Source organism: Gavia stellata, chromosome 8 (assembly GCF_030936135.1).
Source record: "Gavia stellata isolate bGavSte3 chromosome 8, bGavSte3.hap2, whole genome shotgun sequence".
Classification (NCBI taxonomy): domain Eukaryota; kingdom Metazoa; phylum Chordata; class Aves; order Gaviiformes; family Gaviidae; genus Gavia; species Gavia stellata.
In genome coordinates, this window is record NC_082601.1 from 10,478,856 (window position 1) to 10,597,093 (window position 118,238).

Genomic DNA, 118,238 nt, shown 5'->3' on the forward strand with positions numbered 1-118,238 from the left:
CGGCCGTGCGGAGCCTCTCCTCGGCTGAGCGCTTGCGGAGCCGTCGCTGACTTTGGGTTTTTTCTCCTCTCTCTCCGAATCGCGTCCCCGCGCCGTGCAGTGCCTCCGCCAGGCGAGGCGGCATCGCAGGGCCTCGTGGAGGCGGAGGTGGAGGAGGAGGAGGCGGCGGCGGCCCCTGAGGTAGAAGCGGCGGCGGCCGGAGCCGCCTCGGAGGGCGCGGAGGCCGCCGGCCCCCGCGGCGGGGAGAAGAAGAGGAAGAAGAAGAAGAGGAAAGCGGCGGCTAATGTGGAAGACGGTACGTGGTCTTAACAAATACAGCTTGTTTCCCAGGGCAGAGTTGTTATTGGAGACCCCAAAAAGCGCCTACTTTCGTTTTCTGCCCTGTCGGCGAGGGTTTGTCGGCCGGACTGTGAGAGGTGCCGTGCGTTGGTCCGGTGTGCGCTTTAAAGCCTGGAGGTCTTCGGGATTACCTCTTTTCTTATTCTGGCTGTAACGCTCGAGCTCTAATACGTACTAAAGCGGTAGCAACCAATCTGATTGCTGCATAGGATTCTGCTTTGTTACATTAAGTTTGGATGTTCTGCTTGTTTGTTATGCAAATATATATAGTGTCTTTTGAAGTAGAGCTTCGACAGATGGATGCTTTCTGTGTGTGAACGTCCAGCCAGTACGGTTTTTTGAGCAACGCATCCAGCCTTTGGCAGCATCTGTATATTATGAAATGAAAGTATACTGGCAAGCTACCCCCAAAATTGCACCCTGCAAATATTGCTACAATTTTTTATATTTTTATGCATACATATACAGTCATACATATATTTCTATATATATTTGAAACTTCTATCTCTTATGTGTTTGATCTTTGTGATATTTCTCATAGTTATGCAAATGAACAGGTGTTTTCATGCAGTTCTCTGAGGATTCAGGTACTTAGAACAGACATTACATTTCACATGACCTGAGCACAAACCATGTTGGAAACTTGATGTCTGCATTACAGATAGAAAAGAATTTTGTAACTTGTTCCTTATTTCCAACAGAAAGTTTCATATAGTATACATTAAGTTTTACTGTGCAAAGTGGACTGTGTGCAAGGAACCTTGGAATTTTTTGCTCGCCGCCTCAGAAAGTTCCGTAGAAACCTTGCCTCCCCTTCTCCTGTCCCCCTCTCACCCCATGAAAAAAGCATGGCATTTGTAAGTGGTTTACAGAGTAAAGAAATTCACTCTGTGGAACAGCTTTTAATCATGAACATGTCCTTTGTATCTCTAACTGGCTTCTCTTCTGTAAAATAACGCTCTAGATACAGAAACTAAAAAAGCGAAGACTGAAGAAGATGAATCTGTGGAAGTAGAAGATGAAGGTCAGCAGGATTCTGGAGAGAAAGAAGTGGAAGAGGAGGAGGGTGAGGAGGGTGAAGTGCCCAGTTTACCACTAGGTGTAACAGGTATCTTGTGTTCTCTTTCTCATACGTCTGCGGAAATCCGAGGTCTAACCCTTTCTTCCAGAGCAAGTTGCTGTTTTCAAATTAGCTGTATAAGTCAGGTGTTTGAATGTAGGTTTGACATGACGTTGGCAGCTGTATAGCTGTTACTCAGTTGCTGGTCTTTGACATTTGCATTATATATACACTCCTATTAGTCTTAAAATTACTAGTGAAAATCTGCTTTAAAACACATATATGCACATATGTTTAACTGTAGAGGAAAAAGTCCATGAAGAGCAAGATGGATGTGTATAACTAGTAAATTTGGCCAGAGAAGCAGTGCGTTCATGTTCATTTTTAACAGTTCTGTGTAGTATTCGTAGGAACAGATTAATACAGAGTATTTTGTGAATGTCTTTGGATTTTGTGGTAGAAAGGAATAAGAAAAAGTCCTTTGCTTTGATTTCTGCTCCCCCCCATCTAGGTCAATTTTAACTGGGTAATCTCCAAGGACAGATGGAATTGAAGAAATAAATTCAAATATTTTCTTATTTTCCCCCCTCACTTCAGGTGCTTTTGAAGACAATTCTTTTACTTCCCTGGCTGGTGTTGTCAGTGAGAATACATTAAAAGGCATAAATGACATGGGTTTTACACACATGACTGAAATTCAGCATAAAAGTATTAAGCCGCTTCTGGAAGGCAGGTAAGAAATACGTCTTTTTAATCACTATCTTGACCCCAAATGTTGTGTAAATTTTGCTAGCAAGCTAAATACATGAAATGTGACTTTCTGCAGCTAAACTTTTTTAAAACATGCTCTCATATGTTTTATATATTTTGTCTGTAGATGTTAATATAAGTTAACAAAGTATATCTGTGTTGCATGTGAAGAAATGCTTAGGGTAAGCTCATGGAAACTGCTTTGCATTTGGCTTTGAAAGCGGGGACGTCTGTTTTCACTAGTCTTGTTGTCATTGTGTCTCAAAACCACTGTCTCACACTGTCGCTAGCGTCATAGTGACCAATTGCTGTGGACCGCATCTGCCACCGAGCTCTTAACACCAACTCTACTGTTTTCCTTTAAGCCATTTTATGTTCTCACATTGTCAACACTGTTCAAAATTGGATTGTTCTTTTCTCTGTACGATCAACTAAATACTTCTTTTTCAAACTTTGCTGCATACAGGGATATTTTAGCAGCTGCAAAAACAGGCAGTGGCAAAACACTTGCGTTTCTTATTCCTGCAGTGGAGCTCATCTACAAGCTAAAATTCATGCCTAGAAATGGTAAGGCTCTTCATTTCAAAGTTGAATTTTACTGTGGCGCAGCCATTTAGGCATGTGGCTAGGAGGGGGATTGGACGAGTTGCAACTTAATCTTGTTTGATGTATTTTTTAGGAACGGGTGTTATTATTCTTTCTCCTACTCGAGAGCTTGCTATGCAAACCTATGGAGTTCTTAAAGAGCTTATGAATCATCATGTTCACACCTATGGTCTGATAATGGGGGGCAGTAACAGATCAGCAGAAGCACAGAAACTTGGAAATGGAATCAACATCATTGTAGCAACACCAGGAAGACTGCTGGATCATATGCAGGTAGATAAAATATTGATGTCTAATCTGCATTACTAAAACAATAGAACTCCTGTCCCTGTCTGACTCTGAATTTGTTAATCTTCTAGAACACGCCAGGTTTCATGTATAAGAACTTGCAGTGTTTGGTAATTGATGAGGCAGATCGTATCTTGGAGGTTGGATTTGAAGAAGAAATGAAACAGATCATAAAACTTCTACCAAGTAAGAAAAAAACCCCTGCCTTTCCTGGAAATCAATTGACTAACATTATGTCTTCTTTATGACTCAATTATTATAAGAGAAGTCATTAATTTTTATAGTTCTGTAAATGCACTTGCGAGTGATTTTTCTCACTCTGTACTTTTTTCCTTATAGCTAGTATATATTACTTTATTTAACATCATTTATCTGAAGGAAGAGTTTTCGTATGCACTTTAGGGATATAATTCTGTTCATATAAGATCCTTTTAGTTTAACATCTACATTCTCTCATTCATCTTCCTCTGCCCGTTTATTTCCTACAATTCATTATTTCTTAATAAGGCTTAAATATAAGGAAAAAGGTTTTCTGACTTGCAGTTTGAATTTTCTTCATAGTTCTAAGAACAGTTATCTTAAAGAATTTTAAGTATTTACCTTAGAATTTTTTTTCCTAATTTTTCATTTAGTTATTCCTATAACTCATGTATTAAACACATTCTGAGAGTCAACCAGGCTCTCCCTTGAACTTTCAAAATGTAGGAAAAAAAAAACCCATAGAAATAGTATATAAAAAAATCAGTGATAAATATATTGAGGTTTCACATCATAAACATTAAAATTCAGATCTGTATGTTTAAAATGCAGATACATAAATCTAATAAATAACATCCTGTGAAGAATGTTAATGAACAGTGTTAAAAACGGAAAGGGAAGGAAGAGTGGGAAAAAGACGTTTTCTTCGTGAAGTGGAAAATGATAGATAAATTTTTACTTTGCATGAGTTTTTAATTTGGTTTTATCCCATTAGGAAGGAAATTATATTTTAAAACAGACACTTCAAAATAGAAAAAAATAAATTAAAAAATGGTGGCACCGGTTGTTCAGCAAGAACAATTGCTACTGTGCTTGCAGTTGTGACATGGAACAGGCTAAGTCTGCATTTTCCACGTACATATGTAACAATAGAATGTTACAGGATCAGGATGTATATTTGAGCTGAGAGATGACAGGCAGGCAGGAGATTTCCTACACCTGCTCTAAGACCATTGAAGTCAGTGAGGCTCAGTATAGATGTACTGCCACGTGACTAAATAGCATGCACAAATGTGTATGTTCTAGACTGATTTTGCAAGACAAACAGTAACAATGCACTTCAGTTTTGCTAAGTTTTTTCTTTTACAACCTCTAGCATGATTTTTTTTAAACAAAACCATTTTAATATTTATGGAAATGAAATCAATTTATAGTTAGAATTACAAGGTTGGTCTCTATTTAAATCATTGTTTTGTGTCTAAACTGGAGTGCAAATGATTATTAATATTTTCCCAGAGAGAAAGAATATTGTGTTTTGATAGCTGTTAGGATTTTGGGGGTGGGGGCAACCTAAGTAAACATCCTGTACAATCCCTAATACAACTACACCTGTCTTTGTCAGTAGCAGTATGTTTGAATTAGAATTTAACTGAAAAAAGTAGACTTGCTCAGGGAAGTTTGCAGCTACAGATTTTATGGACTTGCTATTTGAATTCTCCTTTAAAAATGAGGCTGTCTTTCAAAATAAGTATTTTTTCAGAGCGCAGACAGACGATGCTTTTTTCTGCTACGCAAACCAGAAAGGTTGAAGATCTGGCAAAGATCTCTCTGAAGAAAGAGCCACTATACGTTGGGGTTGATGATAACAAGGAGACAGCAACAGTAGATGGTCTTGAACAGGTAAAACACAAATGTTATTAAAAGGGCTATGATCTGCGAACATACCAAGTCCTACATGTTTTTAAGTGGGTTATACAAACACTGTCTTAATGGGCATTTACCATCCTTACGAGCAAAAGCTATCAGTTGCCTAAAGGGTTTTATTCGGTCTGCTAACTATAGTAAGTTATATGCATTTGGTCGATGTTTGCAGGACAGATGATAGAAAACCTCATGAAATAGTAATACAATTACTTCCCCTTGTCTATTCCTATCTGTATTACATACCTAAGCTCTGGTTGTCTTTCTAACTGTATTTTCCATGTTACTGACTAGAGATAGATATACTTCAGATATACTTCACTGTTGCTGCTTCAGATAATAGCTAAATGGAGTTGCACAGCCGTTTCTGTGTTTGTGCGGTTGACATGACGAGTGTTGTTATAAAATTACCAGTAGCTATGTATTACCTTAGAGTAAACCACTGGCAAGAATTCCGTAAAATAAAATTCTTGAAATCGTAACAATTGTTAAGAACCCTATGCTGTTTTTTCATGCCTAACATCAGTAGTTCAAAGTTCTTGAATTTTTATTGTATAAACTAATTACTTTTCACTGAACTTACATTAGTTTGGAGAATTAATTAAAAATTTCTTCTTCCTGTTTTAAGTTAGTACAGTAAGTTTCTTGCCAAGTTCATCACCTTCAGGAGTTTCATATACCAAGGTGAGGGACAGATAATAAATCAAATGGTTTTGCCCAATATAGCTGGAAAAATTAACTATTTGGCATATTTGTTTCACAACATAACACTTCCCTGGTTTAATTGTATTGCTGAAACAAAAGTTCGTTCCATACTAATTTATTTAACAATATTTTTAAAAATTTCAGGGGTATGTAGTGTGTCCATCTGAAAAAAGATTCCTTTTGCTCTTCACATTCCTCAAGAAGAACCGGAAGAAGAAACTAATGGTATTTTTTTCTTCATGTATGTCAGTGAAGTACCACTATGAATTACTCAACTATATTGATCTGCCTGTTTTGGCCATTCATGTAAGTATATTATTCATTGATTTATTTTTAACTAATCTGATAGTACCTGTAAGTTGTTACTGACCTTACGTTTGCCTCGTTTATTTCGGTCCGATTTCTAATAAACAGACACCCTGCTCACAAAACTGATGATGATCTTGGTTAGTCTGTAGAGGAAGGAGATAAAGCAAAGACTAGGTAATAACAACACTTCAACATTGTTAACCTTGCTATTTTCCAAACCAGAGCTGAACACTGATATTAATTCATGCTCTGTGTGTAGAAAGCTTTCTGTTTTCTTCTAAGAGGTTGCCTTTCACAAGCACTAAAACTCAGCTGGTGGAGCAAAGCTATTGTCAGAGGAATCCAAACACTCTGATCCCGGAAGTATTGGATGCTTTTTCTAAGGCTGGGGTGATATTTGGTTTTACTATGCTGATTCTTACAATTTGGATGAGTACTTTAAATTCTTTGTCAAAAGCACAAAATGCGGAGTTTAGGAGGAGGAATTGTCTGAAAGTTTATGAAACAGTTATAACTGACCACTAGTGTCCTTTTCTATTTTTTTTCTTTGGGGGGTTTTTTTTTTGCTATACTCTGATAGAACCGTTACAAGTATGGTTTATGTTTCGTTAGTTTTTTAACCTGTAATCTACCTAACATATTGCTAGACTTGCAAATGTCCTTTTTCTGAACTTCAGGCATTTATGCAGCGCTCCTGAAAAGAATGCTTATGCAACTAAATTTTTAATGCTTTGGAAGATACAGTGTAACCTCTGAGAGATACCACTTCATGTAGCCCTGTGCTGTTGACTGTGGTAGCATTGTTTCTTCACTGCGAAATGGACCTGCTTGTACAAGTCCATGATATGGAAAGATGCCCCAAATTATTTTATATTTTTGGCAGTGATATAATATGTGAAATGGGAAATTAGATTTAAGCTTACAAGTTGGCAGATATTTATTTTTTTAGTTGATATTTCATCCTTAATGTGTTTGTTTCCTTTTAGGGCAAGCAGAAACAAACCAAACGTACTACAACGTTTTTCCAGTTCTGTAATGCAGAATCTGGAATACTGTTGTGCACTGATGTAGCTGCCAGAGGATTGGATATTCCTGAAGTTGACTGGATTGTCCAGTATGACCCTCCAGATGATCCAAAAGTAAGTTAAGGAAATAGAGAAACTTAACAGCAACAAATCATATCCCAGCTACAGACGCAATGGCAGAGAAAAGCTGAAACTGTTGCTTGACAGAGGTCAGGATTCAGCCATGTTCATATCTAGCTGCTGATTTCTTCCACTTCCTTCCACCAGCTCCTAGGAAATGCTGCACCTAGCTGAGACCTTCATTACCTTTTAAAAGTTGCTTTTTAAAAAGTTATTCTTTGTGCTGTTAAATTAATTTAAAATCTAATCAGCAAAGCACTTCTCGGGAGGGGTATGAGTTTATATATGCATCCCTGAGTATCCTAATTTTCCAGTGGAAATTTGATTTTTATTTAAAGTCAGTATTCCTATTTGAATAAATGTCCAGTGTAAATCACAGAATCACTAAGGTTGGAAAAGACTTGTAAGATCATTAAGTCCAACCATCAACCCAACACCACCATGCCCACTAAACTATGTCCCACAATGCCACGTCCACACGTTCCTTGAACACCTCCAGTGAGGGTGACTCCACCACCTCCCTGGGCAGCCTGTTCCAGTGCTTCACCACTCTCTCAGTGAAGAAATTTTCCCTAGTATCCAGCCTAAACCTCCCCTGGCGCAACTTGAGGCCGTTTCCTCTCATTCTATCACTAGTTACTTGGGAGAAGAGACCAACACCCACCTCTCTGCAACCCCCTTTCAGGTAGTTGTAGAAAGCGGTGAGGTCTCCCCTCAGCCTCCTCTTCTCCAGGCTAAACAACCCCAGTTCCCCCAGCTGCTCCTCATCAGACTTGTGCTCCAGACCTCTCACCAGCTTTATCGCCCTTCTCTGGACACGTTCCCGCACCTCAATGTCCTTCTTGCAGTGAGGGGCCCAAAACTGAACACAGGATTCAACATGTGGCCCCACCAGTGCCAAGTACAGGGGGACAATCCTTTCCCTTCTCCTGCTGGCCACACTGTTTCTGATCCAGGCCAGGATGCCATTGGCCTTCTTGGCCACCTGGGCACACTGCTGGCTCACATTCAGCCGGCTGTCGATCAACACCCCCAGGTCCTTTTCCACCAGGCAGCTTTCCAGCCACTCGTACTCAAGCCTGTAGCGTTGCATGGGGTTGTTGTGGCCCAAGTGCAGGACCCGGCACTTGGCCTTGTTGAACCGCATACAACTGGCCTCGGCCCATTGATCCAGCCTGTCCAGATCCCTCTGCAGGGAACTCAAGCGAGAACTCAAAAAAGCGAAACTCAAAAAAAACTCAGAAGTTTTAACAAATATACACAGCAAATATACAAAAAGCAAAGTTTAATTTTCAGTTACAGCAGACTTAAGATTTTTTTTCCTCGGTAAAAGGTAAATTACTTTTAGTCAGGAGTTCTGTCTCAGCCTAATTATGCTTTGCATCTTCAGCACTTGATTTCCCTCATCCCTTTGTCAGTGCTAAGAAAAATAATGGATGATGCATTATGCTATATTAATGTTAAACTTGGGGTTTTTTTGTGAAGCTGTTTGATTATTACATGTTTGAAAGACTGATTGATTGGTCTTGCTGTTTTTTATTTTTTCCAAAAGGAATATATTCATCGTGTTGGTAGAACTGCCAGAGGCATAAATGGTAGAGGACATGCTCTGCTCATTTTACGACCAGAAGAACTGGGCTTTCTTCGTTACCTAAAACAAGCCAGGGTAAACTTAATGTCTAGGTTTTTCGTGGGTTTTTTGTTCAGTTTTTTTACTGTGCAACAAGTTTTTAAAGGCAAAAACTGTAATGATTAATCAAACATTTTTATTTTTTAAGCACAAAACATTCTGTTGCTTAGAAAATATTTAACTGAACATCTGACTTTAAGTCTAAAGTCAGCAGCACAAAGGTAAATGTTGAGTGTATTTATAGTTGCTTTGCAACTGTGCAACTTGTGTTACTAAAAAATAAATTTTGTATGTCCTCTCTATGGAAGGATACTGGGAGTGTGACCATCCAGAGGAAATTAAAACCGCAGTGTTGCTTGTGCAGTTTTTATTTTTTCTATTCAAAGACTAAATTGCATTTTGTTCAATTCCAAAAGAAGTGTAGCTGCCTTCTAAATGTAATCATTTTAATATGATAGAACTGCACATAGTTGCTTTGCTGCTTTACTTATGGGCTTGTTTAGAGTTTTGCCACTTGTAACTAAAGTGGTAAAAGTGTCATACTGAGCATCTTTACTGCTCTAGCTTAAAGGAAGTGATAATAGTGCCATATTGATGTAAAGGTACTTTACAGATACAGCTGTGGTATTAAAAAAAAAAATCTTCTGTTATCTAGCAGGTCTTTTTCTATTTGTCTTAGGTCTTAAACACATTCACTGTTTACACAACATAAATAATTTTGATATTTTATTTCTTTTTTTTTAAGGTACCACTAAGTGAATTTGAATTTTCTTGGTCAAAAATTTCAGACATCCAGTCTCAGGTATGAAATTACTTCATATTACAGCTACTCTGAATATCTGTATAATAATTTACACGGAGAATGTTAGTCTATAATGACTGCTGTTTAAAAATATGTAGGCTTGTTTGGAAAAGTTCCTGTAGATGAGTACCAGGCAGTAAATCCTCCTGCCATATTGTCCCTTGATGACAGTAAAGTGATAAAATGTTTAGAAATTAAAGCTGAATTTTAATACCCAGTACTAAATTGTTACTATTATACAGTACAAATTTGCTTGTAAGAATTGTTTTTTCACATTACATCGCAAAAGTGATGTAAACCTGCTTTCAATTTTTGAAGAGAATGTTCATGCCTGGCATAGCAAACAGGGTTTCTGTAGCTTTTATTAAATAGTTATGTATGTTCAGATTAATTGTGAGTAACATGTCTTGTACAATGATTTACTCAGACTTCAGTGTGCAGAAAGAGATCCAGTACCAACACTTAGAAATGTTAGTATATAATCCAGGTGTATTTTTAACTAGCTGGTGTTAATAAAGCCCAGGATCAGCTAAATGTGTTTTGTGCTCCAGTGCTACAAAAATAGCCGTGGAGCACAAAGTTGAATAGAACAGCGTAGATAGTTCTGTAGATGTGAATTTCTATTGTTTAGTTCTGTGAATCATTCTTTTGATAAGAGCTCTGTAAAGCTTCTTTGCAGTAACTTAAATTTGAAATACCAAGTACAAGAAGCAGTGAAGACAGTCCTTACAGAAAGAGTTTCCTAGTTAAGAATAATTAGGAATTAATGATGTCTAATGTAACTTATTTTTAGTATGCTGAATTAATGTATGTTAAACATCAAATGAGACACTTGGATCTAAAGAGTATTGGGAACTTAGCCCACAACAAATAAAACGTCTCAGTCTATGCTAGTGCATCTGCATTGTCTTAGAATTAATACTGCTTATTTTACAATGCATTTGCACCATAATAGGTAAGGCTATGTATAGAATTACATGGAATGGTACAGTTGATATGTCTGACTTAGAAGTATTCTGTCGTTGTCCATTAATTCTCAATACACATAGTTTCTTGGTGTGGCTGAAGTTGTATACCCCTTGATTAACTTGTTTGGGACAACCCAATTTAGTATTTCTGTAAATTTTCATATTGCTGAGGCTTTGTACTGTAATTTAGCTTCAGGCTTTTTTGTCCCTCTATTTATTTATAAAAGCACTCTGATATATGTATGTGCACTCTACCGTCACAGGGCAATTTTGCTGAAGTGAATAGTGAATGTCACTGCAACTCACACAATAAATAATCTGCTTGAATATAATTTATACACTTGTCACAGCTATAATTGGATATGTCTTTTGGTTTTGGTTTCTTCCTCTCACCAGCTGGAGAAACTGATTGAGAAGAACTACTTCCTTCACAAGTCAGCCCAGGAAGCATACAAAGCTTACATTAGAGCTTATGACTCCCATTCTCTGAAGCAGATCTATAATGTCAATAACTTGGATCTTCCCAAAGTCAGCCTTTCATTTGGTTTTAAAGTTCCTCCGTTTGTTGACCTCAGTATCCTTTTACTACAGCGTTTCAAAGCTGAATTTCTGCTTTATAATTGTTAAATGCAACTTACTGAAGTTCCTATGCTACTTCAAATTCTGATAAATGTTTTTTTGGCTATTAATCACATAAATGCATCATGCTTCAACAATAGTTTATCAAAGAAAATGTTAAATAGCGGATATTAAAACTGCAAGAATTGCCTACAAATATCTATGTTTTAGTGTTGTATGTGCTTCAGTTGCTGTGGGGTAGCAGATACTGGAATGCATACATGTTCTAGAGCACTGTTCTCCTCCACGCAAAATTATTTTCATTGAAAGGTACGTACTTAAGTTTAATAACCATGGAATACCGAAATAGAGGGGCAAGAACATGAAATAGAAGACTGTATCTAGACTACTGTGAAACTTGCCAGTGAATGGAATTTGAAGCATTAGTACTTTTGCCAACTTAGTTGGACAACGGGAGGAATAAAAGCATTGTTTAGAACCACAGGCACAAAATTCTAGTTTTGTCTGTAGTTATGCAACTCAACTTTTTGTGTAATGCTGTTATTTTTTTCTCACATTAATAACTCTTATAATACCTAAAACGCAACATTTCAAATTATTCTTTAAGTTCTTTAACCAATAAAATTCCAGATGTGAACAGCAACCATGGCAGAAGACTACAGAAAAGAGGTGGAGGTGGGGGATTTGGTTACCAGAAATCGAAGAATGTCCACAAAGCTAAAATCTTCAAACACATTAGCAAGAAATCGGACAGTCGGCAGTTTTCTCGTTAATCATACATTCATAAAAATGGCTCTGGCATTGTAATAGAATACCTTGATCAAAACCATCTGACAGTTACTTCCAATTTAAACTGCTCTGTTCACATTTTTAGGGATCTTTATGGTTTTGTTTCTGGGAACATCTTTTATCTTTCCATTCAGGAAGACTCTTTGGAAGGGAGACTATCGCCTGCTAATTTTGCCATACTTGTTGTAAGGAAGAAGATAGTTGAATGTAATTATCTTAAGTCAATACTACAGAGCTTTGCATTAAAGAAAGGAAAAAAAACTTTCAGATTTTTTAGAAGAAATTGCTTTGCATTTACCCTTTTTTTTTCTATGTACACCTCTGAAAATTGTCGGAGTAGACAACACAAGGACAGATTACAGTATGAGATTTAAAAAAAACCAAATTTGCTCACATGAATCATTGCAAGGGTTTTTAGTGCTACAGAACTCTGCTTTGTCCATCAAATGTGCTGAAAAATATAGGAAGATTCCTTTAGAACAGAACATACCTATGAATAATTAAGGCTGTATGAGCTTGTGATTAATTTCAGTCATGGTATCTGTATAACAAATACTGTGTCCAAGATTAAAAAAAAACCCATCTCTTATACCACATCTGGGACATGCTTAATGCTATTTCTTTTAATGTTGTGATAAAATATAATATTCTGGTGAAATGTTTGGTTTTCGTTGATGTTTTCTTTAAATTTGAATTTATCCAGCTGGTAATGTCTAGTGTACTGTTATGAATATGCAAAGAAAATTAAGAAAAGCACGTTGCATAAATGGAAGCACTCAGCCCAGATAATCTTTTTTAAAATGCTCCATAACCTTGATGCAGTGAGAAGTTTTGCAGGTGTATCTTGTAAATTACAAGAGTGAATTGCTTTTTAGTCTTAGTTTATCAGATCAGTGATGGGCAAAGTCAAAGATTAGTATCTGGATTGAGGGGTGGAGAGACTCCGTAAGTGAAGAAGTGAAATGGGGTATAAATGTAGTAGAAGGGTATTTTGAGGTAGAAATGTAAAAGACTGAAATGGAAGAGGGTGGAATACGCATTGCAAACAACAAACATGGAGACTAAGTAAAAAAAAAAAAAAAACGCAAGTTGGGCAAAAGTAGAGTAACTATATTACATATATTATTTTCCTATCTACCATTGTAGAAGTAGATAACTATTATGAGGCTACAATGGTGGTGGGCAATAGTATTTCCAAGATGTACATCTGTCAATGCAGGGAAAGACTAAAATGTCACAGAATCCTGAAATCTGGGCCCTGTGTGATAACAGTAAAACAGCTTTTAATTTACATCTAAAATGTAACCCAGGACCAATTACGAATACAAAAGCATATGTAGTTAATTCCAATATAAAATGGACTGTTATTCCTTAGGTCTTTTGAAGTACCATGTCAGATTTAAAACTATGATATGTGCATTGAAGTATTGCAGAAAAACACTGGCGGACTTTCTTTTCACCCTTAGAGAAACCAGATCATTTTGGGGGGAAAATAGTATAACCATTCTGTTGCTAGTGCTTCCACCATTCAGAACTGAGAGTGTTGCCTTTTTTTTCCCTTTTTTGTGAAACAGCTGACTTTAAGCCCTAATAGACTTTTTAAGGCTCTTAATTAACACTGGATAGATATTAAGAACTTCTGATATATCAAAATATTTAAATTAAATTTGTTACTAGGATTTGAGTGTCTTATGCTTCCAGGGTTGCAATGAAGAAGCAAGATCTGCTCTGAAGGGTAAGCAGTACTGAGTACATGATGCCTGGCACATGGAGTTCTAATATTTGATTCTGGGTGTGCTAATATATTTATAAATAGTAGATGTCAAAATAGTTCTCATGCCTGTTTATTAATGGCACATTTTAAGAATTAACTCAGATCTACACCATCATACAGTTGAAGGGTTCTGTCTACACCTGCAAACTGTGCAGTTACAGTACGGGAATTAACTTACATTACAATGAAATGGACTGAGGGCCTTATTAAATGAACTGCAAAATTAATTACTCGGGAAGAGATGTAAGCAAAGTTGCAGTAAACCACCGAAAAGATCACAGCGTGGTTATGTGGGCACAAGCAGTGTGAATGAAGTAGTGTGGAGTATTTGTTTGGATCAGGAAAAAAGCTGAGATGATGGGCACAGTCAGTGACCACCTGTCTGACCATGTGCTGCATAGCCAGAAGTGGTTGGGTTTAAAAGCGCATCAGAATTCCTGCCACTTCTCTATATAGGCAAAAGTCTGCTTCAGAGAACTGTTTTTTTCTGTCACTCCTCCTTGTTCTGGCAACAGAAGGCTGACTGCTATCCCGGCAGCTAGACAACCTCCAGCTCCACCTGACTTCTTTGGAAGAGTTCAGACCCTGTCAATTTCTAAAGTCTGGTATGAAGACAACTGAAAAACATGGGTTTGGCACAAGTCTGCACAACTCTTCCCTGGTATTTTTCATTCTCATTTTCTTATATACCCTAATACAAAGAAAGCTTTGAAATAATCCCATCTAGGAGGAGATGAAAATACGGGATAGTATTGCTCTAGAGTAGCACTAGCTTACTCTAAAAAAAGAAACACAGTTTCTTTTACTTAAATATTATAGATGTATAACAGCTGCACAGTCTGAAGTAACTACATAGCCTACTATTTCACACTAATTTCCTGATAAAGCAGAAGAGAAATTCCCGAGCTGAAACTAAGTGGGTATTGAAGGAGAGGGGCTTCAGCTTCCCGGCTTATGCAGATGCAGTTACCTTTCTCTTTGTTTATGGAATTATAAATGAAGAATAGTTTCTGACTAAATACCTGTGTGTATCAGGCAGCATCTATTCTATGGTACTGCAAAAAGTTTAAGATTGTCAAACTGATTGGAAATCTAACATTTCCTTTGCAACTTACCCTGTTATCAATCTTGTGAGCAGTTAATAGACCTCAGCCATCAGACTCTCAAGGCTTGTCTCATAACAGTGACTGATAGGTTGGGGACTAATATTGTGTGCCTTGAGAAATTGCCTTCTTTCTCTGAGAACCTTGACAAAGAAATTGGACTCTTTAAACCACTTAAGGGGGTGATCAAAACTGTCCTGCTTGAACTGGAAGATTTTTTTTTGACAGTTCTTGGAACAGGCCCATAAAGGAGAATTCCATTGCCGAGCTACTGCTCATAATCATGAAAAATCTTGTCATGATATGAGTTTCCTACACCATAACGCTGCCGAGTTATAGACAAGCACAAGACTAGTCAGTGTTGCCATCAAATTTTTCAGGGTGAATGTCACAGGTAGAGGGCACGTTTATTGACAGTGTAAAGCAAGAATACTTGAGAACTGGATAAGATATTTTCTACTTAGGTCTGCTGTAAATAAGTATGTTTATATTTTGGCAGTAATTAGCCTCTTTGTTTCACATATGAATTGATAACTCAGTTTAAGTAAGCTACTAAAGCTTTAGAAACTCTAATGATTTGCTTTCAAGCCAGTGATCTAAGGCTCAGGGGAAGCAAGCTCTCACAGGAAGGATGAAAAGGACTCTGTGATTCAAAAAAAATAACACTTGAGTAGAGGTCTCCAATTTCTTCCCGCTGTGCAGGAAGGCAGGCTACTGGCAGGATACAGCACAAGTCAGTGACTTGTGTTTTTAGTCCTACTGCTGTCCTGTTTAGGACATAGTTGTCCAGTTAATTCAACCCCCCAAAACTTACAAGGGGTTTTATAGAGATCTAAAAACCTAACAACTAGAGAAGAGACAGTTATTAGCCCTTAAAAGGTGGGTGTTTATTTTTTTCAAACTAAAATAACAATGCCGAAAGAAGCCTAGAATCAACTGGCTAAGCATGCAGTATAAAAATCTGCCTCTGCTCTTGACTTTTGCTCTGCTAGCTTGATTTCCTCAGGATTTTAGCTGCTTGGCTTGACAGGAGAATTCATGCAACTGTTCCCGATGCTTTTGTTTGCTCTAGATTTAAAAAAGATGTTGAACCGTGACAATAAGAATCCAGCCCCTTGAACTGGAATGCTCTTTGCTTCTAAAAAATTTGCTGGCTTGCATCGAAGTCATAAATACTATAATGTTGCTTGTGTCAAATCTCTTTATTGCACAGCCACGTGGGGAAGAGATTACCTTTTTTTTTTCTCCTCTTAGCCACCATGATTAACTTTTCATACGGAGTTGTGAGGAGAGGGGGAGGAAGGATGCCATTAAGAGAATGGAAGACAAATGGAAAATTGGCGTGCTGTCTAGACACATGCTCACTTTGTTGTATCAGAGTCATCCAGCTTAAGAACTGCATTCACTTTTCAAAAAAATATCTGAGCATACTCTACAATAGCAGTCCATCTTCACAAACATTTTTGTAAGCTACAACACTGAAAAACATAACCATCTGCTATTTTTCCCCCCTTGCTCAGAAATAAAAAAAAAGAAAATCATAGGCCCTGCAAAATCTTGTATAACAGCTCCAAAACTTCTTCCAAGCACTCTTTATTTTGGCTGTCATCTGAAGACATTTAACTGTGCGGGGCTTTCTGAGCTCCTCTATGAGTAGTTGCAATCCCCTATGAATGTCGAGAATTACAGGAATGTTAAATGTGTTGCTCTGCATAACTGAAACTAGATGGTCACTCACCGGGGTTGACAGACCATGTGAATTTGTAGGAGCTGTTGAGTCTTCCTTATAAGCTCTGGATAAGTGTTCTTGATATATTGTCACTTCTTCTAATTGATAAAACCCCTTCTGTATGGGAAGAGAAAACAGCCTTAAGTAGCAGGTAAGTTCTACCCGACACCTTTCTCTAATTGTTATTAAGAAACCTGAGAATTAATTTATGAAGGTACATAGTAACACCAATACCAACAAAATGTAATTTGAGAACATAAATGTAACCATAAAATTACATTGCTTAAAAAAAAAACAAATCATAAAGCAACTTCATTTTTCTACAGAAATTGTATTCACTGATCTTTACAATCCTCTCTTAACTGTGGCAGAAGAAAAGTTAGTTAAATGGCTTGTAGTACTAAAAGAGGTAATTCTTTAATACTAGAAAAAGAATCCTTAACTTCTCCTAAGCCCTAGCTGCAAATGACCTGTAACAAAACTACATGAAGCACTAAATGATTATTTAAACATTGTATTTTCCACTTCATTGCCAAATTTTATGAATCTTTTTCTGGTGCTTTGCAAGTATCTGCTACTATAACTTTATGTAAATGTGCCATAATTTTTTTGTCTCAGTTTCTACATAAATTCAGCAAGGTTCCAGACTTGTACTCATGATAAATGTATATAAAGCCCTTGCTTTACTGTACGTTCACTCCACATTATAATGGCAGTGGAGTTAATTAGTAGTAATATATGGCCCATATGAGGAATGTTTTGTGAACAGTTTGTCCGGGGAAAGGAGGCTGTTTCCACCAAACTGAAGACAAATCTGAAAGAGCTGCTGAGCAGGTTTGAAACGAGCTAGAATGAGAATCAAAGGCATTTGGATATCACAACTTACGCAGACACCAATTAAAATACAAGGCAATGGATGTGGGCTCCTACACAATTTTGAATCTGACAGTTAAAAATATTAACATCTACAAGTGGAAAGCCCATATCTTGTACATAGTCAAAATAAGAATTAAAAAAAAACCCAAAACTGGCTCTTCCTCAAGATTATTGGTGGTAGCAGAAGCCACTAGTCAAGCAAATTAGATTTACTCAATTACAGATTACTAGTTGAGGGGGGTTTTTTATATGGCCACTCTAACAGGAGGAAAGCCTAATGTTAGCAAATCTGCTACTCTATATTCCCCTTTGTATTCATGTGTTGGCCTTAGCTGTGCTAGGGCTCATTATCTGTCAACATACATGCATACACCCCTGTGGCAAACGTAATTCGTGCAGGTACACAGATCTTTGCTGACTACCCCTTGTGTTTGAAAACCTTGTGCTTACTGGTTCACATCCTTATAGGTTACATAAAAATTATAACTGAATGGAAATTATTCTGTCAAAGATTTGCTCATTAGAATTAATAAAATCAATACCAGCTAGCATTTCTGTGACATCTAGATTCTCCATCACATTTTCAATCGTAAAAATATGGAACCAGCTGTCAAAGGGCTTTTGAGGGATTGTTTTTCCCTTGAGCTGAAATTTTTTCTAGATATTTATCAAATTAATTGCAGCATTTATATAACTGGGTTTTCTGAAAAATGCTTTATAAAGGAGGCTGGTTTTCTATTAAAGAGCTAGCAGAAAGACAGGATGGAATAAAACTGCATCTACTGTAAGGTCTCATAGGACTTTTGTATCTAAAACAAAACATGGAAAATGAGTCAAAACAGTCAAGTTCAGTGTAGTCCCTTTATAACGGTCTAAAAATAATCTGCTTCTCTGTCTAACAGATAAAAGCAAACTTCTGAAAAATGTAAACTATATTTAAATCTCACATATTTATTATAACAAGAAAGCATCACTTCACGTAACGAGTTGAAATTCTGTTATCTGGATGAATCATCATCCTCCAAAGCTGTTTCTAAGCAGCATGCTGTCCTTGAAAGTGCTTGAAAACAGAGAGCTATATGAAGCTGGCCTGAGTAGCTGCTGTCTGGTGAAGACAGCTGCTTCTTTAGCACAACTGTACAAAGAAGAGCTTGGGCAGGAATTGTAAGGATGCAGGGAGGATTACACTAAGTTAAGAACTTTCAGACTGACATCAAAAATATAAAATTATGACAAGACTGAGTCTGAGGAGATTCATTTCAACGTTGGCAGCCAGAAGAGTGAGCTTTGCAGGTGGTGTTTGGTAAGGTGATAAGGGCTAGGAAGTATGTTTTGCAATTCCTCACCTCTGTCACAAGTGCTTTTCTCAGTGATTCTCACGTCACCAGGGAAAAGTGAGAAAAGTTGCAAAGGAAGATGCACAGGATTTCTACACTTAGACTTATAAGCAGATTACTATTTTCCACACTTTTGTGTTTTGCATTCCTCAGCCCACAAAGCTCCAAACATCCAGATGGAAAAGTGACGTTATTTTGTATTTACTGTTAATTCCATCATTGCTCCAAGTCCTTAGTCACATATTTATTTGCTTATTTTAAGAGCAATGAAACAGTTGATGATATCAGTTATCTTCTGAGGATACACACTGCCATACTTCATTGAGAGAAGAAACTATGAAGATGCAGACCGTAGTTTCTGAAGTCATTGAAAAGTATCAGTGAATGAAACAATGGATTTTCATTGTTTTCACTGCACTTTCACATGACAGTAACTTGTAATACTGTAACTATATAAAGGTAAACTAGGTCCTCCTTTAGTTTCAGTAGAAGAAGAAAAGTGGTTTTGTTTTGTCTCTTTCATGTTTTTTTTTTTAATTTTATAATTTCAAGCAATATTTACTTGCTTTTCTGTTATTTAGAATACACGAATACCTGCAAGTCTCCTCATTTTTTAGAATTCTTTTTCAAAGTATACCCTGGTTCCTGAGACACTGTAATGTGTTGCCATAGCAATCTTTGAGGAGCGCTAAGCCTTTGCATTCACAGGACAAGACAGCAGTAGGGTAATTATCAAGAAAAAATAAATCCCTTTGAGGCTTTATTCAAGCCTCTGTATTATAGGACTAGGTTATTTCAGCCAAGTGGGAGGAAGAAGTGGGAGATTTCAATGCATTCAACGTGTGAACTGGAACGTAACTATCCGGATGTGGCATATAACGTACACATAATAAAAGGAGTAGAGGGAGATGGGACACACGGCTTCTAGGAAAGGAAGATTTTGAGATCGTCTGGGCTGCTTTAATGGTGACCCACATATCATCCACAACCCACAAACGAAGTACCCTCACACCAGAAAAAGGCAATCTAATTTCCTGCAGAAGCAGGAACAAACAGGTCATACAAATCCTGGCCCATTTGGGCTCCCTAAACATGAAACTTCTGCAGTTAGTCTGAGTTTTGTTTATTTGTTTGCAGTCTTTCTTCAATAGCTGAGTTATTCAAATTGTGTCAAGATTCTTTTATTCCTTTATTAAGTTCACAGAACTGGACTGACAATTGTTGAAATGTTTAGAAGTTAAAGGGCTTTTTTATTTGCTTGTTTCCCATATTGCTTTTAGGTCTGGGTGTCTTTTAAAGGAATAAAGTGTTGTTCAGTAAATCTTTAGCTGGCATTTTAAAAGTAGCATTAACTAACAAAACGAAATGCAAATTAGAAAGGAGAGATATAAAGACAAAGCACGAGAAGTTGCTTGTGAAGCAGTCACATGCTGTCTGCCAACCCTGACAATTTTTTACCAGTGTCTAATTGTTTCAGATGCTGCTTTAGGCTTAACTTGCAGCAGTATTGTGAAAAGGCTTTTCATTACAAGCTCTGTCAGATTCTGCCTATTGGAAGCTCAAGTGTCAAAATGTGAGACATTTAGCACTCAGAAGTCCTCTTCTCCTAATAATAAAAGTTGGTAAGTAATGCAGATAGTTTTCTCTTTGCTGCTGGCTTACAGTAGAGCACTTGTTAGGATTACTATAGGAAAGAACAACTAAAATCATGTCTGCGTTAAGAGCCTGCGAAAGGATTTATTTGCTTTATTTTTCAGCTGGTGCGTGAAGTGGCAAAAGTTAACCAAACAAAACAGCCTGGTTACTCTGACTAGAGTCATTGTCTTTCATTTCTGTAATATTTCATCATTGTTCCAGCTTTTCAACTTGGGCCCCCTGAGTGAGGCAAGCTGGACCCTGCTTGCTGTGGGTAACATAGTGGTGCTGTGATAGGTTTGCGTTACGTCAGATGGTGCTGTTTCTTCAGTGAATGTGAATGCAACTGAAAAACATTGACTTGAGCAGCATTCATTTAGACAGGACTATTCTGACCCTGAAAATACTCCTTCTCTACCTTAAAAATGAGAAACCAACCTCCTGTCCCCAAACTCTGCCCTGTTACAGTCTGTGATTGTAGGTGTGATGCTATTTTCAAGGAAACAAACTTCACTGACCTTCTTTGATCTTATTTTCATCATGAACATTTTGGTCAACAACTTCAAACACCTTTGGAGAGCTCTCAACGGCAACGTATGACCTGGTAAGAGAAAAGAGCCTGTGTTTTGTCCAGTAGCTCGCACTGAAATTGTCCTGGTAATGGTCTAACTGGGTGGAAATGCTGGTTATGGGTTGTAAAGGACCCCAGGAATAAAAGCAGGCTGGGATAAAGGATACTTCCTAAAGACCTCAGATATAATACCTTACACACACCTTAAATATAATACCCAAGGTGCTATGTGATCCTGTCACACTACTTGTCACCATTTATTACTCAGGAGCTGATTGCTGTGTCTCCTTCACGTGTATCACCCTGTTAACATCTATTATAGACTTTAAAAGAGGTTGTGTAACAGGTTGAAAATTATTTTTGAAACATCTTGATTTTGAGGGTAGTTACTGGAAAGGGCTGGGAAAAGGGAGCGTTTTCAGAGGCTGGGCGTGTGCCCTTGGTAAAGAGGGTAAACCTGCCCCGAAACAGATGTAAAGACAGAGATGTTCCCGGCCACTTAAAAATTTAGGAGAATTTCAGAGATTTTTTTTTTTTTTTTAACTGGAAAAATCCCCATTTAAATGCTGCAGCCTAGAAATAACTCGTCTTGGGTACTAACACCGTCACCGACCTTGCAGGCTGCCCCCGGCAGCGGTGCTCGGCGGCGGGAACGGGTCGTTTCCCCGAGGCGAGGCGACGCTCTGGCGGGAGCGCTGAGGGGAACATGGCGGGCAGCGGCCGTGAGGAGAAGGGGGTGTCCCGCCGCCTCACGGGGCCCGTGAGGAGAAGGGGGTGTCCCGCCGCCTCACGAGGGCCGTGAGAAGGAGGTGTCCCGCCGCCTCGTGGGGTCTGTGAGCAGAGGGGTTGTCCCGCCGCCTCACGGGGGCTGTGGGGAGAAGGGGGCGTACGGCCGCCTCACGGGGGCTGTGGGGAGAAACCGGCGGTGGCGGCGCCTCCCACCACACCGTAGCGGTCCGGACGCCGCGGAGGGGCTCCGCCCCCGCCCCCGAGGCGGCCGCTGGGGCGGGGCGGGAGCGGCGGTGCCGCCCTCCCCGTGCCTGCCCCTCGCCGCGGCCCCGCCAGCCTCCTCGTCGGCGCCGTAGCCGCCCGCTATGGGCGTGAGGAGCGGCGGGCGCGGAAGGCAGCGGGCGCCCGGCGGCGCAGCGGGGGGGGCGCGGGCTGCGTTGAAGCGGCGGCACATGGCGGCCGGCCGCTGAGGGGAAGCCCGGTGTGGGCTCCCGCTCCCCGGCAGCGGGGCTGGGGACGGTGCCTGGGAAGGGGGGAAGTGCTCGTGTGCAGGAGTAGTGAGGGGCCGAGCCCCGGCCCCATGCATGGCAGAGACCCTGAGCCCCTGCACCCTACGGGGCCAGTGTGAGGCCGACATGGGCGTCAATACCTCATCAGCCAACGTGGACATCAACGTCTCCTCGGCTGCCTCTGCGCTGGTGGGCGGCAGCGTGTGGAGAGGCCGGGAGCCCTTCTCCATCTTCACCATCCTCATCCTCACCCTGCTGGTGCTCCTGACCGTGGCCACCTTCCTCTGGAACCTGCTGGTGCTGGCGACCATCCTGCGAGTGAAGGCTTTCCACCAGGTGCCCCACAACCTCGTGGCCTCCACCGCGGTGTCAGACGTGCTGGTGGCAGCCCTGGTGATGCCGCTGAGCTTGGTGAAGGAGCTGTCAGCCGGGCGACGGTGGCGGCTGGGCCGGGAGCTGTGCCTCGTGTGGGTCTGCTTTGATGTACTGTGCTGCACGGCCAGCATCTGGAATGTCACCGCCATCGCCCTGGACCGCTACTGGTCCATCACCCGCCACCTGGAATACACACTGCTCACCCGCCGCCGCATCTCCAACGTCATGATCGCTCTCACCTGGGCGCTCTCCGCCACCATCTCTCTCGCCCCTCTCTTCGGCTGGGGGGAGACCTACAGCCCTGAGCAGGAGCGTTGCCAGGTCAGCCAGGAGCCCTCCTACACCATCATCTCTACCGGCGGGGCTTTCTACCTGCCCCTCTGCGTGGTGCTCTTTGTCTACTGGAAGATCTACAAGGCGGCCAAGTTCCGCATGGGAGGCCGCAGGAAGAATGCCGTGGTGCCTCTGACCGAGGCTGCCCAGGTAAGGGGGGGGACAGGGAGGAGAGCCCCTGCTGCCTCCCCCACGCACCTGCGCTCCTGCTTCTCATCTGCTCCCAGCTGTCACCCCTGCATCGGTGGTTTTGGCACAGCAAGAAGACTGAGACATGCCCTGGGGCTCTCATGTGAATTTAGCTCTGTTACAGACCGGACGCGAGCGGTAATTAGCCAGTCAAAAAGCGCCACTTCAGGAGAAGAGTTTTATTATCTTTTTTTTTTAAGTGTGCCATTAGAGTAAGTGACGGGTGCATTCACTGCCAGTCTGGAGAGCCATTTAAAAATTGTCTCTTTAGTCTGAATTTGCCATTCCTTGGGTTTTTTCCCTCTTTATTTTTTTTACAGTGTTGATGGAGTAAACAAAGACATAAACAGATCCCTAGGTTGTGTACAGAGTAAATGCATGCACATTTATCTACCAGCACAGATTTTGTGTGGGATCTATCAGTGTCTGAATAGATTTTAATAAGCAAATTATACTCTTTATTTATGTGCTTAGGCTATTTTACTTTGAATACTGGGAACATGCTGCTCACTGCATAGTACTGAAGCAATGAGCAATGAATTGTTTCTATTTTAAAATTACCAGCTGTCTTAAAAACCACATCCTCCTCCTCCTTATCCCATACATTGCCTGAAAACCCGCAAAGCCCTAGTCATGTGGGAGATCTCATTCATTTTGGCGATACACCTAGCTGACAGGAAAGCTGTGTCCCTGCAGAAGGGTCGGGGTTGGCCCCTTGTGTCCCATTAAGTCAGGCTCTCTGCATGACGACGCTGTCACCCATGCCATGTTGCCAAGCTGCTGGGTAGTGCTCTGTAAACTCTCTCCACTTTCTGTCATGTACTCTTACTCTCACTCCTAACCTGTGGAAATGATTCTTTATGGTACGTTTTTGTGATTGTATGTGGTACTTGCTCAGTCCAGTCCTTTCCCAATAACAAAAGATGAGCTGTGTGGATGTTATAGATACCTAAAGAGACATGGAACGTTTCTGTTCAATTGGGGCTAATCCTGAAAAGCCTCACTCTTCTGCTAAATCCCTCTAACTTTGATTTGGAGTCATGGTAGGAAACATGTTATTATGGTCACAAATAAGTCTGTAGGTTGTGTCCCCTGATTCTAGCAAGAGGTGACAGCACTGGCAATTATATGCAGTCAGACTTGCAGATTTGGATCGTAATGTCTTGAAGGTGTTTTATTATAAATTGATTTATGAAGCTGTCTTCTATGCAAAAGCATAAACTGTGTAAGAAAAGATAAGAATGTCTCCTCTAGTGGCGGCCTTTTTTTTTCCTACGGCCTTCATCCCCTGGTTTGCACCAAATTTCTTTCCAAGCTGTTATAAGTATGATGAATGTATTGCCTGGAGTTAATGTATAATCTTTCCAAGCACAAAAGCGAACTGAATATTTGTAGTGGTTTTGCATGCTTTATCTTTTAATACACACATACAGGACTAGTTGTTTGGAATCTAAAATTCTGGGAAGCTAAATGAGCTGAGGCACTGCTGATTTAAGTTTTAGCCTACACAGAGACACGTTGTTGGTATGTCAGTTTTAACATGAAAAAAGCCTGGCTCCTAATTGTCGTAGTTCTGTCTGCAAAAGCCTTCCGTGGGCACAGCTAGGCTGGCAGGTAGGTGCTTTTTGCTGATGCAGTGTCTGGGAGCTGGTTTAGGCTATACTGACAAAAGAGCTCCTGTCAGTGTGAGCTGAATACCCATTTTGGAGGGGTTGCCAGTATTGCTGTTATTGCAGTACCAGCAAATGCTCAAGTCAGCAGTTCTTCATCTTTCTTATATTTGCAGTGATTGTCATACTGACTTCTCCTTTCATAACAGCGACTCTTGAATCTGCAGTTGGTATATAGTGGCAGCCGTTGCCCCAGAAGCTTTGTTTGCTGGCTTAAATAAAAAGACTTTTGTGATGGATATGCAAACCTTTACTCGTCATCTAGAGGAAGAGCTGATGCCCAGCTGCACATGTATACATTAAATAAACCCATGGATCAAGGGAAGTGGCATTCAGGATGCATTTATTCTCAGGTTTTTTCTAAGTTAAGAGGCTGAGACTTATTCGCTGATTTTTATCCTGACCCCATTGAAGCTTACAGGAGCAGGATCCATCATGTCCACAGGAAAAGTAGCAGTTGCCCAGTGAATTCTGGAGAAGAATCTTCAGACACATCACTACTGATCCTTTGGCAAAACCCATTTTTTTTTAACATGCAAACACAAAGGTAACATTGCCAGGGTATGTGGCAAACCTGGTGAGGTGATCCAGCTTTGCTTCTCCACATCCAGGGGTAATTGGGCTGTCAGCGTCAGCACTGTCCTTCTCTCTGATGGGGCAAATTCTGTTCCACTTATCTTGTTTTGCCCATCAACCCACTCTAATTTTGCATTTCTTTCTCATCTAACATCTCTTCTACCTTTACTTTCTTTCATTCCTTCCTTCTCTAAGAATGCTCACCTGTCATGCTCACGCTGCAACATTTTTCATCTGTCACTGTTACTCTGGGTGTCAAGTGCCCTCAGCATCTGTGTCAGTTCTCACCCCAGGTGCCCTGCCCTAGCTGATCTGACATTAGAGGGGCTTTCGGCAGCCAATGCCAAAGGCTGGCAGTGCTTCCCAGGCTGGAGGTGAGTAGTAACAGCAGTGATCCATGCTGGGAGAGATGTCTGTGTTGCGCTCAGGAATTAGCTGTCAGGTAGCACTGGATTGGAACTGCCTGCCAGGGCTGCAGTTTATGGCCTGAGGTACACCCAGCAGTGTAGCTGGTTAATTCTAGCAAGTCAATTTACGGAGGAAAAGGTTTGAGGTTATAGTACTCATCTGCCAGTAGAAATGCCTTGATGAAGAAGCCACTGCACTGAGTGGAACAATTATGATGGTACTTTGATGTTTTTGCCCAGTGCTTTTTCAGCCAACAGAGCCAGGCACCAAAGTGCTCTGCAGATTGCCACTGTGTATATATATGCATGCATATATATGTATATATACATATGTGTGTGTATATATATATGTATATACACACACAGAGAGAAAAGGCAGTTGTCTCTGAGCTGAGAGTTGGCATACAGATGTTATGTTTCCATACTCTTGCAGAGGTGCAGAGTAGAATAGTTACAAAATAACTATTTTAAGTAATTTTTGGTTAAAATTTTGCTTGTCTGTTTGAAAAGCACTTTTTAAAGTCTTTGAAAAAAATTCAGGTGAGGGAGATTGCCATTAAACATCTGAGTGCTTCTAGTTTTAATGAGAGCTTGTTTCTTACTTTCCCTTGAAACAAAAAATTGCAGAATTGGGACCCTAAATTAGGCTGGTGCTTTTATAATTATTTGTTTGCTAATTATGAAACTCCTTAAAAAGTGAATTCTACAGTCAATACTGACCTGAGTGACTCTCCTAAAAAAACTAGTGACATACCATCACTGACAGAGAGCTATATTCTGTCACGCCTTTTTGACAGTAGGTAATAATTCTCTCTGTAAACAGTCCAACTGAAATAAATGAGACTGCTTGAAAAACTGCAGATACTGCTGGATAGTGCCCTTTTAAGTCAATAAAGTCACTTGTAGCATAGGTTTTGCCCAGCAAAACCAAGGATGGCAGAATCTGAATGTCAGGATTACTTATATCTAGCAATTGCAGAATCAGGATTAAATTTCCATGTGAGGAGTTAAAAATCAAGCTCTGTTGATTGTTGGGGTTTTTTTTTTCTTCTTTTCTTTCACCCTTCTCAAAGTACCTTGTGTAGTGTGTGAGTAATTAGGCCTCATTCAAACCTTACCAGTTCTGTGAGAGTCCTTCCCACTTTAGATAGTATGAGGCCCCAGAGCGCCAACGGTGCAGGTTTGTTCCACACCTTGGCCCATTCAGCCTCTCCAACCCACATAACCAGTCAGGACAATATGGGAGAGAAAACAGGTTCGCCTTCTCTGAAGAAGTCACAGGCCTTCTATTTCTTATTTCTGCCTCTGACTGTACAAGTAGAAGAGATGGGTCAGGACACAAAGTGCAGCTGTCAGGAAGAGTGGCAGCAGATGTCAGATAGGGGAAACGTGAGGCAGGAAGCAAAGTGGAGTGGCTAGCAACTTCCTGGGAGAAATGTAGAGCTATTCCTGCTTACAGCAGAAGAAAAGCCTGTGAGAGAAAGCAGGTGTTCTTCTCCCTATCAAATGTACTGTTTGTCATTGGTGGAGCATCCAAGAAAGTGTAGGCATTCCTGTTTTGATCTTTCATTGTGTATTTCAGTTTCTTGCGTTCTTGTTCAAAGAGCAAGAAGTATGCCAAAGCTGCACAGAGGCAGTAATGATCTTTACTGAATCACACTGTAATAGGCAAAACTCTGAATTTGTGGTAGTAAGCCAGATTTGATTGATGTTTATCATCTTTACTGTTGTTTTGTTATTGCAAACCCTGGAGGTACAGTACAAACACATACACAGTACCTGCCACGGAGGACCAGTAGTAACAATCATTAAAGAAAGCTATAAGGAACATTTTAGATCAAGGGATTTCATCAGAAGCTCCTTGGTGGCATGTTTTTTATAACGCTGCTAGGAACACAGGAATTGGGAACATACAGCTCTAGGAACATACAGCCATTCAGTAGTAGTAATTTACTGGGGACAGACAAACAACAGAAGTGGCATTGAACTGTAGCTGCTGATCAGTGTACGGAAGAATGAATTCTGAAACTAAAACCAAACTCCTTTGTGTCTGAAGAAGAATTTGTACCTGAGAGCTCTCTTCCTTCATTTAACTCTCTTTATGATACTCTTACTGGAAAGCGGTCATCTCTGCACTTCTCAGAGCCTGTTGTCCTGGAAATAGCTGATTTCACAAATTCAGCACCTAATTCTGGCCTCAGAGTAGCAGTCCTTTCATACCAGCTTTTTTCCCCACTGCTCCTGACTCACAGCTCCTGAAGCAATGCCTGGACAGATGGAAGGAAATCTGTGCCCGAGGCATAGTGTGCTGCTAGCCACCGAGTGAGAACAGTGTGCAACACCGTGCAGAGATGTCATCTCTCACATGAGAGATGGTCCCAGTGTAAACTAAGGCATCTTCATGGATTGCTTCAATTTACAGTCTGTGACCACCTTTTCCCCTGTCACAGCCTGCTCGCTAGCGCTTATCAGCAGGCCCAAAATGGGGGAAAGTTTTTATGTTGGGCTTGTCCTTTGTTCCATGTAGCACAGGGATAACAGTCAGGTATTGTGACTGACTGACTTTAGAAATCGGAGTCATGCAAAGCCTCCAGGATTGGCACTGGAAACTGCAGATTTTGTATAGTTAGAGCTGTGTTCAGTTCAAGAAAATCACAACTGGCAAGGCTGGAAAGCAGCTACGTAATCTTTTTGGCCTGTGCTCTTGTTCAGACAATGCCGAATGACAGTGGATTGCCTGCATAAGGGGGGAATCCTGTAGCATGGTTCCCCCACCAGCACTGTGTACCACAACAGTGTGTGCCTACAGCAGACCAATTTACTTTCCATGTACTCTGTGTGGGTTGGCTTACAACAAGCAGCCTTGACAACATAGTGTTGGGGGCTGATAGTTGTAGCAGGGATAATCTTGCACCAGCCAGGCCACGGAGATGAGTCAGGTCTGCAGCAAATCATATAGAGAGCAATAAAAATAAAAAAATTTGAAATGATAATGAAAGGTTGGACTTGCCCTGCTGTGCAGTCTGCACGGATACGTATTTTCTGATATGAACAGCACTTCAAATTAAATCCATGTTTAACTTCAAAAATCTAGTGGACTTGTCCCCTGATGAATCAGTCCCTACAGCAGGGATGAGATGCTGGCAGTCCTGTAGTAGGTGTATCTGGTGACCAGGCAGGGAGGGAGCTTAGTACTCAAAGCTGACACATTCACAGGGGCGTTGAGCACCGGAGCACTGAGCTCAGGGCCTTGCTAGAAACCCTCTGTAAAGTCTGGTCCCTTTTGCGATAGTACAAGCCAGGAGCAGCTGGCCAGTGGATCACAGGTCTGCCAAGTGGCAGCGCTCACGCCGGGGTCTGGCACTTGGAACGCCCGAGAGGCAGATGTCATAGCGGGTGAGCCTGAGGGAGAGCCAGCTGAGCGAGGGTCCTTCACAGCGTGTGCAGTTGGTCAGCTGGAAACAACGTATGGGGTGAGCATTACACGCTGATGATCATGGAAAGCTGAGCTTTCATACAGCTTCTAAGGTTTAAATGCTTGTGTAAGTCCTGTTGAAAGCACAGGCTGAAAGACCTTGCTGAGCAGGGTTACCAGTTACCTTTTCAAGCATTTTGTGTATCCTTTTCAAAGGATTTCTTACGGAAAATTGAAAAAATATCCCCAGTCTGCCAGGGATATTTACACAGTTTACCTAATGAAAGGTTCCATGAGAGATACCATTACTTTTCCTAAAGCACCAGGCTGCTATTTGCACTTTTGTTATTACAACATTATTCAGAAGTCCCAGGCAGAACTAGTAAAAAAATTGTTGAAAAAAACAGCTATGACAACAGAGAAAGTAGACATTATGTAGATAGGAGGACAACTGCTGTCCTGTAATTTACAAAAAATACCATGATCTAGTTTCACTTGCTGTTTAGTATTTAGAGGCCTGATCTAACAACCAGTGGAGATTGTGAAAACTCTGATTTCAGTAGGAGCTTGACCAGGCTGTAAATGTATGCTTCATTAGGGAAAACACCTGAGGACTGTGGTATTTTCTATAAAAATAAATTAATTTTTTCTCACAATATGAAATCAAGCGATAAAAGAGTTGCTACTAGTAAATTCTGCAGTTCAGTCACAAGCCTTCTAAAACCTGAAGTAGCAAATAGAAAAGGATCTGATTTGATGATGGCACACTGCAAGCTCTATCTTTTGAGTAAGAGTTGAAGGTTAAATACAGTACCAGACTATACCAGATGCTAGTGACAAAGTCCTTTGTATGGCTCTTCCCAAGAGGCATACTTATGTAGCTATTCCTTAGGGCTAAGACGTAATCTTTCAGGGTTGCTTGTCACAAATTTGTCTTCCTGTCATACATTCATCCCTTTTTTTTGCAGAGTGTGATTAAGGATGTGCAGAGCAAGTCCTTCTGCAGACAAATGATGTGATCCTTGCTACATGAGGGGTGTCCCATTTTAATTGTCAGGACAGATGCGGTTTTCATTTTCCTCCAGTATTTGCCTGTGCCCATAATCTGCTGCTTTTACATTCTGCAGCCATGTCTCATGTCTGAGGGTGAAGAAAGGGATATCCATCTTGAAGAGTGATTGTCTAGCCATTGCCAGTGCTTCCCTCTCTGAGTTGCTGTGCTCCTATTAAATAGCGGCCCTCCATCTATTATAAAGCTTGCACAAAGGTGGCACGCGCATGTGGGATATGTAGCTAATTTAACAACAAGCCATCTTTGGCGTGGTGTCAAAGACTTGCAGTGCCTGTGACTTATCACTTAGGCAAATTTTAGAGTCTCAGGTTGCATCCTCAAACTGTTTAGTTTATTGCAGTCTTCATAACTGAAGTGCCTAGAACTTTAAACTCGCAGATACTTTAACTTCAGATTAAAATCACAAGGGAGTATCTTTCTGGTTAGACTCTAAGCACATCAATAACTTGTGCCCAGAACCTCTTTGTCACAGTCTCGCTGCCACCCAGAGCACTGTGCTGTACTCACTGCACAGATGAATGTCCTGCCCTTAGCGAGAGAGAAGGAGGCAAGAAGCACTGTCGGCAGCCTCGCGTAGCCGACGTTTTCCCCTCTCTTGTGTAACTAACTTCTGCTGAAGCCAGAGTTTGAACTGAAGGCTGATTGAAATGGTGTTTTTCTGACAACGGAGTGCTTTTTGTGAGAATAGCAAGTACATCTGAGTGAAATAAAGGACAGGTGACAGAAGAGAGAAAATGAGGACCAGAAAATGCTTCTCCAGCAAAGCTTTTCTTTGATTACCATCAGAGTATTTTATAAGCCAATTCAAAATGGTGGCACAGTGTCTGAGGGTATGTCATCTCAGGTGCATCCCTATGCTCTCATTGTCATATACTGTGTTGGCAGGGTGACCAGGCTGCAGCTGGTGCAATACATGGCTCTGTCCTTCTCCAGGAGGGAGAAGTGCCTGTCATGCAATAGCCTCTGTCAAGGAAGAGCAGAAGGCACCTGAGCTCTGTCTTTCTTAAGGGACTTTTCTTGATGGGTTTACTTTCCAAAGTATTCAATTTTATTTCAGGCTTTTATGATTTTGGGGGGGTAATGAAATATCAGCATTTTCCAAAGATCAGACATATTTCTTAAAACTTTCCCTTAATTGAAATCCCATTCTTTCATTAAAAAAGGTTCTGATGGAAAAATCTTCCTGCAGATTTAGCTGAGTTTTTTGGGGTATGCTTTGTCCCTTCTGCAGAGCAAGTGGTAGTGCCAAGCTCCTGTACCCACCAGGGATGGGACTTTGAGCTCTGCGTCCAGGCAGTTAGCCTGAAGAAAATAGCTTTATCTTGTAGTCAAAGAGTTGGCATTTGTTGCAGATGCCTCCCTAATACCTTAGGAAAATGACCCAGAAGGCTTGCAATGGAATGAAATTCATTTATGAGTCAGGCCTGAGAAACCCTAAAGGTCATGTAGCAGTGTAGGAGAGTCTGGTTTAGGGATAGGCAGAAGGCACGTGCCTTTGTTAGCCTTCCTTAACAACCTGATTTCCCACTAGGTGTCAAAGCATCCAATAAAATAAACTGAAAAAGCATGCCCAGAACACACATGGCATCAGTTACTCTTTATTTAGCTTTGTTTGTCAGTCACATTCAGCAGCTTTTGCAACATAATGAGAAGTCTGGTAATTTTGGCACTCTGGGGCAATTTCTTTCTTTTAGCATGGAAGGAATGGAGTCGGGGCCTTTTGTGGTAGGTGCACAGATGTTGTGCTGTCATTTAAAAGTAATACTTCACTCAAACAAATTGTCTTGGTGTAAGAATCCATGTTTGCTTTTGTTTTGAGGTGAAGGAAGCTTCGCATGAACCACAGATGGTGTTTACAGCTCGTCATGCAGCTATCACTTTCCAGACAGATGGAGAAACATGGAGAGAACAGAAAGAGAAAAAGGCAGCTCTGATGGTTGGCATCTTAATTGGAGTTTTTGTACTGTGCTGGATCCCTTTTTTCATCACAGAATTAATAAGTCCCCTCTGTTCCTGCAACATCCCACCTGTGTGGAAAAGCATCTTTCTTTGGCTTGGCTACTCTAATTCTTTCTTTAATCCTCTCATTTATACAGCATTTAACAAAAATTACAACAATGCCTTCAAGAACCTTTTTGTAAAGCAGAGATAAAAAGGGACACAGAGGAGAAAACAATTCCTTTATTGCATAATACAGAGATTTCTTGAGGGAAACATGCCAGTGATATGTACAGTTTTCATGCGCAAGAGCTACTTGAGGGGATTTAGGAACAATGAAAAGGAAGAAGGAAGATGTTTGGATATAAACCTACAGACAGTTTATAGTTCCCCCTTGGAAATACATATATGCTGCTCCAGGGTTTGGCAAAGAAGATCGAAGCAGTGAATACCTCCTGTCTGCTCTTTGAATCAACATGTGTTAAGGTCTGCAAGCGAAGCACCGTGGGTGTTTAATACCATGACTGTCAAATGTAACTGGACTGATCTCATCTCCCCAGCTACAGGTGCCATTCTGTAGCTCGCTCATCATTAGCAAAGGCACCAGTGGGAACTGCTAATTGAGCAATACTGAAATGTTTATGATATGGGCAGGATGCTGGCTTCATTTTTGAGATTTATTTGGAAGGGAATAAACATGCTGTATTCAATCAGTTGTTGAATTGATGTGAAATTAAAACCGATGACTAAGCAGCTCAAAAACACGCCCTAGTATGATTGAAGGGCTGCGTGTTCTCTAGCAAGCAGCAGTCCTTGATGGGAAGTTTTGGTGAAACACAGGTCAGTTATGTCCCCTGGGGTTCAGTGAAATTTTGGAGTCAAGTGTAAAATTATTCAGAGCTACTGAGAATGTACTCGCACCGCTTGCACAGGAGGAGGATCTAGCACAGAGTTTTCACCTGGATTGTACTCTCTCACTCCACAGGGCTCAGGCTGTCCCTGTTTTCTGAAACCCAGGTGAGCTCAAGATAGACACCTGATACCTGCAAGTGCAGGGGGACTGTATGCATTATTATTTCATGCTACCATAAAACTAAGCGTGCATTTAAGTTACAAATGCCAAATATGCTGTATTCAATCACCAGGTTTGCTGGCAGCAACACATGGTTTCTTGTCAGTGGTAGATGAGTATCTGCACTGTGCTGTCTGGGTTCCTTGCACCGTAAATGTTGTGCTCATCACCCTACCTGAGTGAATACCACAGTTTGTCAGCTTGCAACAACTTTCTCCTACTGTAAGAAAGGTATTGATGCCATCTGATCTAAGTGACTCAAAAACTCCAAAGTGACTCAAAACCAAGCCTTAAATTGTTTATCCAAGACTAACACCTCTGTCCCAACAATATATACATAAATAAATTAAAAGATAAGTATTTCCATGCATACTGCCCAGTCTCTCTCTCTGTATTTGTTCCGCTAGTGGATTTTACTTCCTTCCCTTCCCTGAAGGGGGGATGCTGACAGTATCTCTGAGTATTTCTAGCGTGGTAGCTTTTTACTGACGGAGTCCCAGCACCCTCTCCCATCTCCTCCTAAAGCTTCTTTAGGTACTGTAAGGGCAAAACATTTGAGCCCTAATGGGGCTGAGCAAGATCGCAACTCCTTTTGAAGCTGAGGTTTAACCTTTTACACTGCCTTTCTCTGCCCGTTTTGTGTTTCCTTCTGCTTAAGCAAGCCTTTGATTCAAAGCGTACCCTTAGGCAAACACCACAAAACTGCACAGAATGACTAAAAGTCACGAATTTCAGCTCCAGCAATAGGACACCACTGGCATCCTGATCTCACTGATGTGCATCACACTCAGCCTCAGCTCTGATTGTTACCAAGCTAACAGGCATTGCATTGACGCGAGTGCTGACCACGTAGCTCCTACCAAAGTCTTGGTATCCTGGCAGTCTCTCACAGGCAACGGCAGCTTGGTGTATTTCCGTCAGCTAGGAACTGACGTACTTAACAGCCATGTCAGAGAGGTATTATCAAGTAGCTTGTGTATTCTGAAAAACAAAAAAATAATGCAGCCTTTACGTGCTTAACTTTAAAGCAGAGTTTATTGCAGTGTAGCCTAAAATGATTCATGTACCTGGTGATGTCAGGTATGTGGGTAACTTAGACCAAGGCAAGTTCCAGCTCCTTTTTAAATAAGCGATTTAAACAAAAGCTGTCAAAGCGCACATTCCTCCAGTTCCTTAAGGGAGCCGCCTGGCCTCATCTCACTAGCACAGTGTATGGTGAGGTCAGGCACTGCTGTACTTCACACACTGTAGTACTGTGAAATTCTGGTGTGACCTACTGTGTCTGCAGCCACAGCCACCTGTGTACCTGCAGAGGATGCTTCTCCTCTCAGTTTCAATGGGAATTAAGAAATTTTAATAACCTAGAATTCAAAAAGTTGTTAGCGGCTAACAGATGCTTTGGCCAAATTTTAGTGCCCGTACCCCATCTGCCTGGTAAGACAAGCCGTTACGCACGTGCAGCTCTAACACCAACCCTGCTGCACTGAAGTTAAGGCCCATCACACTCTGTGGCTGCAGCAGCAGCAACACTTGTTCCAACTGTAAGCGCCAGCTGACTGGAGGAACACCAGGTTCTGGTGCAGGAGCCCTTCCAAGAAGTGACGCAGATTTTGGGGTACGCTTTACCATGGCTTGACATCTGGAAGTTGAGAAAACACCATAAAGGCAGAAGAGTACTGTGCAGTTCAGCGTAGCTGTACACTGCACTAGTACTACTGCAAATGCTGAAGACGCAGCAGGGCTGTCTTCAGCTAGCTTGAGAACTGGTAGCAGGGCTACTGATGTAGCATACAAAGTAGCTCTCCACCTCCTCAAAGATTAATTTAGCTTCCTTAGGAGGTGAATCTGAGCCTCTGTAATCTTACTGTGAGAAGTTCTCAAGATAACTAGTTTAGTGCTCAGCCCACCCAAGCGTCAGTGACAGCAGCGAGTTGTTACAGAATGACAGGCTCCCGCTGAAAGCAGCCTGGCTTCATACTCACCCAGAGGCGACGAGAAACAAGCAGAGCTTTCATTTCACTGCAGTCCAGTTTTAGAAAGCTTTTAACAAAATCAGCTTCCCACACTGGCTCTGTGCGTGTCTGCATTTAGAAGAGCAGTGGCACATAGTCAGGATTTAAAAACTTGGGTTTTAATCGCATGGAGTCTGAGCTTAGCAGGGGCAGGGGGGGTAAGAAACACATTATCTGGGGCTATGGCCTAACCTGTTGGATCCCACTTAAAGCCAGAAAAGGCTTTACCATCCCCCAGCCTTGCGCACAGCAAGCACAGCCTTTTGCCCATGGATTAGTGTGCCAAACCCAGTCACTTGGTGCAACGGGAGCACAACTGTTGGATAGTCATCAACCTCGATTAAAAAAGGTTGGAACTGTGGATAATTTTCTACCTCCCTGGGTACTTCATTTCTGTGATTAATTACTCTCATTATTAAAACTTGCAACTTTAATTGAAAAAAGAGGAAAGAGTAAAATCAGGCATGCTAGCATTCCTCCTTCTGGCACTTCAAACATTAGAGTTTAGATCTTATGTTATTGCTGTGTTGTTATCCTTGGCTTCAAGATGGACCAAAGAAAATATGGAAAATACAACTCCCATGTGAACTAAGATAAATGATATAGTATCTTGAATACCCAAATAGAAAAAAAAATAATAATCAGCTATTGTAAAGAAACATAATTTGGCAGTGCTTAGATGTATGGTCATTTATTTCCCCAAGTGGAAGTTCCCAAGTTGGCGTACACCAGTCATCTCTGCTTGTGCACAGTGGACTATGAGTTTTAATTTTATTTCCTGACGCTGAATCTGCGCCTAGAACTCCTCACTGGAGGCTGTTGCTCAGCAGAAGGGCATTCATGTATCCTGCAGCAAGGCTCTGAGAACCCTGCAGCTATACTGAAATTAAGGCCTCAGTTTGTTGTGCTGTTGGTATCCACAGGTTGTCCAGAAATCAAAGAGCTTTGGAAGATGAATGTGAACAGAAAATGCTAATAACTTTCTATGCTCCTCCTCGCTCCATGAAACCCACATCCATGCTACAGCTTCCACAACAAAAGCTCTTCAGTAATTAACTATTAGACCCAGGAGCTCCTGATCTTTCAACTGTTCTTCAGTCTCTGCTTCTAACTAGCTGTTTTACGTGAGAATTCCCAAGCCCTTCCTACATGAAGATTGATGCAAAAAGAGATGAAGGGTTTGGCCCCGAGAATACATGCTGACAAACCCCTGTGAGCAACAACGCGTAAGCTAGCCTATACCACAGTCACCAAGACACCAGTATGAGCAGCAGCTGATTAGAGGAACATGCAGCTGGGTGCAAAGTGGCCACCCACTGTGCCTGAAGAGCCGGGTAAGAGGCAGCACCTGCCCCCAGCTCCAGGGACCAGAGCTTGAGCAGCTCTGATGGCAGCTGGCTGAGTTGGCATAGGCAGCAGCCGTGGCTGTGTGGACACTGCGTGAATAAACAGGCTTGCATTCACACATCTTTTTAGATTAAAGACTATTCTAAGAGTATGTCGTCCACCACCCAAATGAGTAAGATTTGTGTATGCCTTGTACATGTGTCCTACTCACATGCTTAATTTAGCCAAGCTGGCGCTAAGGAGGTGGGTGTACTAGCAAAGCACAATTCTCCAGCTGTCACTTTTCCATGAGTACCAGCAGCTATACAAAAAGTGGGACCTAAATGAAGTAACACCCTTTCTCTCATGCAGGCAATTTTATGTTTCTAAAGAAATTTCTTTGAAGTTTTGCTATCTCCTATATGGCTGGGTATACCTGTGCCATAGCGTCTCCAGAGACTAAAGTACGCAACCTGCTATTTTGTCACACAGTAAAATGCTTTTTCATGTCATACCTTTCTCACCCATCAAATACTGTTTGGTTCAGGAACCTACAGGCTAAGGTCACACTTCAATAAGCAGATTTTTCATGAGATAAAGAGGAAGAAGGAAAGAAACCTTAAAAAAAAAAATATTGGTCACATTTTAGCTTGCCTTCCAAGATTTTCTGTTATTCAAATCAATAGTGACTTGGTGCAGTACTGCATTTGTTTTGATATATTGTAACAAAATGATTGGATTTTGTCATGCTTGGATTAGGTGTATGTCACTAATTTCACTCTCAAGATATTTTATAAGTGCACTTGTGGAACTGCATTTAAAAGAAAGCTGTCACGGTCTAAGAGGTAAGTATATGCCTTAAGTTCAGAAACTGTCTCAGCTTCTGAAACAAAGAGCAGACTTACTTTACAGCAGTTTATTCATCAGCATATCAAAATAATTAAATTTATTGCAATGCAAATTAAAGCTCTGAGCAGGCTCTATCAAATAAAAAAAGAAAAGAAGTTTTGCTACAAGTCCTGTAAATGTTACTTTACAAGGCTGGTAACACCAAATGAATTCAGAGTGAGATCCTTCTCTCTAAACAGTCAAAAGAAATCAAGCAATACTGAGGTAAAATTCTGAGAAACATTTAGGTCCCCCCTTGCAACCAGCTGAAATGGAGAATTAAGACAGATTCTGCTTGCTATAGGTTTGTATAGTCCTTTGCATACACGCATATACACTCTCAGAATTTACTGCCTCAGCTGCACAGCTTCAATCACCAAACTGTGGGCATTAAAAATATTTTTAATTCTGTAGATCAAAAATTTAATGTAATAATTATGCAAAAAGATCTTAAATCTCCAGCAAAGACATGGTACACATTGAAGCTTATTGACTTAAAGGAAAATGACCACTTTAAAGCACTGCCCTCCTTTCTTTGAAAACTCCACTTAGAAGTTACCTCTTGACACTGCCCTTCACTTTTACAAATAGCTGTCATCATTTTACCAGAAGCCAAAATTAACTCAGTTGTTTCTGTTTAGCAGGATTGTCATGTTTATAGCGTCAAAGCATCTTGGATACGGTTCCCAAAAATCACCTTCCCATGAGTAGCCATAGCATGATGTGCACGTGTTCCTCCACACTAAAACTGAGTGGGGACAGCCTGATGTAATGGTTAAGCCTGACAGTCATCAAGTTAAGCAGGCCATTAGAAGATGTGCCTCTTGCATTTTGATTCCTCCTCAGGGATCAGAAGAAATGGTACCCCCAACATACAGCCTGCGACAGAACACAAGGAACTGCTGATGTAACTTTTTCCATACCTCTCCAACCTCTTTCCTCTCATTTTCACACCAGGATCTGAAAGCAACAATAGTGTCCGTCTGCCGTGGATTTCAATCTATTGTAGACAGAAATTGACTCGTTACAGCACGTTATAATCTGGACTCTGATTTATTTTCTATGAGCAGTAACTGGATCTTCACAGATCCCAGATTTCTTAGTCAGAATCACTAGCTCCTAGCCAGAGCAATGGTTCTAATGTTTCTATATTCCATGTTGAAGTTTCCAGGTTACTGTGTTTGTAAAAGGTAAGCGTAAGTTTAATGTTATACTGAACAAATAATCACATCATTTATTTTACATGTATGTTCATTACTTACCCTACTTAGGAAGTTTTGCTTGATACTAAAGCAAATTTGATGAAAATTGTAGAACCCAAATTGAAATGTCCATTCAAGTTATTTTTTTTTAGAAGTGCATGGTATGCCAATACGTCACAGCTTGAATTCACAAACAGGTTATCTTGGTGCCAAAGTTAAATTATTCAATTTACTAATTAGAAAGAGAATTACTGTTTTTATAGAGGGCAAAGTTCGTAGACATAAATAATGTCTCCTAATATCAGGGCTGACTAGAGAAAGTCTGCAAGTAGCACTCAATGCAAACGTCCTTCTTTGAAGGAATGCTGTTTTCCTTTTTTTTTTTTCCATTGTTTTCCTTTTTTGAAGGTACTCGGAATGTAAAATTTTGCCTTCATTATTTCACTAGCTCCAAGACTGACTTTGAACACATACCAGCAGAGCAGCCTGTATATATTCAGTCACTAACTAGTGTGGGGGAGTAAGGTACAAGCTGACTCAGTAGAAAGATTTTCTTTCTGTTTGTACTGAAGGAACAGGAAAAGTGTTTCAGGTTGTCACAAAACCACAGTCTCATTTATGAGAAGGTACATCACATTGAACCTAGTCTACCACAGTTCTGGTAGTTCACTGCATTTTACCCAGACAGAACATCAACAATCTCCTTATGTAAGGCCTAACAAATGCCTACGCTTCTCCATTTTCAATGCTACAGAGTTCGCATGAATTCACACGCTAGTATCAAACCTTCCATTGTATTCAAAAGGAGTGGAATCAGGTATTACAGCGTGATGAACTTGGACCGTCTCCACTAAGAACTCTGTATCTTAAGTGGATGCTTATGGAAGCCAGATAGAACCTTCCATGGACCTCCTTTGCATACACCAGGTTTGAAGTTTGTGCCAAATACCAAAACACCACACTTACCAAAAGCAGCAAGAGAAAACAAAATGTTACCGATTACAATGCTACACGGGAAAACATCCTTATGAGTGAATATTGACACAATTCATCTGTTAATTCAAAAGCATATTAAGGCTTCTAAAGCAAGTGCCACCTTAAAAACACAATAGCAGAAGGTCACTGGATTCCAAACATTCTTTATTTTATATTTGCCGCCATAGAAAGTAATCAAACAGCACTGTCGTCATTGTTATTGGGAAAAAAGAACGTGTGTTTTCTTCTCCTGAAGATGTCATGTACATTAAGAAGTCAGTCCAAAATCCTGATGTTAAGTACAAAAAGCAACTGTTCGAATTATAAAATACTGTATATACAGATACAAAAATGTTTCAGAAAGTGCTGCACAAAGTTTCTAAACTTTCAAGGGCAAATTTTCAACAGGGTAAATAAGTTGTTGTCTTCAAAGGTGACCATCAGTTCATTTGAGCAGAATGTCTGAATCTTTATCTTCCTATATTACAGGTGAGACAGACTTTGATTTTCATCCCAGCCAGGGATAACACGATGGTCCTAGCGATTAAGGTATTTTTTCCTGAAGCTATTAATTTAACAAGCACACTCTCTCTATATAAAAATGAAATTTCAAAGAAATTTATACAACAGCTAGACTTTATAAAAATATAGATCTATAATTTTACACCAGGAATTATCCAAGGTAAGTTTCCATTTTCTTATGTCTTAACCGTTAGAAATTAATTTTTATCCTTTGGAATCTTATCTATGGCTAGAGTGTAATTTAAAAGTAACATGAAGTTATTAGCTGGTGAATAGAGTGTCAAGAATCTCATTCTGTGGGTTCTTTTGGCCAAAATTAACAAACCACTGCATTCTGCAGTGCTCATCTTGTGGTACTGGACATATTACACAGTACATATCTACTTATTCCAGAATCTTGACCTAATTCAGTGTTAAAACCCAAATAAAAGCCATCCCCATTGTCCTTACTGTTGAAAAAACCAAACCCAAATAAATAAAATTAGACAATATTTCTGTTTTGCTGTACTATGTTAACTCTTTACTGTGTAGTGGAGGCAATAATGAATAATACAGCCATATGATGAAGGAATGCAAAACTGAATACATACTGGAAAAAAACCAGACTTTTACAGCTGTGTATATATATTCTTTTATATATATATATCTCTCTATATATATCTACATTGCAGTTTTAACTGTCACCTCACCAAAGAGATTCAATGGACTGAACAATCATCTATAAACTTCACCAGCTGGAGTTCTTCAGGAAGAACTAGCTTTCAGCTTAGACAGCAGCATTTCATTCTTACGGCATTCCTGTTAACAGAAAGCAAACAGGTAAGGAGGTAGATGCTCTTAACTCTACTAGTTGTATCTTCACATCAGCAAAACCAATCCTTTTTATTTTGAAAGATCTCCAAAATCCAAAGTAGACTGGAGTGAATGATGAGCTGAAGATAATTCTGATTCATCCATAATGTTACTCCAGTGGTAATACTCATTAAACTTTATGACATTCAAGCCAAAAGGAATGCTGCTTGACAATTCGTCTGAAGTTGTTACAAGTAGCTAAAGCAAATCTACCTTTTTACTTACAGATTGAATAAATCTGAAATGGAAATTACTTTTAGGTGATCTGGAACTTCACAAGACAGTTTGCAAAAAAGTCAGTGTTCAGGGAACAACTCTAAGTCAAGAAATACATTTACGTAAGTACCTACCACCTGTTTTCAACACCACGACCTCATTTATTTTTAAGGATAATAAGGTTGAGTAGCAATTCCCTCATAAGGCAGTAGAAGAAAAATGGCTTATTTATGCTTCAACAACAAAAAAATTCCACCTAACTTCTGCAACTAGGACATACAATTCTGTATGTCAGAAAAGTAGCTGAAGTGTCCCTGTCATTCTCCCAGAGTATATTGTCCGAAACACGACGGGACTGTCTCAGAACAAAGCAGGACAAATTACAGAAAGATGTTTTTCCTCAAACATCTGAAGCCAAATGACAATTTTGCCTGGCAGCACTACTTTGTCATTCATTATCATGGAGACAATAACTAACAGAAGCACATTATGATGAAAAGCTCAGGATAGACTAAATCAATGAAGTGTTAAACAGTGCTTTCACAGTGGTTAGAAAACAAGGCTAAAGGTATTGATAACTACTGAGCCTCTGGATTCCCTCCCTTATTCACATACATTTCCACAACCCTCTTTGCTCCAATACCTAACTGCTCATAGATCTTCAAGAAAGTCCGTTTGGAAACCCAAATGTACAGCTTGCTTAGTGACAAATTGTCCTTCCTCTGTAACATGGAGGGGTGCTAGTCTATCAGTGAAAAAAGAATTTCCAGAATCAAATTCAGAGTCCAAGAATCATGTGGAGATAACCCCCAAGAGACACTGTGTTCACGGTGTGATAAGCATCATATTAGGAACTCTTGTGCATATTTTAACGCACAAGTCAAGCCAAAATGGGTCACTGAACACTTGCCAGTTTACATTAGCAAAGATGTTCTTACCTCTTTAAATTCTTTCACTGTTTTAAAGTAAAGCCTCTGTTTCTCTAAAAGCTCTAAGTATTCATCATTCAACTGGTCTCTTCGCATTTTATTTTCTTGCTTCTTCTTTTCCATCTGTTGGTAAACAGGAAGGATAAGAGATCATATACTGTATAAGGAATACACAAACACACACGTATGTACTGTATAAGGAACAACTATCTATAATAGAAAATGGGAGACAGATGCTTCATAAATGATGCCCCAGCTTGTGCTTTAAATGCAACGAACATTTAGGCCAGCTGTTAAGAAAAAATTTAAAGCTAATGCTGAAGTCTCAGTACCAGTAGCACTATAGGTAGCATTCAGAATTAAGCTAAGGCTCACATCTCTGCAAGCCAGGAATCCTGCTCACTGAACAATCCTACTTCAACGATGACACAGTGAAATTACTTAACACACACACAAAAAAAAGGGAGTTTGATGCAACACTGAGATCTTGATTTGGTTGTTTATGTTAGTTGTATCAAATTGGGAGGGCAGGAGACATCTTTACCTTCCTATGCAATGCTGTACTTGCTCAAGACCCAGAAATAAGAAGTTTCTTTTCTTTTCGCCTTGTGCCAAAGTTGTGACAAACGTAACTTAAGTCCTTAAACGTGAAGAGGATTGGTTCTTATTATAGAACAGGCTGCCTTTCTCTCAGGGGTAGTTGTAAAGAAGTTCTTCCATCACAGCATCACAGACAAGTTTGCTATTAGCCTAGAGGGTAAATTTTCCCTCCCTCCCTCCAGTGCTAGGGCACAACCACATTAAAAAAAAGCCCTGTTGTATTCCTCTCCCCAAAAATTATTTTTACATTCTCTCTAACAGGCTTTTGCCTTCTAAATTTTGACAGGGAAAAATGCAATTCCAACAACTGCAAGAATCCCCTGAAGCCCAAACAAGCAGGTAATTCCACAGCAGCAGAACTTGCTGCATTTCTAGATTTATGTACCAACATTGATCTTACTGATTCTTATGTTTAAAAAAATGAGCAGATCCCAACCCTCCCCTGAGCATGAACACTGCTAACAAGGTATGTCTCCTTTACAAAGCCAGCTGTTGTCAAAAACATCAGGGAATCCTAAAATAACTTATCAGGGCCAGTAGGTTTTTAAAGTTATGCCTGAGGAAGAAAAAGCATTAAATGTGTTAATGCGGAAAAAAGCATTATCACATGTGTCCCATTCCTTTAGGATGAGGCTAAAACCAGCATTCCTAAAACATCTAGGAACTAGATTCTTGTGAAGTGATAAGACCCTATTACTATCCTTTGATAAATTGCTTCTTCCTTTATGCCTGACCATGACAAATCTCTCGACATACTCCTCTCAGTAGAAACTGGCCTGCTCTGTCCTCAGCAAGTCTCATGAATATCTGTTATCACACTGAAATGCTTGCTCGCAAGTTACTCGTTCTTGGTAACAAGTATGTCTGATTTCTCCTTAGGCCTCTGTTACCATGCAGTTACAGTATGATGGGCTTTGAAAACTGAAATTTCTCTTGTGGCAGAAGGTCTTCAGGGCTCTACAGAAAACGAAGTGGATGTACTTTAAGCGTGAATCGTTAAACTGACTGTGAGCACTTCTAAAGCACTGCCGACCAAAGTCGAACAGGTAAGACTGAACCATCTTGGGAACGAATAACCCTTGCAGTGTACACCAGCCTGTCTGTTGAAAAAGTCATCCAACAGACATTTCCTAGGTGAAGAATAAGAAAACCTTCCCTTTTGCAGTAGAGCTGTTCCCCAAGGAACCATGGGAATTGTTAAAACTTCCTTAGCATCCACTTCTTGTCAGTATCTTCACTGAGAAATCAACTATGAGAAGGTACCAAGTGATTATCTACTCCATCACTAGCAATCAATTTTTTTCCTCTCAATTGAGATAAGCTTAACTTTTTCATTCAGAAACTCTTCTTTTTCTCCATTAGTTGTAATTTCCACTTCCTGCTGATCCAGATACCCACACCGAGGAATGACATGTCACTTGTGAACTCTCTCAAAATACGCCAGTGGCCAAACTGCCAGTGCAGAAATACAGCACAAGTGACGTGAGCTGCCACTGCTTTCCACACCCAGAGATACTGAAATTATTCTCCCAAAATAATGAGTCATTTGACATGATAGCTCTCATTTACTTCCCTCTCCCTTATGACATGAAGCAGCTGAGAGTTGTGATTCCATTTGAGAATATAGTAAGAGAGTCCAGAATGATTTTTATGGACTTCAAAGATTTAGTAGTTCAATTGCAAGAACCTGAAGTAAGTCACAGCAGAGCTCTCAGTCTGCTTTCACTCCTTGCATTTGCTGTGCTGGTACCTGTTTCTGCATGCATAACAGAGGACAAGACAGAAAACAAAACACTGAACTCCTGGACAGTTTCAATTTGGGGCAGTTGCTTGCTGCAGCAATTAAAATAAGAAGAAAGAAATGTAAGTATCTTCAAGCTCATCTTCACTAGTCACAATTGCACTGTTCTAAAGTATTTTCATAATCTCAATTTGATGCCGAGTCACTCATTATGTCAACAGCCTTCACGACAGAAAGATGACCCATACATACAACCACCAATATCACTATTCTTTCTGCTGTCATTTTGTCCACTCTGAAAGTAAGAAGTCAAGTAAATAAAAATAATTCACTGCAAAAAAAGGCAATGAACTAGCCACCTATTTGAAAACAGCAGCCTATAGTAAGTGTCATATGTTTTTATAGTGAAGTTTATTAGTGCAGAAGAGCTTTATTACAGCTTGAGTTCCATCCTGTTCTGTTTTTCTATATACACATGCTTATCATATTTTGTACTTGAAGTTTCTATTTAGCTATTGAGATAGACCAGCCCAATAACTGGACAGACCACATTTTCAGTACATGCTCTAGTATGTATTGATTTATAGTCTATCATACTTCCATTTAAACTCCAATAAAGAACAGCCATAATCCACTATAAAGAATTTTCTGGCTCTGTAGAGAAAAGAATCTCAAAGCCCCTTTATGGGACTTAGGAAAATAGGAGTAGGTTCGCATATGAAAAGAAAAGAGTAAAACAACACAAAAGCTACAAGTTAGTAACTACCATTATCAAGAAGTAGTTAAGCCTTTCCCCATTGTATGCAAATATGCCTGTGGGCAGCTTTACTTGGAGCCACTGTTGGACTTCATGCTTGCATTGCCCCAAGACCACTTAATACAAGTCCACTGAGGCCGTGCTTTTACAAAACAGCCCCCAAATGTTACCAGAAGCAGTTTTGTCTTCTCTGAATGAGCACCGGGTCTCTGCTCACCCATCAACCCCTTTCACTTGCTATGTGGACACAACACACTCATCAGCAACGCTGAGTCTTTTCTAAATCGGGTTAAAAACAAAACAACAGAAAACCACCGGAGTGGATTCAGCAAGGTGTCAGATGAGCGCTGCAAGTGGGACAAGGGAAGCTGATGGTTGGGACTCTGTGAGGTGCTGATGACCCTACCCTCTTCAGCAGCAGAAAGCAGAGTCAGTCAGCTACACCTGCCTGAGAAACCGTGCCTGAGACACGGGTCTGGCTGCACCCACACAATCCAAATAGAAGAATTCTCACTGACTTGAGTGATGTACAGATGTTTCAAGCATCTACATCACTACACTGCCAATAACAAAATTAAGGGGTATAAGCTTCCTGCCCAGAGAGAAGTGTTACACCACCTCTGTTCTACTCTATTCGTTAACATTTCAGTGGTGAGCAGTTTCTTATGGATGTGAAAATAAGTAATACTTGTTAGTTGCTTGCTTAATTTGCACCTCACATAATTAATTTCTCCATACATAGTTATTATCCAAGAGGCTTTTCTGAAATAATACCCAGGTTCTAGCAAAGAAAGTGAGAAAAGTCTCAGACCTTCATCCGATTCTGTTTGATGCCTTCTACAATCTGCTCCATCTGCCGTAAAAACTGCTCACGAGAACCAGAAGATGCCATTGCTCTGGAAAGAAAGAAGATAAAGCTGACAGGGATGTAGGACAATGAGTCTCAGCTGCAGTTGTCTTGCCTATTTACCCATGTCCAAGAATTCACATTGCTTAGCATTCTATGTAAAAATTCATCTTTTTCATCACCAATTTCAAGTAACAGCACAGCTTTTCAGCTGGTATAAACTATCAAAGAGATGGGAACAGAGGTTACAGAGCTCATCACAAGTGTTCATTCACCCTGTTGGTTCAAGTCTATTCCTTTCTCTCACATGTTGTACACAAATAAATTGCTATTAACTAACCAAAAGCACAAACTTTTAAGAAAAGCAGCTCTTGTGAATATTAAGCAAGCAAATAGAGGACTAGTAGATCAGTAAATATCCTAAAAAAATAATTCCATGCCCTAATAGGGAAAGCCCAGAAGTAGTTTCAGACTTCTAATGTATCTTAAAAAGATTAAGAAAAATAAAACAAATACACCCCACCCCACCCCCCCCGCCCCACACACCCACCCAACAGAAAAAACAATCCAAAACCCAGCTGTTCATTACAGCACTGGTTTCTACTGACCAAACAGAATCAAAAGGATCTAAGAAAAACAGATCTACAATCCCTGCTGCAAAGGAAAACATCTGAAATACTTAATTCCTGGTTTTTGATGTAATTAAAAGTTTTGGATATCACAATAGGAAAAAAAAAAATAAAAAAGAAAAAAATAAAAAAAAAATCAAAGTTTCTGACTAAACACAGGACACAAGTATATCGAAGTAAGTAAAGAGATAATTAATTACTCTGGAAAAAAAAGCAGCTTGTAATCTCACAACAGAATTATAAAAAGATATAATAGGAAGAATTGTTTATAACTATTAAATGGTCAGCTCCTCCTCCATGACTCTACTGAGTTGTACTGTTGTGACAAAAATTCACACTGGACTTTTTTTTGTGAAGTCAAAAAGACACAGAAAAAAATAAATGCCGGCTGCATCATAGACCATTTGACCTCGAACTTCCAAGGGAACCATGACTTTACCAAGACTTCACACTTCATCAAAACCTTTAAATACAGAACTTGTCTATAATAAACATGTCGGAAATACATCCGAGTCTAATATTTTGTATGTAATGTAATAACTACAACTTCACAAAATAGCGAAAAATATTTAAATTAATGCCAGGAAAATGATGACTGAATGATTTCTTTCCACAACTGTAACTGAAGAGCCAGATATTAAAAACATGTGTTGGCTATAAAAGCTAGGTAATTCCAAGTCTTTGATTCCCCAAACATTGGCTGAAACAGAATTAACTATTTTATAAAATAGTTTACATTAATAAAAAATTCTAACAATTTTTTAGACTCTATAACTCATGCCCGCTCCCATTTTTCCAACCAATCATGCTACTCATTTTAACTATCAAGAGAAAAATGATCATTACTTACTGATGAAAGTTGTCATGAATAGAATTCAGTAAGTTAACCTGCGAATTAGGAAAAGAAAAAAAAAAAATTATACATTTGTCCTTTCTGGCGTTTTCACGGACAATAAAATGAAATTCAAGTTAAAAAATTGACTGTATAGATGTTGCCCTGACAAGCAGTCAGCTATATGAAAATCACCATGACCTTTCTTTTGGAACAGAAACCACAATCCCTCTGTATTAGTAAAATCTGTCCCACTTGGGGAGCCACAGAAAGCAGAAGCAAGTCTTGGACCACAATTGCAATTTTTAATTTTACTGATGCCCAATTATATGACCGAGAATTTTCCAGCGTGACGACTTTCCAGCCTAAAGCAATGAAGTAAAATGGCATATACATCTGTTCAACATGTTTTGAAACTTGACATACAAGTAACTTAAAGGTAATCATCCAGTGTCCACCAGTGACAGTGCACAAGCATATGTTGTGGCTATGTTCGGTTCGCATAATTAGTCTTACTTGTGATAAAGCTGAACAAACAGTTTTACTTCGGCACATCCCTGATTATGCTTACAAGCCAGACAGGATAGCAAATGAAGAAATAGCTTTAAAAAATGCCCCACCAAACAAAAACAAAACACCCAACCAATAACTACCCACTGCCCAAACAAAAGAAACCCAGACTGTATTAACAGTACTGAAGATGCTAGCTTTGAAGCTGTTAGCAGCACAGCTCTGTCAAGAAGCTGCAGCTTAGCTCACCAGCCTGAGCAAAGCATTGCATCAGCAAAAAACCAAAAAAACCCCAAACAAACAAACAAAAAGACCCCACATTTTTGCTTCTAAGAGTGGAACCAGTATCTCCACACAATACTGTAAAGACTCACCAAGCAGTGCAGGAACAGTAGGTGAATTTCTGCACTGCTTTCATTGGAAACCTGTAAAACTTACCTGCACAAACAGCCACACACCATTACTCGCTTTGCTTATATATGTTTTACAGGCTGTTAAAAGACCAACTTCTAAAAAGTACAGAATGGCATTTCACATGGATGGCTCCTATTATGAGATACTAACATTGCACTGAATCAAAACAGAAATAGAAATTTATAACAACATCACAGGAATATTTTGTTGCTCTCAGTATAAACTCTCCCAACTAATTAAACTATATATTGAATATTTTCTATGTAACCACCTTTGATTTTTTTTTCTTGCTTTCTACATATCGCTGACAGCACTAAAATTGACCAAGTAGCAATTAATGTGACTCTCTCTCTTGGCTTTGAATACTTCTTGCAGGTCTCCTGTGGTTAAACCTTCCAAGCAGTTTCTCCTTTTGATGAATATTTGAAAGCGTTCTGTACTAAACAAACCTAAGCGTTGCCCCACTGCTATGGAAAGCTAAACTGACCTCTCCCGAATCTAAAACGTTCCATCTGAATGAGACAGCGATAAGCACATGCATGGCAGAATCTGCAGTTGTTCCTGACCTTAGAAAAATTTAAACAAACAAATTCTGAACAGACTCCAAAGCAGCTAAAAAGCTTAAGAATGCCTGTTACTTAGAGGAGAGAAATTATTGCATGACTCATCAATATTTGCAAAGTCCACATCCTTGCCTCAAGATACTTCCAATAAGCATGCGTTTAAGAATGTAATTACAGTTTATACTGCAAAACATTCAAGTCATGAAAAGTAGTACTGCACAACTATTGCATAGTAAGAGTGCTGATGTGTTACTGTAGTGAGGGGCCCAAAAATGAACGCAAGAAGGACACTGAGGTGCTGGAGCGTGTCCAGAGAAGGGCGACGAAGCTGGTGAGGGGTCTGGAGCACAAGTCTGATGAGGAGCGGCTGAGGGAACTGGGGTTGTTCAGTCTGGAGAAGAGGAGGCTGAGGGGAGACCTCATCGCTCTCTACAACTGCCTGAAAGGGGGTTGCAGAGAGGTGGTTGTTGGTATCTTCTCCCAAGTGACTAGTGATAGAATGAGAGGAAATGGCCTCACGTTGCGCCAGGGGAGGTTTAGGCTGGATATTAGGAAAAATTTCTTTACTGAGAGAGTGGTGAAGCATTGGAACAGGCTGCCCAGGGAGGTGGTGAGTCACCGTCACTGGAGGTGTTCAAAAAATGTGTAGATGTGGCACTGCGGGACATGGTTTAGAGGGCATGGTGGTGTTGGGTTGATGGTTGGACTCGATAATCTTACAGGCCTTTTCGAACCTTAATGATTCTGTGATTACAGACAGTAAAATCAGTGTATAAACCCCCAAAATCAAAGACATTATGAAAAAAAAGAGTTTAAAAGCACTTCAAAAATGAATCTTTCACAAAATATGATTAAAATATCAACCATATTCACATGTCAGGGCTATAACCTTTATAGCCAAAATCCCACTGTATAACAATTCCTATTATTGTTATTTTAAAGCAATTATGCTCAGCGTATTTTATGAAAGGGTTGGGGGGGGAAGGGGGGGGGAACAACAAGAAAAAGTGCAACCATATTCCAGAAATCTTTGTGAAGCACAGATTCCAAAGGCATCTTTTGTACATTACTAGACAATATCTACTTGTTGAGACCTTGGTTCTAACATTAAAAGCAACACAAGGAAACCTCAACTATATTATACATTTAACAAAGTTAAGACTGCATGAGAAGACATTCAGACCTCTCTCTCTTGTGACTGATGTCAAGATAAAAGAAACCCTTGATCAATTTATTTGCCTTTTGAAAATATATCCATGTAAGTGAGGCTTGGAGCTAAAAATAAAAAAAAACCACCAAACAACCAAAACCCCGCCAAAAGGCATTGAATTATATTGGCAAGAGTACTCCCAATTTATACAACAATGAAATACATCTGCTCTGTATTGTAGGCTGTTTTTTATGTGCCCATTTCAAAAACAATCTCCGTCTACTTTTTAAATCTGCAGGCTTGCCTTCAAAATAAAAAAAAGAAATCTGTATTAAACTCTAAAGTAGGGGAGAAGTTAAAGTAACATGAATTCTATAGCTGCTACTTAGCATACTGTTCTAAATCTGGTATATTGTTATCTGCAACCTGTTGTATTATGTATCACAAATATATTTCACCATTTGGAGTAAGCAAATAAAACCAAGGAAAGACCACAGAAAAACACAGCATGTGACAATCTTCTTACAGACTTAGGTAAGGCATTTACCAGGACCACTGGCAGCTATTATACCACCCACTCTTGCACAGGGATGTGAGTTTTACAGCTAGGGTTCCTGAATATTCAGTGTGTCACTGACATTACATGGTACCATCCCTGTTGGTTTCTAAGAAGTTAATGTTTGAAAAAACTTTCAAGAAACATTCTTAATGGTATTTTCAGGAGATGAAAAGGTAAGTTACACCACAAATGCCAAGACAATTTGAGAATCTTAGGGACCATCAGGTCGAATAATTTTTAGAAACAGCATTCTCTCATGTTAAACTGAAAACTCTCCCAGAAATCAGGTATTTCTAGAGCACACAACAATCATCACCGCAGGCTAAACTTTAGTATCCTGCTTTGATCACTGACCTAACTCAAAACATATATATACACACATCAATAAAAAAGATGTAAGGCTCAATGCAGCACAGAACTTGAGATTTTTTTTTTTTTACACATATATTATTTACACATGTTGTTAAATCACCTAGTCACAGAAGTTACTTTTAAATTTATTGTGATGCAACTTGGATTCTGACAACTTTCATAGAGCAGTATAATACTTTTCTGCAACAGAAAGGGCCAGATTTACCCCGACACTGCAATCATGCCTTAAAATACTTTTATCAGGGTAAACTGGGGAAAGTTAAAGTTTAGAATGGTAGTGAAAAAACAGTATTCTGGGTTGTGGTGTTTTTTCATCATCCTGGCCTCCAGAAAATCTGTAAGGAAGCCCAGTCTTGTATGCTTGCCAAAGGAAAAAGATATTCTACCTCTGAGTATATCTCTGAGTAAGTTCTGCACAGAAGTAGAACATCAGTGAGCCTTCCAGCAGACTCACATGGAGCACTTTTTAGTGTTATCAAAACAAAAGCAAGTAAACTGTACTCAGTAACTGTAGAACTGAGTAGGGGAATCGGGAAGGGATGAAGTTGTTTTTTTCCCCACAGTTAACACACTCTTGTACATGCCTAACATTACTCTATCCTGAAGGGCTGCTGTTTGCCAAAAGTTCCCCCTGCTCCCCAACTACCTCTCCTCACAGTTTTACCACAGATACAGTACCTGCAGCATAGGTTAATTGTTAAAAGAATATTTCTGTATTTAAACCTATTCTTTCAGTTGTGTTTTGTGGCAAGCAACCGTCAGGATCACATGGCCTCAACAGAAGCTACATAAATTAATGACTTTTCTGAACTGAAAAACTGAAAACTATCTAGCACATGTATTAGAATCAGCTGCCTAATCGTCATCTTCAAAAACAGGAGACAAAGTGTCTTTACATAGTCAGAAATTTGACTACTGTTTGTCTCATAAACTAAACAAAAATATCTAAATAATGCAAAACTAACTAATCTGTTCTTATTTTATTAAAATAAACAGAGAAGCCTAAAGTATCAAAACATTATATATTAAAAGTAATGTCATAATTTTTATGGACTCTTGACTACTCCTATTTCTCCACCCTTCCTGAAGTCACATGCTTGTCATTGCCAAAAAAGAAAACGGAAATCACTTGATTAAATCATCCCCAAGAAAGAGCTGAACTTTGCATAGTATGGAGAGAGGGGAAGGGAAAAAAAAAAAATCAAGTCGCTTTCGTGAAAGCTACTCTTCTGATCCTGATCCAGTAAAAGCACCAGCGACTTGAGTGTCGGCAGGCTTAGACCCTGAGAACTAACTCTCATGTTGCTGACAGCAGCCGGAATTTGCTCTCCAAAGTTATGACTGTAGCACTGGTTCATAATAAAAGATATTGACCAAAAAGAGAAAAAGAGGATAATTTGGTCCTATGGTACCAAGACAGAAATATTTGCTAATCAAATGTTACTCCTGTTTTATGAACATGGTGAGTAGTTTAAACATGCTGTACTAATAGCACTTCTTTTACAACACAGACCATTTCCCCCTCAACATTAGAAATATTCTTATAAATCAATTGTTTCATTTTTACTTACAAAGACTGTTAACTCTGCTCTGACACCACCCATCATGATGAAAGCCAAGTAAAAAAACTCTTCATCTCCTCCACACACTGAATATTTAGAAAACAGTAATAACATTTTCTTACCTCCTTTTCCAAATATACTTTCTTATCATCCAGTGTATTATAAAGAGTAAAGAACTGCTTTGTTTCTTTGTGAGTTGCTGAGACTGCAAACAAAAAAAAGGGTAGAATAATAAAAGAGCATGAGGTGAAATGGAATCTGTAAAAATACTTTGTAGGCTTTATATAATATACTTTCCACTATCAATAATGGAATACACTCTTTAATGCATTCTGGAAGAATATCCCCTCTGCATGTAAATCTCCAGCAGGGCTTGCAGCTATCAGATTTTATGATAACAACACAGCTTAGTGTTTAAATTAAGCCTCAACTGCTGACAGGCCTTTATGTGAACATATTTTGGCACTATCAGCTGTGCTTCCTTACCACTGTCTGTTCATCCTTCCTTCATAAGCTTTACCCTTACACCATACAGGTTGCTCTGCTGCTCACAGTTGCCCTTGTATAGCTTGCCCATGGTGGTGGAGAGGCACAGGCTCAGCAGGGATGGATAGGAAACAGATAATCTGATAGTACTGGGTAGAAACAAAGTGCATTATGCCATATATTTCAAGCCATACATATGCAAGATGCCCAAGAAAGCTTTTACTGTTTTAAAGCCTTTTTTCTCTTCTTACAATTTATTTGTGCTGATAGGATTAAATAATACTTTCTTTTCAAATAATACTTTCCGGTTTAGGTGATTATAGCAGATGTTTGTCATAGCTCAGTGAGGAAGGTAAGGCTCAGACATGCATTCTCTTTGGGCCTACAAGATGATGACTGGTACTCAAATCTGCTAAATCTTCATCTATTCTTTAGTTCTTCAAGGCCTAAGGAAACCTAAGATATTTGTGATTCCGAAGGAAAGAGTTCAACAGAGAAGGACGGTTGGCAAAATTTATTATGGTTAATATATTAAGCACTATCTAGAATTCTGCACCTGGAAAAAACATAGAGGTTAAAAAAAATCAAATTATTTAATAATGAAAGTTATTCCAGAGGTTATGATTAAGCCAGATAAACCTGAGTGAAATCATGCCCACTACATTAAAGGTGCAACTTGTTAGCCTTTAGAGTTTAAATAAAACCTTTACTGAACTGATACGCTGGACTAAGCTTTTGAATGGAACCATTTACAGACAGCATGACCTCCCTCCCACATCACAATGTCATTAAACACCCAAATTTTTAAAGAAAGTCCAACTTTTGATTTGTACAATCTTATTCTCCAGCTGAAGCCCAACAGCAATCCACAGCTCAAAGTTGAATGTTTAGTGACAGAAATCCAGCAGTGGCTACTTCTGCAGTAGTGATATGTTCGGGACCAAGAGCTCTCTCATTGCCACAGTACGATTGTGACACGTGTGCTGCACATGCTGTAGCCTCGAGAAGCACACTGAGCCCGAAAACACTGAGGAACTCAGGAAAGCCTGGAATAGGTTGACAAATAAGTAAGGGCTATTGAGCATGCTCCACAAAGACTTTCCAAATGCTGAAATCAGGTTGCTTCTTGAAAAACTGCAACAGAAGGATCGCCAACAGGCTTACTTTAGGTGTCCTCTCTTACTTAGTTCGGTTTTTGCAGCACTTGCTGCCACCAAATGGAAGAGGCCTTCCCCAAACTATTTCCTTCCTGCAGCTCTTCCCTTTCTTGCAGCAGGTCTGGTAGTCACAGATCTTTTATGAATGGATACCAACCCAGAAGAAAACTTTTCAGGATTTCCACTGAGTTATAAAGTTGTACCAGCTTATGGAGCCTTATGGGCACGCACCAGAGCCCATGTAAGCTAAGACAAACAAAAAAGAAGAGGAATAATGAGCCAATTGGCTCATTGATTCTCTTGAAACCACAGCTTAATGTTTTCAAGGGAAGAGGCAGTTAGGTCAAAAATAAAGCAGGGAATATTGGAACTTAAAAGCATTCTAGTACAGAATCACAGCATCACTGACGTTGGAAGGCATCGCTGAAGATTGCCTTGTCCAACACACCTTGGATCAAAGTTCAAAAAACAGGTTTTGGCAACTCTGAAGATCACCTGCATCTGGCTAAATGAAAAGCCTCTAAAAAATACCACAATTCACAGAAAGACTTGCTAGAGATTTTCAGCACATTTTTCCAAAAACTTAGTCTGTACAATGCAGGTTCTCGGCCATGACTGAGCAGTGTGTTATCTAAGTTACTACACATATTTTGTACTATAGAAAACAAAGGCCCATAAAATTCAAAACATCTTAAATCTACACCCAAAGCTGCACAAGTCTCTTTGACCTTCATCTTTCTGTACCTCATATATAAATGAAGCCCCCATCTTCTGAGCAGGTAGATTTTCTGCCCATAGATTATTTGTCTGAATTCACTTAGACGTGACAGAGACAACAACCTGTAGAAAATTTAATGAAAGACAACAAAGTTGTCTTTATAGCTGGACTTGATTAAATGAACTGCATGGCACATAAGAAGCAAAGCGGGAGGAAAGAAGTACTGGATTTGTACTCACTGAAGAAGTACAACTATTCCATGCATTGAGTTAGACAACACGCACGGAATGTAACACATGACTGTCACTAGAGATGCCTCATCAGGGCAAGGGATTTGAATCAAAGTTAAATAACAATTTTAGAACTTCTCGACCTTCAAGAGCTTGGTTCATACACATATTTAGTAAATGCAGAATATCTTTAAAACATTAGCTAGTTCTTCTTGGTAGAAACCTATTTTAGCTTATGCTAACCCACAAGCTACATTAAATATACACCAGTAAGTATACTGGTCTGTTATCAGTTTAATGGAACAACTTTACAATTTTATTCAGTTTGCATGCTCCATGCCATCCATGGACAGCAAATGCATATCTATCCAAAAGTCAACCAAGCACATTTCCCCATTTTATAATGTCTATTAAAAAAAGTTAAAGACAATTTGTACACTGATCCTACCAAGATATTGCAGGATATTTATAAATCAAAGATGAAAGAAAACAATCCCTTCAAGAAATTGCCTTTACTTTGTAGTTCTTGACATAGTTTGGTTCAGAACCACGTATCTCATGTCAATGAAAACAATGAAAGCAATCTAAAGTTAAGAGCAATTAATTAAATACAATTCAAATTTACAGCAACCTCATTTGTAAATGGTGAATTAAGGACTTTCTAAACACACTGGTCATTAACCTAAATGACTGAACCTGTTGCAGACAAAATTTACTCCAGAGATCTTGTGCATCAAGTTTAGCCCTCAGAAAAATTCTTACAGCCAGCTTATAAAGCCTTGAAAATAGGGTGTATAAAATGAATACCAAATGACCCTTAAAATACCACAAAATTAGCAAGTGCTGTTGTTACATGCCATATGCTTAAAATGCAATTGCCCTCCTTCCAGGGCTTTAGCCTTCGGCAGGATGTTCCTGCTTGGTATACATACCCTGACTGTAAAGTTCAATAAATCTCTTCTGATACTGTGTTAGCTCAGCTCGGCTGGGTACTTCATCAATCTTGCGTTGTAAAATGGCTATTTCTCTGTTTCTTCGTGCCTGAATAGAAAGTTAGGAGGGGAGAAAACAAAGCCTCTTCTTGTTCTCTTCTTAAAATGGATGAAGCCCTCCCCAGCAATATTTTGTTACTAATTAATGAATTAAAAAAAAAAAAAGCGTTGCCTGAGGCTCAATTTTTTTTGTAAGTGATTTGTGACAGAAAAACTTTTAGAACAACAAAAAGAAGCATTAGAAGTTACAAGGTAAGAAAACCATCAATAATTTTCTACAAGTAAATTTACAAAGTGTTACTTACCAATAACAGCCGGATCCTTTGAAGTTTATCTTTCTCAGTTTTGTACTGCTGTTCTATAATCTTATTCGGCTCCTAGAATTTGAGAACCCAAAACAATTGTGTATTACAGTAGCAAAAATGTGCAGACTGGGTTTGTTTTCTGTGTTTGTCTAGCTTCCGTTTAATGGCTCCCACAATAACACCACAATTTGCTGTTATTTTAACAATGATTCATAATTGGCATTTAAAAAATTGACATCTTTTACTATAAACAAGTGCATTTTGCTAGCTTTTAAGCCATTGATGGTTTAGTTTTTAAGACTTGTCAATAGTTTTTCCATTGCTTTACAACAGTCATACTTCAAACGAAGATAATGTATCGGAAGATCGTCCATACTCCTTGTCTCAATGTTTATACTTCGATTCAGTGACAGGGTTAAGGATAAACATGGCCCAGGACAGAACATAAACCCTCTGACATGTATTCTAGATTTCCTGGATTGTGGACTTTAACACAATTTTTTCTTGCTTAAAAATGTAAGATTTAAGTTTGCATTTTTTCATGCTGTGTTCAGAAGGACAGCAGCATCACAGAACCTGTAATCTACCTCATTTCAGAGGCATAATATATATCAAATGTTTACCCACTGAAAATACAAGTAACACAAATACAAGCTTTTCCTTTTCTGTCCATTCATTATTCTTTGCCATCAGTCTGGATGCACTTGTGTTAAAGCCTAACTTCTGACAGCTGCTCATGGCATGCAATGTACTGAGCCACTGAAAACTTGTGCTTTCATTCGTCAAATAAATCCACTTTTATGAAAAAAACAACCAAAACAAACGCTTTCTGAGGAAGACCTGTTTTTGTCAGAGGTGTGCACTGCTCTTAATACAACATCCAGAGATTCTTCTCTGGTACTACAAAGAAAGCAGTAAAAGGCACAAAAGCATCTCTGAGTTAGCCCCATGGATTCCGCAAGAATAATAAGGAATACTACATCTACTTTCAGTCTACTGTATTTCTATGATAATTAGTCTTAACTGTGGCTTTACCAGTGGGGGAGAATAGAATTTTTCAGAGATTGCAACAGATACTTTAATGCTCACGAGAATGTGCCAGAAGTCAGAAGGACCTAAAAACAGCATTTTAAAACACAAATTGAAAATAAAAACTTAAACATTTGCCATTACCTGTTCCTCCCCATTTTCCACTGCCTCAGCTTTCAAATTCTCAATATTTTGTTGAAGTCTCTCCATTTCTTCCTTTAAAACAAAAAAGTTTATGTTGCTTTTAACTGAGACCTGTCCTCTTAACAGGGGAGAGCAAGAAGCTTGACAACATATACCACTAACAAAACTGGGGAGCTGACCATACACTTTGTATTTATATTTGTAAGATTAAACAACATTCCTTGCTTAAGGGTAAGGCATGTATTATTACATAAAACTGTCTGCTTTTATCAAACACAGGAAAAAAATTATTTTGCAAATATACTAGATCCAGCTAAGACAACTAATGAGTGACATGGAAAATGAAACTGAGGAAGCAAAGGAATATTATAATAGCAATAGCATGACATGGGACTGCAACATATGGCATTTGTAAAAATGAACAAACCTAAAGTTACTTGCAAAGTAGTTTCCATTATAATCCTTTAGAGCTTTCCAAAGGAGTATGTGTGGGAAAATGAGGTTCCTATGCTCAGTCTATACCTCAGGGCACTATTGCTTTTTATTTCTTTTCATTTTATTAAATCCCATCCAATATTGCTTAAACAAAAGAGAATTAAAACAATTCTCTCCAATCATATTTCTAGGCAGTCCATAAACGCAGCAGTAAACAGGACAGCAAAACATAGTAATTAAACAGTAAAACTGAAACATGCTCTGAAAACTACAATAGCTTCATCTCAGTCTTGTCTCTTTTGGTGGGTTGCTCCAAAGCTAGGGGCCTTCATGAAGCCCTCCTCTTTGCACTGTACCTTTCCTCAGGTCACTGTTGGCTGCATTATCCAAGAAAAGACAACCCGTTTCAGGTTGTGAAGAGCGCAGGTGGGTACCTAGCACAGCCCAATCTCAAACTTACATTTTAGTGCTCCCTGTCAACCCACCCCAAGTTGCTCTCAGCAGAATGCTAATGGGAATGAGAGTAGCCACAGCTGTGACCAGTACAACGCTGATCTGGCATTATATGTCTAGCAACTACCCTTTATTAAAGGGTCTCAGGCACAACAGAACATTGAAGGCCACACTAATTTAGATGCCTTGGCAGCCTTCCTTACACCTCCCTGCCTCAGGGCAGGGGGCAAGTCCTTCTGGTTAATCCAGTTCCAACCTTCTTGGCTGTCAGCCTTGTTGCAGATAAAATACACTGCAGAACTCAGCAACCGTCCATAATTGTGCCACAAATCAAGCTGGTGGCAATATTCAATATGAACCTGGGAATACCAGTAAATGGGGGGGGGGTGTGTGTGTGTGGTGACAACAGGGACACATGACACCACATCAGGAAGAAATATAATGCTCATTTACCAAGTTTCAAATGAATCCTTAGATAAGAAACTAAAACTTACCCTACAATGTGCTTTGAACTCTTGCTCCTGGCTTTTTAGGTTTTCATTCATGGCCACTAGTGCTCGCAGACTCTGTAATATGCTAAATTTGAAGATCCAGTAAACCACATTAGACTTTCAGTTTCTAATTTAAACAGATGGAGAACTAAAAGACATTAGAACAAGCTTAGTTCTAAATAAATTTGCAATAAAATCTGTGTAAAGTACAAACCAAGTATCACCACTGATACACCAAGGTCAAAATAAAAACGTACTATTACACTGAGTATTTTGATGGTTTTGCTATGTTCTGATCTTGTTATTGTGAAAGTTTTGAGAGCGCCTCCTATTTAGTTTATAGGAGATGAAGGCTTCAAATATGAAGAAAATAAATCAGGAAGGCCTCATTACTTGTCAAATGTGTTGAGGGCTCTTCTGCTTTAAACATGTACAATTATTTTCATCTACAGATTGACACTTTTCATTCTGACAGAATACGATGATAATATTTTCCTGTCTTTGGAAGGCAAGCTGGAGAATTATCTAATTTTTAAATTCTAGTTATTTGTTTAGGTTGACAAAGCAAGAAACATTGAATGATTAATTTTAAACCCATCATTTTTCAGTATTTCAAAGGCCACAAAGGAAGAAACTTACCTAGAATCTGCTTGGGATTCTATTGTTTCTAAGGCTGCCAATTCCTTGTCCAGCTTTTCACTGTAACTCTTAACCTAAGGGTTGCAATTAATAATAAATTGGAATACACTTCCACACATAAAGTGATTCATGGTACTCAGCTTTCCCACACCATGGGATCAGTAAAGCAAGTTGTCAAACACCTTCACTATTTAATACATCCCTTTACACACAGAACTTCTCAAAAATGATTCAGCTAGAATCAGTGCACAGAAAAACAAAAAAAGATTACCTCAGTTAATGTCTTTTTTGCTTCGGTACATTTTGCCTGCAGATCAGCACATTTAGCTTGCAACTATTATGAAAGAGAAAGAAGAGAGTTTGGTTCTGTATTCACACTAATTACACCCGTAATAGAGAATAGCAATATTTGAGCTGTTAATGATGGTTTATTAAACAATAGGCCAACCATCACAAACACTGTCTTTTCTTGACATCTACTCTAAGAGCATTTGATTGCAAGAATTCTGATTGAATATTTAATTAATAACAGCAAACATTTTCCACCGGACCTTCTAGATGTATTAAATCCCAGAACAAACAGCAGCTTTTACAAAATGGATGCCAACAGAATGGTAACTTATTGGATAGAATCTCTGCTAAATTGCTCGAAGTTATTCAGCCTGGTTATAGTGGCCTAGTTTCACACCAGGCTAAGAAGAGAGTCCCATTTCGTACTTCTCCAAGTAAGTTAGGGTGATTTAAGACTTGCATAAAAGCAGCATGCACCATAGCATAGGCATATCCATACCAAATAAGCAAGCTGGTTTATGGTTTTCTTTTGCGTAACTATGGAAAGTCTAATAAGAAGGCATTTAGAAAAATGCCACTGCATATTTCACTTGTGAAATGGTTTACAAAGGATAACTTTTAAACAAGGATGTTCTTCTAAGTCCTTATGATTTAAAATAACATTGCAAATAGTAACAACAAAAATGGGACATGGGTTACAGAAGTGAAGCAGCACTGTTGCAAACAAAGAAATGCACATTTGGCTTTCTGTTCCACTTCTTTTCATGCTGATTTAGTTTGCTGTTCACAACATGGAGCTGTGACTCAACACTCCACTTATCCCTTTCCACAGCCAAATTTATAAAAAGAAAGCTTTTACATTGTTTTTCATATTTTTCACCAATAATTCACTAATAGACTGAATTCTAACTCGTTGAAAGAAAAAAGCAATTTAAGCCTGCACGCCACATCTCATGAAAATTGACATAAAGATTAAAGAACTATTTGTTATGAGAACTCTTCCCAAAACTTACTGCAGTACTGAAGCCAGAACTTCACAAACATTTTTTAAAAGGGGGGTCTTGACTGTCACTGATTTCAAAAGATGTCTTTGGCAAGTGGTAAAAAAATTCAGCCAGGAAATTTTTGCTTTAGTAAAGTGATAAAAGGATTATATTTGGCTTATAGCTGTCAGTACTTTTTTTCCCCCATAGAAAAACATAACACTGAGACTGTTACATAGTGGAAATAAGCAACACAGAATTAAAGGGCCCTCAACTGTTAACAATGGCAAATAGCATGATAACAGATTTAGAAAATATGTAAGTTTTCCTGTGGATTATGAAGCTTGTTTGGCAGTTAAAAGCAGATCTGTAATGAAGTAAGGACTCCACCAATTTTGTGTGGTTTACAACCATGTTTCCTCCCCAAACTGCTTTCTTCGTCTCAGCACTATGTGGAAAGCAAGGAAATACATTCATTCATATGCCAGGGAAACTAGTAAAGGAAATTACTTGCACCAGGCATGAAAATGTAATCTACTCAACATACATCTAGTTACAGGCATACTCTGTATTACTAATTCAGTAGCCATACTATGCTACAATTCTCTAGCATATAAAAGCCATCTGCTACAGAAAAAATGCTTTTGAACATTTCAGTCTTTGAGACTGCATAGAGACATCGGTGGATCCTTTCTTCTTTCCAGATCGTAACAGCACAACACAGAATAGCTGCAAAAGCCACCCACAACTGCTAAGCTCGTTTACCAGCCTCTCTTACTGCTTAACTAGGCAAGAAAGATCAAGGAAACAGCATGGCTGGAGAACTGTCCTAGCGCACATTTTCATTTTTTGAAACCTGAGCTAGCTGTTGCAGTTTCCTAATGCCGCTCTAACTGCACAGTTGTACCTAGATTGTCCTCCCCAAAATTAAGCTTGAGCTAACTGCCTGAAAGAACACAAACTGTTCCAACAATGCAAGGGCTGTGGTGCAGTGTTCTAGTACATACATACATATTCAAATTGAGCATGCATCTAGTATGTCGACGTACTGCCTGCAGAAAAACTGTAGGTGCATGTGAGCTGGTGGACACAACCACAATCCGTTCAAAATCTACAGAACTATACTAGAACACCCTTAAACCCAAGCAAACATGTCCCCTTTTATAATAGGGCACTGCTAAACCATTGCCAGTCATGACAACAAAGCCTCTTATCTGGAACAGGTTTGCAACCCGCTAGCTCAGAGCAGATGCTGAGAGAGTCTGCGTCGATCTCCATTCTACAATATACATGCAGCACATCCATATCTCCCTTCATATGTATTTGTCTTATAGCCTTTGTGGTTTAAAAGGAGAGTTAAAGTGCAATGACTTAGGATACACTGAATATCCTCTTCTTTTCCCCCCACTTCTGAAATTCCAAAGATCTCATCTGCAATTCATGTTTCTACTTCAAGAAAAAACCTCAAACCAACATGGGAATTCATGCAGGATTTAACTGTCTGTAAGCTCATATTATGACTCTGAAAGCCTAACACTTCAGCCTGCATCTAAATGCTAGGTATTGTCAATATTTTTTTTACTGACAGTCATCATCTTGATGGGGCACCAAAGTTATGTTTGACATAAAAAAAATTCATATTACCAAAGTGTTAAAAGAATACAAACTCAAGTAAAAAAAGTATATTTAATTTCAGTATATCATAATATAATAATTATAGTATATTTAATACTTTTTAATATTTCTAATATTATAATAATTCTAATATTTCACTCTAGAATGGAGAGGAATTGTGACAGACATGGTTTACATTCAACATACAGTGCAAATAATAATTGTAGTGTTAATTGATTACAAAAAAATGCAGATGGGGCATACCAGAGGGCAACATAAACAGAAATGCATCACTTGAAGAAGAATGAAACTACTCTGGCAGGTTCCAAAGGAAATGCATTCTAATATTTACCAGTTAAAACACTGTCATACTCTACCCTTTGAAAGTCTCTTTTTGTGCAAAATAAATTAGAAGAACCTGCACTGGTTCTTCATAAAGCTTTTTATTAAAGTTGGAAAAAAACAAGAGAGAAACAAAGAACAGGATAGGCAATTAGTCTTTCCAATTTTTTGTGCATAAGTTTTATTTCTATAGCTTTATTTAAACTTAGTATTACTTGAATGTTAGTCAGAGACTTCAAAAAATGGTTCACAACATATGCTTTACTGAAAGGAGATTTAAATTTTGAAGGGATAAATATCATTTAAGACTATTGCACTGTTAGAGACTATCTTATTATCATTTTAAAAATAAATAAATACGCCAGGTCTAATAAGTGGCTGAGCAGGAAGGTTTAAAATCCGGTGCTCCCATAGTTATACCATACTATGTGAGGCTTTCAAAGCTACTATTCTTTTACATCTCTTGTTTGTAAGACTGAACTTATCACTGTCTCATAAAATGTGCCATACAGACACACATTTTTCGGAGCCCAACATTTAATAGGTAAAACCAGTCAAGATGTAAGGTGTTAAGACATTACTGACAAGAGCAGAGCAAAACAAAACAAAAAACAGATGAAGGCTGCTGGCGCAGTGCGGTACTTGACAGGGTATCAACCACAGAAGCATCAACAACAGTTTTTCCTCAAGTACTATTTGATTTTTGGCAAGCTCTTCCAATTACTGACTCTGATGCAATATGTTTTCATCAGATTCTGCAAGCTAAAGATGGCATGGTGCTAATTACAGCAGTATGCATAATTAAAAGCAGCATTTCATTAATGGCGTAGCTTTTCCACTTAGACACTTAGACTTTTCTGGCTTTAAATGGCAATAGCATAAGTAGGTTGAAATACAGGAATGGTGGTTCTTGCTTTTACTTGTAGATATGAACAGAACATCAGTCACACATTCAAGAACCTTTCCCCCCTAGAGCAAATGTGAAGATGTGAACCAAGCAGAGACTGTGCGAAAACACCCCCAAACAAACAAACAAGCAAGCAAAAAACCCCACCTTAGTCAGGGAGACAAGCTGGCTCATATAAAGGACGGGAAGTGATAAAAAGTCATTTGTAGCATATTTTAGAGTAACTTCCTAAACTGTTCCTTGAAACTTTGAAAACAGCCCATTCAACACTATAGCTAACAAGTCAAATGGACATACTCTCTCTGTTTTTCTCTAAGCAAGGTACACAAAAAAAGGAAAAGCATGTTTTGATTAGCTAGCCCTCTTCTCACAGACAGGGCTATACAAATTTTTCATATAAAACCAGCCACATTGTTTTAGTAACAAATGTGCAAGCAAGACATTCAGAGATGCTGAAATGGATGTTCAGCATGACAAATTGCTGTTACAGAAAATGGCTTGCAAATCTTTTCTGGATGGCAAAAACTTTGTGATCAACCACATTTATCAATATTTTCTTCTTTATTACACACACAATACTTACCTCTTCCAGGAGTCTGGATTTTTGCAAAATCTGCTTATTCAGAGATGCTACTTTCCTTCTATGTTGTTGGGCAGCTCCAAGCCTTTCTGGTCGCTCCTCAGCAGAAAGCTCAGATTGCTAAAATAAACAACAATAACAGCCTGTTGGACCTCACATCATTACTTTTTGCTTCTTCAGTAGCTCAGGAAATGCCAAAGTAGGACACACCTGTGATATTCCTTATCAAGAACTGTGTCCCGCTATCCAACAGAAAGAATAACTTACCGATTTATCTCATGTCAAGATAAGGAAGCAGCTGAACAACTGAATTATATCCCAAAGGTAACAGGTAAAATAAGCTAAAAATAAAGTCAGGTGCCCTGGGACGGGTAGAAAATACTACAGTATCATAGACAAAAGAAATAATTTTTGCATCAGCATTACAGTTAAACCTGTTAGAGTTCTTAAACTGAAAAAATACAGACATGCTAAAAACCACCTTAAGCAGTGGTATTTACTGAACTTCTTGAAAAAGAGATGCTCCATTCCCCAGTAAGTAGATCCAGAACTTTCAAAAGCCTTGAACAATTGTGTATTAGGTTCTGAAATACTGGCTTGAATGCATCTTTATGCTGAATGACAGTAACATACTCAGTGTGGTAGATACATTTACCACTCTAAGCGGTTTTTTTGTGTGTGCATGTGTCCTGTGGACACCAGTATTTGAAAACTACTCAATCCAGCATGGATTGCCAAGAAAGTGTCTCATAAATACATAATAAAGACAGCAATCTGGATCCAGTCTCCTGTTCTCTCTGACTTGCCAAAGAAAAGCTGCCAGAAACATTCTTTACCAGGAATAACATTTATAATAGAAGTAGACAAAAGAATGATTAAAAATCAGTGATAGCTAGATGTCTAAGTGATTATTTGCCTAAACATCATTTGTAGCTTTTGAAAGCCCTCACTTTAATACTTACATCCATCTGTTTTGGTAATTTGCTTCATGCACTCAAGACTTCTTTTCCCAGTTAATCCATTTTCCAATATTTCGTTAGAAAACCAGTTAATTTTCAAGTACTTCGGATGCTAATTTGCAGAGTCTGTCAAAGACTTCAATACTATGTGCTTTTTGAATAATTACCAAACGTTGACAACCATTACAATGTATAATCAGCAAAAATGTTACAAGAAGTATGAAGTATTTCCTCCTGGTATCCACTATAGGCAGATGAGTAAGCAGGTCCTCATTAACAGCTTAATTATAAATGAAAATACGAGGCAAAACCTGTCTTTCTCTTCTCCATTTTCTATGTTATTCATATTGAAGAGCAGCTTAATGATTTGTTATACTTCTACATCCACAGCAAGAAAAGACCAATTCTGACATCTTAAGCCAACAATTCACATACTTTCTTTCTATTTGTTAGGAAAGGAAAAATGCCTCTAAGCAACACCTGTAACGCTGAACTATTCAACAAAAACACACTCAGGTTTACTTATTCCTCTCATTATTTAGCCAAATCACATTCTCTCATCATGTCATGCATTCTAAGACCCCATCCTTCTCACCGTACAATTAGCCAATCTAATATACATAACATGCAAATCAAGAAAACTGGAAATGCAAGAGAAAGAAACATGAGCTAAACCAGTCTGAGACTGGTTGTGCAAAAATAGTAAAAATCCATACAGTACAGCTTTGGCATAAAGAAAAGGTCGTGTCTCAAGAAGTGCACTGTTAAAGCTTGCTTTTTGAAAATAGGAAATAATCATCACTATAATACAGAGGTTTCTGCAGAAAAATCCTTCTTGTCTGCAAATGAAAAAGCTAGGGTTAAGCCTCGTGTAGTCAAAGTGGGCTAAGGATCTGCTTTACAGCAACACTACAGCTTTAAAGTAGGAATTGGGTTTCAGTTTGTGGAGAAAAATGCATCTTTCAGCATGGAAGGAAGAAAGCACAAATTATAGAAGCTAATTTGCTTTTGACACTTTACTAGACTGAAACAGTAGTTGCCTTTTGAACACAATTTAAGAAAGCTGTATCTGAGCACTAGCATCTCTGACTGTTCAAGATTATCAATTTGCTACTCTTATCTCAAAACAAGAACGTCCATAACACGTGACAGGAAGGGATACATGGATGCATCCTTCAACTTTTCTGTTAACACACATTATCCCCTGACAGGTATAGACTCACTTCCGCATTCCTCCCCATTCCCTGCAACTGCTCAACTGCTCTAAAAAGATTTAGCCAATTCCAATAAACAAGTTAAACAAGAAGTGTTAGTAGCCTCATTTTCTAGGACAGAATTTGTTAAGTTAAAACGCCATATTAATTATGCATGAGGACCACTAATCTACGGCAGCTCAAGAACTGCTAGCCAAAACAAATGGCTAATTCTAGACTTAAAGAGCCTGCCTCCCACTGTTCACGTGTAAAAGTTTTAAATGGGAAGGAGGAAGGAAATATATACAATTAATGTTATTCTTTGTAATGAGATTCTCTCACACACATTAGTGCTATAAACTTTCAAATAATTAAAGAGAATTCAATCATTACAGAACTTCACATTCTTAAAAAAAAAGGAGGCGTCTCTGTACAAAAACACCAACTTTGTAGCAGTAAACAATTTTGTTTATCTCCATGTTCAACCATCTCCTACTAGCAAATAGACTTCAGAGATTTAGATCTGCAACCAACTCCGTCATAGTTGCCTCAATTTGAAGTCCACTGGAAAAAAAAAAAAAAAAAAACCCACAACATCTCCAGCCCCATAACAGTTCAAATCTGTTTTCAGTCAAGTTCCACGTAGATCTTTAGCAGTCATTTCAATGTAATTTGCCATCATTTTTCCTTGACACTCTCCCAAGGCTCAGGAACCCAAAGATAAAAATCACTGCATCTCACTTTATCTTTGAGGGTTTCCTCAAACAAAAAAAAAATACAAAAATATCCAATTTAGTATCTTCCTTGAATGACAACCCCTAACCATGCTAAACAGTTGAAATGCTTGTTGTATGCTACTTCAACTGACTGTGTAGGTTGCATAGTAATCTCTGATACAGGATTCTAGAAGTCCAAAAATGTTCTGAGTCAACAAAATATAAGCAACTTACAAACAGCATTTAAAACTATTGAAGAGGATTCTCCTTCAGGCATTTTTGAAGGGGGTAGTTCTGAGAAAGCACATCTCTAGTTTTAGTCATTCTCTCATTTTATCAGGGAACAAGCTTTTCCTCCTATTCTACTCCTAGCAAAACCACTTGTTACATAGGACTACATTTGTAAATTCTCAGAAGAAGAATCCTTCTAATACAGTAAAATCAAAGCTACTTTGAATAATTGGCCTTAGAAAGCTGGTGATGAATAGGCTGATAGCAGCCACATTAATAATTTTCTAACAGGATTTTTAGAGAGTGAGGAACAACACTAGAATCTTTACCCAGCAAGTTAACACAGCAGCAGAAAGGAGGGGCAAATGCAGAAAACTGTATGCATTGATCTTCCACAAAAATGCCATCTTGTAAGAAAGGTCCTGTCACATGGCAACATCAGATCTAGAATTTTGTTTGCCAGCTATCTTCACTGGGCCTGTGGATTCTATTAAGACTCTGGTAGACAAGTAAGCACTGCTGTGTTCTTCAGACTACGTACAGTTACAAGGGGTTAAAACTATTAGAACTATATCCAAACATTGCTGATGCTCAATAAACTGTTTGATAACATCCTTAATTCTCTTTTCCTGATGCATGCATGCACACACAGATTTTTTTTTTTTTTTTGGTCACATCCAGTAGATTTGAAAAGCAATAAATTTTTGGTTTGACTTGAATCAGTTCTTACTTTCCAGACTATTAATCATTGTTCTACTATAATAGTCAAGGTCCTGCTGCCTTTTCTCAGAACAGAAGAAATGTAACATTGAAATATGACCCATGGGCTTCTGTTCTTCCAATCCTTTATAATAAAGAAAGGCCAAGAATTTGCTATAGACTCGAGTTATAGGGTTTATCTCCCAAACGGGAAAGCTCCATACCTCATATGTGTTAACAAAAAGGAAGAAATATGAGAAAACTATTGCACAAATAAGAGTAACCTATAACTCATATCTGGCAGTGATACATTGTATGTATTAATTGCTTGAAGAGCAAGATTTTCTTTTCACATTACTGTAAAAACAATCACAGTTGAACACAATAAATGGAGTTAATACACACAGTTAATTGCCTTGACTTCTAAAAGCTATAAAGGTTTGGTTTTGATGATACTAGATTCAGAATAAGAGATCCAGGGCATGACTGATAATTGGAGCCCAGGGCAAGTAAGATCCCAGTGTCTGAAAAACTGAGTGGAGGAGGCCTAGGTTTTCCTCTGGGCAGGCCCACAGAACTGTATTTCTGTGCTTAACACTGAACATTTTAAAATGTGTTAAGAGCTTAGGCCTCCGGTTTGAATACAGATCAATCCAGGCCCTTCTTTATTCATGAAAACATTTAAGCAAGTGCTTAAACCCAAACTACTCATGAATGCAATTCAGGAATACGTGCTGTCACACTAAAAGCTTGTGCATGTTTAAACCTCATTAAAACACTTTCCTGAATCCTGACTGTGCTGTTACCCACAGCATGTATGAAACAGTGTTGTTTCAAGAGAATCATGGCAATTAAGTTGGAAGCTTAAGGCCTAAATTAACAAGTTATCAAACACAACTTGGTAAAACATAATCAGGTAAGACACTTACCTTTTCAGCATATTCTGACACTATCTGCTTGATCTCATCTGACTGGAGTCCAACAATCTGGCCAACTGTGCTTGCTGTCAACTTGCCCTGCAATTGTGTCAAGAAAACGTTTGGAGTTTTGGAACTGCCTGTGCTTTTTATATCGCAATTTCCCCAAGCTCTTATTTTAACAGAAATGTACAAAACCTTTATAGTGGGTAAAAATCTCTAATAAAAAAAAAAAAATAAAAAATCAAGAAACCTTCCACCCCCCAAAAAAATTCACTGATGGAAATTTCTCACTTACAACCTTTTAGCAAATTTGAATTCAGACTTTCAATAACTTACTTCTAATTGTATTCTGTATACTGAATTTTGCATGCGCCGTAGTAAAACTCACTTTTAGACCGCATTTTGAGCCAAACTATAATAACCTTTTCTTCTGTGACTTCACCATAAACAGAAACAATGTTTAACAATTGAATTTCTTCCCAGTCCTCTCACCCAGGTATCAAATGTAAGAATTTTCAAAATTACAACAACCTAAAAGTTCCATTATACCAATGACTATAACTAAGTAAGAATTTGAAAACAAGATACATATCCAGTATTTTCAGTGTCTTCCACTAATGGTGGTGTTTATAAATATTTATCAGTGCTTTGATAAACACCTTGAAACGCATATAATTTTCCTCCACTCTCCCCAGTAAAATGATTACTCCTCTGGATAGCTTCACAAGATGAATAAAGTAGGATCATACTGCATCTTCGGTAGCTGCACCGTGATGTCTTGCCCTGAAATTCTCCTTGGAGAAACCATTTGAAAGAGGCACTTATTTATATTGCTTTTATCATTTCAAGGCAAATGATTAAGTCAGCCTCATAAAAATTACTGTCTTCCTAATTCATCTTTTCTTACACTCCCTTCATGAAAATTTAAATGTAGTCACTCCTTCAGACTCACTATTAACCCAATTTCAGGAATAACTGCCATAACCAAGCACAATTTAAACAAAGCTGTATCAGTTCTAAATGCTGCTTACCTCTTCTGTTGCCATCACAGCCATTCCAGTCATCAGAGTTTTAATGCGAAGCTAGAGCAAAATATGAGGAATTACACATAACAATTTATCTTTTATTATTTAACTTATTTCTGCCTAGTGACAGGGAGACATGTATACAATTAGTATCATATAACACATGTATTTTAATGCATGTAATGGGACAGTAAATCTATAAAAGTTAAAAGAAGAGGTGGCTAAAGTTATCACATAAAGAAAAATTCCTTATAACAGCACAGGTTCACTCAAGAGTATTCAGCTCCCACTATCAACTGAAAACTGACCTCTTAAAAATGCTTGGATTCCAAAACAAAAGTTGAATTTTTTGGTATTAAACATCAACAAACATTTAATTTTGTGCATCAATTTCAGGTTCCATATTGTCCCACGGGAAGCAACTCCCACTTCAGCTAAGCATGGAAATTTTCCTTCTTGGAGAGAATGACTGGGCAGTGATAACTGCTGCCCTCCCCAGGTTAGTAACATCCATGACTACTGTGTATACGCCACACCTCTTCAGCAGCCTGAAGGTCATCTTCATCACAAGGCTCAGATTTTCCTGCTCCTGCAAGCCCTGGAGGTAGCGCAATTTTTTTATCTTCAGCCTTTTAAATAAAAATTAAGAAAATATTGTATCTAGTTCCAGTAATCTAAAGTATTAAGAAAGACAACAAGGAAAAAAACTGGAATATAGCTGTTCTGTTTTTAAGAATACATGTTAGCTACTGGAACATCCTCACAGTCCAATTCATGCCAACAGAGATGAAACCCTCACTGGCTTCCTAAGTATTCCAGCTGTTCAAGACAGTGTCTCTGGCTTGCTACAGACACACAGACACATCTGGTGCAAAGATCCCTTATTCCACAACCTTCTAAGAACTCCCAACCCCACAAGACAACTGGTTGCCCCAGAATATGATGTCTGCTATACAGGAGAAAGCTGATTTTTTTTTTTTTAAACATAAATCAATTTTTATAACTTAATATAATTTAATATTGGTATAACAAATATATGACATAAAAAGTGTAAAATTGCCTAGTTCAGTCAGAAGAATTTGTACTGCTAAAATAATGAGAACTGGTGACAGACAGACTACATTTCTAGGTCATTCTATTGCACTACTAACCTGACTATTTAATCTTCCACTTCTGCCTTACTGGTGACTCAATTCACACAACAAACATGATGAACTTCTAATACACAATATTCCAAAGTCAGTAAAATTTTTGAAGAAACAAAATGAACTCTATAAACATGACTGTAGCCTGTCAGTTACTTTGAGGGGAAAAAGAAGTATGCCTGGATTTGGAAACACCTCCATTTATTAAGTTTAAATGCTAAATTTATATGTGAAATATTGAGATAATGAAGAAGGGTAACATAAATGTACTCAGCGTATTGCTGGGCCCATGACATGCTTAATGCATTTCTTCATTATCTCTGTCTGTAATAAAAGCTTGTACGCAAAGTAATATCTGCACCGAAATAATAAAACTCTGAATACTCTGACAAGGACATTTTATGATTCCATAATCATCAAAAGCACAGCAAGGATGCTACTTTTCAAGAGGCACTATGATTTATTTATGGCATGGTATCATGTTTCTCTATCACATTAAATAACCTGTTATGTAATAAATGCCTACAAAATTTCTTACCAAGCTGAATGGTTCTTTAAAAAGAAACGGAAAAAACTCTTTAATGATCACATTGGAACACTTAGTTAAAAGATACTCATTAAACAGACAGGATATGTTCATTACCTCACGTTAAAAAAGAAAAGAAAACAAACAAAACACCCAACCCCCCCTTTCTTCTAAGCGAAAAATGTTTGCAAAATGTGATCTTTGAGTACAGATGAAGGAAATACTTTAAAAAAGGAGATAGTAATCAATTGCACCTTTCATGGCATGCAGATTTTTAGCTACAGTTAGCCATTTTTAAAAGGTGGTAATAATAGAATTTATAGCTGTTTATTCTGTTGCATTCCTTTAAGATCCTACAGTAACCAACACTCCAACAAAACCACTGCAATTCTTCCCACAATATGAGTATTTACAATTAGTGTATTTTACCTGTTCTGTTTTCCCTGCTTGTCTGCTAAATCCGTATCTCCTAAAAGAACAATAGTAACATGAAAAAAATACAATGTTGTTTACAACTTCCACAAAGTTTCTATCAGTTTTCAACAAAAGAAATGCACTAAAAAGTACATCAGTTAACAAAACCAACAGCCAGGTTCAGGTTTGGAACACTTCAAATAAACTAAATAAGCAGGTACTGCAGCATAGTTACAGCTTCATCTACTCCTTCCATTATGATCTGCAAATCTAATCGTTCATAAAATACTGTCATGTAAAGCTCACGAAAGGAAAAAGCAATGACTTCTTTCTATTTGGAAGTTAATCCTCAGCTACTAGCTATATAGTTCTGAATTCTGGAAAGGCCTCGGGAAGTTGTCAGTGTAATCTCTACACCCAAAAAATCACTCATGCTTGTGTGCTTTGATGAATCTTCAATTTCTTTCTGAAGCATGGCATTCAGAGCTTTAAACATATACTCAAATAACCTTTTTTACTTCTGTTTTTTTGCGGGAGAGGAAAATTTGACATTTGAGTTATGTTGTTAGTTTGGAAACATTATCTTATCTAAAACAGGTAGAAAGAAATTTTAGATGAGTAAGCAATCATCTTCAGTATTATGAAGCACTAAACCCGGCATGTACACAGATATGAAAAGAAGTCATGTTCCTGATTGACTAACTTACCGCTACAACTATTTAATTCCTTAACTACTGCAGGAGGAGGACTATTTACAAGCCTTTTATGGCTAAAAGTTAAGTGATCCTCAGCAGCAGTACCAGTTGTCACCAGTTCTCCATTTATTCAACACTCATACTTAAATGTAAATTCAGTCCTATTTTATTACAGCATAACACCAAGTTTTCAAGAATTGCCCAACATTAAGTTCTCTCTGCATTGTAAAGCTTAGCAGTACAAACAATGTGGCAGAGCACTACCCTCCCACAGAATATGCATAAAGTTGTATTAGTCTAAAAGCATTTGTAATTAGTATTGCCATTATGATGTATCTGTTCTCACTTTTTGTAGGAGCACAATTTTATTTTCACACAGATAATTGCATCCACGCAATGAACCGCACCAGAACAGCAATAACAAAAACTTAAACATCAATTATATCAACAAAGAACCCAGATGCCTCGCAATCTTAACATTTCACATCTGTTATAGGAATTAACTTTGTACTTTGCTGAAAACTGATTGATAATATACAAAGATAATATACAATGAAAGCCCTTAGCTGAAACAGACTATACAACTGTGTGGAAAGATGCTCACTGGCATCACTCCGCTTCTCAAGCCAGACTCCAGCCTACGACGTTCAGGCTCATTTGTGATAACCTTTAAGCTGGAGGCCACAGGATCAAAAAGAATTTAGAATATGGCACTACCACCGGCTGTATCTGAATAATGCTGCATTTGGCATCAGGACATTGCAAGACCCTATACTATTTGCTGGACTGAGAAAATTAACTTTTATGATTAGTGTGCTCTGAAAGGAGCCATTTCTGTGATAATCAAGGGGCATTTAGGAGGCAAAAAAAATCCTCTACTCATGATTTTCTACAACTGCCATCTACATGCAGTAAAAGAATGAAAGGTTCACTTTAACGATGTGAATTCTAAAAACATTCAACTCTACTCCTAAATCTACCAAAAAATTTACAATCTGCATTTTTCAGCAGTGTTCTAGTTCCACTAACGTTGTTGAAGAGTGGACAGTAATCCCTACTGATCCCACAGATTTCTGTTATGTATCTGAGTCCTTGTACTCTTGCTGTTTTATTACTAGGTTCACAGCAGACATACTCTCATCCTCCTTAAGAGTTTCGTCATCTGCCAAAACACACGAACCAGACATTTTTGTGGCTCACTACTGTCATTTTCTCAGATGTTCTTTATTTTTGCACTATATCAGAAGTATTTTTCTGATCAAGAGTTTTATGCTTTGAGAATACATTATGAAAGTATTACCAAAACACATTCAAATCTTCCAACTATCCTAATTTTCTCCCACTTCCATTCATTTCATGTTAAGCTTTTCACACCAAATAACTAATTGTATTTGTCTTCTAGTAAGTACTGTCCTTCATTCATATCACCAATTTAAATAATCAGTCCAGCAAGTCTTCTGTCACGCTCCATACCCTTCAAACACCAAATACCTCTTCTCCATTTGTTCTTCTGCTAGGAATCTGTAATGTCACCAAGATCATCTCAGCAAATACTATCTTGAAGAGCTATTTTCCTTCCCAAAATTCACAAGTTCTTGGTCATCTTTCTTATTAGTCCCAGGCCACTCCTCATATCTATATACTGATGCACACTATACAACAGAAGTTCCCTTTTATCTTCAGCAGCTCCTACTTTTCTGTTCTTATTTCTTCTCTCTGTACTTAAACTTTCGCCATCATCCATTTTCACTGTTTATTATATTAAAGATTTATCAGTTTTTTCCAGCAGAAATGAGCTTTACTTAGGTCTCAACTGTTCCACAGTACCTAAAGCTAAAACAATTTGTGAGGATCTATGGAAAACATCTTCTATTTATTTCAATTTTCAAGCTAGATACTGATTTCCAGGTTTGCCTTTTTTTTTTTTTTAAAGGAAAAAAAACCTAAAATTACTCTAGAAAAATCAGACACAAAAATTCCCTTAAGCTGCATGAACTACTTTACACTCTTTATTTATTAGGAGATGTCTATTGACACCAATATGTAGTAATAACACTGAAACAGTACAAGAAACTATAAATAGACAGAATAGGAGTACACCACTTCATTTTTCCATACCAGCTCTTTGGATTCCCCTTGCGAGCACTGACAAGGTATCAATGAACTGACTTGAATCTAAAGATTTTGCAGGCATGTCTTCCCCTAAAGAATCAGGGGAGAAATCCACGTGCCAAGAAGAATAATCCCTGACACTGTCACTAACTTACAAATTCAATTTTCATTGGGGAGGGAGGAATTGGACTCTAAAATGGATGAGGTAAATCAAGCCTAGCTCCTCAAAAGCATTAGAAAAATAAGACAACTCATTCAAGACTACAGCCCACAGAATTTGTGAATGCTAACTGTGTTAATAAAACTAGCTGTTTAACATATATAGACATACATATATTAACATATATAGGCACTGTATTTCCTTGTAGCTCTCTGTGTTTTGAACGGATTAAACTCATTAGAGCAGCCAGTCATCTTAGGCTTTTAAATCAGCTTGCTATACTTCAGATAACTGCACTGAACTCCACTGGTGGCGGAAGGAGGGGAAAAGTTCTACAGTTATTCATTTGTATATGAAGTTCATGCGATGTCAGAAGAGCTCTACTGAGTAACAGGACACCCAGATGTCTCCCAATAGTTTCATTCCATTAGGAACACACAGAGGATTTCATCCCACTTTAATGGAAAATAACCTGAAAGATGTTAATTTGTCCTTACTGCCCTCACAAAATACCACCATGAATGAATGGGGAAGATTATATGTAATCTGCAACCAGGACACTTGCTGATTTCAACTGTATGTCAAGACAAATGTGCAAAAAGGGTAAAAGGAATGTACTCAAAACAACGAGACAAAAAAAAAATCTTTGGCTTTGCGGGAGAAGCCACAGAAGATACAAAAATGAATTCAAATGTCATTTCCACTCATTAAGTATTAAGAGCTCAGACAGCAGACAAGCTGTCCATATCACTATACTATGAAAAGAAAATTGGAAAGAGAAACTAGAAACAAAAATGCTGTAACATTATTTTTATGTGTTTGGAGAGCTCTCAGTAAACCCCAGGGACTTCCAAAGGTAACGGATAAGTGCAAACCTTGGTAACTTCATCTCTATATGGAAGTTTGCAGGAAGTAAGAAGACAAAGCACTAAACTGTGATTCAGCCTCCTGAGGTAGCAACCACATTAGAACTACAAAAAGAAGCAATAACAGCTTCAGCTCCTTTTTTTCCCCACTTTCCAGGGATTGCTTGCAAAGAGGCAATATTGACTGACAGACACTACCTAGAAGCATCATGAATTTAAGACATTTTTATGAAGTCAAGAACAAGTATGTTAAATAAACATACTCTAGTAGCAGCATAAAGTCAGAACTTGGGCTCCCCTTGTACAAAACATTGTTCAGGCATGAGGACTGTCCAGTCCCCAGAGAATTTACAAGGTAAGCAAACAAAATCTGAAACCAAACAGGAGTAAATCTGAAACAGTTTGATTCTCAAGTAGTAGAAAAAAACCTCACAATGCAAATTTTATATGGAATGCTTCTAAATACACACAATAGAAAAACCACAGACAATTAAATGAAGCCTTTCACCTGCCATATTCCAGAAGTGTAGCGTGAACCTTTGATTCCTCATCTAGCAGTTCTTCAGCTCCCTTTTGACGTTTATATTTTCTCTGGGGTTTGTAAACCTCCTGTAAGGCAGTGAATGAATTCAGAGCTTGTAAAATGCTTTTCTAAAATAAATGAAGAATTGCTGTCTAGAGTGATATTTACTGCTGTTTGCTTTCCAACTCAATATACTTACCCAAATAAACAGCCTTCACTTTCTCTTTTTGGAATTACATGATAAAAATCTTACTGAATTTATTTCTAAACAATTTGCTATAGGACCTGTCTTTCCAGGTTTTAAAAAGAATTTTAAATGGGTATTTAACAACAAACACTATTTCTTCAACCATCTCCTCCATCACATTTGAAAGAAGAGTAAAAAATAACACAATCAACATCTATTAAAAAAAGGCCCTATGATTTAGCTGATAATGCCAGTGTCTAGAAATGTTACCTCCTTTGCGAGTTAATTCTATTTTTAATCTATTAGATAATTAAATGTAATTATTATCTACTCAATGATCATAGGTTACAATGGAATTAAAGCAGATTTTAATGCAATTTAAGGAACAAAAATATCTTAAGAAGTTTGGTACTAAAATAATTCGATCTCATGCTATCCCAATGTGATCCTATAGTTGGACAACAGCCCATCAAATAAAACAAGGATTCACAAGTACTATTTTGTGCTGATAGAGCTACTTCCAATTTAAAAACAAAATGGAAACAAAAGGACAGAGCCGCTATCCTGACTGTTAAAATAGACCCAACTGTTATAGCACTGTAAATCTGGCCTATACTAAAGTACCTTTTTTTTTCTCCTTCCATATAGATCAACTATGCCACTATAAAAGTCTATATAACAACATTAGAAAAATTACTCTACCTCAAGTATGAACAGAACAAGACCAAAAACCAAACCAAACAAAAATAATCATGAGACCCTCGGCTTTCCCCAAGTTAGAAATTAGAACCAAGATAACATTTACTTTGACTGGAATTGTTTGGTGAAAGATTAGGGTGCAGTGAGTCTGTAATGCAACATTTCTGTTGCTGGAACAAAGATTTTGAAGTTAATTGAAGTGTAGTATTTACTGCTACCCTGCTAGCAAGGATATTGAAAAAAGCTAACCAAGACCCTGTGATCTCAAAGATTCTTTTTTTTTCTAGTCCAGTTGGTATTTTTTAAAAAGTGCCCTGCCCCCCCAATCAATTAGATGACATTTTCTCTTCTCCTTTTTCTGAAATTAAATTCCAGCCCTCATCACAGCAGAGAACTTCATCATCATCACCAAATAATCAGCATCAAAAAGCAACACCCCCCTCTTTTGGTCTGTTTTCCATTGATATCCTTTGAGGACCAGGCTCAGAATGCTTAGAACAAATACATTACAAAAACAAAAGTTGACATAAAAGCTTGGGCTTTCCACATCTACATTTAACTTCAGAAAACCCTATTCACATGGACAAAAGATTCAATGCAAGTAGTTGCAAACATTCTAAAAGAAAATAAAAAAGGAAGATTATTTTCTGCTTGATCTGACTTTTTGTACAAAACAAACTATTATTTTCAACAAGCAATTCCTGCACCATAACATCGCTGAAATAGCTTTCAACCTTTTTTCAAAGTCATGTAATCACAAAGCAGAGATTTCAAACAAGTGAAAATAGACAGTATTCCCTGGCAAGTTTCTCCTGAATTTGTCAGTTACCCTTTGCAATTTTTACTTCTATTTCTAATCTGAATTTCTGTCACCCTGGTTTCCAGCTATTAAATCTTGCTACATTTTTGCCTGTCACATGAAACATGAAAAATTTTTATGATCAAGAATCTCCCACAAAATGTACTTTCACACCTATAGAAAAGCAATGTAAGTCATAAAAGTAATTATAACTTTTATGGTGGATTCTATATTATACCTGTGCTATATAAAGTGTAGGCATCATACCATAAACATTAGTTTTGGCATCGGATAATTGAGTAGCTGAACAAAGCCACTGCAAGATAGTCTCAATTCACTAGATAGTCACCTTTCAGTGGCAGTAGTTCTTATTCCAATACCCATTACTGGTATTTAATATTCCCTTTTCTAACCTTTAGGCCTGATCATGACCATAAATCTCATTGTATTGTCCCCCTGAGAAAAGCAGAGTAGGTCCTTAGACCAGAGTTATAATAATGAATTCAGACAACAGACTAATCTTTCACACTTGCTGGTCTTCTTTTAGGAAAGTGGATTTCTCTTTCAATTCCAATGCATAATGATTTAAAGGTGGCCTGCGAAAAAGCCTTCATCTAATAGCTTCCTTCTCCTTCCAGTTCCTATGGATAGATAGGAAAACTTCTAGAATCACAGAATCTTTTACGTTGGTAAAGACCTTTAAGATCATCAAGTCCAACCATTAACCTAACCCTGCTAAGTCCACGACTAAACCATGTCCCTAAGTGCCTCATCCACACGTCCTTTAAATACCTCAGGGGATGGTGACTCCACCACCTCCCTGGGCAGCCTGTTCCAATGTCTGACAACCCTTTCAGTAATGAAGTTTTTCATAATACCCAATCTAAACCTCCCCTGGCGCAACTTGAGGCCATTTCCTCTTGTCCTGTCGCTAATCACTTGGGAGAAGAAACCAACACCCACCTCTCTGCAACCTCCTTTCAGGTAATTGTAGAGAGCGATAAGGTCTCCCCTCAGCCTCCTCTTCTCCAGGCTAAACAACCCCAGTTCCCTCAGCCGCTCCTCATCAGACTTGTGCTCCAGACCCCTCACCAGCTTTGCCGCCCTTCTCTGGACACGCTCCAGCACCTCAATGTCCTTCTTGGAGTGAGGGGCCCAAAACTGAACACAGTATTCGAGGTGCAGCCTCACCAGAGCCGAGTACAGGGGCATGATCCCCTCCCTACTCCTGCTGGCCACACTGTTTCTGATACAGGCCAGGATGCCGTTGGCCTTCTTGGCCACCTGGGCACACTGCCGGCTCATATTCAGCCGGCTGTCAACCAGCACCCCCAGGTCCTTTTCCGCCAGGCAGCTTTCCAGCCACTCCTCCCCAAGCCTGTAGCGTTACATGGGGTTGTTGTGACCAAAGTGTAGAACCCGGCACTTGGCCTTGTTGAACCTCATCCAATTGGCCTCAGCCCATCGATCCAGCCTGTCCAGATCCCTCTGCAGAGCCTTCCCACCCTCAAGCAGATCAACACTCCCACCCAACTTGGTGTCATCTGCAAACTTACTGAGGGTGCACTCAATCCCCTCATCTAGATAATCAATAAAGATATTAAACAAGACGGGACCCAATACTGAGCCCTGGGGAACACCACTTGTGACTGGCCACCAACTGGGTTTAACTCCATTCACCACAACCTTTTGGGCCTGGCCATCCGTCCAGTTTTTTTACCCAGTGAAGAGTGCGCCCATCCAAGCCATGAGCAGTCAGAGCTTGTGCACTTTCTCCCCTGAAAATTCACTGTGTGTTCTTCTAGACTGCACTCATGCCTCGATGCCTTTCTAGAGAGATCTCATGAACTCATCTTCTGTTAAGAAGATCAGGTGCCAGCTGTAGACAATATAATCCTGACAGATCTCATGTATTTAAGGAAGAGGTGTTTGTCTAATGACACCCTGAGCAGTGATGAACAAATGATGAACTTCATCTACCATGAAGATGCACCTAAGAACTAGAGATCTGTGATCCAGAGGAGAAGACAGAATGTACCTTTATCAACCCTGCAGATAGAGATATTCAGAGATATTTAGACAGGCTAGCTGAATGGTACAAAAGACTATCAAACTTTTAAGACTATACCTTGTTTTCCTTGCTTTCCATTATCTGTTTCATTCTTGGACCCTGAATATGGAACTATTCCCTTAGCTGCAGAAGTAGGCACATGCATATCTGATTCCAGGACCATGACCTATGAATTTTAAAGTAACAGCTCTAACATAGTGGGCAAGTGAAAACCAATTCACTGGCTTCAACCAGCAAAGAAACACCTGAACTGGCATACGTGTACCTGCTTCACCTTTGCCATGTCATTCTCTTCGAGGTCTAAAAAGCAATTTCAGAAAACATGCAGGTAGATACATAAAGGAAACTCAACCAAGCACCACAGGACTTTGGACAAGGCACTTTGATGGGCCTGACATTTACTAGGTAACTGCACACTGATTGCATTCCTTCTTTTCAGACAAGTTCTCCCAAATAAATGCATTAATGAAACAGAATAAACGTAAAAAACCCAAATTATTACAACATACAAACTAAGCCTTGAAACCACCTCTGTTCCTCAGCAGCCAAAGGGATGCCTTCATCACTGTTAATCAAATATCTTCTGTTTCTTTTTCAATGATACTAAAAATTCTAGTGGTGACTGGTAGCAGCATTGTGATTACTTTGTTTCTGTCTCTTCAGTGACAAGGTTGGTATCAGACACTTGGATACAGAATCTTTAGTGCTATTTAAAGACAACGCAGGTAGAAAATGGACACACTTGAAACACTTGAAAAATTAGGACAATTATTCTGAAAATTGAAAATAAGCAGAAACTTAAATGAATTTCAAGTGCTACCTGACACAACGCACATTTGGAATTTGCTTTCTTACACGGGTTTGCATTCTTTCTCAATTTAAAGGGTTATACAGGTGCACAAACAAAGCAGTAATAGCTATTTACAAGGGGAGCTAACTTGTAAAATGGAAAACAGATCTCACTGGAAAGACAAGTATTGGTGGTTGGAGTAAAAGACTCATTGTAAGTCTGCTAATAATTAAAAAAAACCCAACCAAACCATGGGGAACAACAGTTAGAGACTGTAATTGAAATTTTCAAAGCAAGAGTAATTATTAAAATAGATTAACAAGGGATTTGCATTGGTCATCACCTGGGGACGTCCATAGCAATGTTTTTCTATAAACATACACTGCAATTCAACCACATATATTAGGCTCAGCAGCTAATATAGAAAAACAACTACCTCCAAAACACGACAAAAGAGTAAGATGTCATGTCTGGTCCGTTATGCAAGCTATCATATAGGTCGTTATGCTGGCACCTAACATCTCTATCCATGGACGAAGAGTTTAGGGTGTCTGACTAGAGCACTCCTGGTAGCATTCATGAACAAGCTTTCAAAAAATGTAAACAAACAGTTTATCCAAGAGTTAGAAGATCTGCATCTGAAGAGGGAGAACACAAGTGATACCCCCCTTCCCAACCAACATTTACTACTTGAATAAAGTATTTCTAAAGTAGGATGTGTATTTTCATTGCTAATTACAAGAAGTAAAAAAGACAAGTTCTGAAATGCAGACATTTAAATTGAGGAGATCATTGCCATTTTGATTAATTTCAAGATAAATAGTCCAACTGCTGATAGCTTCAAACAAACATTTAGTTGCTGAGGGTTTAATAGCCTGTAAGCTACCTTGTGACTTCTGTTTGATAGTGTGGAACTTCACACTCTCTATGCAGGCAGTTGATATGGTTTATCTACTCATACAGTGCACACCTAAAAGGTTTTCAATCTGGTATCTTGGCATTTGAGACCTGTTCTAAGAATGCAGCTCAACATGTAACTTAATTGGGACCAGGACTGGCTGCATTAAACAGAATTAACCACCACCATTTCATTACTAAAACCACTTGCTTCTTGATCGTAAAAATCTAACATACTTACAAAGATATCAATAACAGTTTTGATAGCCTTCTCTTTTCTTTGCACAAATTCATCATCCTGAAAGACATTAACAGAGATGATTAAAAATACCAGGAATGAAGATTAAGTCTCAACCATTGTAATGAGTTTAGCAAACAAAGTTGTCAAACAGTTTCTATCTAAGCTGCCCAATTATTTGGTGAAACGTTAGTGATTTCCTGTAACACAGAAAAGTGTTTTTTTCTCTCATCAGATAGGTAGGCAAGTCTTTAAACAGTATCGAGATCAGCAGTCTTTCTGCTCTCTGCTCATACAGCACCTGCCACAAATAAAATCCCAGCCCACTACTGGGATCTCCAATCATTACTACGCTATGAAGGAATGAAGTTGGGATGGACTTAATGTGGAGAAGTTTCCCCTACTGTTATTTTAGTTTCTAAGCATTAAAAGAAATCAAACCAAAACAAAATCCAAACCACCTCAAGCTAATAAAACCCGACTGTCTTTCCCAATACTAGGGACATCTACCTTTAACGCTGTTACTGAATTAGAGACAAAACTTGGGTTCTAGGTTTTAAGATGGAATCGCTTTGGGATATATGTATGAACAGAACTGATGGCTCTGCACTATAGGCACAAATCCAAGCTCGTTCCAGCTCTCTTCCTACACCAAGGAACCTTCGTATCGTTACTGCAGAATAGGAAGAACAGATGATCACAACACTGTTCTAAGCATGTAACTTCGAAGTGGGCAGCATTTGACTATTATCAGAAGGAGAAGGAATATGACCAAGGTATCTCAAACAGTGCAAAATGACTCTTACCTAAAACTGCACCCCTCACTCCTCTGGCAACCATATTTTACAGAGACAAATGTATTTCCTTTTAACCCAAGCCTGTGCCTCTCTTTCTTTCCCCAAGTTCAGTTTTTGAATGAAGTTTTTTAGGAATCTAGTTTCAAGAACAAATTTTGGGGTTTAGATACAGGGAGACAAAAGCTGACTTGGAGCACTCTAAAACAAAACCCAAGTTATAGAGCATTAACAGCATATCAGTTCTCATTTAGCTAGATCAGCTTCTCCACAGCATGCCAGGTGTTCTTGAACGCATTTCAGGCAATGTAACTCCAGTCACATGGTTTGCCTAGATACAGTGCACAGAGCTCCATATCCACTCCAGAAGTGAGCTACCTGGCAAGCCAGACTGACAGGGAAGTACCAAATATTGCAGAAAAACTAAGGCGACTATTAAGCAAAAGTTAATCAGTATCTATGAACTCACTGTCATAATAATGTTTTAATTTTCTTCCCTGCTGAATTTATGCATGGAGTCTTCTAGGACCGATTAATGAAAATGATAGCAAAGGCAACTCTGGTATATTGTGCTGATTTCAGAGCGGTAAAGCTGGTACTGCACCTGAGCATTTGACATATTATAATAGAAACAGGAACGGGCTTTATCTTACCTCTGGTAGTCTATGAGTTTTTTGAAACTGTGATATAGAGTAAGAACGGATATAGTCTCCCATTTCTTCCCTTGTTTCTATTGCACGTTTCACCAGCCACTGGGGGGAAAAAAAAAGAAGTTTGTATCAGTGGAAAGGGGAAGAATAACAGCAGCAAACACCAAACTACTGCATAATTATTTTTAATATATGATAAAAGGTAAAAGTACATTTTAAGCACACAAACAAGAACATTTATTTCTAAACATTTGTAACTCACGCATCTACTCCTAATAAAATGATTCCGCGTTAGCTATTTTACAAACTTCATGTTTGCTCTTCTTCTATGTACTGAAAAGCTCAGTAGAGCAATCAGATAATGTATAAACTAAGAAACCACATGGCTTTTCTTATAATCAAAGTCTTACATATAAAAACCTAAATACTCTTCATCCTGTTGAGCTATATTGAACCATACGAACCTCAGTGAGCCATACTGTTCATACTACAGTGGGATTCGATAGTCCAAAGATCAAACTGCCTTCCCTTATAAGCTCTTTGGAGCAGAGCCTTGTAGCCCAAAAAACCACTTTTCTGAATGTTATTTGTAAATAGTGTATTGCAAAATTAGTTATTTTGTTGCATAGTATCCCCTTTATTTAACTTGCACTGTAACTTCTCAATTGCTTTTACATTCCAATTAATTTCTCATAGTAAGTATGGAAAGAAGATTCTAGCGCAATTTTCAAATATTAGGAATTCTTAGTTGAAAAATTCATTTATAAATAAAAACATATGATATCTTCACAAGCTTAACCAAAGTTCATTGAAATTTTGCCAATATGCATTTCTGTAATCCAAAAAATTGGATCTTCAATAAAATAATTCCAAAAAGGAAAATGAAGACCATCTGTGGAATAAAAATGGATGTGGGCCACTTTAAACATTATTCTTTTAGCTTGCACCTTTAAGGAGGAAAAAAAATAAAAATACATTCCCCCCCCCCCCCCCAAAAAAAAAAAACCCAAACCCTAAAATGCCCTCCCAAAAATCTGAGTGGCATAAACCCTCATGAACACCTACATCCTAGCACAAGAAATCTACTACTTAAGTTAAAAATACATTTTAACAAAGTATATTTCACCACACTAAGTAGTTACATTATCTAGAGTATTCATTGTTATTACTTGTTAAACATTAATAACATTATGTTATCAAAATACAGAAAAATACATCCTATAGAAATTACACAGTAGTTCATGAAACAAAGGAATGTTAATTTTCTGGCTTTTTGTTTTCATCTATACTATGGAATAGCCTGCACACCTCACAACTCACCAGACCAAGAGCTCAGCTATACCAGCCAGCACAACATACAGCCTATTCCACATTCAAAAAAACTCAAAACTCTACTGTACTCTAAAGGTATCAGTGTTGTCCTTCTACTGAGCAGGCCATACTGAATAAATAATAAATCCCTTTGTTCTAGGAATCATTGGATTTACAGCCCGTATACAAAAATGTGATTATACCCTGTGCACAGAGGTTCATCCCTCTCTACTCCCAAGAAGCCCTTGGGACCATACTTTAAAACAAATGGATAGTCCAGGTGGCTTTTATAGAGTCTGTGGGCTATAGTATGGTCACCCTTCTACAAGGCAAGCTTGAACTGTTCACAGCACCCATCTCTATCAGTCTGAGTGGGAGGAGATAGGCTGGAACGCTACTGGAATTTGAAGCAATTAGAAGTTGAACAGAAAGTGTTCTGGGCTCTCAGTGCCAGGACCCAACACCAAACCTGTCTTGTATCATTAGTCTATTATAGTCTGACAGAAGACACCACTTGGTACATGACCTCATCTCATTAATCTTGGCTGTACCCCAGGTAAAAACCATTACAGCTAGGTTATATGCATTTCTATCAAATTTTCCTACTATAGATCACTTATTGTTTTCAAAAACTACAGCTCCACTGTGAAAAGACCTATCTTCAAGCCTATAAAGTGTTCAAGAAGAACCGCATGCCTGATTATGAAAAAAAGACGTCTTCTGACATTTATAAGACCACACAAAAAGCCACAAGAGATTGAAGTACATTTTAAATAATGTTGGAGAAGATAAATCTTGTGGGCTGTTGACAGCCTGTGCAGGAGGTCACATAAGAGATCAGATCAATCTTGGGATCCAAGTTTGAACCAGCAACAGTTTTCTGTGCTATAACCATGAACCCCTGGAAAGTGAGAGGAAGATGATGACAAGAAGAGAGATGAAAATGCAGACTATTAATTACAAAGCACATCTCAACACAAGATTGTGTACATACTTTTCTCTGTGAACATAACCAGAATTTACTAGGAAGAACAGCACCACTTCTGCCCACTGGAATTTTTTTGTCTTTTTCTTTTTTTTTTTCCTCTTTTCATTCTGTGGCAGTGAGCCAACTCAATCTAATTTCTTCCTGTATCTAAATTCCTCCTGTCAAGTTCACCAGAGTAGCTTGTATAGTGCAAGAGCTATTGGGACGCAATGCCAGGTGGAGGAAAGAGCTTCTGTGTTATTCGCGGACTGATTTGAGATTTACAGATAGCAAGTGAAATCTTGAATGTAACAGGGCATTGAGTAAAGTGTCATTATCAAATACATAATTCCTACATGCCATGGTGTGGTCAGCCTATTATAGCTCTTGCATGGTCTTTTTCAGAACACACAACACCAGGAAAAGTTTTCTTGAAAGCTTATGTTGGTTGGGATGAAATGAGGAACCAACAGTATCTGGAGCAGGCAGAACTTCAAAGGGACCTGACAGAAAGCCACAATTTCTAAAAAAAAAACCTCTACATCCAAAAAACTAAGCTCATCAAGAAAGACTTCTTCACCAAGTATGGATTAGATATACCACCTACTGGCCAGCTACTAATACTGAGAATCACTGCTCTCAGAGAAACCTAGAAGCCAATTTCCTCCCTGCTTAGAATTAATGTTTCTCCTTTCCAGAGGTAGTATCTCAAATCAGATTTTTGGATAAAGCAGGTTGGAGAAAAGAATACTTACTGCTATAGTTTTTACAGCGGGAGTAATAGTTTATGTTCTCACTAGGAGAGGAATTATTTTTCCTGTGAGAGAAGTCTTGCATTTGATAAATGTAATCATTCATTATCATCATCATTATCAAGCAACCAGGGCAAGAAATTAAGCTGGGCTAGAATTTTTTTTTTTTTTTGGTAGGAAAATACAAGTTTAGAGGTAAAAACTCACATTAACAAGATACAAACTTTCCACCTCAGCAGCACAAGCACGGCTTGAAAGCTGTGTACCAGTAGCACATACCACGTAACTTTTTGTGGGGAGTGCAGTTAAGTGTGGTTTATCTCAAGAGCCCCCTACTAGAAGATAACAAGAAAGAGAAAACAGGAAGTTTTCCTCACTTCTTACAAACTGGAATTTAGATTAAACTCTTACTTGCTAAATTCTTTCACAGGCAGGTGGTAAGGAGATATTTAATGAGAAAGAAGCTTGCTTAACAGTCTTCATTTTCCCTACTTATCAAAGATACATTTCTGTGTCCACATGAAAGTAAAATCAAAAAATGGTAATGACATACCAAGGATTCTCAAGATACCACACATAACTGGAACACATCACATGTTAGCTTAAACCTGGACAGAATGGAGAACTATGAGCATGCACATGGTCAGTTAGCGTTGCTCAACAAATACACAGCAATAGGGTCACACATCAGAGCAATTTATTTTTCCACCCATACAGTTTTTAAGTGATGTGAATGAAGGATGAATTATGCTTAAAGAAACAACCCCAACTGCCTTTTGGTTGAGTGACTATCTGTATAACTTACTCCATAAGCTTAAACATAGACTGTAAGATATTTGTTCTATTTCCTAGTCTGGCAAAGTAGATTATCAGATTCCAAAACAAGTGTAAACTTTAGTTTCATTAAGCAGACGTTCCACAAAAGGCAGAATCTGACTCCATTTCAAAGAATTTAAAGAGTTCATTTTGTGTTTTTCTTAAATGTGGATCAAACATACTTAAGAATTCTATCATCTATAACGCCACTTAATGCTTTAAAAACATTCATTTAAACTACTTCTATGTGATTATTCATTCCAAAGTCAAATAAAGAGCCAAACAATAATACAGATATTTTTAAAATTTTTTAAGGAAGTTTTATGGCCTTTTTCAGCAAAGTATAGATATATCACAAAATTATTACCTGTACAACAGGAAATATATGAATGAAATCCAGTCCCTGGATCTGATGTGGTTCCAAACGATGAGGACACTTCATTTTTGGTAATACTGACACAATTTTTTCAGTTAAGGCACTATTATAAAACAACAAAACCACACATGTATATATGCTACAATTTTCTTTTATAAATGACAAATTATTTTTGCAAACACAGTTAGTAGTTAGAAGGTTCCCTCTAGTGGCTTCCATTGTATACAGCTGTGAAAAGTAATCAAACTTTCATCTACATAATGGTTTTTACACGGTATTATACATATTACTAGTCCGTGAAGAGGTGATTAAACCCCTCTTGCAGGCTCCTAGCTTGTGATTTCATTTATAGTATTACACACAAAATTTTAAGATCTGCATGTCTGTTCAGATGAAATGCCCATGTAAGATGTATCTACAAACACCTTTGCATATTATAATATAGGCACACAGGAAGAAACACTAGCTTTAAGAAGTTTTACTTAGTATAGGATATGCACTCAAAGAAATTCCAGAATCAAATGTAAGGATTTGAAAATTTATTTAGCAGAACTCCCAAAATATATCTTGACATTACTACTGAAACTTTACGAGTTTAAATATATATTACACTTAAAAGCTAAATACACAGTATACTTCACATGGTTTTGAAGTCAATAACTGAATTTGCTGGCAACCATCTCATTCTATAGCTCAGGTAAGAGCTGGTAAAGTGAAAGGATTACCCTAACACAAAGGATTCATCTACAAGAACATCATCCTGCTTCCACTGAATCCCTTATTTTAGGGCAAGGTATTTTTTTGCTGCCAGTGCTGTCAAGCACATTTTTAAAGCAGGTGTCAGCACTGAGGATGAACACTGTACTGGGAAAACTAAAACTATTTTTCCACGAAGGAAAACAATTAAGTGGTCCAGTACTGACCTCGGTGATATTCAGTACCGCCTAAATGGACAACTGATATTCTGGAAGAACAGAAGGGGAGCAAGAGATATGAGACAGAGACCAAAGTCTGGGAACAGGGCCTGAAAAGTTATACACCTTAAGAGAAGTGAAAACTTTGTCATAAATCTTACAAGGCAATATCCACTATGGCACCATACTAATATTCTACAACATGAGAAGAGCAGTGCCTCTCAGCACAATCAGAGCAAATGCAATTTAAAAAAAAAAGTTATTTATCCAATAGATGCAAGATCCTCTCCTAATGTATGTTTCCATGTTTATTTCAACCCAGCAATTAAATAATAGGACACCATCAAAATGTCTTCAGAATAATACTGAGAAAACACAACTTCAATTTTCCTTATCTTGAGAACATCACAGAAGCACTGAGCCACCAACAATATAAACATTACATGGACATCAAAACAGCCTATGCTTGTGTGACTCCAAACACTTTAGATCTACGAATCAATCATTGTTGCTGTTTTGGAAAAGAAGCCACTTTTTTGTTTCGCCAGTTTTGCAGTATAGCAGGAAAGATATCAGAATGTTTTCAGAACAACTTAACTAATTCCTATCCTGTTCTTCCTAAGGATAACAAAGATGACAATTATAAAAACTTCATTCCTAGTCTCTACTTAATTATGTGCATTTAACAATGCTTTATGTAGTTAGTTATCTATGATGATTTGAGTGTCTCTAAATTTAATGGCAATAACCACAAATCTTTACTTTTAAATGTGTTACACTGCTGATGCTAAATGAAAACAGCACAGAAGGATGTTCTTTTCAAGTACATTGGGAAAACAAGTCTCTTCATGCAACTACAACTTGACGGGCTATTCTTACTTTCTGCGAATTTTAATTATGGCTCTTTTATCACAGAAATGCATAAAGAAATAACGTAGTTTAGAATGTATTCCCTTTCTCAGCATAAACAATTTTTACAACCTCCCTAATAAAGGAATTTGCTGGCTTATGAGCAAATTCCACGCATAAGAAATGAATCAAACCAAAGTGGTCTCACTGGGTCACTATCAGGAAGGAACTCCTTCTCTTCAGTGTGGGGCAGGTAACGGCTTCAGCAACAGTGTCATGCTTTAAATTCTGTTTGACAATGCCTACAATTCCAATCCAGAACCATAAAGGAGAATCAGAGGTTATTTACACAGCAAAACTGCAGACAGAGAACTCAAGGAAGGTCTTCCAATGTTGCACTCAAGTTTCCAGGAGCGTGGTCTCCCTCTGCCCTTTGTTTTGGCCTCTGCATCATCCCCTTGTGCCAGCACAAGCATCTGTGCAGCTGCATAGAGAACTGGATCCAGGAACTGATTCATGTTAAAACTATTTTCTTTTTTTTTTTTTGGTAGGTTTTAATCTGGATCAGTTCCCAATCCAGTTCGATGTGGAGCCACATAAATGCTTTCACTGCTTAGTAGGGATATAAGAACATGGCAGCAGAGAGAGGAATAGCACTGCCTTTTTTGGAATAAGCTTCTTTCTGGTTTTAGAGTTTGTGGAACTACTGTCTGAGAAACCCAGAAACCAGTGCAATGTTTTCCAAATGGATGGCCTTGAAAAGCAGGAAACTTGGACTAAAAATCCTTCTTATAAACAGGCAAGTACCAGGTAACTTCCCCCCCACCCGCTTCTTCTTTTCTAAGAAGAAAAAAAATACCACACTTGCCATTTAATCTACTTACATTTTTTGTCCAATAGTAGAGTTTTCCTGAAACAATAAATCAACATCGATATCAAAGCTGCAAGTAGTGATACACCACGTCATGCCGCCTACCACCTAGTGAAGGAGCAACAGCATGGTTAGTCCCATTTTAATTTGAAGAAGTAAAACCAAACACATCCTAAAGGCTTTATTTATTATAGAAACTACAGCTTAGTATTTTCTCCATCCTCCGTATTCTTATATAGAGACTGAAATATATGTAGATAGAATACATACATCAACTTCTACACACAATACACATATACAAGATGACAGAAAAAAACCCAGAGCAGTTAGTGACATTCTAAATTCTTCCCTTAGCTCTATATATTAGTTTTAAAACAGCTCTCAGATTAAAAAAAAACCCAATAGATAAAACACAACAGTACGTTAAATGTCCTGATCTTTAAAAAGTGACCATATCAAAATTTTATCAAGGATGATGATTTCTGTATTCATGTATTTACCTTTACATATACACCTTTACTACTATTATGCTTTGCTTGATGACATATGCAACACCAAGTGCTAGGCACAGTATCAACATAGTAATGGAAATCCCCAGCTCTGTAGAAATCTCTATTTCTGGCCCTATTCCTACAGGTACTTAGGCATATTTAAACTCCTCAGCCATTTCATCAACTTTACATAAATTATGTAAATATTTAAAAGACAACCTTGCATAAACATATGCAAGATAACCTAAAAGTATGCAAAGGCAAATAACAGAAAAAAGGGATTAAAATGTGGAATAACTTACCAACATCACGGAGCAAATTAGGGTGTTCTGCACAAGGTTTTCTAACACATCACCCCTCTCACATTCCCGTCCGAAACAGTTAATCAGTATCCCTTTTATACTAGCAGCTAGATCATTTTCTATAGCAATGCTCATTTTTTGTAAAGGTTGGGCATTGTCATGAAATGGTAACTTTGCAATTGTATTTAGACAAGTATAAACCTGATGCATCCATTTCTACACATAAACGCAACAATATTACAACCTAAGGCGGTCTCCTTGAAACTACTTTGTGTCTGTGTGCGCAGCCTCCTGAGCAGCTAAGGTCAGTAATGCCAAGCAGTTTGAAGAAACTAAAACTGTATTGCAAAGTAGGGCTGTGCTATGATCAAAGAAACAGCAGAAAACAGAAGAGTCCATTTCAAGGCTGCTATAGTTCTGTGTTTTCAAACCTTGGTTCAGGAATTTCTCACAGAGTCAGCACTAAAACAATTCAGAAGTCTCTCTTCAACCTGAACTTTGCTCTCTGTCAGTATCACATACTTCCTGTCTAGGACAATGAAAGGTTAGCATACATGACATTCTAAAGAAATGTAAAAACAGCCCAAAAATAATCTCACTAGGCTAACTGTTCTGTTCTTACACAGAGCCTCTCAAGACAGGTATTTCCTCATTTCTCATTAATGAACGCTTCTTTTTAAAATTATGGTGCGATCTCCAAGTATCAAGTCTTTCTAGATATTCTAACTGCAGTTGAGAGAGGGGCAAATTTCTGCATATATGACTAACTTAGGCCGTAACACCCACAAAAAAGCACATCAGCAATTAGCTTGCATCCAGTTGTCTCCTTTAAAACAGGCCTTGCTGCACAAAATAATTTTTCAAGACTGAGGAGGTCCTATCTGTCTGAAACTGGGTCATTTGCAGAATTTATTACATAGGAAATGTGTTCCAAGTATCTTTTTTTAATCACATAGAACTGCTGAACTAACTTGCAAAAAAGATGTAATCCTCATATACTTAGAAAGGGTTTTTAAAAATACGGCATTGGTCTCACCTTGTCAAAGGGTGATAATCCTTTGATTCTTGCTCGAAAATACCCAGCAGCCACCAACAGTTCCAAAATTTCAGTCAACTTGATGTTTTGTTCCTCATCTTCTCTTGTTTCAACCTAACAAATGAACAACGCAACACTAATTCAGTGTTTCTCTTTCATTCTTCAAATGAACGTTTTCCAAACTTTATCTTAACATAGAGCACATATCAGGGAAAACTTTGACTTCCATTAACATCTTTCAAATTAGCAACCAATACTAAAGAAATAGGTAATGCATTTCTACGTTGATTTAACGTCACATCTTTTTCACCCAGTTGAATACTTTAATCTGCTTTTGCTGTTCAAAATCCTGGTCCACTGCTTGCCTCCGGCTCAACAGACTCCTCATATTGCCACAAGACAGTTAATTTGTTCTCCATTTTGCACATTTCTTTCAATTTCAGGGTTCACAAAATCGTACACCTCACATTAACGCTTCTATAATCTTTTTACAGAAAGAGGAGGAGAAATTCGCGTGGAATTCCACTTTTTGGGCAGTGCAATTGGAAGCAAACTTAGAAGTATGGCAGTAACAAGAAGTTAAACTCCAACGGGCTGCCCGGATAGCGTCAGCGCTCCGAAGCCTCATCAGCACAGCACCCTTTTAAGACAGCTTTTGTCCCCATTTGATAGGGTGAAACCCCGCAGGATACATGATTTACTAGGGGCACGGAGCACCCAGACACCTCAGACCTAGGCCGGAGGGACGGCTGACAGGGCGTTAGTCTCCCCCTCAGCGGCTGCAGGGACCCACCTACGCGCCCTCCCCACCCCCCTCCTCCCCAAAACCTTTTCGACAGCCCCCTCCTCTCCTCCCCCTCCCACGGAGCCCAGGGAAACCTGAAAAGCCTGGCAAGCGGAGGGGACAGGGAAACGCAATGGTGCGCGGAAGGTGACCTACACCCGCGCCGCCTGCAGCCCCGCAGTGCTTCCCCCGGCCGCGGGGCGGAGAAGGGCCCGGCTTCCCCCGCCCCGAGGGACCCCACCTCACGGGGCCGTGGGCCGCACGCCGGGGAGGGCGCAGGGCCGGGCCCGCCGCACAGCAGTGACCCCCGGGCTCCCGGCGCAGCCCCAGCGCGGCGGCGAGAGCCGCTCAGCGCCCCAGCCCGCGGGGAAGCGCGGCGGGGAAGGAGCGGGCAGGGAGCCCGGGGAAGCCAGTGCAGCGGGGCCGGAGGAACGGCGGGCGGCCGCGCCTCGCCAACGCCGCTCTGCCCGGGGTGGGGAGGGCTGGGAGAGACGCCGCTACGGTACCTCCTGGGGGGCCTGGTACTCCTGTCCCCTGGGGACGACCATCGCCCTCCGTCTCCGGCAGCCTGCGCCCAGCCGCTCAGCCTGTCACGTCCGCTCCCCCCGCCGCAACGCCCGGGCGAAAGGGAGTTCCCAGCCGGCGGCTGCCGGGTTCCCCCGCCCCCGCTCAATGGTTCGCCCGCACCCTCCTTGCGTACAAGCGCATCCGGGCCGTGCCATTCACGGCCAAAGGGGTGCGGGGGAAGGAGGGCGGGGGCTGCGCGGCTCCCCGGCGGCTCATGTGACTGACTGCATGGAGCGCAACCGCCGGAGCGCCGTCCCGCCCCCGCCCGCCAGCGCCCGCGGGCGGCGCCCCCGTGCCCACGGCCGCGCCGGCACCGCGGGGTAGGCCGTGGGGGCGTCCCCTCACAGCCCGTCTCCTCCTTGCCCGCAGCCGCTGATCCCGGGCACTTCCCCTCTGTTTTACTGGCGTTCGCCCTTGCCTTTTTTCTTCCTTTTTTTTTTTCTTTTGCGAGGGGACCTGAGGCCTCTCACCAGCACGGAGGAGAAGTTACTGAGCGCTCTGTGACCTGAGAGATGCCTCAGGGCCTCTCACGCCCCACAGGGCACTGACACTCCTCGTTAGCAGCTGGCTCTCATTTGGTGACCTTACAGCTGAGGGGGATTTAACTGTATTTTTCCTGTCCTGCACACAGGTCCACACTCAGGAACCTTTGCAACCCCTGAATCCGGTGCTACCTCTGCCTCCCGGCAGCGGGCACGTCGTGGGGCCTGTGTCTAGGCGCAGCCCCCTTGGGAAGGACGTGCCGGAGCCTGGCCTCCCGTCCCACGTTTGCCAGCACTGGGCAGGCCCTGCGGCACGATGCGTGTACATTGGCAGGGCCAGGGGCTGGAAAGCTGTGCCCAGGCACCGGTCAGTCGCTAACACGCTTTGGACTCATGAATAAAATCACACCAATGTGCAAGGATTTACTGGGTGATAACAGCCTGGTAGTAAACTAATCCACAGCTTGGAGGCAGGGTAACCTTTCTTGTTGACAACGGCTTTGGAAATGCCTGACAGTGGTCTCTTTTCAAGTCCACCCCAGGCGTTCAGTTTCTAGGCTCTTCGCCATGCACAGAGCGTGATAAAAAATAAACTGTGTTGGGCTGCGACTAGAGACATCTCAAGGAGGTGAAGGAACAAGAAAAGCCACCCGAGAGCATCGTCTCCATCCGTTGGAGGGCAGCAGAGCATGCACAAGCCAGTCCATACCGACTGCTGCCCTGACAGAGTGATCAAAACAATAATAACAATAAAAGCAATAATATGCCAGGCTGGCTCAGGCCGTGTACCGGTGTAACCACAGGCCACGTCTTAATTAGAGTTGCAGAAAACTGTTTTGCAGCCCCAGAGGCTAACATGCTCACCAGAGCAATACAGGCTTTCTGCTTTTTGTCTGCCTTCTCCTCACAGAGAACTGTACATCTCTAATTTGATTGTCATGGAAAGGAAGATTGAAACAAACAAAAAACAGGGACAAGAAGAAGGGTTGAAACAGAGGAGTGTTAGGAAGGGATGGATGTGACCTTCAGAGGCAGCAGCCAGTGCAGGTTATAACGTAACTACTGAAAAGAAACATCAACTTGGAAAAAAGCTTCCTGAGCCATGATATGGTCATAAAATTCCTTTTCAAATACCTTAAAGAAAAAGGATAAATAAAACACCAAGGGCAGTATAAACTAGGGGCTTAAGTAGTAACTGAGCATCAGACAAGGCGGGAATCAAACTTACCCTGGAAAACTTAACTGTTTCTTTGGCTTTTTAAAGCACAGTAAAGGAAAGGAGGGAGACGGGGCTAATTAACTCCTAGGGACTTCAAAACTCATGCAACTGACACCCAAAATCACAAAGCTGGCTTAAAATTATATACTTACAGAAGTGTAATAGGTTCTTTTAATTTGGTTTATGTCCACGCGACCACAAGGACTGGGAACGTTTTTCTCCTTTACTGTGAAGGCTGGAATTTTCCTTGACCTGGTATATGTTTAGGAAATGAAAAGAAAAGGCATGAAAATACAAAAATCTATCTCAGTTGTCATTACAACTCATCTTTGATGACTTGAACCTCAACAAAATACTCCACAAAGGCATTGCTTCCCAATACCTAATTGTGATGCAAATTCACCCAGTTATCCAGACAGAGCCGTTGTCCCCTATGACATTCGGATAATCAATCTTCTAAATACCAATTACGTTTAAAAAAAGTCCCAAGAGGGGTGCGGTCTAAAAAAGAAAAACGTCCCTTCCTTCAGATCTTTAGATTTAGTGCTTGCAAATCTCTAGGCGGTTCAGCTTTAGTCTTCGTTTTCCCTTTCCCTGCTCTATTTTGATCTGTGAAGGTAAGACAAATTCTGGCTCTTGGTGCAGCTGCTCTGAACAATCCTGTCTTGATTTTTTGATTTCATTAATCTTGACCCCATGAAGCTGAGCTAAAGAGCTGCCTCCCTTTTTTATAACCACACTATTTATTTCACTGTTCAGCCTGGACTTCTGACAACATCAGACTTGGTCACCACTGAAAATGTAACAATAGCTTTCACTGTATCTTTTAGCACAATTTGTTTTTTTCTTGTAACAAGAATTAAAATGTGAGATGGGGTTATAACAGCAACAGCAAGGGCTCCACTCTTTGTTAGGCAGGCACAGTTAGATAAATAACTTAGGTAATTTTCCAATGGTCTCTATGCTGAGGAGGCCTAAAAGACAGATTTATTTCTGTAAATTCTGCATGATAGGTAAAATAAAAAGCATAACTCCCTGTGTAATGGTCCTTATGGTCCTTTGTACAGGGTCCTTTTGTTAAGGTACAACATTTTTTTATGTATACCATAAAACAAAGTGTCATGGACAGATCTTGGAGTAAATGGAAAGAATCCCAGTGACTTCATTGGAATATGGACCTCAGTAATGCCATAATTGCATATTCTGAGTTGTATTCCTAATTTCAGGAGAAGCTGAAGCCAACTGTAGGGGACTAAACTCAAGCCTTCCAAAGTCAGTATCAATTTTTGCATTGTTTTCTGTGGCTCATCTCTTGGATGAGCTCTGTTTTCAACCCATTTTGTTGCCTGGCAGCTCCAGCACAGAGATCACTTCCATCCTGATCCATAGTGAAACGATTCCTGCTATGAAGGTTTCAATCTAGATTTCTGGAATTAGCAAGATTGCCAGGCACAGCAGCAGTATCTTCCTCTGTATGCATTTACTCTTCTTTCTTATTTGTTGTCTTGGTTGTATCCCATCTCCTTACAGTTATTCAGCCTCCCTTCATCTATTGCTTGAGATGTAGTAGGCACGAGGAACCATTCCGTAGGCGATTGCTAATTCCCAATTATCATCTGTGGAAGTGAAACTCTGTGCACTGTGAAATGAAAACGTCACAGACCTGTTATAGTAGCCATTGTGTTAGAGGCTGCAGCAGACCATTGCATCCCATCAAACAGGCTGATATGTTTTGCAAGGTATAGTGCCCTTTCAGCAATCACATATAACATTAAATAGTGATGTTTTAAACATGCCCACTATCACATCCATTGGTGACATCTAGAAGGTACAGTCTAGCCAAGATCCTATTCAGTCTCTCCTCTGAACGATTCTTATTCTCAGCATTTAATAGTTTAAAACATACAGGGAGATGAAGACATTTTTTTTGAAAATGACGTTTGTGTAATTTTTAATATTGTTTTATTAACATTGGCAACACTAACACTAACATTTTTAGCCCACTTACCAAGCTGCTACTTGGCCTGTAGAATGTGTAGAGAAGACAGTCCAATGGTGAAAATGCTGATGTTCTGGTAAGAAAAAACCCACAGCTCCCTCATGGTCTACGTAGGCAAAAGTAAAAAAAATTGGTGGCTGGTCTTCTCTACAATTTCATCCATGAAAGCTCTCATAGCAGTCTGTCTGGAGAATAACAGAACATTATAACTAAGTATCTGATTAATACTAAAGATTTTACCAGACTTTTCTTTTGCAGTGTCATGATTTTGGTCACATCACTCAAAGACTGTGGTCAGAATATGCAAGTAAACTAGTCATTTTGGGTACTTCAATTTTTGAGAAACTTTATGAGAGGCTTGATTTTCAGAGAGTGCCTACTGTGCCATCTGCGAAAATCAGGCTACTGAGGAGTTTCTCGGTTTCTACATGGGCACAAGTTGCAAAGTCCAGGCAAGGACGGGCATAGTACACCCTGACACAGAGTAATTACCCATAGTGAAGTTTGCTCGGGACAGTGCTGTTACACATCTCTCCTGAAAGTCTCAGGGCATCTGTAGCTATTACAGTCAAGAGAAATTAATCTATGGGAGAATTAAGTGGATTTTTCTGACTCACATATCATCCATGGAACAACTAATTAAGTCTGAGTCATGGAGCCTTTACCTGAGAAGGTACAAAGAAAATGAGAACAATTGCACGGTAAGTGCGTCACACAGTCCTCAATTTGGGCCAGGATATTGAATTTCAGATCGCAGCTGTGTCTGTGATGCTAGCACCGGGAAAAAAATGTTTTGTGTCATTTTTGTATTTAGACTGAGCAAATCTGATTTGGAATTGTAGGAAAACAAAAAACCCAGGAACTTATAATATACTTTTAAAAGGTAAAACTTTTCCAATTAGAATCATAGTTTAAGATTTATTTGATGTTCAAAGACCAAAAGAATATAGGTTGTTGGATCACTGGCTGTCTGGGAAAAAATCCTTACAAAGGGGCAGAGAGGTATATATTTTCACCATGCCTTTTTTAGGCAAAATATATGGATTTAGACTTTACCTTCTACGTGTCATAATGGTATGGCACAACCTTCAGTTAAAAGAGTTGTAAGAATGAACAGTTAAGTTCTCCAATGGAGCCAGATAATCTGAAACAGTAATAGGCTTCTCACAGGTACACCTCACTCCCAAGAGAAAGACAGTCTAAGGTGGAGGAGTTTCTTTGGCTTTTCTTCTTCTGTGTCAATCTTTGTGAAAGAGAACTGAAAAGGCAGAGAAGTAGGAAGAGATGCAAGAGAAAATAGCAGTGATGTAGAGGTAGAAAAGACAGAAAGGTAGAGATACAAGGCGAGCACTTGAAGTGTAACCTTGAACAGAGCTAAGCAAAAAGGGAAATACGCTGAAAAGTGAGTGGAAAAGCATGTGAAGTACTGAACAAAGGCATTCCCACTTTTCTGATTCCTATTTTATTTACATGAATAGGACTTTGCCTTTTCTGTGAATTACAAACACTGCATCAACAATTATTTCATTTCATTAACTTTAAAATAATCTACAGCCTTTTTTCATGAAAAAACGTGCATGACGTTAACTTTTATAAATCCTCCATCATCTTCTTATACTAATGTCTCATTATGACACTAATAACACACCTTTAAGATATCCAGGACCACTTACAGGCTGCTTTACAATGCAGCTTGCCTGCAGAAAAAATTAGCTGTATACTGTCTGAGTAGACATCAAGTTTAACTTGATTAATTTATACACACACCTGTTCTGAAATGAAACAGTCCCACAGAGCTATTTTTTTTATGAATTTTAGCCTGACAGCAACTTAACCCTAAATGAAAAGCAAACTTTGCTACCATTCAGTCTGCTCCCTCAATCTTCTGACTACTTCTAAGCAGTGAATTCTGGCATAATCCGAAACTGCCATTATACAACATAACTTTTTAAGAATCAAATCTTGCTTACACCAAGGCAAACACTTTGACAAATGGTGGAAGAGCACCATCTGGTGACACCAGACACATCACTATATTCTGCTGCCATTAGAAAATGTATTCGTGGTGTACAGCCTGTATTTTGGAAAGCCTGTCTCAATGTGTTTTAGTATGTTTTAATCCATTATTCAATTATGCATAAGGAGTAGAAGAGTGGCCTTCCTGAAAACAAATCTGAGATGACAGTGACCCTATCTCTACTGTCCCTTAAATCACTGAGTTCTTGTAATTTGAATCAAACATTTTCTGAATTGTTCTGGGCCATTTTTTTGGGAGGCTTTGGAGTGGATTTTATAGGCACCATGAAATGCAGTCCCAAGTTTTATTGCACTGGACATTTCAAGGTTTTTCTGTGTGTGATCCAAGTGTTTTCTTGCAGTGTTCAAGAAACTTGGCTTAGCTGTCTTTTCAAAGATTTTCTTTTTCCACAGAAGCAATTATTAAGAAAAATGAATTACCTTTTGCCATTCTGGCTATTCAGAGGTAGGGAAAAAGGGTGGATCTTAACCTGAGTATTATTTGCAAATCATAGCTAATTTCAGCACAAATTGAACCTGAATATTGCTAACAAATAAAATACATGATTTTTCTGAATAGGTTCTTTTTCACAGTGATGATTGCACGCATTTCATTAAAGTTCAAGGGCAAATAAATGTGATTTTAGTCAGGAATTAACAAAAGCAGTTAGTAATTATAATAAGCTTAGAAAACACTTTCTGGAATTTTAGTCTGCAAAGAAATAGTTTTCTAAGGCTGTGGTTTGTGCAGACTAATTCTCTCACACTTCAAATGCTGTGCAGAATCCCTAAACTTCAGGGAACCTTGCCAAAAATTAGCTAAAGGTCAAGAATGTGGGAACCATGGAAGTCCTTAACTGTTACGTGGGACTCAAGTACATAATTTGTGAAAAACATGGTCATATAGTTACCAATTATCATATGATCCTGGTCCACATAATATTGATTGAATCTTTTATTTAACAAGATAATAAAGCATCACCTCTCCAAAGTGTAAAAATAATCATCAGAATGTCACCTAGCATAAAACCGTGCAGCATGTCTGAATAAGTCTGCACATAGCATATGATGATTATCCTGAAAGAAAAGTGATATGCCCTGCTTCCTCCCACCATCTCACATCAGTGGGATGATAAATCTTCAGCCTGTGATGCCATCTAAAAGTGTTAAGTTTGTTTCAATGCTGAATACACTGTAGCAGAACCACCCAACTGCTAAGTCTACTGTTTTGTGCAGTGAGAAATATTGAGGAAGGTTGCAGTCGTTGATGAACTGGAGAAAAATCACTCCTACTAAACAGTAAGTTAGAAAACAGGTCTATTATTGCCCAAAAGAATGAGGGAGAAAAAAGTTACATCTCCAAAAGCCTTAGCTTCCAATTCGTAGAAGACTTCTAAGGCTTCTTAGAAGCCAAGAATTCAAAAATAGAAAGCAAGAGAGACCCAAGTCTGGAAGACCCAAGTTCTAGCTCAGTTGCTAAAAAGCCACCCAGTAGGGTTACATTCACAGTAAGGGTTCATCAAATTCCGCTCTCCCTATAGCTTGGAAGAAGCTGTCTCATGCTGAGACAATAAGCAGCCCGCATTCATTCATGACAGCTTTCTGTCCTTTCTGATGGTAAGACCGGATGCCCATTGTGGCTGGAAAGGTGTATATTGTTTACAACCATGAGTTATCTTCAGTGGGGGTTCCTGCTTTTGGAATCAGATATCTGCAATTCAGTCTTGCTGAAGACCTAATGTCACATGCCAGAAGGGGAAGATTCCTCTTTGGCAGATTTACATGTTCCATACAAGATTATTTCCTTTTCTGTGTGCCACAGAGTGATACTATTGCCATTCTCTTTTGCATCTAGTATCAGTCATGTGGCAATTCAGTTTGGAAACAGCCAGGGAGGCGTGCTCCATCTTTGTACTGCATGTCCTGCTTAGTTGCAGTCATACAGGTAACATCAGCTATCAGTGCTACCTGCTTCTTTTTTTCCCTTCACAAGTGCTATCACAAAGGAATCAACTGACTTGAGCTTGGATCTCCCTGAAGCCATTTTGTTACTAATTAAAGGATGGGTCATTTAAAAAAGAAACCTCCTCTTGGATTTGGCATCATCAGTGTTACTGAGCAATGAACACTAAAAATTCAGTCTCCATAAATAATGTGATCAACTTAAATCAGGTGTTTTAATAAATCTAAATAATATATCAATATGAAGGTTTTTCTATCTGCTTTTTTGGCTTTGTGCCCCTGGAGATTTTTTTTCCAGCAACCAAAAAATAAAGAAAACCTTTTTTGTTTCTTTCTTAATTAAAACAGAGACTTTCACCTAATCTCTTGATTCTGGGAGCTGGGCTTTAAACAAACATTGAATATTGCAAGGCCCATAATAAAAATAGGGAGAATTGGCAAAGCCTTATTACACAGCTTCACATCCTTTATGCAGGGCCACTTAGGACAAAGGTTTACTTCTAAGATCGTTAGCATTTTTCTTATCAGTCAACTCAAAAGCAGCGGTTTGGCTGACTCCAGTGACTGTGTTGGATTTTTTTATAGTTCAAGGCTAATGAGGTCTTTTTGTTGTAGAATTCTCCTAGCAATTTCTCCACTGTCTCCAGTAGTTTGTATTCTTGTGAGTTTGAAAGGCTGAAAGTAATATATTTGGAGTTATACTGCATATTCCCAAAGCATGCCTTCTTATCAGTGACTAGGCCTTCTACAAACCGAAGGTGGGAAAGGATGCCTTGTAACTTCCATGACTTCTGAAATTAGGAATAAAGTTCCTACAGATACACAAACACCTGGGCTATGCCGCAGGCTGTCCAGTCTAGTTTGTTTGGAATGGCTATTAAAATCACAGCTCATTCACAAAGAAAGCATTAAAAGCTCCAGAAAGCTCTGCTTGCCGTTGCTGCTGCCCTCTTTCTTGGGATCCGTATTACTTTTGCTTAGTATAAGAAGCAGATGTGCAGCCACCTCTTCTCTCCTAAGTCTGCCTCTGTGTAGGAAATCTAACCTTTTCCAGCTTCCTATCTCTTGGCCCTGCTCTTAGAACTTACTGGTACTCCTTTAGCACTGTACCTCTGGCTGTGATGACCTGTGACTGCAGAGACATGTTGCTTCTCTTGTTCAGGCTTTCTGTGAACTAAAATGCCATCCTATAAAACTGTTCATTCCCTGCAGATGGACGTAGCAGAAATGACTTTCTTTCACTTTGGGAAGCCTGGGGTTGGTGGGAAGCTGAGCAGTGAGCACTGAGTAATGCTATAAATTGGCAGTTCAGCACAGTCCATGGGGAACAGAAATGACCGGAACCCAGTAACTGCTTCTCCGGGGGAGATGCAGCTGCCCCTTTTAATTCAGGGACTGTAACTTCTATGGAGAGAATAATTAACATTTAACCTTGACTGTTGTTCTACTGAGCTTAAAGACACTTCTCTGTCTTCATCTCTTCTGGCTACACTCTCTCCTGGCTCCCATTCCACTGCATATTTAAAGAAAAATCTGACAATGTGTTTTCTTTTTTGTCAGTCTGCTTCCCTAGCTGACTGCCTTGTAGTCAATCCTTCTGCTACACTTCTCCCTTTGTATAGCAGAAAATATCCTTCAACTTTTTGATTTCGAAAGCAGGATGGAATGAGCTGCATATGCTGTATCAGAACATCACGTCAGGATTTGCCTGCCTTTATTTCTGGAGGTGTATATGAAGTGAAGCAGCATGCTTCACAGTTGCTCAGAGAAAACAGGTCTCTGCTGATCTGTGAGCGAGGGAAAAAACACGCCTGCTTTCAGTAAGACAAAGTGAACTGGCGGGTTTCAAAGTCGGATGGCAAGCAGAGGCTTTCATGCCATGCAGCAAGTCAGCAGTACCAGTGATTTCCCATGAACTTGCCAGCACAGGCAGAATTTCAAACGATAAGCCAGTTCTGAAGTGATTATGGTATACTGAAATTCTGCCTGCATGTATGCTGGGTGCTTGTGTGGAAGCGTGGTTGTTCATATAGGAGAAACCAAAGGAAAGAAGAAACGCCTGTTGAAAAGATGAGAGTCAGAACAACTATTTTAAACACTTTACAGAGAAATAAAACACAAAAGCCCCCATATCTCTGGCCTTTGACCTTGTTCAGCTCTAGACCAACCTCTTTCTGAAGTGTTTACTTAACTCTTTCATTTTAAGACTATTTTGTTCCATGTCTCATAATGAGGTTTTTCAGGTGGTCTGGACATGAGTATGACTGTTAATATGTTCTGTCCACCAGAACACACCCCGGTGCTAACAGGTAGCCCAATGCTGATAATACATTTGCATACAAATCTGTTTGTCCCAAGGGATGTTGTTCTACTTGGGAACTGGCATGTTGCTGTTCCATTCTGATGCTTTTCCACTTAATTCCTTATCAAATTCACTCCATTTATGAGGTAAAATAAGATTTTTCTAACTGCCAGGTCTGCACTTACCAGAGTATCTGAAAATCGACCTACATTTTTTTCCGCCATGTAGTTCATAACTTAGCTTGATAGCAACAGATATTCTGAGATCAGGACTGAACTGCAATTTTATTGCTAAAGCATAAGGGGAGATAGACTCTATCTTGATTTTTCTATAGCTCTATTGATTATCAAGCCTTTTAGTAATTAAAAAAAAAATCAGAAAAGCAAGGAGACTGTAGGTGTTGCCATGGGGAAAGAGTTAATACTAGAGTAGTAACCTGCTTCTGACAAGAGCCTATCCCTGACACTGCAGAGGAAAACTAAACTATTTGTAATAAATGTATATAACTGTGTAATATCATCATAACTATCTAAACACAATATTTAGGTTAATCTTCAAATATAACTTTAGCTTGCACACTAGTTTTACTGACAGCCTCAGCCAAAGCCTGCTGAGATCAAAGTAAAGTTTTCTGTTGCTTTATATTGAATCAAGCCAAAGAATTAAGCCATTGTGTGAAAGCTGCATAAGCGTACACAGGCAGTAATAGAAAATGCCTTGCTTTTACAGACTTCCTATGTCTAACTGCACCCAGCAGTGATAGAATATTTTCTACTTTTAACATCTTCTCCATAATCAAACTCTATTATTTGAATTCATAGTCTTTACATATAGCCTTGGTTTTTTTGCTGGATGCAACCCATTACCCATACTGACTATACTTCTATTTGTCAAATACAGTGAAAATGGCAGCATCAAGTAATTAGACTGGAAGGAACTACCTGACATACTGAATGACAAGAGTTGATGATCCATCTGGTCTGGTCCTCTCTGCCTAATAAACTGCTGATGCTTCCATTGCACAGAATGAGAGATGCTGTAATTACTGATTACTTCTGAAGCTGTTCTTCTAGGTTCTTTTAAGCTCGGTGGAAAAGATGGGATTTTCCAGGATCTGTCTGAAGGAACATAGGGCAATAGTGCCGGGAAAAGGAACATGAGGAAGGCTTTCTCTCTAGAGCAAAAGCAGAAGGAAGATGCAGAAAGGGAAACCTGTGCAAAGAATGATGGCGTTACTTAGGTTGGTGTTGCTGAAGTCTTGATGGAATAAAATTGCTCCCTTGGGCAGGGTATAAGCACACACAGGGGGCATCAAGCAGCAGTCTGTACTAGGGGCCAGGCTTGCTTCTGATTTAATTGATGGCCATTTTAACACTTGATTTAGTAGGAACACAGCATCTCCTAGTCTATGAGAAGAACTCCTGGCAACGGTAGCAGTAGCATAGTGTCCCGTGGGACACAAGCCTTATGGACAAATATTTCCTTCCGTCTTTACAGCACATTAAAATATGTAAGAGTTACAACTGCTATGACAAATACTTGGGCACGTCACAGGTATTTCCCGGGCCTGCGGTACAGGTTCCCTTCCTTAACAGCAGATGGCAGCGACGTTAAACAAATGGGTGGAAATAAATCGAGAAAATGCGTTTTGCCTGCTGAACGGTGTTGCTGCGGAGAGCTTATAGAGCTCCGTGCATATTCAGACAGTGCAAGGTTCATTTCCAGTGCACAGATCACCCGTGGCACATTCAGGTAGCAGAAAACATTAATTCATCCATAGCCGTTTGTAATCCAAGTCATGTTTATTTTGTTTGTGATCTTTTTGGTCATAGAAACAGTAGAACAGATAGAATCTCTTATCATTTCTTTCTCACGTCCGTATTTAAAATCTATGCATAGCTGAACAGATGAGGATGAAGCTCAGTTTCAAGTGAGTAAACTTTTATTCTTTATTATGTATCTTGTGCTACATCTGAGAGAATGAAGATATATCACCATGGGTTGCTTGAAAACTTTCATAATACCAATTATTTCTTTACCTCAAAAAAGCTGTGTGAAAGGGTTAATAAGATCTCAGTTTAAAGCCACAAGAACAAAGAGACTGAGAGTAAACTTTTACAGCCCTGCCTCACACTGTAAATTAATCTCATTTCTGGTGGAAGGATGGAAGAGGGGGATGTTTGTTTTCCAGTTTCCAGCAGGCAAATGATGGAGATGTCAGTATAGATATTTGATTGCAACTTTTAAGTTCCTTGCCTAAATTAAAAAGGGATGAAAAGATACTAGGGATGTCAATTTAATGTCATTAATATCTTAGTTCCATAGCAGTATCATGAAAAAACCATGCTTGCAGGGTTTGTGATTTCCAATCAGATGCTTGACCATCAAATACAGTCTCTGTCTCCCTTATTTACTGCTCAGCGCTTGATCCACCTGAGGAGACCCAGCATGACTGTCCCTCCATCACAGACTAAGGTAATTACTCAATCCTGTATGATTATGCAAAGCACATGAAAGTGCCTTGCATACGACATTCAAGGCCCATGTCTTCATTTCAAAACCTGTTCAAGGTATTAGCAAGCTCTGGCTGAAGTCCTCAGCTATTAACAGTGATGATCTGAATGTCAATACTGTGATAGCAGAAGGAGAGGAACATTTCTTGTCCTCCTCTTTTGGACCATTAATGCTCTGCAACACAGAGTTGGACTCTGCAGCCCTGTTCCTAAGAGAGGTATCCAGCCAGCGGGGCTGCTCAGAGAAGACAGGGCTTCAGGGCTGCTCTCAAGAGCTTGATTGCCCTTATCGTAGCATGCATAACTGCATATTTTCTTTTCAAGCTCATATTTACACGTACTGTAGTATGAATATGCTTTTAATCTTCCGGTTATATTAGAATTTTTGGTTAAAAAATGTGCATGACACCCCAGTAGACATATTTATAACAAGCAAGGGCACAAGTTTCAATCACTTGTGGAGAAGCAGCCCTTCTTAATCTGTCAATCAGTCCATGCACAAAATGCACAGAGCATCAATTGCTTTTTAGGTTATTTACTGTGACTTATGTATCTGCCAATAAATCTAACATACAGGTCAAAGAATATGTAGCTCAAGTAAATCCATAAATGTAGCAGAAAAGCTTCACTAACTACCTGAGATTGCCAAAGCTGAGGTAATTTCCTTGTTGTGAAAAACAGAGGCCCATAAATTATTTTTATCACCTCTGGGGCAATGCAAACAGTTTCCCACAGATGCTGAAAGTATGATATGTTTTTTATTTAATATCAGAACATCACTTTTACACAGCTCTTAAAATATGAGGTCCAAGATTCTGCTTGTGCTTTAAGGCCCCAATTCAGCAACATATTAAACCAGATGCTTCAGGTCCTGACATTAAACACGCGCCAAAGTGCTTTGTTGCATAGTCATAGATTGCTGAATTGGAGCCTAAAGGCTAAATCTTTTTCCTGTGAAACCCAGAATTTACCTTCCATTTTCCTTCAAGGAAAACAAGGCATTTATTCAAACAGGATATAAATAAACATTTAAAAACATTTAAAAAGGCTGTGTTTCAGAGATCACTAGGTGAGCAATAGCTCTGGAGGTAAAGCTTGGACAAAAGTTGATGTATCATTTTTTGCAACAGTTTAACTGGTGTTTATTCAAAGTTAAGTTAGCATTGTTTCCACAAAGAAAATAAAAATATGTAGAACATGTAAAGAACATAAGCATGAATGGTGAACATCCTACAGAGAACTTTGGAGAAAACACCACTGAATTAACTTACAGTACATTTGTTAAACATGAGCAGCTCTAATAATGACATTTCATTTAACAATGCCCTTTGTCTTTTCAGTTCATCAGTTACCTATTTCAGTAATGAACTGCAGTCATACCATTCTGATTTTCTCCTAATGTAAAGGCTGAGATCACTTCACTTGCAGTGGAGCGTGATGCTATTATTCTGTTTGTGGCTTAGGAAAAAAGCTATAGAATATATCACAATTGTAATTGGCTAACAAATATTAAAGTCTCTGATTGGTAAGGATACCAGTAATTTCGTTTAGCTTTTAATGGGAACAAGTAAAATTTAAAAAAAAAAAGAAAAGAAAGAAATGGTTGAAAATGCTCAGCATATCTATTTCATGAGCAGAGCAGTAAGTATTCAGCTGGGAAAAAAAATGAGCCACGCATTAAACGTTATTTTAATTTTTTATCAACAGTCCATGCATAGAACTTAACAGCAACGTTTTCAGTTAGGATGAATAATCTCAGTTGCAAAAATAAAATGGAGTTGGCTGCACTATTTAAGGAGGATTTTCTAAAGAACTAGAGGAAGTCAGATTAAGTGGGTAATATCCACTTCGCGCTATGCAAACACAAGATAGATAAGAAATACCATACGTCTACTCAGTATGATCCATAAGTCTTACCAGGGGTAATGGAGCCTTCTTTCACTCATTTGCCTACCTCTTTTTTGGGCTTCTTATATTTCTAAAGCTTTTTCATTGCCTTTCTAGCTGCAAGAGAGACATTTTAACCAGGCTGCTGTTTTCACTTTTCTATTAACCGTGATCCATTCAACATATCTTCAGAGCTCACCAAAAACATTTAATTAGCAGAGACTGGTGTTCAGCACATCATAATCTTTTCCGAACTGAACCAAATCTGCACAATTTACAATAGATCTTTGGAAAACCACTTTTTACCGTGTGCTGCATCTATAGATCTCTCTCAATTACCCACAGTAAATTTAGGCATTGTACAAGAGCAAATTTTACAGTCCATGAAGAGATGAAGTGAAATCTAGATGAAATTCATTGTGACAGATTCTCAGTTAGTGCCCTGATGTGTCTGTATTACAGAAGATAGACATTCTATTAGCATGGAAGCTCCCATAATGGACTGTGAATCATTTCAGGTAATAGAGATGCCAACTGGAATGACTGAAAAGCACTATTGAATTCCATTAGAGCTCTTTGTTTTTAAATCAGTCATTTCTTTGTGAATATCCAACTATATACTTCTTGACCCTAGCTGTGAGTAATAATTGTGAACTAATATTACAAAACATTAATCTGAGTTACTGTTCAATTAATGTTTCTGTTCGAGGGTTATTTTTATGCTGCAAATGTGAAGGAGACTGTGGCTTGTATTACAAATATGTATTTGGACTTGAGCTAGAGCAGAATGCAATTTTCAGTTATATTTCTGTCTCCACTGTATTCAGTCTCATCTCATTAGTTGTAAAAAGACTCCGGTATTGGCTTTTCTTTTTCCGAAGTCATCCTACCAGAATAAAATAACTATAATCAACAAATCTATAAAGATAAACATTTTTATAAGGGATGCCACAAATAGTCTTCTTTCATTTGAGTGCTTGGTTAATTATCAGCAAAATAACTAACACCATATCCTGCTACCCAAACAGCCCCACCTTATCTATCAATCATGTATGATTTATCAGACTTGATAATTGCCTGGATAATTAACACAGAATTTGGGTTTACTCAGTGTGCTGAAACCTCAGAAATGCCTGCATAATTGCCATTTGTGTGGTAGATGAAGTTATGAATAATTCTTTTTCACATAAATATGAAGGCTGGATTGGAGGCAGCACATATTTCCTCACCCATTGCCATTAATGCAGATATCATGTCATACAAGTGGTATGGCATTGTCACATGTTAACTATACGTATACAGTTAAAGTAATTAAAATACATCTCTATAAAATAAGGAAAAAAATCTTGCCCTTTGTTTGCAAGTACTGCATGCTTCTTTCATGAGGAAATACAGAAGAGAGATTGAAGGAAAATTAGTCTACTCAGTACAGTGGCAACCGGATTTGAATCTCTGTAATATTCTCACATAAATCCTTTGGGAAGACTTTAAAAAGAGTAGGCTCTGTATCTTCTGTCTACGATCATCTATTTTCACATCAGAATGAGCAACATTATCCTTATAGGCTAGAGTATCTGTGTCTACAGCTTGAAAATGAGACTCTCCTTAATGTTGTAATGACAGGTGTAAGATTAACTTTGTTAGGTGTCTAGCCACTCATGCAAACTAAATTAAATTAATGGAACAAATTTCTCTCATAATTAAGATAAAAATTCATGTCAGCTGTAACCTTGCTGTACACTAATTATATACAAATGATTTATCATCTGCTTCGCCCAGAATATTAATCCTCAACTCATTGATAACTGCAGCCAGTGTTAAGAGATGAGAGTTGATTAACTATGACAGATTGGGCGACCACAGTACCAAGTGCCTGAAAAACCAGTGAAACCAATAATATTCAAATAGCACTTCTTGTTTAAAAATGCATTCCCATGGAAACAGATGCATGTTTAATGAGGGATATGGAGATTATTTCAATAACGACGGATATTGGAACAGTGGGCAGAACTAATCAATAATAATTAAGCCCTTAGCCTGGTTAAGATACGGTTCTATAAAGCAGATTATATACACATTAGTGAGATACTAGTTCGGGCCATGTTACATATAATGTCTTCATGCATTGCTGTTACTTACTTATTTTTCCTACTGTAGAAGGTATTGCATAGTTTACACATATTACAAAAGCAATAATCTAGTTTTGGCTCCCACCAGCTCTAATAAAAAGAAGAAGAAACTGATGCCACCAACAGTCCTTCGAAAGTCCAAATGGAAAGTCCTGTGATAATTATGCTCTGGGAAGCAGTACCTCTTTATGAAAATGTTGTTCTACAAAAAAACTCACAGCCCAAACAGCAAACAAAAACCAACAACTCTTGAAGCACCACCTGTTAAACAGGACACTGTTTGATCTCCTGGAATATGACATTATACTTCTACTTTAAGCGACAATTATTAAAATTAACTTGTGAAACCTTTAAGAAAAAGCTATTAGTCTATTTTTTTTTTTTTAAATAGCTGATACGTATTTTGGGGAAGATTGTTAGTTAATGATGTATCTGTTAATGAATAAAAAAAGATGCAAAATTCCAGACATGTTGAAGATTTACAGGTTTGGGCTTGGGTTTTTTTTGATATTAATTCTGTCTCCCCAGGACAGCTTTTTTATACTAATTGCTCATTGAGACTCCCTGTCAGAATAAAGAAAAAAACCCCAGTCTTGTACCCAGGCATTAATAAGGCACAACCAGCAAGCTGGATGAAGTAATATTGCTGTAAATGAATTATTTTCCTGAAAAGTTGGTGTGTCTGAAGCTGAGTTATGTGTGGAAAGGAAACCTAATTGCTAATACAAAACTGAAGGCAATTATGAAGTTAACACAGAGTGTGAACCTGTTATTCACACTGGGAAGCCGGGACGAGCCATGTGAAACACTGCTCGGTTTTGGGCGTAGGGGTGTACAGCCTGGTCTTCAGCGAACACTCCGATGGTCAAGAGAGCTGGAGAGAGGTTCCCGGAGCTCCCCTCCTAACCAGGCACTGCAGTCACAACTGACAGCTTTCCTGTTGACCAAAGTGCTCTGCTTCTGACATAAAGTAACAAAATCCAAGAAATTGGCTCCTATCCTCTGTGACTGGATTTTAAGAGAGCTGACCCTTCTCAGTCTGCCAATTCTTAGTATGAGGACACCTATTCCTTTGGAACTGGAATGGCTTATTTCACATAGGCTACACCAGGATTATGTTTTAAATTGTGAGTCTGAGCCTTTCCTTGAGCTCACATGTTCCCTGACATCCACTCTGCACATGCCTGAACACAAGTGCTCCTGTATAGGTAGCTCCAAAGCTTGGCTTGGATGAAAATTTGAGCTCCTACTACTGACTATAGAGCTAGCTGCATGCCAGCCCACGGCAGAGACAGGCTGGACACAGCAGATGGTGTGGTGCAGGTTTGTCAGTGCTTTGTAGTGACATTGCAGGCTGGTATCAAGCAGACAAACCAGACTACCCTCTAGAAATACTCAGCATTGCACACAGCCTGAGCTTCAGCTGCCCAGAGAAAGAGAAGAACCAAAACACCGGAGCCCAGCCATCCCAGCTGGCAGTCTCAACACAGGGATGACAGATCAGGGGCTGCTTTCTACCTGCCAGTATAGACTCAGCCTCTCGAAAAATATTTGAATCACCAGCCTAGGAAGTAAATATTCTATTGCATGATAATGGTCCTTTTCAGCCTCCAGTCCCATGAGGGGGACTTTCTTTTTTTTTTTTTTTAAAGATTTGTCTTCTGTTCTTCAAAAGGAATTAAAGTCCCACTTAAATGAAAAAGAAGATATGAGCTTTATGGGAAATAAAAATTCAAACATTTCTTTCTCTACATTTCTAGCTATTTCAGGGCTAATTGCCTTTGAATTTGTAAAATGCAGATAATGAGAAGAATCATATGTATATGGAATTGAAGAGAATATATGCAAAGCAAGTCAAGTACTTGATATCCAATTTAACTTGGAGTTAGATATTAACTTTAAATAAGCAAAAAGGCCATAAGTTTTTTTCATCATCTTATCCTTAGGGGATACATATCTGCTATGAACCTAATCACCTATAGTACATCACTGATCCTCTACGCCAGTACTAATGAATGAACATTTACATGGCAGAAGAGAGATGGAGCAGCAGCACTGCAGGTCTGATATGGCAACTAGACTTTGCCCTACACACTTCTATCAAGATTTAATAGGTGCAAAAGTTTTTGTGTATGCTGCCTTTCAGGTCTTTGGGATCATGATACAGAAGCAATCAGCAGTAAAAAAACATTATAATGAAAGCATAAAAGAAGTTCCTCATGTAAAATTAGTTTTCTGAGCAATTTTATATGTGGTATGGCATGCAAACCTTCACCTACCAATGCCAACAACATCTAGTAAGTAGGTGAGCTAGACTATGTCCGCACCAAACTGGTGCACCAGTGGACTGCACCAAAGCAAGCATGTAAGCCACAGCAGACTAGGCTGTACTGCAATTTTCAGAAGCACCCTTTCCAGCAAAGCAAGCAGCAGTTCTCGTGAATACCATCGTCCCGTTCAACACTTTGGCCCTACTGCAAGTAGGATTATATAGCTGCTCTGGTGGTTGGAGTATGTTGCAGCTCAACAGTAGCTGCTATTGCTACTATTGCTCTTTTTTTTTTTTTTTTCCTTTCTTCAAATAAAGAAATTGAGGCATGAAAATAGCTACTTGTCTTTCTAGAGCATATAGGAGTTAATGGACCAATTTCAGGGGAAACGCCAGCATGGAAGGCAGCGGCACACTTTGCTTAGGAAAAGAAGAAGGGAACTAAAAAGAAAGTAGCACTCGTTAGAGTGAAGGCATGCAGTCATTTAGCACATCTTTTCTAGCAGAAACTCAGCATGGACATTTGGCAGTGATAGTGTCTAAATCCAGCCTTCTGGGAATGGCTAAAACAGGTCTATATTGATTAGTGCTACTTTGGCTAACTGCTCAAGGTAGGAATTAGGAACACACTGGTAGCCCTCATTGCTACCAGTTAGAGCTATAGCTGATAGACCTGAATTTGCTCTTACAGACACACAAAAGAAAATACACCACCTTCAACAGAGTTCCTCCAGTCTGACAGGCATGAGGAGAAGCAGATGCCAAAAATGGATAGTGTTCCTGTCCTAAATCTCTTTTGCACAATGAATTAGTCTTACCTCGAGCATCTTCTGCACCCTCCACTCAGAGTAAGAAGTGGGATTATGCTCTGCCATCTGACTTCCGCAGCAGCAGCACTTCATTCCATTGATCAGCCTCTGCAAACAATGCAATTATTTCAGAGGAGAGTGCACTGAGCCCTAGTTTTGCTACTTCCACTTATTACTGAGCAGCATCAAACTACCCAGCCATTTTCCTGCAGCCATCTTTAAAAAAGGCAATGATCTCAATGTGCTGCTAACCTAATGAGGGCTGTGTGTGACAGAGTCGTAGATACATTTTCTCACTAGCCTAATGAGGAAAGTGACAGACAGTGAAACAGTTCACACTTGAGTAATTTTCTAGTCATCAGCAACTGCAGTGCTCATGGTAGCAGAAGGCAGAGAAGGGACAGAGAGATATACAATAGATACACACTGGCTGCATTGGCCAGAATAAGTTATCACCAGGATAGAGGCCTTGGGGCAAACTCCCTTAGGAAATTCAAACAAAAGGAGTCAATTTAAGGCATCTCTAGCAGTGCATTCAATTAAAATTAAATTTAAAACGTAGGATCAGCTGTTGGGTTGTTAGGCCACCTGCCCAAAGGAAGAAAAAAAATTAGAGATGTAACGAACCTTTACTCCCAATGTCTGCAATCTGCTCGCAAATGACTCAATAGTACTGGCTTCTCACAACTGTCCATTCAGCACGACGTCCAGTTCTCCTTCTTTGCCTCCCACCCTAAAAAGAAGGAAACTAGCAGCAGATAGCTCATTATCCATATAGACAGCAAGCGTTTGCATGAAAAATGCTGTCCTTCTCACATTTTTAACATATTGGCACTTCCTCCAGTGAAATCGTTATTTCTCAAGGGAAAGTTACTATGGCCAAGCCTTGGTACATCCACTGGCATGGGCTCCGGGATTGATACGACGAGGAAACAGGAGAAGCTGTGCAGAGCTATGCAGTTCTCCAGACTATGTTACTGCACCCCAGCACCTCCCACTGCCCTGACGGTCAGGTGTGGGAGTGGAGAAGAAACACAGCCCAGGTGCAAGGGAAGGAGCCCTTCCCAAAGATGGGAAAACCAACTGGTCCAAGGAGAATTGTTTCAGCGACAATGGTGGGGTCCAGGTCTTGAAAGGAAGAGATGCCACATCAAACCTTCTTATTCCTTCTTGATCCCTCACCTTGGGTATTGCAGTTTTTACCAGTGACTAAATATTGTGCCTGCCTCCCTTCTTCTCTCAGACCAAGGCAGAAGACATCTGATGCTGCTGGGACAAATAAAGCAGCAGCTGCACACAGTCCACCCACCTCACCCCAAAGCTGTCCTTGTGAGAACTGGCCTGACTCTCTAAGCAGAAGAGATGTTAGGAAATGAATAGTCTTGTGGTTCCCCACCTGGATCCTTCTGCTGTGGCCCTGTCTGCCATGTGCAGGAACCAACACGTGGACAGAGGGACAAGCCCTGTTAGCTTTCTAGCTGTGCTGGAATCACTTCGTGGAGAGCTGTGGACATGCTTTAGAGGTGCAGCAAGTAGGCATGGCAGAGCTCATGCTGCCCTTCCAGATCTGGTGCTGCTCTGCAGGCAGCAATGATCTCCTTTGCTGTTTAAGCACAGCTCTATATAGCTCCTTCTTTGAGTGGCTCTGTGGGAGCTGGATGATGCCCAAAATGCCTAAATGCCTCACCTCCTGCTGCACCAGTCACAGCTTCAGTAAATCTTTGCTCAATGGGGCTGCTGGGGCAAGTACACAGGCTAGAGGGTGGGTCAAAATACCTCCCAATGATCACAGCAGCAACAGATGGGATCTTGTGCAATTAAATCCTACCCTGCAAGAGCAGTCTATAACCCCAGACATCGCAGTCTCTTCCATTGAGGGCAGAGCAGCTCTCTGGCAGAGCTTTTGCTGAGTGTTAGTTAGCCAATTCTCACAATCATTCCGTAAGTCATTTCTGCCCCAGCTTTGCAGGCTGGTGGGGAAATGAAGGACTTGCAGGGGTCGCCAGAGGCACATATGCAGTTAGCGAGGAACCGAACTCAAACTTCTGGGCTCTGGTCCTCAGCTCTGGCTGCTCGACCAAAACCTATTTATCCAAGCTCACGGTGAGCTGGGATGAACTGTTGTTTTCTCTGACGTTTCTCCTTGCGTGTGTGAAAGCATTCCCTTTGGCTTCTGACAGAAGGCCTGCAGTTCAGAAGGTGACTGGGCTCTGAGCCAGGCGCCTCTGTTCTCCCGCATCTGCTACTGTTTCCCTGCGTGACCTAAGGCAAGGCATTTAGACTCATTGCACCACGTGTCGTGTCGGAGGAACCCAAAATTGCTTCTAAAATGTTGTTGTGTCAGCACAGCATAGTGCAGGGCAGCGCTGTTCAGGGCTGCGCTCACTTGCTCCTGGCTGGCTCTGGACCTGGATCCCCTGGTCTGGGCTTTGTGCTCCACTGAGCTTCGGTCTACTTCTGGCCAGAGTCAGGCATTCCTTGACCGCATCCTACACACGAAGCAGCCACACACAACCTGTGCATATTCTATTTTCTTCTTTTTAAAAACACAAAAGCATGCAGCCCGTGTAAATCCGAACAACTCGGGGTGCATCTTCCTTTGAGTCGCCTAGTAGAGAGGACTGCAGACTATACCGCTGTGGCACAACTGGTTTGGGCTTAACTTACAGCTGGGGGTAAGCCAATAAACACTGGGATTTGCTAAAAGGCATAAGAGAATTAGGTGCTTATCTCTCCCTGACTTTCACTGAGGCTCTGCATTCAATTCCTTTAGGCTATTTTAAAAACCACTGGCTAGAAAAAGAAACTGGCTTTTATGGGCACAGCACAAACATTAAACTATTTGAATAACTCTCCATGAGGAACTGCTCATGTGCAATAAAAACAGCGGTGTTTTCCAGTATAAATAATCATACATGTCTTGAAATCATAAATCATTCACTTTTTGAATTATTTGGGTGTCAGGGGATAAACTGTTAAATGTATATTTAGTATCTAACTCAAAGTCCTGCCTGATTTTCGGAAGTACTGCATGCTCTTCAGCTGGGAGAACTTGTACAACAGATCCCTTGGATAAAAATGCTTAAATTTGGACTTACATGCTTACATTTAAAAACTCTACCCAACACTTAAGGGTAATCTGCAAAGGAAACTGAAAATTGTTTAAAAACTGTTCTGAGCATTTTCAAAAATTACATAGTGGAATTCCACCACATTACAGGTGGAAATGCATATTAACTAGTTTTTCATAAATGTCTTCCTTCTTGTAAAACTCTGTCTTGCTCATCACAGGTATCCTGGAACGCGATAGCTCTGGCCATGACAGCCATGCCCTGGATCACCCAACAGAGGCAGGGAGCGAAGAACTGGTGGTGTGGGGGAAACCAGTCAGTTGTGTCAGGCAAAGGGGGCATCAGGATGGGAGACAGCCCCGTGGTGCAGTGCTGCGAAGGGGAGATGTACCGCCCTCGTCGGACGGTGGGTGATGGGAGATGACCCACCTACCGTGGGAGATGGGAGATGACAGCACACTGGGCAATCCTCACCATCAAGATACTGGATTTGACAAGTCTGTATACCAGTAGTCTGACTGCAGCCCAGGTGATTTTAATGCCCTGAATGCCATTCTGAGTGTCTGCATAAAAGTTTGCCCCAGTCTAGATATTTTCAGATGGGCCTTGGTGGAACTGTTCCACTGCCTGCGTATAGACGGACACACAGAACCTGCCAAAAAAATGTTCAGCCAACCAGGAAGTGTCAAGAGGATTTTATACAGGAAAAAAGATTTGAAGAAACTCAGTGGTTAAGTCAGTGTTCGTTTTCCTTTGTAGTTCACCTTAACTGATCCTGTATGTGAGCCAAAACCCCCGAGACAAGAAATGTGTGCAAAAGATACAAACCTATGAAATGATGGGACAAAGAGCATCTCTTCCTCTAGTAAAATGAAACAGCAGCTACTTGTGAAAAGAATCCACGTGCCAAACCTGTAAATACGCTCTACCTCTTTCTATGCTCCTGCTATAATTAATGTAAGAACCTTTAAAATTCCTATCTGATACTTACACTTGTTATAGCAACATATTTAATTCCAGAGCTACATCTTTTAGCAGATTCTTTTACTTCATTCAAATTACTAATCGTTTAGATTCTCTCTGAAAGTCTTTCCTCCCTCGCTCCCCATGCATGCTTAACCTAATTAACTATAAATGAGAAAAAATGCTATTCACATAAAAAGAAAATGTTAACCTATAAATTATCCAGTGCTCCCTCCTGAGGCTGGCAACGCCTCTCGCAGAAAAGCTCAAATGTTGGTGCAGTATTCTTGGCTTCCTATCCAGTTTCTGCCACCCAAAATCATTTTATGCAACACATTACTCTGCCATTTTGTACATCTGGCAACATTTGCTAATACTAAGTCCTCTCCCGTGTTTTCAAGATTACACGAAGGAGGATTTCTGGGATGATTAATTGGAGAGAGAAAATCATTCCTTTACATTTCAAGGAACATTTGCAGAAGACTAATGGTCATTTATGGAAATATGGCCTCTTTATACCCATTAATGTCTTCCAGTGCTCCCTGTGGGTCACACAATTAACCACCATTTGTGTTTCTTTGCTGCTGTCATCCCAAGCCCTCTCAGTTGTCATCATCAGTTGTCACATCAGCTTTGGCACAGCCAGATCAAAAACCCACTCAGGCCTGTGGGACTGAGCCATCTAAGAGAAAGGATCCTTGCTCTACATGTTTCTCCTCAAAATCCACTTTTTTCCAGAGGTTCTCAACTGCACTTTGCCAAATTCCACCCTGAAAAGCTTTTCCGAAGGTATTTGTAAATCCAACTAAGTAGAGTGATACAATCCTTTATTTTCTCAT

The 118,238-nt window shown here is 39.3% G+C and overlaps 3 protein-coding genes across 3 annotated transcripts in view; 2 read left to right on the top strand and 1 right to left on the bottom strand.

Moving 5' to 3' along the window:
• The window catches only part of DDX18 (DEAD-box helicase 18), a 12,658-nt gene extending 143 nt beyond the window's left edge, over positions 1–12,515 (top strand). The window contains exons 2-14 of the mRNA XM_059820335.1: positions 101–295; positions 1,304–1,447; positions 1,997–2,132; positions 2,616–2,716; positions 2,829–3,028; positions 3,115–3,229; positions 4,782–4,921; positions 5,792–5,953; positions 6,943–7,095; positions 8,654–8,767; positions 9,477–9,533; positions 10,898–11,075; positions 11,711–12,515. Of these exons, the coding sequence (XP_059676318.1) occupies positions 101–295; positions 1,304–1,447; positions 1,997–2,132; positions 2,616–2,716; positions 2,829–3,028; positions 3,115–3,229; positions 4,782–4,921; positions 5,792–5,953; positions 6,943–7,095; positions 8,654–8,767; positions 9,477–9,533; positions 10,898–11,075; positions 11,711–11,853 (1,838 nt within the window). The 3' untranslated portion in view covers positions 11,854–12,515. The remainder of the gene's footprint in view (positions 1–100; positions 296–1,303; positions 1,448–1,996; positions 2,133–2,615; positions 2,717–2,828; positions 3,029–3,114; positions 3,230–4,781; positions 4,922–5,791; positions 5,954–6,942; positions 7,096–8,653; positions 8,768–9,476; positions 9,534–10,897; positions 11,076–11,710) is intronic.
• Positions 12,516–22,207: 9,692 nt separating this feature from the next.
• LOC104259301 (5-hydroxytryptamine receptor 5A) lies at positions 22,208–32,321 on the top strand. Its single transcript, XM_009814655.2, has 2 exons — positions 22,208–22,990; positions 31,989–32,321. Exons 1-2 carry the CDS (start codon positions 22,208–22,210, stop codon positions 32,319–32,321), a joined length of 1,116 nt encoding a protein of 371 aa, XP_009812957.2.
• Positions 32,322–39,767: 7,446 nt separating this feature from the next.
• CCDC93 (coiled-coil domain containing 93) lies at positions 39,768–93,759 on the bottom strand. Its single transcript, XM_059820343.1, has 23 exons — positions 93,718–93,759; positions 92,428–92,541; positions 90,612–90,706; positions 87,956–88,067; positions 83,746–83,844; positions 82,302–82,358; positions 76,603–76,703; positions 72,277–72,316; positions 70,713–70,805; positions 70,183–70,233; positions 69,161–69,247; positions 64,437–64,553; positions 59,988–60,050; positions 59,717–59,790; positions 59,081–59,162; positions 57,699–57,770; positions 56,526–56,597; positions 56,161–56,269; positions 52,760–52,842; positions 47,526–47,563; positions 46,011–46,095; positions 42,111–42,224; positions 39,768–40,902 (listed from the first exon to the last, which is right to left on the bottom strand). Exons 1-23 carry the CDS (start codon positions 93,757–93,759, stop codon positions 40,849–40,851), a joined length of 1,854 nt encoding a protein of 617 aa, XP_059676326.1. The 3' UTR covers positions 39,768–40,848.
• Positions 93,760–118,238: the final 24,479 nt, after the last annotated feature.

Bases quoted from the DNA above. Each gene is read 5' to 3' on its own strand.
- CCDC93 (XM_059820343.1), bottom strand. From the start codon at position 93,759: ATGGTCGTCCCCAGGGGACAGGAGTACCAGGCCCCCCAGGAG. The intron at 52,843-56,160 runs GTATGTATACCA...TTTTGTTTGCAG, and splicing joins TATTGAACTTTACAGTCAGG to TCTCAGCAACTCACAAAGAA. The intron at 42,225-46,010 runs GTCTGAGACTTT...GTTTACCAACAG, and splicing joins TCAAACAGAATCGGATGAAG to ATGGAAAAGAAGAAGCAAGA.
- LOC104259301 (XM_009814655.2), top strand. From the start codon at position 22,208: ATGGCAGAGACCCTGAGCCCCTGCACCCTACGGGGCCAGTGTGAGGCC. The intron at 22,991-31,988 runs GTAAGGGGGGGG...TTTTGTTTTGAG, and splicing joins CTCTGACCGAGGCTGCCCAG to GTGAAGGAAGCTTCGCATGA.